A 105,216-nucleotide genomic window follows, 5' to 3' on the forward strand; every position below is an offset into this window, starting at 1 on the left:
TTAAGCATCTGCTCCTATCCTCCTTGACCAAATTCTGAAAAAATGTTGTCTGAAAAAATTCCATATGTAGCCATTCAGGGATTCCTATTGTATCACGTCTTCTTGGATTGGATGATACCAAGACCCAATTTAATTGTAGTGTTGTGAATTGTGCACTGGGTTTGAACAACTTCAGCTGACTGCTAATTCAGCAGATCAGCGGATCAAATCTCACCGGCTCAAGGCTAACTCAGCCTTCCAAGGTGGGTAAAATGAGGACCCGGATTGTTGGGGGCAATATGCTATTTAGTATACTGTCTTTGGTGTAAGCCACCCAGAGTCCTCGGAGAGTGGACGGCATAGAAATATGATTAATAAATAAATAAATAAACTCACCCAATCTTCTATAACTCTGTTCAACATAGTATACTAAATAGGAATGATCAGCACTGCTGAAATGAATGAATTGTAATGTTAAGAGGAATGTGAAGTTCTGCTCTACTTATATGACCCCAATATACAGTCCACCCAAAAGTTCCCCAAAGGGAGGAGTAAGAAACTGGGGCAGGCAATTCCACAGCCTATCTGACCACTGGCAAATTCTGAATGAGTGCTGAGGCAGTGTTAGGGTGCTGAAGGAAGGGGTCAGTGACAGTCCCATATATAGATCCCATATAAGATGTAAATCACTGCAATGCAGAAGCATCACACTTGCTTTACCACCCCATGCCCACAAACACATCATGTGTTGACAAATCTCCCAACTCACTCCAACACATGGTGCCATACCATGGGAAGGTCAGATGGAAGAGCAGAACAGATAAAGCTGCACTTGCAGTATGTCAGTCACAGGTCAGAACAGACATTTCCTAACCTCAGCAATTTTAAGATGCATGGATTTCAACTCCCAGAGGCACATATGCTGAACTAATTTGTACCAGAAGGTGTCTCCATTTTTCCAACTTGTATTTGCAGCATTGCTCCACTTTTAAAGGGCTCTGGCAGGAAAGTATATATTATAACCCCTTGGGACCACCACGCTACAGCTATCTGAAATGAACCACTCCATTCCCTCAGCAGCTTGCTTTCAATAGTAGCCAAAACAGGAAAGGGTTATAGTTAAGATCTTTCTAGTGTGAATCTTTTTAGGAGAGACTTGCAGGACAAGATCAAGTGAGGTACTAATACCACTCTATAAAACCTTGGTAAGAACACACCTGCATCCAGTTTTGGTCACCACACTATAAAAAAGATGTTGAGACTCTGGAAATAGTGCGAGAAGAGCAACCAAGATGATTTGGGGACTGGAGGCTAAAACATAAAGGAACTGGGCATGGCTAGTCTAGTGAAGAGAAGGACCAGGGGAGACATGAGAGCAGTGTTACAATATTTGAGGGGCTGCCACAGAGGAGGGGAGTCAAGCTATTTTCCAAGGCACCTGAAGGCCAGACAAGGAATAATGGATGGAAACTGAACAAGGAGAGATTCAACCTGGAAATAAAGAGTAGTTTTCTGACAGTGAGAACAATCAACCAATGGACAGCTAGAAGCTTTCAAGAAGAGACTGGACTGTCATCTATCAAAAATGGTGTAGGTGGAGTCTGCGGGGGGGGGGGGGGTTGGACTAGATCAGTGGTCCCCAACCTTTTTATCGCCGCGGCCCGCTGAGCGCGCGCAGGGGTGGGGGCACGGCCCAGGAGCTTTTGCGCACGGCCCATTGCGCACGGCCCAGGAGCCTTTGCGCTGCAGCGTTCATGTCCCCCGGCCGCTGCGCGGCCCAGTGCCAGGTACTCCACGGCCCGGCACCGGTCCACGGACCGGGGGTTGGGGACCACTGGACTAGATGACCTACAAGATCCCTTCCAACCCTGTTAATCTGTATCTGTATCTACCTACAAGTCAAAGAGGTTTATCCTATGTAACTATTCAAAGATTAGTAAAGTTCACCTGCCAAAACAAACATTTTCTGCTGCAGCAAAGCGTCTCGTCTCGCTTTGCTGGCATTCTGCCTTCTTCCCGATTCACTCCCTTTCCAGCCCCCGATTCTCTTATGGGTCAACCCCACCCCACGTACAAACACCTGCTGTGAAAACATCCGGCCCACGAAGGCAAGAGCCCTGCCCAGCGCCCAGCGCTCCGGCCCCAGGAAGTTCACCTGGGCTTAAAAACCGGTTTCTTCGGCTCCCAGCGTCGCTTGGGGCGTTCATGCAGCTGAAGAGCGCCGGAGAAGCGGGGGCGAAGTAGAGACTATGGGATCGTCTCACTTTCTCCAAAACACCACTCTGGGAGGGAGGGCGAGCAGGCGTGAGTTTCTTTCTCAAGGCTGGTATTTTGAAAACGAACAGGTAAGGAGAAGAGAGGCTGGTATGGAGGGCTTCCTCTCGCCCTCTCTCAGGGGCTAGTTTAGAGCAGCGTTTCTCAACTTCAGCAACTTTCAGACGGGTGGACTTCAACTCCCAGAATTCCCCAGGCAGCATACTGGGGAATGCTGCTGGCTGAAGAATTCTGGGATTTGAAGTCACCCGTCTTAAAGTAGCCGAGTTTGAGAAATATTGGCTTAGAGATCTACTCTGAAGTAAGAGCCATTAAAGCCTTTCTTCAAGTAAGGTGAGAACAGCCTCGGCAGAGGAGAGTCTCTAACCCAGATGGGCTCCGCTTGGAACAGAAAATCAGGACAAGCTGTAAAGCTGCTGGAAACTGCATGGATGTGGGCACCAAGAATCTGCTCCCTTTGAAGGATTCTCCATTTCTGAGTCTAAATAAGGTTCCTACTCATTGCTGCAGTGCAGGGATCTTAGACTGGGGATTAAAATGGGGTAACTTTACACTGTGCTGTGTCTCTCTTCAGTGCCCAGTTCACATTTCTCCTCCTGTGATTTAGGACCATTGCTAGGTGCTCAAATAAACACAGTATACTTTACCAATCAGATCCTGTTCTTCGCTCCACCTCCCCATCCCATATTTTGAACATGTCTGAGTTCTTATTTCGAATTTGAATCCAGGCACCATTATAATTAAAGGAACTGAAAGGAGTTTGCTGCTGTTTGTTAAGCATGTCTATTGAGGACTAAGCATCACCGTTTGTAGAAAAAGACAACATGCATTACATCAATAAAAAAATTTAAATGATACATAAAATGACAATTTACCAACATGCTTTTTAATCCAAATTTGCGGAAAATCTTAAAGGTAAACAGGGAGGAGTTCTTTTGGGAGCTCCTGAACTGGAGAATGTCCATTTTTAATCGAGGACTGGGTAAATTATCGTAGGGAAAATCTATCTATTGTTTATTGTTTTAACATTCCAGTTTAAGCATGGTTTTAAAATTTATTTTTTAGTATGAGCTTTGGTGTTAATGACCAATTGTCATTTTAATGAGGGATAAGGCAGATCTTTAATGCTTTCCTACTATAACTGGGCTTAAATTTGCCAGATGTCTTCCATAGCAAAATATAGTCTTCCATAGAGTTGGAAAAGACCTTTTAGGGAACTGAGTGGTAACCTCCTGCTGTTTATTGTTTTAACATTCCAGTTTAAGCCTGGTTTTAAAAATTACTTTTATTATGTTCTGTTGTAATGATTGTCTTCAAGTGGAGAATGGAGGGAGATGGGTTTGTTGTTACTGCATCTATTGAGTTGAGATTCAGTCATTAAGGATCCATTTATTTTTTGTGCTGCTAAGAAAATGGTTCATATTCATTGATTCATATTCCTGTTTTGCATCATGGAAATAAAAGCCAACTTTTCTCTTTTGAAAATTCAGGGTTATTTCAGAAGAGATTAAGCTGTTTTTTAAAAACTATTTACAGAAGTTTAATCTACAATAGTGTAACTTTGAATGTTTCCGCTTGATCTTTTGAAGACTTAAGGCAGCGGCTCCCAGCCTTTTGGGCACCAGGCACCACAGAGAAAGATTTTGCCGTGGACCGGAGGGGGCATAGTTTTCTGTGCTGCCTGCATCCTGAAGATGGGGCTTTACTTGTTTGCGCAGCCCAGTTGCTGACATGCTGCAGACTGGTGCCGGTCCATGGATTGAGGGTTGGAGGCCCCTACCTTAAGGCACATTTAAAAAAAAAAACAATCTATACTGCATATTAACTATTTTTACCTGTTTACCTCTTTCCCTTTTTATTCAACCATAGTTTCAGGCTATAAGATTTTTCAATAGCTGCAGCCTGATTTTCAGTCAGTTGCGATTTGATTTTTATCCAAATGAGTATGTACAAGTCAGGAAACATCCTTTCCCTACTGGCATGTGCCTTCTGACACTTTATTCCAGAGAGTAAACGCAGTTCTTGGAATAGTTATTTGGAATTATATTCCATACCCAAGTTCTGTCCTTTTTAGGGACAGATAAAGCTTTCTGATATGACAGGCAGACAGGCAGGCAGGCAGGCAGGCAGACAGACAGACAGACAGACACACACACACACACACACACACACACACACATATACACACGCACCATATATGTAGTCTGAAGAGCACTGGATATTTTAGCACCAACCCAGAGTATGTTTAAAACTTGATGTCACTTGTGAGTCTTCCCAAGCCAATTTATAAAATAATGTGATCTAAGAAAGATTTAAAAATCAAAATTTTAAAATTTTAAAATCATTTACAATTTTAAAATTGTAAATGATTTTACAAAAGAATAGAAGTGCAGGTAGTCCTCAGCTTACGACCACAATTGACCCCAAAATTTATGTTGTTAAGTGAGAAATTTGTTAGTGGGTGTGCCCCATTTTATGACTTTTCTCGCCACATTTGTTAAGTGAATCACTGCAGTTCTGAAGTTAGTGACACGATTGTTGAGTGAATCTGTTTTCCCCACTGCCTTTGCTTGTCAGAAGGCCTCCTGTTGTGGCCCGTCAGCGGCCTGTGCGGATTGTAGCTGATTCTGACAGTGAGGAGGCTGGTGTGGTGTTGTGCCAGCAGCCTGTGCAGATGGCACCCAAGTCAGACAATGAGGTTGGAGAAGATGTGGTGCCAGAGGCAGGGATTCAGCCAGGGCCTTCAGAACCTCCAGAAGCTCCTTTAAGTGAACAGGAAGAAGAGGAGGAGCCTCTTCTCAATGCATGGGCTCACAGAGCTGCCAAAAGGCAGGAGTGGCTCCTCAGGAGGAGGTCTCCTCAAGAGTAAGGCTTGGGGCTAATTGGCCACTCCCTTAGCCTATTTAAGGAGGAACGCCAACTGAAGCAATATGTAGGGAACAACTTTAGTTCATTCTCCTTCGCGTCTGGATTCTCTGCAAATTGCTTCTGGGCTTTCTGCCAACCTTAGTAAGATTGTGATTACTTTATCTTTTGGTTTCTTATAGGCTGTTAAGAAAGTTTATTAACAGCCTTTGTTTGGAAGAGACTGAGTTATTTAAGTAAATTTAAGTTTGGTACAGACTTTGTGTGTGCTGTGTTCTTTGGGGTCCGTAGCTGGGGCAGAACACCTCCAAAGGAGATCACATGACTCCAGGACACTGCAACTGTCATAAATGTAAGTCAGTTGTCAAGCATCTGAATGTAAATCACATGACTATAGGGATGCTGCAATGGTCATAAGTGTGAAAAATGGTCATAAGTCACTTTTTTCAGTGCCATTGTAAGTTTGAACAGTCACGAAATGAACTGTTGTAAATGGAGGACTACCTGTATAGGAATAGAATAGATGCTGGAAATTTTGAGGATTTTATCTGACTGACTAATTATATGTATATTTTTCAGTCTTTGCTCTTTGGCATCTTACTGGCAATCTCAGGAAACATTTTTATCAGCATCTCCTTGAATCTGCAGGTATGAAAAACTTCATTGTATTGCAAGCTGTGGAACTATGTATATAGACTGTGAGGGAGGCCTTAGGCTTAGATGAAATTGGAATTTAGTCACACTTAAAGCAGGCTTTTTAAAATAATAGATAAAGTTGGTATGACACCTTAAATCAGGGTGCTATTCAGCAGGTTCTGACAGGTTCTGGAGAACCGGTAGTGGAAATTTTGAGTACTTTGGAGAACCAGCAAATACCACCTCTGGCTGGCCCCAGAGTGGGGTGGGAATGGAGATGTTGCAATATCCTTCCCCCAGGAATGGGGAGGGAATGGGGATTTTGTAGTATCCTTCTCCTGCCATGACCACCAAGCCACACCCACAGAACCCGTAGTAGAAAAATTGGAATTCCACCACTGCCTTAAATGTAACTGATTTCACTAAGATTGACTAAGTCTAGTATTAGTTAATGTTGCTCCGAGATAAAGTAGTATTGAGCTACATTATAATTGCAATGTGGTTACAGTATGTATTCATATATTATTTATTAATTTGTAAAACATGGCCCATACTTCTTTCTGATTTATGTAAATATGCATAAGTGCAATGCAAAACATATGTGGGCAATACATGGGCAAAAAAATCTTAATGTAGAACTATAACCATAAGAATAAGAAGTGCTTATAAAAATCATTTGTAATAAAATTAAAACCATGTATTAGAACACTGCTATATGTATCTTTTGGAATTAATGTCTGTGTTTTATAAAGTTACACCTGTATTTTGGAGTGGGAAGTTATACATTCATAAATTTAAAGAAATAAATCATAGGAACAACTCTTACGTTAAAGCAAATCTCAATTATTTGTATTTTGAGAATCAATGAAAGGTAGTCAATCCTTCTAAAAGGTCTCAATTGTACTTTTTGTTTCCCCCATGATGCCAATTGATTGGCAATTGATTGCCAACTTCAAGATACAAATGAAATGACTTACAAAAATGTTGAAAATCTAGAAGTGGCTTTGAGCGAGAAAGAGAAAAGGCAAACAGCTCTGTTGTCGCTAATGGAAATTTCTACTGGGTCAAGGTCCTTTCTCAATTGATATTCATGGGCATACACAACCAATATTCCCTTTAATTTTTTGATAAATCCTTTTATTTATATTCTCCAGCCATTCCATGTTTTTCTTATTCAAGCAACAAACATACTACTGAAACTTCCTTTCTGATTTCTTAAAAAACTTACCTTGGCATTGATGTGAGACCCCTTTAAATATTCAAAGTTTCTGAAATATTTTTGCTTGAAAGTCCAAAATACCCAAGCATTACAAACTTCCGACACAGAATACTACCTTTTGATTTCTGGTGTTTTTGTTCTATAAATTCTTATTTAGGGATCAAAGATTCGTAAAATAGCCGCAGTATTTGTAGTACCATATTAATGCTCACTTACCATTAATCTATTAATCCATATCTTTCATTCTCATATCTCACTTTCAGAAATATTCTCATCTTCGGTTGACCCAACAAGTCATTCAGAAACCTTGTTACAGAAGCAAACTCTGGTGGTGTGGAATTGTGTTTATGGGAATTGGAGAAATTGGGAACTTCGCAGCCTATGGATTTGCTCCAGTTATGGTTGTTGCTCCTTTAGGAAGTGTGGCTGTCAGTGGTGAGACTTCCTATCCTTCACTTTATGTGTGTTAGTCAGAGTGAACCCAAACAATACTATGGGGCCCTTTCTGCCTTGGTTGTTTTGTTGAAGACATTTCATTACCCAGCTAGATAACATCATCAGTTCTAGAAGGGAATGGGATTTTCTAGCACTGATAACATTACCTAATTGTGTAATGAAATGTTTACAAGAAAACAGCCACGCTCAGACAGTACCAGAGACCCCATAGTTCAACCCTGAGCTATAAATATTCTGTTCCATTTGTACCAAACAGTACTATTTTAAGGTTCTTGAGAAACCATGTGGCTATGTCATAGAACTGTCCTGCTCAGACATTGCGGTCTGCTCCTCTAAACACTAGTTGGTCTCATTTTGTCTAGCACTGAAAATTGAGTTTGCTATTAATGTTCTCACACACATGACAGTTCTCAGAACTTTTCAGACAAATGACAGTCCTAGAAAAAATAATTCCATGCAGATGTCTTACTGTTGTCAACTTGTTCCTGCCACGCTGAATACTGTCTTTGCTCTGAAACAGTAAAAGCAGAAGCAGTGCATGGTTGGTACATGTGACCGGTTCCACACAAGATGAAACAACTCAGGATGCTACTGAAAATAAGGACTGATGCTAGTTAAACTCCCAAATCTTAAATTTCAAAATACATTATTACAGCCAAGGTGCATTTATTTAAAATGAAGAAAAAAAAACATTGGCTGACATCAAGATGGTCAACAAACTGAGTTTTAACTATGGGAGATCTTGCTTTAGTTGGTGCCTAATTTTCACTGCCACCACACAGTATTTTGCTATAATCTAGATTATATTGTTTAAGTTTATTGTTTACTGAGCAATCGAATATATATTACTTTTACTCTATTTTGATGACATCTTATGATCAAATCATAAGATGTCATCAAAATAGAGTAAAAGTAATATATCTGAATATATAAACATATTCAGTAAAATAATCCAATAAAATAATCTCCTTCGCAGTTGACCCCAATCTGATCTAGTTAAGAAGTTTTCAGTTGGATGGTTTTAGCCATAAACTTGCCAATCTTTCTGACTATCCAGATATTTGTTCCTTGAAGGGGTAAGATAATCTATGGTCAATTTGGGTTATGGATTTAGAGTTTTGTGAAAAGTAAAATCATATAAAAGTTACTTGTTCTTCCAGATAAAGAAGGGATTACATGTAAGAATGGTGAATGTGTGTATAGATGCTACAGTGAATGACACATTGATCTGTTTCATTATTCCTTAGTTCCATAGGGACAAACACATTTTCTTACATGGGATCTTAGAATACGTATGTTCTTTGTAATAATGCCAAAGGCAAACTATTATGTCTAGCCGAGAAAATATATCTTTTCCTCTTGGGAAATGTAAGTGAGAAGAGGATAACTGATTACTTTGTTGTAGTAAATTCTTTACTTTCATCTGGAATTCTATATTATTCAGTCACAGCAGATTTGTATGTTTCTTACAGTCATACCCTAAGGATCATATAAGCCTTGCTGATAACTCACGTCATTAAGTTTTGTTCTATAATCTCAGTTAAACTTCAGATATTTTTAGAGACATCTCATCTTTAGACAAGATTTGGGCCTAGTTGATAAATTATATCAGAACTGTACCACTGTATATTGCTGAGGCATTTTCGCATTTTAAACTGCTCTCCAAAAGCACAATATAATTTTTTCCACATAGATTGGTCGCTTTTGAGGAAAAAGCTCATCATAGCTTCTTTCTCACTAATACATAGTTTTTAATACGGAGGCTATTTGGGACTCAGTCCGTTCCCCAACTCCTGCATGCTGGGGGGATCTATTTGAGATTCAAGACTGCAATTATGATGTGAGTGGATCTTGAAGGGAATAGTGATTTATATTCTGGAGTGTTTCCCCTCCACATTCACTCCTTTCTATCATTCTGCTGTAGTTTAACGTTGCTTGGATACCAGTACTTTTTGCTTGCGAAAGCTGTCAGCCTAAATGTTTCACATGAAGTGATGATCTAAGTAGATATATATTTTAAGTGCATCTCCAAAAGGATCACATTTTTTAATCTGCATATAGAACTCGGTAGTTCTTCACAGCTAATATATTTAAATTACTTAAAGGTGGGGGAATTATATTTCCCGGGGAAAGAGAATTCCTACTAAAAACACACATTTTTGCAGGTGGCTATTTCTCTTTTTAATCCCCTGAGAACAAGTCAGTTTTCTATTTTTATGGGTCATTGGCAAAATAAAATATGCTGGATATATTTTTTTTCAAAAAGGAACAGCTGAAGTAAGCAGATTGCCTGAATATAAAGCCTTCTTGCTAGAAATCATGAGAAATAATCTCCCAACGACTGCCAAAGAGTTAATATAAAGCCTGGTGAGAGCTTGTAGCAGATTGAAACAAAAATTAGAATCCTAGGAAGATGCAAGTGATAATATTTGAGAGTTTGGCTGCTGTACAAGTACACAAATAAAATGCAACAGTTTGTTATAACAGTGCGGTATTATTTTTTTCTATCTGTGCTAATTACCTGCAGGGAGATCTTACATAATAAGCTTGTCTCCTCTGTGCTTATAATTACATCAAGTATTTACCCAATGCTTATAAACACAAATGCTGTGAGTTGCCACCATCATCATGAGATATCTAGCAGTGTAATAACCAGACTGATGCTTGTCACCAACTACAGGACATTTAAAAGGGAGTTGAATTTCAGTAGCTGGAATAATTTGCAAGAAGTAGGGTAGAAGAGGAAGTTAAGTCACAGAATTAGACAGGTCATATTACTGTGACACTAGAACCTGTGGCCAGGTATGAGCCCGATAGTAATATGCAACTGATGAAAAAAAAGAAACTGTGATGGTCCTGAACAGATTAATGTGTAAGAGAATGAATATGCTATGTAAATGTTGCCTTGGCAAGCACAGTCAGTTGACTTTCATCCAGCTCTCTCAGCATGACTCACTTTAAATTATAGATGCGAAGACGAGGAATGCATCAAAATAGGAGCTTGATAAAGGGCGAGGGTTTTTTCTGAAGAAGCCATCTGAGTGGACATAATTAATTCTTTTCACCAGTTTCTTAGTTGATTATTGCTTTGTACGAGCAAAATCTCTCCACTGGTTATTCATTTTTACTCTCTTTAATTTAACAGTGTCAGAATTACAAATGGACTGAAAGCCTGACTATGATGATCTTTTACGTCCTTGCTCAGCAACACAGTGTGCACAGACCCCCAAAGCTAAACGGAAGAAAAATTAAAATGTTTATTAGAAACGGCCCACGTTTTACAAGGTTGCCAAGATTTTGTCGCTCTTTTCCTATGGGATTTGAATACCAAAATATTGTGAACTTTGTAGGCATTAAGAAAAAGTTAATTGGAACTTTTATGCATTGATGGCCACTCCATCCTGCAAAATTGCACAGTGGTTTCCACTCCACAGACTTAAATCAGAAGTGTTCAGTGAACTAATAGGGGAGTAGTAGTTGGAACGCTTCAGAGGCTGCAGTTAAGTTTTCTTTCTTTAATTTACGATTTGTACACCACCAGCTACAAAGGGTTTTTTGGCAATTTGCCGCCATAAAAATTCCTAATTAAAGCTACCGTCATAATCTCCCAAACAGTGGCATCTGCAGGGGAGATGTAACCCAGCACCTTACTTTTTTATGTACATTGACAAACAAGTGTACAGAGCGGCCTTGATTATGTTGCCATGACCAACATCTTGATTCCCATTGCACTGCTCCTAAACAATGGAGGAATCCTATATCCTTAAGAAATTTTATAGATGTTGTCCTATTTCTTCAAACTTAAAAGTTCTGAACAGTAAGCAATTTACCATGGCTAAGACAGACCAGAATGCCTATTGCAGTGATGGCTAACCTTTTTGTTGTCACGTGCCGAAAGCAACACAATGCAATGTGTGCGCAGCCCCTCGCATGCCCCATGCCCCCCTGCATATGTGTGCATGACACACACACACCCGCACTCCCCCGTGCCCCATTTTAGGCCTAGTAGGCCTCCATGCAGCCTCCTGGGAGCAAAAACAGGCCGTGGGGGGCCACACTGCAACCCCCGCACCCCGTTTTGGGCCTAGTAGGCCTCCCTGAACTTATAACCCATAGTGCATAGTGCAATGTGCGCACGACCTCCCCACGCATGCCCCACCCACTCGTGCATGTGCATGTGAACCCCCATGCTCCCCCCGCCCCCTGCCCATGCACACGTGTCTCTCACATGCACCCCGCCCCTGCACATGCACGGCAGGACCCAAAAATCAGCTGACTGTCTAGAGGCGTGTGCGCATGCGCGGTGGAGCTGAGCTGTGGCAAGTGCTCCTGTGTCCACAGAGAGGGCTCTGCGTGCCACCTGTGGCACGCATGCCATAGGTTCGCCATCACGGGCCTATTGCATTAGCCAAATGCTGAAAGGATTTAGTTGATAGAGCCTTATAGTTTTAAACCTTCCCCTAGGCAACGTATGTTGGGTACTTATTTTAGGTGTCCCAAATTTCTCCATTAACTTTGCCTATTGCACTGTCCAAATAACTTATCAAGATTGATTACATTATATATATACATACATACATACATACATACATACATACATACATACATACATACATTTCACTGATAAAGAAATAAAGGGAGACTAGTACAGATCTATTTCAAGCTATTTAGCTCTCATCAGCTAGCCATACCCTTACTTGGATTCGAACCTTGGCTGCCTGCATGTTAGGTAGTTGTATTAACCTCTGAGTCACAAGTTCTCCTCCCTTCATCAGCTTGAGCCATGGGAGACATTAAGTGTTTTTCTATCGAGACACCTGGTCTACCCCAGCATATATATAATATATATATTATCTTACATAATATTATTATTTCTTCCCCAGGTAGTGCAGTTATAGCTGTCTTATTCCTGAAAGAGAATTTTAGATCTCAAAGTATATTGGGTAAGTACCATAAACAATCATTGCCAAATTATTAGTTGATGTATTGTTTATTCTGAAAACATTAACTTTGCAAACACATCACCTTTACTGTAATTCAGCACAATTTAAAAATTAATATAAATGGATGTTTCCGCCCCCTTTTTGTACTAACTTGGTCACTTACAGAAGTATTTTAATAAACTTTTGCTGGTGAATCTTTGTAATAAATTGAACTTTTCTTACCATCTCAAACAATTTTATATTAATCAATACAAATTTATTAATGTATAATTGATTAATAATTATTCCCTTCAAATATCTTTATTCTTTTAGATAAATTAACACTCCAATGTTATTTTTGGCATTGAAATTACAGCAGTCATTTGCAAATATATTAAAGATGACGGAGGGCCTCAAACTTTATTACAATAATCTTTTTTGTAGCATCTGTTTATATTTCTAAGTGGGACATTCTGATTGATTTTCCTTCTTAAGAACAAACTCCAGGATCAGATTCAGAAGTTAATTGTGCAAAAAAAAACAACAAAAAAAAAAGTTATCTTGTTTTCATCTGATGGTCTCCATTACGAATGGAGAATTTTCTGTCAGCTATATGTGAAACATATACACTTTATGATTTATTCATACACTTTATGTCTTCATTACTTTGCTGATAAGTGAGCTAATTATTATAAAAGGAATGGCTCATGTCGCTTGGGAAGTATGCATATGTTCAAGATTTTTTGCCCAATAAATAATACAGAGGCATGCCTATGAGAAGTGAGCAAAACCAAAAAATAGTGTATTTTACACCCACCACAGATAACTGATGCCTAAAGAATATGAGTCATAACGGCTGCCTGTAAAATTCTCCAGATTCACTGTAAGAAAATAACTGATATTAGGATGCTTGCAAAGAAAGTGTTGAAAGTACAATTGGTCTGCTTTTGCCTTTGAATGTCCCATTATGCTAGATAAAATCATCTCCCTTTTGTGTTTCCCCATTGGTAGCTGAGTCGTTTCCCTTTTCAACAAAAGTTGTTAAGAAGAACATGATGAAAATGGCACAAGGGGTATTCTGATTGATAATGCTAACCCTGAAAAACAGTGTGAATATGTCCCTCAGAGCCTTTCCAAAAAGTTGGTGTCAACTAGTAACTTGTCAAAGAGAAGGGCCAAACTGCCAAACATACAGGGAGTGACATTTTCGCTTATTTAATGTTTTATAAAATTAGGTTTAATTTAAATTTAAATTTTGTCCAATTCTACTTACTTCCTTATCGCATTGAAGCTCCCCAGGACAGCCTTTCCTTCTTCTGCTCAAGGTCCCCTACTTTAGATACTTTCTACTGTATCTTATTGCTTCCTAATCCTGATCATGACCATGTTGGGAGCATCTGCTTGACTAGGGTGGAAAGCAGGATCCCTGGAGAAACTTTTCATTAAATTCAACAAGGTTGGTCATAACTAAATGTTATTAGTCCTGGTAGTAGTTCTGTTTATTATGCATTTATAATTAAGCATTGCACGGATATAAAATAAAATGGCAATTAATGCAATAACATATTACAGTTGATGATCACTTCATACAGTATTATAAAATTAGAAGCATCTAAACCATAAACTCCATGACATATATTAACATCCATACATTTAAAATAACAGACAAGAATTTATATATTCATTGATTTTAAAGAAACCTCACGGGGCTCATAAAGGGCAAATATTTTTAGTGCCTTTGTAACCTTTAAGGATCTGACTCTAATCTTGGTTGGAGTCAATTCCAATGACCCAAAGGCAAGTAGGAAAAGACAACTGTGATGCGGTTGATCCAGATGGTGGAACTATAGGAGCCTGACTGATAATTATGTCAAGAATATAGGTCAAAAGACGAATAATAGGTGCAGCACGTGAATTTTTTGGGTTAGTTTTAAGAAGCCACAACTACCCATCACTACTTCCTCTTTAAAAACGAAACAAATTGCATGCTTTTTCCTGCCCAAACTTACCATCTTCATGGAAACCTCATCTTCTGTGAAGTATTCCCCTTATGCACAAATTGCAAGAAATGATTGGACAAGCTGGTGCTCTCCAGCTGTTTTGGGGTTACAAGCCTCCCAGGCAATGTTATGTTAGAGGAAGCTGGTTTTTTAGTTCCTATGCGAATGAACAAGCAGGCAATACAGCCTGTGGAATAGTCTCTGTGTAGATATTTGCACTAAAGTTGGAATATATAGATGATTCATGAGATGTACAGAGAATTTATTTTTCAGCTGATCAGGTTCCTTTTAGGTGCTTCTCATAGTTTGAAGCTGCAGTCTGTGCTGATTTATCTCTGTGAGTGTCTCTGCCACAGAGGTTTTTAACGATGTGGCTGCATTCCATTAACATTAGCAATTTCATGACAACGAGAATGAGTATTAGGAAGATTTGCGTAAGCACATAAATACTTTATAGAATTCTGCCACGCCTCTGCATTTTTTCCCCCTTTCAAATAATCCCATGAATATTTCTGTGCAGTCTTTTGTACCCAGATATTCTCTATGGATTGACTGTGGAAGCAAAGGATTTTAAAGTCAAAAGAAAGAATATATGTGTTTTTCTGTTTAAAGAAGCCTTATTTAATGTTTACATATTGTTTACAAATAAAATCCTGAAAAAATAAACAATAAACCTAAATTGCTACATAATAATGATTTCCTCATTTTTTAAAAAAATCAAGGTTACTTGGGGAGGGGGTCTTCTATTTATGTATGGTATAGAAATGATTATCTAAATGGATTTTCCCTTTGGCATAGATTTCATCATCATTTACCAGAAAATATAATAATATAAATATAAAATAAAATATAAATAAATAAATATAAATATAAAAAAGTTGTTAATGTATATGTGATATATTGAAGGTGCTAGTAACAATTTAACATCTCATTTTGTTTATCTTCTTTGGGTTGGAAATTAATTCAGCAATTCAATTATCTATTGGACAGATGTGTATTATCATTTTTAAAAATTTCATTTTTTTGGCACATTTTTTAAAATGCAGTAAAAGAAAACAATGTTTATTTAAATGTGTTTCAAGGTGGAACAGTGATGCTTGTGGGAATGTTTTTGTTGGTGACTTTTGCACCCCACATTATCCAAAAAGTCACAGCAAGGACGATACAGAGCGATTTAGTTAGTTGGCAGTTCTTGATTTATATGGTGAGTAGAAAATTCTTAATTCAGTATATAGAAGCATGACCTGTAACCAATTTTTACACTGTACAGTAGTCTGTTCCTGTTCAGGCTTCCAGCCAGTTTTGCCTTTTTTCTTGATTATTTCACCCTGATTCACTTCCCCTTCCCTCCCCTCCCATTTCTGTCTCTCCCACCTGAGGGCCTTTGATTGCAGATGGGGCCATTTTGGATGCGTAAGGATTGCTTTTCTCAAATGATACATGAAAAAGGGGACATGATCATTTTTCACACTTATGACCATTGCAGCATCCCCATGGTCACGTGATAAAAATCCAGGTGTTTGGCAACTGAGTAATATTTATGACAGTTGCAGTATTCTGGGATCATCATCTTTTGCGACTTTCTAACAAGCAAAGTCAATGGGGAACCCAGACTCACTTAACAACCATGTTCCTAACTTAACAATTGCAATGATTTACTTAAAAACTGTGTCAAGAAAGGTCATAAAATGGGGCAAAATGCATTTAACAAATGTCTCTCTTAGCAACATACATTTTCGGCTCAATTGTGGTCATAAATCTTAATAAGAATGAAAATATTAACCTTAATGTGAACGTGGGTAAATATTTATAGGAGCATTGCATGGCAGTTGAGAATTTTTTCTTCTGGATAAACTTTTCTTTCTTTTGAATGGAGGTCTGTACTTTCTCTAGGCGAAAATTGATACTTTAAAACTCTATATATATTATATTACTCTCTGCAATTCTATCCATATTGTTATACTTTTTTTTGGTATTTTTTAATAATTTTCAATAAAAAATTTAAGAAATAAATAAAAATAAATTGAGGATGTCCTGTATTTACCCACTTCAGCAGCTGTTCTACTCCCATTTTTGGGGTGAGATTAAAAGAATTTTTGAGTGCTTTTCTGTTAGAAGCAATGCAGCTTTAAAAAAAAGCTAGTCTATTTTCACCAAGATAGAACAAAAGATAAAGGTTAGCATAACAACAATGATATTTATATCTTTGTGTAGGTTTGGATTTCATAGTCCATAGATGATAATTTGCCAGACTAATGACAAATCATGTGACTAGTCATTTGAAATCCTCAAGAATTGAGAATAGTGAAAGACTCTTCAGACAATCCAATGAATTCCCAAATATAAGTTTTTTTAAATTTGCATTTTGCTGAAAAGTATAGTGTTTTTTTTTTTAATCACTCATGCTATAGCTACCATGTGTTTCCAATCTCAAAATGGGGGTGAAAGCTCTCCTGCTGGTTTTCAGTAAGCTCAAATACGATGCCAGGTCCACAATAAGGGTACAAAAAAGCAAGTTTCAAGAGCTACATGTAAGTGCAAGTATGAAGTGGATAAAGACATTTGCAACACTTCTACCAATGCCAACTGTAGGTTCTGGTTTGATGATCTCTATGAATTACATTAATGTGAGTGAAAATGTACCATGGTGAGTAGCATGATGGTTAAATCTGGAAAGGAGAAACAGCATTTGCACAGGAGAGAGAAAGCAGATTTGTCTAATCTGTATTAAATATGATTAAAATATTTAATACAACAGGGAGCCAAAGTGTTCCGTTCTCTTCTTCAGAATTGTAAGTGAAAATTTGCCTTGCCAACATTTTTCACTTTCTAGCCTTTAGACCAACCCAGGAAAGTTTAGACTTAGAGTTAGGAATCACAAATTCCAAGTGTTGAAGCTGAAGTAACCAAAGATTGTCTCTACCAAATTATATTGGTCCAATTAATACCAATTACTGATTTATACCATATATATTTAATATATGAATAAAAATTATTTTAAGGCATTTATCATAGGAACTGTTGTGTAAATGTTCTGAATCCTTCTGCAAAAAGAGGGAACTTTTTCAACCATTGTTACTTGCAGAAGAGCAAAGCTTTCAGGGCCATTGAGCAAAATGAAAATTAGAGAGGGTTGGGAGGCTGGTAAGAGAACCTCCCTCGTCTCCTTGTAATGAAACATGGAATTAATAGCTGAGAATTCAGTTTTGGCAGTGCAAGCTTTTGCCCTCTATGACAGGGGTCCCTAACACCCGGTCCATGGACCAGCACTGTCTGCGACATGCCAAAAACCTGTCCACGCAAAAAAGCAAAGTCCCATCTGCAGGATGCAGGCAGCACACAAAACCATGCCCCCTCCTGTCCATGGAAAAATCTCTCCACAAAATCAGTCCCTGGTGCCGAACCCCCAAAATGCAATGCGCCCCCCCCTGCGCATGACCCCTGCACATGTACACACGGCCCCCTCATGTGGCATGCCTGCACACGCCCCACGCCCCCAGCACACAGCCAGCCCCCCATACCTGCGCATGCAGCCCTCCATATGCGCCCTGCCCCTGTACATGTGTGCATACCCCCGCACAAACTCGGTCCATGAGTTTGTCACCCCTGATCTATCATCAATCTATCTAATTTATATGGCCACCCATGAAATAAAAAAAACATTGGACATTGTATAACAATCTTCATTCTCTCTGATTTGTGAAGGTGAGAGCATGATTTGTTTAGAAAAAATGGTTCTGAGAAGAAATAACAGCAAGAATGGTGCTTTTCATATCTATAAAAGCTGAAAGATGTACATGAAATCAGTCTTTGTTTAAAAGAAGAAAAAAAGCTTTCCCTCCATGTCTTATTATCTTGCTATGGGGGAAATTGCTTTGCAAGTATAATTTATATTTCTGTTGCCCCTGGGACAAACTGTATGAAGTTCAGCTGAAAAATTACTTGAGACTGGGGAGGCGAAACAAAAATAGGGATTGCTTACCCACTCATTTGTCATTCTACAAACGGATTTTTGTATTAAAGTGGCACCAAATGTATATAAATGAATCTCTCTCACATAGAGCCATATAAACCATAAAAATACAGTGGTAAATGACGTAAATTTATTTAATTGGAAGGTAAAAGACAAGAAGGGAGAAGCAGCAACTCTTTTATGAAAAATAGGACAGTGAATGATTATAGCCCTTGAGTTGATTCAGATTTTTCCTTTCTAAACACAAATATTAAAATACATGTTGAAAACCCTAAAGTAAAGAAGTGTTTCAGGATGCTGATAGACCTAATCAATCTTTTTTAAAGAGAAGACTATATGACTTACTGATAGAGGAGATATTTGTAGCTCAGAATTGAATTGTGTGGTATTTGGTGCTGTCTGAGTGGCTGTTTTCTTGCAAAATTTCATTACCAAACTAGGTAATATCATGAGTTCACTGATGATGATTTCATTACCCAGTTTGGTAATGAAATGTCTGCAAGAAAACAGTCACACTCAGACAGCACCAAGGATCCCACACATCTTGATTTGCATTTCACACATTAAGTTATCGCATCTTCAGTTATCTTTGAAATATGTACTTCTCTAATTTTTTCAATGCAGTTTTTAGCTCAAAAGACACATACAAAAACATATCTTAGCAGGAAATCTAAATCTAAATTTTCATCCATATTTTGAATCTGGAAAATAGAATGGAACATATTTATGACTGAACACAAGTGAAACTCATCTGGATCAGGGGTGAAATCTAAAAATTTTTGCTACCGGTTCTATGGGCGTGGCTTAATTAGCAGGCGTGCGAAGGTAAGCAAGCTGGAGGCTCGGGGGGGGGGGGAGGGATTTTTGCTACCAGTTCTCCGAACTGCCTGCCGCCATCGCTACCTACTCACCCGAGCCGGTCTGAACTGGGAGCATTTCACCCCTGATCTGGATCAAAAGTAAACAAGTTGTCCATTAGAAGAAATGGCAGTTAGTTTATTGGCTATCATTTGGAGTCATAGGTCAGAGCATGGAGACATTCATAGAATAGAATTCTTTATTGGCCAAGTGTGATTGGACACACAAGGAATTTGTCTTGGTGTATACGCTCTCGGAGTACATAAAAGAAAAGAAACATTCGTCAAGAATCATAAGGTACAACACTTAATGAGAGTCATAGGGAAACAGTCAATATAAATCTTAAGGATACCAGCAACAAGGTTACAGTCATACAGTCATAGGTGGGAGGAGATGGGTGATACTCAATGAATACTCATGTATTCTTCTTGCTCTTGCAATGCCCAAGAAAAAGAATCTTAACTTGGAGCACTGGTTTAGATACAGATGTTTCCAGAATCATTTCCAGGTATCTTCAGGTAAAAGAATCAAGTGGCAAGAAAATATGCTTCTGAGATCTTAAAAAATATGCTTCTGAGATCTTAAAAGAGTTGTTTACCCAACTCTTCAATTTATGTTAAATGGTGCAAGCCTGAATTAGCCAATTTTCTAATCAAGGACTCCATGAGATAGTGTATAGCCTTTTAAGTATTACTTCAGAATTCCAGCACTAATGCTATAAAGATATTCTGTAGAACCCATCTTGTCAAATTTGGTTCCCTTTGGATTTATACGTCACCCAACACCTTAAGTTTCATCCAGATGGCAATGCACATGGAAGCTGTAGACCAGAGGTCTTCAACAGGTCTTCAAACTTGGCAGCTTTAAGATTTGTGGACTTCAACTCCCAGAATTTGTCAGCTATGCTGGCTGGAGAATTCTGGGAGTTGAAGTCCACAAGTCTTAAAGCTGCCAAGTTTAGGGACCCCTGCTGTAGAGCAACATAGCTGGAGGAGATCAAATTGGTGAAAGCTGAAATTCGGTAGCTAATTCCAGAGCATTCTTTGGCCCAGATGAAAACTACTTTGAATAGGAAAGTCATGCAGGTTGGGGTGTTGCCGTTAGCTGTGAGACTGCAGGTCTAGGTTATATGTAGTGTTAAGGCAGTCCCATCTGTGAAATGTCTTTCAAAGCAGCCTTTCCTTAGCATACGATTAAACCCTGCTGTATATTTTTCTTTTATGCAACCTTTTGACAAGTAGTTGGCTAGGCAATGATTGAAAGCCAGCATATGGTTACAAATGCATTGCAGGTGTGTTGAACTGAACTATAAGTTTATTCAATGTTTTTTAGAGCTTAAGAAGAAGGTAGCTGAATAATATGAATGATGAATAAGATAGGCCACAGTTTAAGAATCAGAGTTTACAGCTTGCTTATACAGGAGTACTCTCATTGCACTTAAGATTATATTTGGCTTTCTTTATTTCCTTTCCTAACCAAGATGATTGTGTACATTTATGGCTCAGTATTATTAAAGTTGGATGCCTTTGTTTGCCAGATTATTACAGCAGAACTCCCTTTCCCCCAGTTCCCCTTCCTTTGTTTAAATCTTTTAAGGCACGTGAAAGGGTAAGATAACATAGGAAAAATGGGAATTTATCTTTGCCTTTGGAAATGTTTATGTAGATAATTGCTTGATAAGTGTGGCGATGTTGCTCTTCTTACTCATCTTAAAAGAGGAAAGTAGATTGTGTTAAAGATTTTGTTGAAAACTTTTCTTTTTTAACAATTTAAGCTTGTTATCTTTTTTATCTATTTTCAGATCGTGGAAATAGTAGCTTTCTGCATTCTTTTGTATTTCTACAAGAGAAAAGAAGCAAAGCACATTGTGGTTTTGTTAACAATAGTAGCACTACTAGGTAAGAATGTGGTTCAGCTTGCATTTTTTTGTTAAGTATATGCACACCCGTATTTTCTCCACACATTTTGGTGGCTGGTGATAAATTAGTATGGAACCAGAACTAAGGTCCTGTGCTTCATTTCTTCTCCATGCTAGGATAGAGATTCTTATATAAAAGCATTTAGAAATACACTTATCCTTGACTTAACAACCATTCGTTTAGCAATTGTTCAAAGTTACAATGGCACTGAAAAGAGTACGGTATCTTACAGCCAGTCTGTTCTGTCCCCGCCTCACACACGCACACAAACAGTCAGCCAGGAGTTAAATAAAACTTGCAGACAATAAATTCTTTCGATAACAGGATTGGCAGCAACCCAGTAGCTGCTTGCCAAGAACTTTACTCACAGAGGGAGGTGTTCCTCCTCCGTCAGATAAACCAGAACAAATACACAAAGCCACAGAATTGTCAAGTCCAGTCTGTATTAAATCCAAGGCAGGCAGATAACGTAGTTTCAGAGATACAATGCGACTCGCTAGTTGTTTAGTTTTGTCCGTCACAGAGCCTGAATGGCCACCACACCCCCTTTTATCCCCTGTGGGGTGTGGTCCAGTGACTCAGCTTAATCTCTGGCACACCTCCTTTTCTGCTGCATGCGCTTGTCTCTCCAACGCTGGCGTGGATCCAGCCAAGACTTACCTCCGTCACTGTCCCACTGCGACTGTTCGGAGATACCTGGCTCCTGGCCAATCTCTTCTCCTTTGGGAGACACCTGAGGCATTGCCAGAGAGGAGGGTCCTGGAGAGGGAGGCCTGGCCAACTCCTCTCCTTCACCTTCGGAGTCTTCTCCCTCCGATAAGATGGGCTCAGGGGTCGGAGTCACAACACAGTCTTTGTATTTGCAGCATCCCTAAAGCCATATGATCAAAATTTGGTCGCTTGTCAACCAGCATGTATTTATGACAGTTGAAGCATCCTGGGGTCGTGTGGTTGCCATTTATGACACTCCTAGACAGATACCAATAAGCAAAGTCAATGGGGGAAGCTTAATGATTGCCTGATTTGCTTAAAAACGGCAGTGATTCACTTAACAACGATGGTTGTTTGCTTGGAGTTAGATAAGGATCCATGAAATTCAAAGGTGGTTAGACTTAGTCCAGGGGCGGGTTCAAATCCCGTTGCTACCAGTTCGCTCGTGCTCGTGCCCATGCGCACGGCGCTTCTGCATGTGCCAGAAGTGGGTGCGCGGAGCCTCCCGCCGCCACTACCAGTTCTCCCAAGCCAGTGCGAACTGGTAGCAACCCACTACTGACTTAGTCCCCTTGTAGTTACATAGGAATTCTAGGCTGATCTCTTTTTAACTCTATTGTCCAATTCTGCCCCTCCTACAGCAGGAGTGTCAAACTCGATTTCATTGAGGGCTGCAACAAGGATGTGTTTGACCTCGGGGTGGGCGTAGCTGGGGTGGGCATGGCCAGCTCGACTTGTGTCGGGGGTGCCTGAGGTGGCCCGAACGCTCTGCCACTGAAATGGGCTCACGAGGTCCGTTTTTGCCTGCGACGGCCTCCTGCAACCTTCTGCCAGCATTTTTGCTGGCAGAGGCACTGTGGGTCGGTCCTTCACTGTTTCCAGGGCGGCCCTGTAGGCCAGATCTAAGCACCCTGCAGGCCGGCTCCGGCTCCAGGGCCTTGAGTTTAACACCTCTGTCCTACAGATTACCACTCTGGAAAAAGCCGGTACTATTTATCTGGCCTTAAAACTGCTATGAATTCATATTTACAACTTTATCTAATTTTCTTTTTTTTTTTTTAACATTTCCAATCAGCTAATCTGTCCATCCCATCCACAATGACAGCGAATCAGCAAATCACTTTGGAAAGATAGCTTGTAACAAAAATATTTTTGGAAAGCTTATAAAAGGGTTTTCTATTTCTGTTCTCCACGTGTACTGATTTGCATGGGTAAGGAGGATGGGAGGAAATCAGAATGCTTTTTGTATCTGACCCACTTGCCTTAATAAGGTGTGTACTTCATAGTCAAGAAGAAAATTTCAAAAAAAAAATTTATTAGAAAAGAGATTAGCTAAAACTGTAGATGGTCTGGGCAATGCAGCTCTGCAAAATGACTCATCGCACAGCACTTTGCTTCATGCTTAATCTGGGATTTATAACATGGTTAGAATCAAGAAGCAAAATAGGGACAATGAAAAGGATTTCTGTGTCTTCTGCTTTCAAAGTCATCTTTTTTCCAGCTGCTGCCATTGTAGCTAAGTAGAAATAGTTACCAGAGTCCACAAACCAATCCATCCTCTTTTGGTTCTACATTAACTAAAAAAACAATTGCTGCATTTAAACAATTGATGTTTTTAGGGGCTCCCTGGGCCTGATAAGAGTGGAAATTGTCTCACCATCTCTGATAATACCATCAGTTTTAATATCTTCACTTCTAGCAATACATCTGTCAGCAAGCAGAATGGAAGCGGCAAGTTTTATTGGGAAAAAATTACATCAGTTGACTCTCTCGTTCCACAAAGCCACATGCCAACATTTTAACTTGCTGAGGTCTACCCTCTGTTATTTTACCTTGGTTCTCATGTTGGACAAAAGAGTTGCAGAACAGTGCCAAACATCTGAAATTGCCCCTGTGAATAAAAGCGCAACCACAAATTATATACACACATAGAATGGTTGTACTGTATTATGGAAAAATACCATTTTTCAGTTAATATCTAAGTAGGCTTAACAAAGAGGCACATATTGCATATATTAGTGGTGCAATTTATGGCTGTGAGGAGGCTGGATATGTTTGTCACCACAAGCAGAGAATTAGGAATGAACAAGGTTATGTTTTCTTTTATATATCCTGACAAAAGATCATTTTGTTCTTCAAATGAATTCAGTGGTGTGATTAGATGAATTATATTATTTAGATGAATGAGGTGGAATTAGATGAAAAAGAAAGACTAGTGCTTATATGCTGATCATACAAAGAAAACCTATTTATTCGAAAGATACAAAATCCAAAGATTTATTGATCCAGACCTTATAATCATACTGTATCAACCCAATACTCTTTACAAGTTCAATTGACCCACTGCTCAAAATTGGCAATATACATTGATGTATGATATTAATTTCACTGCAACACCATAAGTTTTCATCTACTTTAGATAAAAGAGGCTGTTCATAAATAATGAACTACCATCTCCATGTTATCAATTCTTAAAAGTTTTCGGTAGAAGACATTGGTAGTTATTATGTTTTGAACTGTATGAGCATACTTACCATTTTTTCATAATTGGTTGATTGATAAAATTATCTTTATTAATATTCTGTTTTCATTGGCTTCTTTTTGTTTTTTTCCAGCATCTATGACCATCATTTCAGTGAAAGCAGTGGCAGCCATGTTGACATTTTCTGTGAAGGGAAACATGCAGCTAACCTACCCTATTTTCTATCTTATGCTCATTCTAATGACGTCAACTTGTATATTTCAAGTCAAGTAAGTTTTTAGAAAATGTATATTAATGTACTGTTTTCTCCATTTTTCCGTTTTCTTTTAATGCTTGGTATTATAACTTAAAAGAACAGCCAGGTCCTGCCAAACTTGGACACGGATGCATTTATGAGTTTTTCTTCTAGTTTTGTTTTATGACCATGATGCTTTATCTTGCTGTTAACCAGACAGGCAGGTTTTCTCAAACATACTTTTATGTTTCTCGGACTTCAAGCCATCCACATCTTTTTACTGCTTTGTTGAATCAACAAGGTAGCTTTTGGCTCTATGGTCAGTCATTAACATTCACCTTTCTGTTCACCTTAATCTCTTTCCTCCCTCTCTGCTTGATATTTGCAAGTTTGTTCCTTAGTTTCATGTCTCCATTGTCAGAAAAGTTACTAGATATGGATTGGGATAGTCTAACATGCTGAGTTTTCAAACTTTTCTTAACTTAGTTCGCTTCAGTTGTGTAAGATTGCTGATTGGGAATAATGATCCCAACACTTCTAGAAGATTTTGGCTAGAGAAGGCTGCTCTGAATTATTCCTCATTTCCCCCCCCCCTGAATTAGATTCCACCCTGATAATGGCAAGAAAGCATAATAATTCTTAAAGCTGAATTAGATGTTATAGGACAGGTGGTAGATATAACTTAGCAAATAGTTATATCATTTCTATGTCTGGCTCTTTCTCCAACCTAATATTCACCCGATGTATTGTACTTCTGATCCAATGTACTCCAGCGAAGTTGGCCAATGGCATAAGGCTAGAGAAAACAATCATATCCATTCTAATCAAGAATAATAAACTTTAAATTTATTCCCATCAGTTGTGATCACCGAGGGTGATCAGAGAAGAAATAATTATTAATGTGTTCAAGGCCTAGATCCATACTTCCTTCTGCTATGAAGCTATTTAAGTATCCTGAAGATTGTTACCCCCTATTTATATAGCTGACTTCTCCATCACCTAGTAGTCTTATTAATGGCTCTTGCTAAAGATTGAGCTTGGGTCCTTCTGTGTGCGAAGTCTACTATCTGGAGCACCCTCTGATAGCTAGCCAAAGTTATTAGAAGGATAAAACAGAGTGATGGAAATGCTTATCTTTAGATTGTGAGGAGAACCTGTTTATGTAGGGTCTTCCCTACATTAAATGATACAATGTGTGAGGCTTTCAAAAAGGCAAATGAAGGAAAGTCGTGAATGTAGATTACAAATCCCTGTATGTATGGAAAATTTAGATCAAGTTTTTATTCCTCATAAATACTAGAACTCAGGATCATTTGATGAAATTGCCAGGGAAGAAATTTAGGACTTAGATAAAGATGTGGATCTTTAATTGCCCTAAGATATAGATTTAGAAGTGTGGATCAATTAGCTCAGACTATTTTAGAAAGAAATTATATATGGTCAAGGAAGGAAGGCCTTTCCTAATCTAGTGTTTTCCTGTCAACTTTGAGCAGTAGTCCAGAGAAGAATTACATTCAGAAGAACTACTAAGCTCTACTTTATTGTAAGGTTGCAATACTGGAAATTACAAAAAAGAGCCTGCAGACAAACTTAATGCAAGATTTATTTTGGTCTGTTTTTTCTTTTTGCAGCATCTTCACACATTTGTGTTGGATTTTCTCATACTGACATTAGAACAAATAGCTAAAATCAGAGGAATTTGCAATAAGTGAAATCTTGACTATTCCATAAACATGCAAGTTTTTAAAAATTACATTGGATCCGTGGAGAATGCTCAGCTATTGCTTAAAAAAAGTCACAATAATTCCTAATAGTTAAAACAGATTAGAAACTTGACTTTAAAATGATATCAAAAGGCTATTTTGGTATTTGATACCATTCAATGGCACAGCACCTTCTGCAGGGTGAGGACTTTTGCATCCAAATTGTGATGAAAGTTTCTTAAGACATACAGTAATAGGTTTCCACCACTTTTATTGGACAGTATTTTAACAATCTGGAAGCCTAAAAAATTGAAAGGCCTGGTGGTCAGAAAAGAGGTGCCATTGCTTACAAAATGAAATATACCATGTTTCATTGTCTTTGAAAATCTAATAAACACTCACTCTAATAAAATTACAATATCATGTACAATGGCATGCAAAGGTTTAGCCACCCCATGTCAAATTGTATTGATCAATGAATCCTTACGTGATAAAGTGACCTTTACACGTTACACAAGGTTTCTGCAAATGTTGATATATAGCATAATTGTGTAGTGGAGCAAAGATTAAAAACAAGAAAAACAATGAATATGATGCAGAGAAATGAACACTTTTGGGGCTGGGACTTTGTAATACCTTTGGCAGAAGTAACAGCTTTTATGTGTTTTCTGTAGGTTGATAAGAATGCTTTTTAGTTATTAGAGAGATAATAATCTATCCTAGTTTTCAGATGTTTTCTCACTCTTCCTTGCAGAGCTCTTCTATCTCAGAAATATTTTTACTCTCTCAGCAAGTACTAAATGTTTTGAAGTCTCTTCACAGATGCTCAAGTCTAGAACTGTGAAGGCCATTCCAAAATGTTATCCTTTTTTTGTAACTATATGCTTCATGATTGATTTCTCTTACTGCAGTGTCCAATCTCCTTCCAGTTCAATTTCTTCACTGAGGATATGTTAGCTTCTAGGGTATGATAATATTTAGTTTTATCCCCTTTTCCTTCCATCTGCACAATATTGCCTGTGCCACTGACTGCCACTCAACTCCAAAGTGTAAATGGAACCCATGTCAAAATTAACTCTTGTTAAGAGATTTTTTTTCCCCTTGAATTTCATCACCCTGATTTTCTCCAAATTTATCTTGTGTAGTTGTGGCTGAACACTTCAGTGTTTGTTTCATCAGCCCAAAGTTCTTTCTTCTAAAATATTCAGCTTATTACACTTTTCTTTTGCATATTTTAGATAATGAATTTTGTGATGAGATTGGAGGAAAGGTTTCCTTTTGCAACTCAATACTGCAAGTCAATTTTAAAAGCAATATTGTGTGGTGAGCAGTTTTTTTAGGATCAGCTAAAGTTTTTAGCAAGTTATTTGCAATGATCTATGAATTGTTTTGCAGATCTGACACATTTTCAGGCAGTGGTAGCAAATATTTTCTTCCAGATCTTGCTGTGACATCAACTATTTCATGCAGCTTTGTTTCTCACAGTTGAAATTGCTAGCTGGAAGCATTTAGAGGTTTTTTTTATAGCCTTCCCATGCTTTTTAAGAGTGAATTATCTTTATTTTCAAATATGCAAACAGCAGTTTGGAAGATCCTGTAACTTTTGAATAGATAGAAAAATAATCATAGTTCAAAGAGGTCAGAAACATCAAAATATATGTTGATCTAGGGAATTGTCTGATCTGGGTCAGTTGTAAGTTTATCAAGTCAATCTCTTTGGGCCTTATTAATGACTTTGTTTATGATGGAACAGAATCAGCTGGAAAGATGTCCGACTTCTGCACTTGATCTTTTCGGTTTTCTTATTTTAAATCTTGAAATGATGGCATGTATTTATGACAGTTGCAATGTCCTGGAGTCATCTTTTTGTAACCTTCTAACCAGCAAAGTAAATGGGGAAGCCAGATTCACTTAACAGCTGTGTTATTAACTTAATAACTGCAGTGATTCACTTAACAATTATGGCAAGAAAAATTGTAAAATAGGGCAAAACTCACTTAACAACTTCTTGCTTAGCAATGAAAATTTTGGGCTCAATTGTGGTTGTAAGTAGAGGACTACCTGTTTCAACATTTACATTCATGCAATGCCCAATATCTAATAGCATAAAATAGCCCTATAAGTGTGCAGGAAAAGAGAGCTCATGATGGTACTTCTCTACATTACTAAATAAAAATCTCCCTTGAGTGATATCTGAGGGTTGCATAGACAAAAATGTATTGATCATCCATTTTTTTTTCTCAATCTAATATACATTTTTGGCAGATCAGTGTTAAAAGGCAGTGTGGTGGTAGACCGGTGCCTCCAAAAACAAATGAGTAGACCGGTGCCTCCAAAAATAAATTGGTAGACCAGTGCCTCCAAAAACAAATGGGTAGACCGATACAGCTCTGCAAGCAGTTAAAAGCCTGGTAGACCAATACCTCTGCTAAATCCTAAAGAATTGTCACATGACCATCAAGCCACGCCCACAAAATAAGCCTCGCCCTCAGAACCGGTAGTAAAAAATTTTAGAACCCACCCCTGAGCTAGGTGCTGTCATCTGCCATGTTGTTATTGCTTTTAATTAAATATATGTAGTACAGGATAAGTTTTTTTCAAAATATGTTTTTGCTATGGAAGAAGTCTTGAAATTCCTAAAAATGTGGGAATTATACCTTGGGCTTCTTATTTATGTTACTTTGACATTCTTCTTACAGGTTCTTGAATCAAGCCATGGAGATCTACGGTTCAGCAGAAGTCATTCCACTGAACTACGTGCTCTCTACTCTTAGTTCTATCCTTGCAGGTAGGTCTTGATCGAATAAAGGCATCAATCTTTGTTTTCCCCTTTTCCACAAAAATGTGAAACTAAGAGGGGAGACCTTGTGCTTGGGGTTTTCTGGAATCATGGACTCTTACATACCATCCTTTCCCACAATCTCATTCCCACAGGCACTTTGGGACTATAACTCCTTTAATGAAAGCATCGTATCTATTGCATAATGGGAGTGGGAGCTATATATCAATTAATATCAAGGGCAAAAGTTAGAGAAGCTTGTTCAATCAGTAGAAAGCAGAGGCACAGAGTTGATGAAAGCAGGCCCAACTCCCAGGGTTGCTCATTAACTTTGATGAAAGTGAATTAATGAATAGTATTTTTTTAAAAAAAAGTAATAAAGGGAAGACGGAAAACTTCATGTTTCAAAAGATGTTGGACTCTTACCATAAAGTGTTTCCCAAAGTGATCGGCTGACATAGGTGCTGTTGCACTAGAAATAAAAATTATCTTCACCACTATCCCTAGGCTAGCTAAGGATGGCTTGTTTCAACCAAGAATCCAAGGGGTTCCTTGGAAGGGGATACTCCAGTATGTCCCCTTGTTCATTGTCACAGTATTCATGGCCAGGGGCCCCTCTCTCTCTCTCTCTCTCTACCATCGATCTTAATGATAAACAATTTCCCTTGAGGATGTGAAGCAATCAAACATAAGCATTTCTTTAATTCCACTCATCATCATCACCATCATCATCCATTAAAAACTATGCTTATCTCTGCCATTTTTGGTGCCTTAAGACTTATTTGTTTCTGGAACATGTCTAATGTCTGAAGATCCATTTCGAATAAGACAATTTATTTTTATTTTTATTTTATTTCGAATTTATATACTGCACCTTCTCCCGAGGGACTCAGGGCAGTGTACAGCCAGATAAAAACATACAATACAAACATTAAAAGCAATTTAAAAAGATATATATTAATTTGGCCCCAATTTAAAATAACAAACCAATTAAAAATTTTAAAAATATATATTAAGCCAGCTTGCTGAAAAAAGAAAGTTTTAAGGGCACGGCGGAAGGCACCGAGGTCTTGGATTCTCCTTATCTCTGGGGGCAGCTGATTCCAGAGGGTAGGTGCCCCCACAGAGAAGGCCCTCCCCCGGGAGTCACCAGCCTACATTGTTTGGCTGATGGCACCCCGAGGAGGCCCTCTCTGTGGGAGCGCACAGGTCGGTGGGAGGTCATCAGTAGCAGCAGGCGGTCTCGAAGATAACTAGGTCCTATGCTATGATTCATAGGGCACAAAAGTCTGAATATAATTTTCTCAGCACCGATGATTTCCCTCCATCCTGCTTTATTGGTTTATTACAAGTATTTGCATTGACACACAATGGATGTTTTTCTAATACACATTGTGGTTTTTCCATTCTCTTACCTGCTGAAGTAATTTCAGTACTAAAGCGATTGCCAGCCAACCATGTACTGAAGCAATCCTATACTGTTTCAACATGCTATACTTGTAAGGCCAAGGTGAAGAAATTAGAATGAATCCAAGGTCATTTTAAGTTACTTACATTTATCCTGGATGATGTGGATATGATTGAAAAGAGACTCCAGTTCCCAAGCACTGTGTGCTGAGGTAAGACAGAAGCGAGCAAAATGGGACCAATATACTACATTTTCAGTGAGCCAAAAAGTTATTCTTACCCTAAATTTTATGATCCCTTTAACACACACTGGGATTTGTTCAGTCATTGGTTGTTCAAGAGATTTCCATTCAGGAATTCCATTATTTTATATGGATTACTTATTTGGAGCTCACCAGAGTTTGAAAATACAGATTGATTCAGCAGCTGGGTTAAAATTGGTCTCTGTTACTTGATCCAGAGGAAAGATTTACCCCCAAACAGCTGTAATGATGTAACCAAATGGAGAATTTGATTCTCTGTGCTTCTGGGCCAACTCCTAAATATTCCTATTCACACTGAATTTGACTTGCATAAAGTGTCATTAAAAATTTTAAAAAGCAATTTACCTATAGTGTATGTATGCCATATTTGTTGTTGGGAAATTTATCATTACTGTCAAGGAATGGCTGATATAATAGGTTTTTTGCAGAAGAGCTAACACTTGGAAAGGCATCCAGTTTCCTGTGTGTGTCCTTGCTAGCTACATGCATCTAATGGTCCCATGTAAATAACAATACTATGATGGCATTGGGGGTGGGGGCAGAGAGAATAAAGTCCACAGGTCCCTTGTGGCCACAAAAGCAGAGCCATCCTGTTGTGACCATATCTTGATATTTTTTTTACACCCTCTCTACAGGGTGCCACAGTTAAATAGCCAAAAAAACACCCCACCAACCCATAAGTCACAAAAGTAGACATGTGTTCTCACTTAACCATAGTCATTGCTCTGGCTCAGGCATTCTTTCATCTGCATTCTATAATAGGGGTCTCCAACCTTCGCAACTTGAAGACTTGTGGACGTCAACTCCCAGAATTCCTCAGCCAGCGAAGCTCAACTCTGGGAGTTGAAGTCCATAAGTCTTAAAGTTGTCAAGGTTGGAGACCCCTGTTCTACAACACTGGTCATCTGAAATTTAGTACTGGTGCTGCACCACCAAATTGAGGCAGAACATCCAATGATTCTAAATGGATGTCAAGCATCAAGTAATCTGTGAACAAGGCAGAGAAATTGCATGATTATAAACTCATTAGGAAGCTCCTGATTTGTGTAATCAGCACAAAATGTATTGTGGCTATTAAAACTCTTTTAATTCATTGAATTAGATGTAATCAATTGGACTTTTAATTTCAGGATAGAACCTTCTTCTCATTTACTCATGCTGAGAATATTCCTTTTAATTATGTCTTTTAAAAAAACCTGTTTATTAAATTTATTGTCTATTTCATATTTTTAAAATCAGTTCAAAATGCTATTGTACAGCATTTTAAACGTACAGCATTCTGTATACATTCTACTTGAGTAAAGTGTGAATGAACTGGAAGTCTTTAATGATTTGGTCCAGAGATCTAGAAACCCCTAACTCCTTTGCTGCCATCTTGTGATGGTGGAGGAGGGAGGGAGGCAAGCAGGCATATTTGAAATTCTTTGTTATTTTGGTTTTTTTAAAAAAAACTGTATCTTATATCAGCAGTTACAGACCTGTAGAAATAAGATTGTGCTTTTGACTTACTAATATTTAAAATGATAGTTTTACCAATAGTGTGATACAGTTTACTAATTGTGATGTACACAGTGACAGTACCTTCAGTTAGATTTTTATGGCCTAATTGGCACTGTTCAATTTGTACCTTGTATTAGCCAAAATGGAGAGCTAGAGAGGGTCAAGTCTAAGATGTTTTTTTCAAATTACATTTCTTCCTCAGACTCAACTTTCTTTTATCTAACTGTTGTCTTGTTTTGGCTCTTTTTTCTATTCCTTAAACTTATTCTGAATACCCATTATAGAAGATTATGTGCATTCTTCACATGCTGTGAAATTTTTTGAGCTGGGCATTCTTGCGACCACCTCTTCTATGGTAGAAAACACCATTCTCAAGATGATATTCCCATAATTTTCATTTCCAGATGGAATAGGAAAATTAACACATTTCCTGCATGAATACAGAAGTGTAGTAGTGACAGAAAGTACCTTTTGGGAACTGAAACAGAGGTGGTATTCAGCAGGTTCTGACCAGTTCTGGAGAACTGGTAGGGGACACTTTGAGTAGTTCAGAGAACCGGTAAATACCACCTCTGACTGGCCCTGCCCCCACCTATTCTCTGCCTCTCGAGTCCCAGCTGATCAGGAAGAAATGGGGATTTTGCAGTAACCTTCCCCTGGAGTGAGGAGGGAATGGAGATTTTACAGCATCCTTCCCCTGCCATGCCCACCAAGCCACACCCACCAAGCCACACCCACCAAGCCATGCAACGCCCACCAAGCCATGCCCACAGAACTGGTAGTAAAAATTTTTGAATCCCACCCCTGATCTGAAATAGATACAAATAGTCCTCATTTAGTGATCACAACTGGGACTGGCAACAGTCATTAAGCAAAGTGGTTGTTAAATGAAAATCACATGACCACAGCTGTGTTTATGATTTTACTTCAGGTTTTGTTTTACATCCAAAGGATACAATACCAAACAGTTGGTTGAGAGGAAAGTTTCTGGAACTCGGCCAATGTTATTGTTTTTATGCACTTCCCCCCACCTTGGGAATGTTCACCTAGTTGCTGGGAGAATGATCAAGGGAACTGATGTTTGTATTTATATTAATTGGATAAGAATGAATTACAAGAGAGTAAAAAGAGACACTAATGGGTGAGCTGCTTAGGAACCAAAAGAAACCATTTAGTGTGAAACTGATTAGGGCCTGGTCAGTGTCAGATAGCAGTACATCCACCAGAATTCTAATCAGGTGACAGAGCTTAACTTGTAATTATCATTTTTTAGAGACATGCTATTCTGTGGAGGAAAGGGACGTGGTGGCTCAGTGGCTAAGATGCTGAGCTTGTCGATTGAAAGGTCGGCAGTTCAGCGGTTTGAATCCCTAGTGCCGCGTAACGGGGTGAGCTCCCATTACTTGTCCCAGCTTCTGCCAATCTAGCAGTTCAAAAGCACGTAAAAAATGCAAGTAGAAAAATAAGGATCACCTTTGGTGGGAAGGTAACAGCGTTCCGTGCACCTTTGGCGTTTAGTCATGCCGGCCCACATGACCACGGAGACGTCTTCGGACAGCGCTGGCTCTTCAGCTTTGAAACGGAGATGAGCACTGCCCCCTAGAGTCGGGAACGACTAGCACATATGTGCGAGGGGAACCTTTACCTTTACCTTTATCCTGGGGAGAAAAGTAGCTCAGGAAGAGCTAGCTTGAAGGGAAATAAAAATGGCTCAGGCACAGGTCAATGGTTGCTAACTGATTATAGAGCAGACCTGTGACAGACAAGGGCACTGCAGAAGTTATAAATGTGTGCATTCTTTGCAAAGTTATTTTTTCATCACCATCGTGATGGATAATTGAGAGAGAGAGAAATGAGAGATTTGTTTTGTTGATTAAGGCTAGAGGAAATGTCATTGCTTTCAAATGTAACTGACTGTATTCAAGCGATGCTGTTTTGGATTTTGTCTCAATCCAAGGAGCCATGTTTTATCACGAGTTCCAAGGTGCAGGCTTCCTGAGTAGTTTCATGTCTCTGTTTGGGTAAGTAATTTACTTCCAAAATTACACTCAAGTTCTTAACTATGTTAAGAGGGAGGAGAAAGATGCAACCAATTCCACATAATGGTTCAAGTCAGTCTATAGTTACCAAAGGATAATCTGGGCTTGCCTTTTCTGACTACAGCTTCTCACGCTAGAGGACAGCTTTAATAAGGATCACATGTGGGTTTTATTTCATTCAGTTTTAATTCCATGTATGAATGGGAGTTTTCATCCATCAATTAAACTGTGCAAGCTAAGCATTACAAACAATTTAAGATACATTAATAAATAACACAGGAAAGATAAATGAGAATAAAATATATGAAAACCACTAATACCAACACATAAAGCAAAAACAAATTATTGATCTATCAGGGAGACGTACACTTTTTAAACTTAGCCCTCTTAAAGATATTGCTGTACAAGCTAGGAAGGCTTCATTCCACAAGATTTTTTCAACAGGAACTCTGGCTTCTTGCCCCTTGTAGTTACTTATTTCATTGCAAAGGGCAGGGGCTGCAGAACAATATCCAGCAAAGTATGTTTCTCAAATCCAGAACAATTCAGCAATTATGGTTTCAAAAATGCCAAAACACAAAATAAATCATAGTAAAATAGAACCAAAAATCACATAAAAGCTACTCTGGACAACATTTCCATCTTTGAGCAGCTTCTTACCTTATCCAGTGTTCCTCAGAGGTGAAACTCCATTAGCTCAACCAGTTGCAGGTAGTCCTTGACTTATGACCATAATTGAGTCTTCATGGTTGATAAGCAGATTGCCATGTATCTGCACCCAATGTTGTGACCTTTTTTGTGATGGTCAAGTGAATGCCATTAATGTCTTTAAACAAACCTATTATATCTGAGGGGTATATTTTTTGGAGGGGAAGCAGAGGCAAACCCCAGTTTCCGGCAAAAAAAATCCAAAAATTGTGGTCATGTCACTGCAGATGCTGTAAATGCAGGCTGGTTGCCAAGCACCCAAAATGTGATCACATGACCATGAGGGGGACAGCTTTCAGAACTTTAAAAGTAAAAAAAACTTCACAAGTAGCTCTGAGAATTGCTTGTAAATCAGGGGTGTCAAACTGGCGGCTCGTGGGCCAGATACGTCACATGCAGGCCACGCCCACCCCAATTGGCTACGGGGAAAAACATTGCAAAATATCATGCGACAGCAACGTGACGCTGCAAGTTTGACACCCGTGCTGTAACTGAATAGTCACTAAATTATTGCTCATAAATCAAGGACCACCTGTAGTTGACTTTTTAAAAGTGCATCTCTGAGATAAGAAGGTTTAAGACTCTTTTGAGCTTACCAGCAACAGAAAGTGTACTTCAGTTATACAAAACAGCCTTGCCCTGTTTTGGTGGTATGAGAAGAACAGGTATATGACTTGAGATGTATTATAAACTAATTGCATTCAGCCCATCATTGTTTGAAGGCTTTCTGAGGTAATGTTAGCTTTATCCTAGTTTTCACACTACGTGGCCTAGATAAACTTGGCTTCCAAATCTTTCAGCAACAGAGAGCAGCCCACAATAAACTCCACTGATTTGGGGCTTCATGTTCCATCACTCCCAGCCAGCATGGCCAATGGACTTATGGGAGATGTGGACCAAAACATCTGGTAGACAGCTGGTTGTTGTTGCATGAAAGTCACAAATTTGACCACTCTTCTGCAGGTGTTCTCTGACGTTTATTGGCGTTTCTATAATAACCCAGAACAGAAGCAAGGAACATTTGACAACATTTTATATAGATTGTGGACACATTCCTGGTAAGTCAGGGTCTGGAAATATTTTGTCTGTCATTCCTATTCGCACAGCTGAAAAACAACCATTAGCGGGATGGCTGAAGAGAAAAACCACATCAGATACCACTTCAAATCATCTTTAATAAAAATTACTTTTCACTTAATTTATTTTCCTATTGCCAATGCACTTTTTTAAAACAAAATCTTGAATTATTTCCATCCCGTTGCCATTCTCTATTACAGCAAAACAAAGTGAAGCTTATAGTGAGAAGCTTTTTAGAAGGAACATAATTAAACATGTTGGATTTGATTTATCATATTTGCTCCAAGCATTTTTATTGTTATTTTAATCCCGCAGGGAAGAAGAAGAGCAGCACAATACAACCAGATTCAAATAACCCGTCCTATGGTTCTTTATATGAAGAAAGTATATCTCTCAAGACTCCAACCAAAGAATAAAAAAATATTTTTAAAAAAATCTTCCATTTATGTGTGTTGCATTCGCTACACTTCTCTCTTCTAATTAGGTATCCGATCATTTTATCCTGAGTTTTTTTCATAATCTCCCAGAATTCCTTGATATCATACACTCAGTGATGGGTTGCTCCCAGTTCTCTCCGGTTCTATAGAACCGGTAGTAAAACCGGTGGGAGGCTCCGCCCACCCAGCACAACATCATCATTGGTGATCTGTGCATGCAGATCCCGCTGCAAACCGGTAGTAAAGGTAAGTGGAACCCACCCCTGCATACACTGCAGTGCAAACCAGTAATGCTGCTTGAAGAGCAGCCCATCAAACTTGAATTGGGTGTATCCCTTAGGCCAGTGTTTCTCAACCTTGGTAGCTTGAAGATGGGTGGACTTCAACTTCCAGAATCCCCCAGCCAGCTGCTGGCTGGGGGATTCTGGGAGTTGAAGTCCACCCATCTTCAAGCTACCAAGGTTGAGAAACACTGCCTTAGGCCATTAATTGTGCTATTATTCCTTATTGTTTGCAATTCTTGGCCTTAGATAAATGTGCCACAGGGTTTCCAATCGCTAGAGTTATGCAACAGGTCTTGTGGAGTGCCATTTCATGAAAGTAATGGGAAAAGAGTAAGTCAAAATCACGCCTGAGCTTATGTTGGCAAGAATACATGTTTCTGCTGCAGTGCAACTCATCAGCTAATTACAGTTTTAAAAGTTGTGTCAAATGAAATGAAACAGACCTATTTCTCAGTTCTGTTCTAGTTTACCTTACAGCAGTGTTCCCTAAACTTGGCCACTTGAAGCTGTGTGGACTTCAAGTCCCATAATTCTCCAGCCAGCATGACTGGCTGGGGAATTCTGGAACTTGAAGTCCACACAGCTTCAAGTGGCCAAGGTTGGGGAACAATACCTTATTATAGTATTTAGAATTTAGTATTTAAAAGGAAGACTTGCAGCAACCTTTTTTTTTTTGCCTGCTACATTTTTTAAGTGTATCATACAATTTGCAAAACTATTTGCAGCTCTTCCTGGTAGTGATTTTTGTTCCAATCATGTGCTCATCAATAGCGGTGGACAAACACTATAGCAGCAAGTAGATTCAACTCAAGCAGCTGATGCTTGTTCCAGGAACTGAACTTTGTAACTTCAAAATTGGCAAGTAAATATACAGATGTTGGAAACTAAGCCCAATACACTCAGTTTTTCCCCTCTAATGGGACTTAGAGGAATTTAGGCCTTGGTTTAATCACTGAAGCAGAGGCCATGTGCCACTTCCCACAAGCATTAAAACTGCAGCAGACCACATTCACCATCAAGCCAACTATTCAGTCATTCTTCTCAGTTCTTTTCCAGTTTGCAAATATGCTGCAATCTTTTAGCACCAATAGATTGTCCTTTACAAAGCTGACCAGCAGATTTAAACTGATTTATGTATATAAATGCATGGACATGCACATACATACACACACACACAATAAATTGGGAGTGTGGTATTGGGAAAGTTCTGAATAAGTTATCCTCCAGGTCTGGGTATTTGCTCTAATTATGCTTTGTGTGCTTTTCCCAAAGTGGTGCCTTCAGATGTGTGTTGGATTTCAATAACTAGATTTTGGGCTGGGAATTCGTCCAGAATTCAAGCACATCTGAAGGGCACCAGATTGGCTTCAGCTGTGCTCCTCTGTTGCAACACCAACTCGATACTGACTCACCTATTTGTGCACTGATGTCATAAAATAAATCAGATAATGAGGGAGGCCATTGCTATGTCAAGCCGCTTGCTCTGCAAAAATTAGAAGTTGAACATTGTTGTCTGATAATAGCCTGCACTCAAATTATTTTCACAAGGAACTGAAGAATTGACAATCACTAATTTACAGGCATAATTTCTCTGTGGCTGATTATTCCTCTTATCTTTTTGAGAGCTAAACTTCTCCCAAAGGAGAAAGTTACAACATGGTAGATTACCCAAATACGTAAGATTCTTTCCTAGGTTAATGTACAGTTATAGACTTCTGATGCCATTTACTATTGTATAAGGTCTCATTTTTTAAAAAATCCAAATTACCTTTGTTCAAAAACAGCTAAAGGATAACCTAGTACCTTGACTAACTTTGACAAATAAGCATCCCTAAATTTTTCTTTGTATTGCATGCTTTTTTCCTATGAACATTTTTTTCTACTTCATTCATGCATAATTGATTGTATTTACAATACAAGTTGTCTCAGTTAGATTTATCAGTTGGGGTGCAGCACACAGGCAGTGACCGATGTTGCTTCGAGCCACTCAAGCAGCATAGATGGGCAGAAGATTGAACAGATCCGTTTCAAATATCTGGGAGTCGTCCTTCATTCTGCTGGCAGTAGGAAAGCCTACGAGGACGGCTTTGCTGAAAATGCACAGAGAAGCTCATTAACCATCCTTAAATTCCTTACCACAAGAGGTGGCCACTGTATACCTGCAGCATTCAAATTATTCCAGGCCAAGCCAATAACTTCTTTAGGGTGTTCAGCTGGAGCTCTTCTCTAATTGCATAAGCAGAACTTGTATAATCCAAATTTCTAAGATCAGCTGGTTAAGACCCAAAATGTGTCTCTAATGCCATCCTGAGACTAGGAATAGGCCTCATGAAAGTGAAAGCTAGAGTGTGGGTAATCATACTCAATTATTGGCTCAGATGGTCCTTTTTGCCCCTTTAGCCTTGCCGCATTAGGTGTACTAACTATAAGTGATGATTTTTTTGTCCATATGGAAACAGGCAATGGCAATTAAAATCTTGTCCTTGGGATTTTCTCAGAATGGGATATGATCAGGCCGAAGAATTCATTAACAAGGTGTAGCAGACACAGAATGCCCATCAGATCTAGCCAGATTCTCAGCCTTAATTGCCAGTGAATCCAATAGTATTCTCCCACTTCCCCACGCCGTACTTAAGTAATCTCAAAGTATCTAGATACCAGAGGGCCTTTACTCTGGCAGCTGTCCTTGAAGGCTGATATAGGAAGGTTCCCTATCCATTTTAGATCTTGCGATATGGTAGAACCTAGAAATTTGAAGGTCTTTACTGTTGATACTGTGTTGTCTAGTATTGTGAGAAGTGGAATTATGGAAGGGTTTCTCCTAAAATCTACCACCATTTCTACGGTTTTGAGTGTGTTCAGTTCCAAATTGTTCCAGTCGCACCACGAGGCTAGTTGTTTAACCTCCCGTCTGTATGCGGATTCATCATTGTCTCGAACTGTTGTGTCATCTGCGAACTTCAGTAGTTTAACAGATGGATTGTTAGAGATGCAGACATTGGTATACAGAGAGAAGAGAAGTGGGAGAGCACACAGCCTTGGGAGGGGTGTGTGTGTGCTAATTGTACAGGTTGGCAAACCTGTACAGGTTAGACATACCCAGTTCCTGCAACCGTTCATCGTATGTTTCAGCCTCCAGTCCACTAATCATCTTTGTTGCTCTTCTCTGCACTCTTTCTATAGTCTCCACATCTTTTTTACATCCTAGCGACCAAAACTGAATGCAGTATTCCAAGTGTGGCCTTCATGAACTGAGTAAAAAAAACAAAAAACAGCAGTGGGGAAACCAGTGGTGTAGGGATTAAAGAATAGGATGGGAATCTGGGACATGCCAGAGCATATCCTCATTTATCCATGGAGAACCCCAGGGTTGACCTTGGCCCTCACAAATTTGTTGTGGGGGATAAAATAAGTAGAAAACCAATGAGTTCCCAGAAGAAGGATAGGATAGGATAGGATAGGATAGGATAGGATAGGATAGGATAGGATAGGATAGGATAGGATAGGATAGGATAATTTTATTTCTATACCGCCCCTCTCCCGAAGGACTCTGGGCGGTGTACAGCCAGGTAAAAACACAATACAAATATCACAATTTAAATTTAAAAATTATTAAAAGTATTACATTCAAGGCCAATTAGCTAAAAAACCCAAAAATTTAAGAATTCCAAATTTAAAACTCAATTATGAAGCTAGAAGGGTGGGATATAAAAGTAATGCAAATTAATAACAGGTTATGATATTACGGGTTTATTAATAACAGGAGCACCACCACCAAGGGAATGGATGCAGAAAGATAGCTAGCCTCCCCATCTCCAAGTGGATTAGGAGCCTGCGTCTTCAGTTCTAAACACACATCACTGAAAGTTCAGGGAAATCAATGGGATTACCATGCAAATAATTTAAATCAGCAATTGGTTCTCCCCCTCCTATAATGATGCTTGCTCTGATTCAGTTCCCAACCGCTCTCATGCGCATGAAGCCTAGCTTAGCATATGTCCCAGAAGGAGCCTAGATGGTTTGTACTCTGATTGGGATGACTCATTTGCTAATGGCTATTTTTGTGACCAAGACCTCTTCCCAGTGAACCAGGGTTACTGCTCTTTTTTCCACACATAACATGAAAAATATCCTTCCACAGAGCTGAGTGAGCAAGAGCCCATCTGCTGGAACTTGGCTCTTGTTCACTTAAGCATTACACATGCCCTTTGGTAAAGCAAACCACCTGTTGCCTGTGCACAATTTAGCCCCAAGCATTCGAAATGTTTCTCAGAGGAGGAAATCCATCCAAACCACTGATGGGGAGTGACAACCTTGGCATTCTTTTCAACTCCATTTGCTGGTGTGCCATTTATTGTTCTCTCCACAAAGGCCTGTGGTCTCTTGGTGGAGTTTTTGCCCCCGCTAACAAAAACAGAAGAGGGGGTCCGAATAATGCCAAAAGCAAACAGCTTTTGCATTTCCCCGCTTCTCTCTTTCTCCTTTTCCCCCAAGTCACCATTCTAGAACCTAAGAAAATATATGGCAAATAAAAACAGGCTAATGTGAGAACAAATTTCCCAAACTTTGCAGCATGAGGTAGTGAACCAAGCTGTTAAACTAATCTATCTTGTATTTGGCTTCTGGCCTGGGACCAAAAATTGATTTTTACTTCAATGTTTTATTTTTAGAAATGCAAGCTAATCAATAAGGAAGTGCCAAATGTCCCTTTCAGGCCCGCTCCCTTGAAGATTTTTTCAATGTGGGTTTGGCTACTTTTGTGAGGCCACAGGTGCTGCCCTTTGAGTGTACCCCTTGCATGGGAAGAGAATGGAAAGGTATCCCGCCTGTAAAAAGCCTGCAAAGCTGCTTTGCATAAAATAGCTTACTTCTCAGCATGAAAGGATAAGGGAAAGAAATTAGATGTCCCTAATGATGGCAAAGGGGAAGTCCCTGTTTTGGTTGAATTTAGATGAAAAGTAATCCAAACTGAATATTAAGTTTCTTTAGAAGAGAAGGAGCTACTCCTGGGCAGCCTAATATAGCACCCATTATACCAGTGTACTCTTACAATACTCACTTGCTCTGTTTGATTGAATTCCTTTTGATGGCAAACCTATGGCACATGTGTTGGAAGTGGCATGCCATTTCTCAGGGCATGCCAACTGTCGGCTGTTGCTCTTCCGGTTTCTGGTGCGCACATCAGGGGTGGGTTCTACTTACCTTTACTACCAGTTCACAATGGGGCCATGCATGTGTGCTTGCTTCGCTCGCACACGCGTGCTCTTCTGCACATGCACAGAAGCATTTTGGTGACGTCGGGGTCGGTGGGCGGGGCCTCCCGCCGGTTTACTACCAGTTCTATAGAACCGGTGCGAACCGGGAACAACCCACCACTAGTGCACATGCGTGCCGGCCAGCTGGTTTTCACGTGCGTGGGAGCACCAGAAACTGGAAGAGCAGATGATCAATGTGCATGCACATGCTGGAAACTGGAAGCTCAGGTGGCCGGAAGCGAACATGGACATGGAATTTCAATCATTCAAATCCAGACAAATCGAACTGTCGGGACTCAAAGGGTGCATTTGGGGGGGGGACAGAGTCATAATTCCCAGGGTGCTGAGGCAGGACATTCTAAACTTATTACATGAGGGGCACCCAGGAATAGTGAAGATGAAGGCATTGGCAAGAAGCTATGTATAGTGGCCCAGAATGGATAAAGAGATAGAGGCCTGGGTAGCAACAGGCACACCCTGCCAAGAAACACGACCAGCGCCACACACTGCACCCACACACGATTGGGAAAACCCGGGGACACCCTGGGCAAGGATACACATAGACTTTGCGGGGCCATGCCAGGGCAACATGTTCCTAATCGTAGTGGATGCATTTTCAGAATGGTTAGAAGTATTCCTGATGCCTTCAACAACCACGGAAGCCATTATCCGAACATTGAGAAGACTGTTTGCAACGCACGGGTTGCCGGACTTGCTGGTATCTGATAATGGGCCCCAATTTACCACTAACACATTCAAGATGTTCCTAGACAACCAGGGAGTCCGACACACATTATCAGTGCTGGGAAAGCCGTCCATTAACGGGCTTGCCGAACGAATGGTGAGAACGACCAAAGAAACATTGGCACGGCTGGGGCCTGGGGACATGCAAGCCAAAATAGACAAGCTGCTCACGATCCAGCACATCATGCTGAGCGCATCCACACACCAAAGCCCAGCGGAATTGTTGATGGGAAGAAAGCTGCAATCCCCATTAGATAGATTGCACCCTCAATACAGCACTGAGAAACCCACGGACTCCACGAGCAAGATCCGTAAATTCCAAGTGGGGGACAATTTCAGCGGCAACCACCTCTGGATACTGGTAGAAATAACCCAAATCATGGGACCACTGTCATACAGGCTGCAGACCGAGGACGGCCGACAGTGGAAACGCCACATCGACCAGATCAGGGGCAGAGTGACAAGGAACAAACTTGGCCCACCAGACAGAGGCATTGACAGAAACCAGACCCTACCACAGGCACAAGCACCAAACACCATGAGAAAAGACTCAACCCCAAATAGAGGCAGCGGACACTTACCTGAAGTCCAGGAGAAGGAACCGAACGTCAGTACAATCCACCATGTCGTCCGGGGGAGGAAGGGAGTAACACCCAAGGAAATAATTCCACACCGGTGAACGTGTTTGAGAGAGTTCCAGAGGTGGAGCCGGCAGAGCCACGGAATTCGACCTCTCACTTCAAGAACGCCGGAACGACTGAACTGCGCAGCTCAAGTCGCGAATCGAAATGACCCGCCTACCTGCGTGACTAGGTTGCTTAGGGACTTCAGGATTGGTTATGCTAACTAGAGGGGAGTGGTGTTGAGTATTGAATGGCAGATTTGAACGGACCAATCAGGGACAAGAGCGGGAAATTCATAGGACCGTCAGTGGCTGAAGCTGCGGACAGCTCCTAGCTATAAAAGGAGCTGCCGCGGCTAGGATTGCCATTGCGATTTACGGAGCTAATAAAAGTGTTAGATTCTATTGCGTGTCCTGTCCTTTTCTTGCGCCCACGACTTAACAGCCTCCACTCATTAACCAGGTAATCCTGGTTAGTTGTTCTCACACTGTAGGAAGTTAGCACCCACCCCTCTCCTAGAAGAATGAAATATTTTAGGAAATATTAAAAAAGGCAGAATATTATATTTCCCTGGATGAGAAATGGAGAAACATCTTTTAAAGACAAAGCAGCTTTCTGCCTCCCCCCCACCTTTGTCAATGGGCCATTAAGGCCTCAGCCAAGCTCACTCATTACCCCCACCTTTGTCAATGGACCATCATCTGCAACACAATAGGACCCATCTAGCAACAGAAACTCACCACATGGCACCTGGGAAGATTACATCAGCCAGCAAGGCTAGCTAAGATCCCCACCCCCTGGGAGTCTGACAACCACTCAGGAAGTTCCCAGATACCTGATTTTCAGGTATCCCATTAAGCTTCATATACACTCCAGAGACATTCCTGGAAAAGAAAAAATGGTGGGTGCTGGCAGCCTGGTGCCAGAGGTAAACTGAGCAGATAATCTCTTAGAAGGCCAGCCAGATGGGTTGAGGAGCAGAGTCCCCTGCTGGCCGTCTGGAAGACCAGCAGGATTTTCAGATCTTGGCTGCAAAAAGCGGTAAGACTCCCAGAGAGCAACAGAACAATGCAGAAAACTCCTTATTGCCATCGCGTATGCAGCTGGAGCTTTGATGCCAAACTCTGGTAATACTAAATTTGTGATTGGCCATGGTAGCAATTTTGAAAAAGTGGCTTTGAATTTTACATTTCCAAAAATGCTCTCTATATAATAATGAAACATTTATGGGAAGATAACATCCTTCTGAAGTCTGCTAATATGCTAAGAGTATCATAAATTGAAATGTTAACCATATTACCTAGTTCTGAAATAATTTGTATTTATTATGAGACATGCTCCATTTGTTACTTTACCAAAGCTAATTTCCTTAATATAAATATTACAAATATGCTATGTTCATGTAAACTCTACATATACTGCATATCAATGACATTATAATGTTGGTGCAAGGAAGTCCCATAAGCTCCAACCAATATAGCAATGACAAGGTTAATAATGTCCAAAATATCTCCGCTGCTACCATGGAATAATATGCAGTTGCCATGTATTTTATTTATTTATCTCATATCTTCAGATAACTCTAATAGAAGAATTGAACTGTGGAGCTGTAGGTGAGCTTAGTTGCTTGCTTGCAGTCATTTCATTACCCAACTAGATAACACCATCAAAATAGGTATGATTTTACCTAGTTTGGTAATGAAACTTCTACAAGCAAACAACCAAGCTCAGAGAGAACCAAGGATGACACACTTAAGGTACTTACTGTCTTTACAAACTTAGTTAATGAGAATGAGAAAATTCTGTTTGCGAGCTAGTAACATTCTCAAGATTAAGAAAGAGCAGGCTGGTGCCTCGTGCTCGGCAGGAAAATCAAACTAAAAAGAACCATCAGTTTAGAACAGGGATGTTAAACTCATGGCCCGTGGGCAAGATCCAGCCCACAGGGCTGGCCTGGAGCCAGTGAAGGACTGGCCCGTGGTGCCTCTGACAGCGAAAACAGGCTCCGGGTCTCAGTTTTTGGCTGGGATGGCCTCCTGCAATCCTCTGCCAGTGAAAATGGAGCTTGGGAGGGCCGCTGGCGGAGGATTTCAGGAGGTTGTCCCAGCCAAAAACGGAGATCGGGAGCCCATTTTCGCTGGCAGAGCACTCAGATCATCATAGGCAGCCTCAACACAAGTGACGTCAAGCTGGCCACACCCACCCTGGCCCTCTGAGGTCAAACACAACCCTGATGCAGCCCTCAATGAAATCGAGTTTGATATCCCTGGTTTAGAAGAAGGTGATGAATTAAAACACGTCTTTTTTTGTGTTTGTGCACAGATTCCTATCTTGATTCACACAAGACACTCCATTTAGAGATCAGATAATGTTCCAAATTTCTACCAGTGAAAAGATTCTTTGCTGGAAAGAAAAGAGAAATAGCAGAGTGAAAGCACCAGAGATTCACTGTTATGGATAGCAATATTTTACTTTCTTTCCCTACCTTCCAGTATCTTGCAGTTCTTTGTGCAAACAGGGCAATTTTATTAAAATGCTTTTTGGAGCCATTTTAGTACAACAAATATTTTAATGCCAATTCTATGAAGATACTTACTGCACTATTTTGAAAAGGAAGGGATAGCGTAAATCATTTGCTAATCAGCAGTAGAACAATTTTAATTAGTATGTAAATGCAATCAAGAACAGCAATTATTCTTATACTACATAAGGCAAACAGGTTGGATTTTTATATCCAACCTAATATTATGATTAATTTGCTTGAATATTAACATAATTATAGATAAATTGGTATGTCAGAAATGGTTTACTGATGCTGTTTTTTGACCATTCCAGAAGCTGATTTACAACAATCTAGACAAAGCACTGTTGGAAGCCAGATGATTTTAAAATTAATCTAGTCCATTGACCATTTGTGTACTAAAAATGAATAAATGCTTTGATTCAGGCAACATTTCTGGTTACACTCATGTACCAACAATATCTGCACAGATCCTGGTCTTGATATTTCATCCCAAGCAGTAGCCAAGGTAACTTATTTAATATCTTCAAAATCACAGCTGCTCAAAAATATACACAAAAGCTTCTGAAAAAAACTCCAATTTCTTGGCTATTCACAAATTGAGAACATTTATCATCCTCTCTATTACATAGGTTTAACTGGTATTCCCAGCTCTCTGTAAAATATATTTCCAGAGGGGGAAAATAGAATTTTAAAAAATGATCAGTAGGGGAATAAACTATTCAGTCTTCAAAAACTCTATGCAAGACTAAATAATGGGAGCCACATTGTTATTCTCTGCCACCGAAAGCTTGAGCAGGCGTTCTGGTCCTCAAAAGCCTGATAGGGAGTGTCAAATATAGATGCCAAGTTTAATTACAACAAAGGAAATCTCATGAAAAGGAGTCAAAGCAGACTCAAATGTGAAACATAGCATTGTCTCGAAATGAGTAAGCTGATCTGTACAGCAACTCACTGTGCGTTTCATTCACTTCTTGAAAAGAGGGACGGGGCAAAACCAGCAGCTCAAAGTGCAAAGTGAAACGAGATTTTATTCCCTTCTCTGGGTGTTCAAGAGGACGAGGGCCTTCTTTTTTGGGGGAAAAAACCCTCAAGCTATAATAGGTGGCAACAGAGCTGGTTCTCAATGCTAAAGAGGATTCAAGGCTGCCACAGATGATCCAGCCAGCAGCCTTAAAGAGGTCCTTGTTTCCCCCTCCCTCACTGAAAAGACCAGGACCTAAAATCTGCTTTTGCTTATTAGTTCTGGAAGAACATTTGAGACAATATTACATGCTTCACATTTTTTTGGTTGGAACGGGAGATCCATCACCAAAGATTTCATAGCAGCAACCATAACATCTGGAGTTACTGTTCTCCTCTATTGATATTCTGAAGGTGCTTGAAGTCAAATTGAATGTACTGGGAGCCTTCACTATCCCCAGCGTGTCTCCAGCTTCTGTGGTACATCAGTGAGACAAGTATAAGAATACTTATTTGCAATACAGTAGTGGGAAGCGAAAACAAATCTCCCCACTGATCTCCAGGCCTTGGAACACAGTGGCTTCCACCTCAAGAGATCTCTACCCTTCCCAATGTTCTCTGGAAAAGGAGAGGTTAACTATTATCCATCTGTTTTAAATAGTATTGATTAAAAGATGAGGAAATATAAGAAAATAAATAATTGCCTTGAAAGGGGTGTATTTGGGCTTGGCCCAAATTAATAAGGCTGTAATATCACCAGCATGTCCAAACACAAGCAACTAATAATATGCACAGTTCTTTCTTGATGCTACTCTACACATCATAGTATTTCAGAAGTATTGCAGAATAACAGAGTTGAAAGGAACCTTGGAAGTCTTCTAGTCCAACCCCAATTCAAGCAGATCTATGCCATGCCAGACAAATGGCTGTCCAATCTCTTTGTAGAAAAATACTCCAGCGATGGAGCATCCACAACTTTTGGAGTTAAGCTGTTCCCATGGTTAACTTTTTTCACTGATAGGAAATATCTCCTTAATTCTAGGAAAATCCAGGGGTGAAATCCAACAGGTTCTGACAAGTTCTGGAGAACCGGCAGCAGAAATTTTGAGTAGTTTTGAGAACCGGCAAATACCACCTCTGGCTGGTCCCAGAGTGTGGTGGGAATGGAGATTTTGCAATATCCTTCCCCCAGGAGTGGGGAGGGAATGGAGATTTTGCAGTATCCTTCCCCTGCCATACCCACCAAGCCACACCCACCGAGCCACACCACACCCACCAAGTCAAGCTCACAGAACCGGTAGTAAAAAAAATTTGGATTTCATCACTGGGAGAATCTATAATCTCTCTTTGTTAAGCTTTCATCTCTTACTTCTTGAGTTGCCCCCGGGTGCTTTGGAGAATAGATTGACACCCCTCTTCTGTCTAACAGCCCCTCAAATATTGGAAGACAGCTATCAAGAGGGAGAGATGCTAGTGTTCCTCTTTGTTAGACTAATCATTCCCAGTTCTTGCAACCATTCATCATACGGTTTAGCCACCAATCCACTAATCATCTTTGTTGCTGTTCCTTGAACTCTTTCTAGACTCTCAAAGGCTTTTTTGTATTGTGGTTAACAGAATTGGACAAATGCGGCTTTACAAGTGCACTATAAAATGGTAGTATCATTTTTTGTGATCTTGATGCTATCCCTCTGTTGATGCAGCCTAAAACTGCATTGGCTTTTTTGGCAGCTGCAGCACATTGCTGGCTAATACTTAAGTGGTTGTCCACTACAACAGCTAGATTCCTCTCATTGCTGCTGTTGATATATATGTTGTTTACATGCCTTTTGTTCTTTTATTGTTGTTACAATGTACATACTTTCTGGAGGACAGGTTGAGGCACCTTTTATTCTTTGCAACCATGATACAGTATATAGTCCTTTTGAGGTGATGTGCTCCTTACGCCCTAGGAAAAGTCCCAGATGAAGAATCTATAACATGTACTGGACACTCCATTAGCTTTAGAAACATGAAGGGAAAGCAGCTGTAGAACATCTATTAGCAGTGATGGAATTCAATTTTTTTTACTACCAGTTCTGTGGGCGTGGCTTGGTGAGTGTGGTGTGGCTTGGTGGGCGTGGCTTGGTGGGCATGGCAGGGGAAGGATACTGCAAAATCTCCATTCCCACCCCCCATTCTAGGGGAAGGATATTGCAAAATCTCCATTCCCTCCCCACTCCAGGGGAAGGATACTGCAAACTCTCCATTCCTTCCTCACTCCAGGGGAAGGATACTGCAAAATCCCCATTCCCATCCCACTCCAGGGGAAGGACACTGCAAAATCTCCATTCCCACCCCACTCCAGGGAACGGATATTGCAAAATCTCCATTCCCACCCCACTCCAGGGGAAGGATACTGCAAAATCCCCATTCCCACCCCATTCCAAGGGAAGGATACTGCAAAATCTCCATTCCTTCCTCACTCCAGGGGAAGGATACTGCAAAATCTCCATTCCCACCCCACTCCAGGGGAAGGATACTGCAAAATCTCCATTCCCACCCCACTCCAAGGGACGGATATGGCAAAATCTCCATTCCCACCCTACTCCAGGGGAAGGATACTGCAAAATCCCCATTCCCACCCCATTCCAAGGGAAGGATACTGCAAAATCTCCATTCCTTCCTTACTCCAGGGGAAGGATACTGCAAAATCTCCATTCCCACCCCACTCCAAGGGACGGATATGGCAAAATCTCCATTCCCACCCTACTCCAGGGGAAGGATACTGCAAAATCCCCATTCCCACCCCATTCCAAGGGAAGGATACTGCAAAATCTCCATTCCTTCCTCACTCCAGGGGAAGGATACTGCAAAATCTCCATTCCCTCCCCACTCCTGGGGGAAGAATATTGCAAAATCTCCATTCCCATCCCACTGTGGGGCCAGCCAGAGGTGGTATTTGCCGGTTCTTCAGAACCTGTCAGAACCTGCTGAATAGCACCCCTGCCTATAAGGCTTTGTTAGTAATAAAAAACGTTTGCTGTATTTCATTGCCTCATTTTCAAGACAGACCTATCTACATATGCTAAAATTTATGATGGAAGTGCTTGAGTGCGGCTTTTCCCTGGATGCTTCTAGCAATAAAAATGGCTCTGATGTGTTCTGTTTGTCTGTTTGCTTCATCTACAATATTATTCAGCAATGTAGCCACAGGCGGTAATGATGCATTTGTGTTAATAAAAAAAAAAGAGGAATGGAGATATTTTTACAAGATAAAATATAGCACACAATTAAAATTCCACTTTTAATTTTTTTTAAAAAGCCTGTTTTCCTAATAGAAGGCTTATATCAAATCTATCCTTTCAAAGTAAACGATTCCTGGCCTTCAGGGAATTTAAAACCTACATGTTTTTGAGGCTTATGCAATAATAAAGAAGTACTGTACTTTGCATATTCCCCAGCAGATGTAGATAAACCATCTATATTAGCAAGCAGCAGGTTTCCTAGTATGTAGATCTCTAAGCTGGTGCCAGGATTCAACCATGCCTATTTATTCATTTATTTAAATTCAGGTGTCATCCAACTCTGGATACTCATAATATAATGAACAAAAATGCAGTTCAAAACAAAACAAGATGAGATCTGGTCACTCCACACAGAAACAAAAACACATCCAACAAGGGTCTCCATCCAACGTAATCAAAGGCCTTGGAGAAAACCCAGGTCCTTAGGGCTCCACAGAATGCCAGCGGGATGAGAGCCACACAGATTTTAGGGGGATCTCATTCCAGAGGGCAGGCATTGCAACAGATGAGGCATGTTTTCTGAATCCCAATACATGGCACTATTGCTGCCAGCCTGGCTGAGATTATGAGAGATAGGTAGTTCCTCATACAACCCTGTCCGATGTCTCCCGTGACCAATACCTTCCATTACACCCGGAAATATACTGGCAGCCAAGGTAGTTCATGAAACAAAGGTATCACACAGGTAGAGGGAGTCCTCGACTTACAACCACAATTGAGTCCAACATGTATGTTGCTAAGTGAGACATTTGTTAAGTGAGGTTTGCCCCATTTTACGATTTTTCTTGCCACTGTTGCTAAGTGAATCATAACTGGTAAGCTAATATCACAGCTACCTCATTGACTTTGCTTGTCAGAAGGTTGCAAAAGCTGATCGCATGGCCCCCGGGACACTGTAACTGTCATAAATATGATGTCAGCACTTCAACCTGCATTTACTTTAGTGCTGACATAAGAAGGAGAAGCGAAGGTGTCTGGAAAGGGACGTTTGACTTTTCACCTACTTATTTTCTCTGGAGATAATATCCCCTAGGAGATGGGGTGGGAGGGGGGAAATTCCTTTGAGGTGGAGTAGATTAGGGGTAGAATGACTTGGAAGATGGCCAATGAGTGCAGGGGAGTGGGGAACGGAAAGGGAGGGTTTGGGGGCTGGACGTCAGTGTTGGCTTCGTTTGGAGCCGGGTTAGAATGTCGTACTTAATAAATGGGAGGTTTTCTTCAAAGACTTTGTTTGAAATGCAATTTATTTGAGACGACCTTGAAACTTGACATATGAACTAGTTGCCAAGCATCTGAATTTTCATCATGTGACCCTGAAGATGCTGCAACGGCTGTAAGTGTAAAAAATGATCCCAAGTCACTTTTTTTCCAAGTGCCATTGTAACTTGGAATGGTCACTAAATGAACAGTTGTTAAGTCAAGGACTAACTAATGGAGGCATGCCCATTAGTGCTTGCACAGTTGCATTTTGATCAGTTGAAATCTTTGGGTATTTTTCAAGGGTGGCCCCATGTACAGCACATTATAGTGGTCGAACTGTGAGCTGACTAGGGCAGTGATGGCTAACCTTTTTGCCATTGTGTGCCAAAAGCGGGGGAGTGCGGTGGGGTCACACGGACGCGTGCCCTCATCCATAATTCTATGCACCCCGCTCCCCCGTGCTCCCCCCACTTTTGGCACACGATGGCCCAGTGGGCCCGGTAGGCCTGTTTTTCGCTCTCCCCAGGCTCCAGAGCCTTTCTAGGAGCCTGGGGAGGGCAAAAACGGCTTTTCCCACCACCCCCAGAGGCCGGAAACAGTGTGTTTCCTGACTTCTGGTGGGTCCAGAAGGCCTGAAAATCAGCTGGCTGGCGCACGCATGCGTGCCGGAGCTGAGCTCGCATGCCCACCGATATGGCTCAATATGCAACCTGTGGCACCCGTGCCATAGGTTCGCCATCACGGGACTAGGGAATGGATGACTATTTGAAGGACTACCCAATCCAGGAAAGGGTGGGGCTTTAAAGGTCCTCTTGGCCATAGTTGTCACCTGTTCTTCAAGCAGAATTATGAGTTTGACAGAACCACTCTTAAAGGAGAAATGCTACCACATCCACGAGCGTATCCATGATTTCTACATCGGAAGATACAATATCTTGGCATTATGTGGTACACTTGTTTTTGCTTTGGAAGCTGCTTAAAAGAAAAAATTGTAATGTTCATCCTCTTCTCTATCAATGCTTTGCTTCTGCAGTACACAGGTGGCCCTCAATTTGCAACTATTTGTTTACCAATGTTTATCAAAGGTACAGTGGCACTGATAAGTGTGACTTATGACTTATCCTTGCACTTACGACCATCACAGCATCCCCACTATTACATGATCAAATTCGGGCTCTTGGCCCATCATCATTTATGATGATTGCAACATCCCAGGGCTATATGATCATCATTTGGGTCTTCCCAGGTGCTGCTCAAGTTTAAGATGAATTACATGTATGAACTAACTGCCTTCCTGCTTTGTCCATATGTACCAAATACCAACCCACAACTGGAAGCATTTTATCACAATGTTAAGACATACAGAGGTCTGTCTGGTCCAGCAGGTGCCTATGGGAGCTCAAACACATGGTCGGTAGAAGTCATGTTCAATTGCATTTTCTCAGTTTATGGGAATACCCTAAAACGTGTATCTGACAAATGTGAGTTACTAATTAAAAATGCAAAGAATCCTATTGACTATAAGATTTCTGGTGTTGCACTATAATTCTATAGTACTAAAACCACTGTATTTATTTAATTTATAACCCATCTTTATTATTTTTATAAACAACTTAAGGTTGTAAACATATCTAATACTCCTTCTTCCTCCTATCTTTTCCACAATAACAAACCTGTGAGATGAGTTGGGCTAAGAGAGAGTGACTGGCCCAAGGACACCCACCTGGCTTTCATTGAACTGACAGTCTCCTGGTTTCTACGCTGATGCCTTAATCACAAACTATAGATTATTCCTGCTTCTTAATTTGTTGGCAACCTGAACAAGGTGGAGAAAGTCCATATTGTGCTTTCTTGCACACTTCCCCTGCAGTTATACCTATAGAGGTATAACTGAGTTCAAACAGTTTTCAGAATCTCTAATCCCAAGACATAGAATATTGAAACATTTCTGTAGGAGTAGCAGAACCTGGAAGCAGAGGGAAAGCGGGATTAGCCTAGGAGGAGGAGCAGCCACAAGAGAACTATGTCTATTCCACCTTGAGTGCTGTTGACCATTAGCTAACTCTAAGCAGGTGCCAGACGTTAGCTGAGAAGATTCCCATGCAATTAAATCAGTTTAATTGAACCTTCAGTTTGGACCTGGTCTTCTGTGCTTGATAATCTCCTTCAGTTCCAAAATATCTTCCAAAGTCTTATATGAAAGTTGGGCAATGACTCTATTTTCATATTCTTAATGCACTTCTTCTTTCCTTCAAGGTTCAAGCTAGAACAAGTTGTTTTGTTTGCATTGCCCATTGTAAGTAGCCAAATACATGTAGCCTATTTCCATCTAAGGCTCTTTTGTGCAACTTGTTGGAAGAGAAAAAAAATGGCATATTATTAATATTGCCAAACCCAAGATTAGACACGGTGCGCAAACAGAAGAAAAAATGCAAGGGAAATAAATGGATCAGATGCAAGATTATTAAGGGAGAGGGAGGAGGAAGAGAAAGAATAAGAGTTCAGCTGCTGGATTAAAGGTGGTTGTAGAGCAATGAACTGGAAAAGTTGGTATGTAGGAATCCTAATAATTGTTTCTCAACAAAGCTCTGCCTGTGTGAAGACATTTTGGGGATGGTGTTCCTTGTTAGATAACAAGGGACAGATTAGAAATATGAAACCATTTTTAAAATTATGTTACATACATGAATTGTCACCTTTATGTCCTGCTCCAACCCAATCCACAATTTCTGGTATCCTAATTCTCTTTGGTCATAATTATTCTTTGCCTGAGTTCATGCGTTACTCTCAATGCTATCACTAACCTATTGCTTCGTTACTCTCAATGCTACTATTAACCTATTGCTTACTATTTTATTGGAATACAGACTCAATCTACCAACCTCACAGTTGTACTTTCCTTTTAATCTGCAAGAGTTGGTAAAGAAAGATGAGAATTGAGAAAGAGTCCACGAACCTGATCCTTTGAGATCCCCTCTAATGAGTTAAACCAGAGTCATTAACTCTTTATATCTGTCCTTGTTCTGGTACATCAGAAGATGGCAGCCCATAGATGGAAAGCAATGGATGGATGCACATCCAGTCCCTTGATCCCATAAATGTACAAAGTTACCTCGAACAAATAGATTTCATAAAGACAACTCAGCTAATCAGATTCCACATGCATTTGACATTAGTAGTCAAGTTCCCCTGGATAAAGGGCCAACAAACGGGTTTAAAAGGTTGCTTATAGCTACAATCAGCATACTTCCTGTAGGATTAAAAGTAGATTTTAAAAATCTGATTGCAGAATATGTTGAACTGCTTCCCTGGGCTTTCCTCAATGTTCCCATGCCTTTTTTCATCTGCTTTCTTTTGGAAAGATCTGGTTATAGTTCTTAGCTAATTTGATACATTTTTTTGAGATACAATTTTGAGACCCTTGATATATTTGCCAACTGACTTACAAGAGCTATTGCACTCTGAAAGTATTTAGAAAGCCTGGATACAATTAATATGCTGACAAAATGGCTTGCAGAAAGAAGTTATAGCTTTTGTTAACTCTTTAATCTAGCAGCCGACTAGAACGCCACAATCTGCAATAGTACAGAAGGCAGTCACGTCTTTAGGAAGTCACAATATGTTTGGAAATACTAACTCAGGTCCTGGTTTTAGCACACCTCCAGAAAAAAAAAAACTACTTCCAAATAAAGAAAGCATATGTTCAAATCAGATAAACTGATCTGATTAAGCTGAGTTGAAAATCAATGTGTGCATGAGGGATACTATATAGTTCATGACGGGCAACACGAAGCCTAAACTGTGCATTGGAATCATATTCTGGCCTTAAAGTCCATTGTGGTATCATGTAGTATGCCTCACTTTAAAGGAACCAGTGTGAAAGAGGTGCCAGTTTTTAAAAATAGTTCTTTGAAGTCTTAGCCATCAGCTGTGCCAATGATAAAATCTTAACACTTTATTGGGACTGGAAGCTAATCGAAGATAGTTTCTTCTAATCTGGTGCAAATATTTTGGAATTGTCCTAAAGATGCGTTTTCCAAAAGGCAATTGGACTTTCTTGTTGTTTTTTGAAAATGTTTCTCTTCTCATTCAAGAAGCTTCTTCAGTTCTATTTTCAGTGTATTTCATTCAGAGGTTCTAGGAGGAGGAGTTTTCTGTTTGTTTGTTTGTTCTGTTTATTTAGTTTTTAAAAAGACTATTATAGATTGTTGATTCCCCCCCCCCCCCAAGTTTTATTTTAAAGATACTACTGGGCAAATTAAAACATGAAAATCTTGGATTTTTTATTTTTAAGAAGACATTCATATGCTTCTGCACAGGAAAAACAATTTTGGCTAGCAGCTGAACTCATCACCTATATATTAGTTAAAAATTGAACTCTGCCAGGGATATAGTCATTTTGATTAACAAGTCTTAAAATTTATAGTAAAACAATAAAGGGCCTAAGGGCATCTTTTTACTATTGATTATTGAATGTTCTAATAACCATACTTATGTTTGAATTACTGTTGCTAAAGGAACATCTAGAAGTTTCAACACAGGTATTTTAAATGTTTCTCTTCATTTACTTGAATATTTTAACCAAGTGATGATCCTGTGTTATAGCAAAATATTTTCCAATTGAATGAATTTCCTTACGTGGAAATCACATATAAACTTACATGTTAAATGTTTAGTGAAATATGAGACTTTTAAATCCTTCACCACGAAGAAATTTTTTTCTCGGCTCCAAATCAGAGTTCTGCCTAGGTGGATTTTTTTTTTAGTATTTTAATCTTTAATTGAATGCACACATATATCTGATAATGCTCCAGTAATATTATCAGTTATTATATTAAAAAATCCTATTTTTCTAAGATGGTTTTAAATACATCCTTCAAGGATTTACTTTTTATAAAACAGATTAAACAAGATTTTGAATATTTTTTAAAAAAATAATGATGTGTACTTAATGGTTGTTTGGAAACTTTACAGCGTTTGTAGTTATATTACTGCATATACTTTATGGAGAAAGAAAATAGACTTCTGAACAGATTCCAAAGAACATTTGGAAAATAAAGTTAAAGAAATTTAAATACATTTATCCTTAACTTCATATACTTGTCTGGGATCAGAGCTAATGCTCAGGTCCAGAAAAAGATGCATTTTTAAAAAAATCTCAACAGTTTACCCACAACTGAATCATCTTGCTACATGATCTAAAAGAATAGGAATCCTTAATGTGAACTAATAGAGACTTTACAATTAAGGTGCACAAGGTACTTAGTTTTTTTCCTTATATGTATAGATTTAGGCTTCCTTGGCCTAAATCTATAAATCATTACTGGCCCATATTAGCACTCATATATTTATATTTTATCGATTTTGGAATCAACCTTTTGAAATCAAAGAAATAGGACAATCATATCTGGGTTGCAAAAATGTGAGTCAGCACTAAATTGCAACAAAAATGCAGCGAACATTTGCAGAAAAAGTTTACATGAATTAACTTCTTTCTGTATATCTTTAATCAGACTTTTCAATTAAGAAGAAGTATAAAGCAGGCTGGAAGCTCGCTTGAGATGATATAAATTATAACATACTTGAAGAAGAACAGTTTTGGGAAAAGGAAGCTAACGGAATAAATGCAACGAATAGGAAAGAGATGAGAAACGGGGAAAACAACCCTATTCTTTATCTCGCCTTCACTGTTTCCTTTACTTCAAGTCATCCATTCCTGCATTGAGAATTGGCTAGGGAAAAAGGGAAAAATTTAGCAGTAGGCCTTAGAAAATTATTTTAATCCCTCTTTAAGGTAGTAAATTGAAAAATCTAATAACTGACTGCTCTTGATTTATTATCTCAGTGTATTCTGAGTACATGCCAATAAGTGAAAAAAGGTGTCCTAAGTTGAAAGAAAGAAGGAAAGGACCATTAGTGAGTAAAATGAAATATGGAATATTAATTGAATGCAATCATTGTTACTATAAGAAACACACTTTTAAAGTATCTAAAAAAGATTTATTTGCATGCATCTTTTTGATTCATTTGCCTACAAACTTATAAGAGGCAAAAATACTCTGCAGGGCATTGTTTTTCCTATGGGGACATCTTGTGGCCTGTTTCAGTATTGGAAGAATTAACTATACATGCATGAAAGTGCACTAAACACCTTCTTGCCACTTTTGTAAAAAGGAGGAAAAAAATTTTTTAGTTTCTACCAAATACCACCTTGCAACTATCTATGATATTGTTAATGCAAAACATGTTAAATTAGTATAATTAATGTTCTCATTTATATTGTTGTCTATAGAATTGTGACAGGTTTATCACAAGGAGAAATATCCTTCTACGAACTAAATAGATTGATTTATTAAACAGAATGACTACAAAATTTATTTGGCAAGGGAAGAAAGCCAGAATCAGATTACAAGTATTACAAGACACAAGAGACAGAGGAGGAATAGCCTTCCCGGACTGGGAGACCTATTACCAAGCAGCTGGCTTAGTCTGGATAAAGGAGTGGATAGAATTAGAAAATAAAAGACTCTTAATATTAGAGGGATATGATCTTCATGTAGGGTGGCACACATTTCTATGGGGGGGGGGGGAACAGAGCACTCATGGATACTTCAAAAGACATGTAATTAGGAACTCACTCTTAACAATTTGGAACAAAATTAAGAAACATCACTATATAGGAGTACCGTCCTGGATCTCCCCAAAAGAAATATTAACACACCCAAATTTAGTAGACTGGTCCAAAATTATTAGATATAGGAATATTGTTAATGAAGGGGGAACTCTAAAAGCAAAACACGAATTGGAACAGGACTTAGGTAGGGAAATACAATGGTGGTCATACCTACAAATAAGGTCAAAATATATTGAGGAGAGGAAAATGGATCAAATTAGAACTAACTGACTTTGATAAAATTCTGTTAAAGAATGAACAAAAACTAATTAGTAAAATATACAAATTTCTATTACGGTATAAACTGGAAGAGGAAACCGTGAAAGAAACCAACTAAATAGAAAAGTTGGTTACTTAGAAAAATACATTTTTTTTAAAAAAATAAAGCAGCTATTTAGTAGATAATAATTGTACTAAAAGCTTTTTGAAAATTGCAAAGACAGACTCTGGAAAAGACCATTGTTAATTTCTTCCTAGAATGCATTTATTTGGTTACAAGCTTTAGCCTACATTTAAAGTCTATCTTATAGCACAGTTTTAAATTATACAAGTGATTTAAAATATCTGCATATCTTTTAAAATTGCAAGTAAAATATGAAGAAACAATACCTTTAGCTCAAACAGTAAAAACTCTTGATTCAACTTATGGAATATAGGCATGGCTACAGCAGCCTTCCCTAGTTGATTCTCTTGGGATGTGAGGGATTTAAATTAACCTAATTCTGAAACAGCTTGAAAATTGGAGAAATTGAAATCCAATACATTTGAAGGAATCAACCTCAAGTCTGGGCAAAATGTTCAAAATGCAATTCAGCCACTGTTTGTCCTTAAACCAATAGTCCATCACTCAATGGTTCACATGTTGGACACATTACACTTTCTAAACCATGGTTCACTGATCAATGCACAACTAGGTTCACACACTTTAGCAATAAACCACAATTTATAGAGCACAGAAGTCAAAACCAAGCAAAACTGTTATGGCTTAGCAGAATACTGGAATCCAGCCAACCGTTTCCTCTTGTAACAAATTGTTGCTACACAGAAAAAAGGAGAGGGCCATATAAATCACTACAAACTCTTGGAAAAAAAACATAAGTAAATCTGTTTTTTTTCAAGCTCAAAGCTTGGAAGCTTACTTATCTTGTATTTTTTAAAAAAAAATAATTTGAACTTTTTGCAAAGTGCTAGCTATTTAAATGAAATTTCTGCTATTTAAATAATAAAATATTTAACAGAATCTTAAAATAGAGAACAAGATACATCTGTTTCATGTACTGTCTTAACATTTGTGTTGTCAATGAAAAAAACATGTCCTTACAGAATTATACTAAAAAATAGCTGAACATTGTTTGAAAAAGTGGCTCTTTCATCAAAGGAAGATCAAGGCCAAAAAAGTTAAATCCATCAAAGTGAATGTAAATATTTAAAACCAAGAGTCCATGCATATCTGTTGTTATCCATCTTAATATAAAATAAAGCTTATGATTCAAGTAAGACTTAAATTCCCAACATCATAGAAGGGTTTCTTTCATTCTTTTTGGCAGTTAAAATGCAACAGTGCCACTACTATATATTTTCCATTATGGTTTGATTCAAATCTTCAGACACACATGCACGTTATTAGTAATTCTACTACATCTTAAACAAAAACTCAAATATTATTTAAGATCTGAATTCAACAATTTGAAATCACATAAGAAATTCAAACATTTCTATACCAAGTAACAGAGCCATCCTGAGAGGGAAGAGGAAAACTTCACAATTTATCTTCATGTGAAAATTCAAATACAACACATATAGACACAGACACAAACACTAATCTTCTGTTGTAGGAATGTTTATTGCCTTTAAAACATTCTAATATGCTGACTGGTGAATGGTACTTCTCATTACCATCAAAACAGTACGCCTTTGAGGCAAAGTAATGTAATTCCACCTTCCAATCATGAAAAACGGCACAGTTGGAAAGAGAAAGCAAATTACCTTCTCTTGAACATTGTGAAGACTTCTCCAGAGGAGAAAATAACTACATAAGTATAATTTGCTCAGAACAGCCAAGGCTAAAATGGGTAGCCCAATCCTTCATGCAGTTAGCAGTCTATAGCTTTACTAATTTGGGTTTCATTCAATGTCGTGTCAGATTCAGACAAAGCATGGAAAGTAATATTGTACCATCGTGCTATTTTCGGGTAGAACGCTCCTACATGGCGTCCATAATCCACTGCCAGTTCCAGCAATATATTCAAAAGGATATTATTTAAAGTGTCAAAGCTAGCAGTTTCAGGCAATGGGGAGGAACTCCTTGTTTAAACATACAGTGAATGCCAGTTGCTTTTAAAGCAACTTTTAAATGTATGTATACATTTTCAGAAAATTTATATCCCCCTGAATAATGGAAATGGGTACTTGAATCAACCATGAACACAGGTTTTTAAAGCCTGTTTCGTGTTACATATAAACAAAGATGGCATTCGTTTTTGGAAGGCTTGAGTTTAAATGAGGGAAACTGTGTGTGTTTACTGCACATTTTCTTTAGTGCCCTTAAATGTTATATTGAAGTTCAAGGCAAATTAAACTTCAACACTAAGCCTAGCAAATCTGTACTGTAATGAATCTGGATTTCTCAACAGAACAAGCCCCTTGTTGTCTGCCGGCTGATCGATCAACATTTGCAGCAAACCTGTCAGACTTACAAAGCCAAGAGCTTCGCCACAACCAGAGGCCAATGAGAAGTCCCCTTGAGTGACAAAGCCTAAGAGAACTCTGGAGCAGTGAGATACAACATCTGGTAGAGGGTGAGGCCACAACCCCAAAACTAGGTCTTCCGGTATGTCTGCTATTACATTCATGGGTTTCAAGGCACTCTTTTCTGTTACCTTCCCATCATTCGCTTTCTTTCTTCTTCCCTTTCGTTTCGAGAGCTTGTTTTTAAATTGGTCCTTGTGCTTAGGTTCCTGAGGGCCACAAAAATGCTGGTCTTTGTCGAGCTGAAGCAAGTCATCCTTTTCTGGAATGCAAATCATTGTGTGCAATTCAGGATTTCCTTTTCTGAGGAGAGACAAGCTCACCCATACTAGGGCTCTGGGATAATGTTGATTAATACACATTAGGGTATCTTCAGCTAGTTCTTTCTCATTCATCTTGGAAGCACGATGCTGTCGGTACCGCCTTTTGCCAGATGTAGGATGACACCAAAATGATATTTGCCTTAATAATTTTCTGGTCCTGTTGAAAGGATACAATAGATTATATTTTTCTAGTTTATGGAAAAAAAGTGAAACATTAAAAACTTTCGAATGGAATGCTCCCAGTTCAGACTCTAATCAAATACTCAGTCATGTTTTTCTATAATAATTTATTCCACGTTTCCATCTTCTCTTTCATTGTATTTTTCTTCTTCCTAGACATACAAATACATGTATTCTCATGTATAGCATTTATATCCAAATAGATTAAATTATTTAAAACCTTGTGGGAGATTGAGTGGCACATGAACTGCACTTAAACGTAATAAAATGTAAAGTGTTTTTCTTTTTCTAGGTGCTCTATACTCCATCAACACTTCTTTCTTTTGATTGAGTGATGCCAATTTGCTACAAAATAATAAAATAAAAGGATGAGCACTCAAGATAATTTAATTCATTGTATGAGATAGTCATAAGAGCTGTGGTGGTGCGGTGGTTAGAATGCAGTATTGCAGGCTAACTCTACCCACCTACCAAGAGTTTGATTCTGATCAGTTCAAAGTTGACTCAGCCTTCCCTACTTCCAAGGTCGGTAAAATGCGGACCCAGATTGTTGGGGAAAATACGTTGACATTGTAAACTGCTCAGAGAGTGCTGTGGTGTAAAGCACTATGGAGCAGTATATAAGTCTAAGTGCTGTTGCTATTCATAAAAGATTGTTACAACATTACTTCTGAACTTTCTAAGTTTGCATACGTGTGAACTGTATTTATTTTGACTTCAGAATTTGTTCAAAGTTTAAAATATTTCGTTGATTTTTTTTTAACTTGCTGAGACCTATTGTTAACTAAACCAAGACTTATGAATTACCATATTTTTCGGAGTATAAGACGCTCTGGAGTATAAGACGCACCTATCTTTTTGGGGGAAGAAAACAATAGAAAAAATAATCTGCCTCTGCCTGCCAGCAATTTGCCTCGTTGCAGCAAACAGCAAACAGACTGCTTTAGTTTCATTTTCATTTTCATCACAGCCTGACTAGCACAAGAAAAAAAAAATCTGCCTCCAGCAATTTGCCTCCTTGCAGCAAGAGGCCTGCGGCAATAGGCAATGGCAATCCCTGCAGCCTGAAACAGCTGAGAGTCGGGAGACCAATCCAACCGACAATCAACTGCTTGTGCTAATCAGGCTGTGCTGAAGCTGAAATGGACTGCTTACTGTTTACTGCTTGCTCTCTGCTGGGAGGCAGAAGTCAAAGGTTCGGGGCCAGTGGGTGGGCAGGGCTACATTTGGTGTATAAGACGCATCCAAATTTTCACCCTCTTTGGGAGGGGGGAAGTGCATCTTACACTCTGAAAAATACGGTAATTTAATTGTCTGGGTTTATTCAGGACCAGGGAGAGTGGTTTCACCCTGAGGTACAGAAGCTCACTAGAAGATTTTGGGCCATTTACTCTTAGTCCAACTATCTCATAAAATGGTTGTTGTATGGGAAATGAGGAAAGGACACTATGTACCATGAAGCGTAAAATATAACTACTACTGTATTATTATGATTGGTTGTACAATCAGCCAGATGTTTACACTGGAGCTGGCATTATTACCCACCTATCATGTCCTTCCTAAAGACCTAGGATAGAAAGATGTTCTGGTTTGATGGTGTTAAAGGTATTATTGCAGGATTATTATTACTAATTATTAACAGATCAACATATACTCTGGGTTCACACAATATGCTGGGCAAAAATATTAATTTCTGGATCAATGTCTAGAGTGAATCCTTTGTGTTGTTGGGCCCTTCCTCCATCAACCTCCAGCTGCTTCACCCTAAGGGGCTTGGAGGTGGCAAATGTGGGAAATGCAGGGCTCTATGTGACCTGCATGTTGTTTTCCTCTGTACTATACTAACATACATGCACACATGGTAAATGTACTCTGTACTATACTAACATACATGGTAAATGACAAAATAATATTATATGCTTTTTGCACAAATGAAGTTCATGTTTCTAACTATATGTTTGAATTTAGTAAACCGGATGGGTGCAAGTTTGGCATGCTCAACCTTTAAAATATCTAAGGAGTAGCAAAGAGTATGTAGTTTTTGCTGCTGACATTCCATCCTAAAGTATTTCTTTATGTGCATAAGGAATGGCAGAGAGATGCAGAAACTCAACAATTGTACTGTATTGACAACATTTTACAACCAGTTCCTGTAATTCAAGCAACTGAAGAAAAAGAGCTCTGGTGGCTCAGCAGACTAAAGCACGGTTATTAACATCCACTTACATCTGCTGCCTGCAATTACTGCAAGTTCAAATCTCACCAGGCTCAAGGTTGACTCAGCCTTCCATCCTTTCTAAGGTAGGTAAAACGAGGACCCAGATTATGGGGGCAATAAACTGACTTTGTATAAATATACAAAAGTATGAAGGCTACTGCTTAACGCATTGTAAGCCGCCCTGAGTCTACGGAGAAGGGCAGCATATAAATCAAATTAAAAAAAAATCAGTAAGCAGAAAGATCTACCTTGGCTAAAGTGAAAATTCTGTATCCTGAAGATGATGATTTGCTCTATATCTAGTTTTTCTTTCAAGACAAATGCACTGCAGGGATTCACATTGCTTGTAAGTTAATTACCCAAGAGTGATTGACAAGGCACACATTTGTTTTACATACCTGAGAATACAGAAGGCCTGACTTGAAATGACCTCGTCTGTTTTGCATGGATCTACTACCTTTTCTTCATTTTCTATCTGCATAATTTGACAGGATGTATCTATTTGCTGGTCTGCTTTGCTTGTTGGCGCATCTACTGTACTTGTTGTAGAGCTGGGACCACCAAGGACGTGTTCTTCAGACACACAATCTTCCCTGTCCAAAGCTGTTATCTGCGTGGACTTGTATCTAGTCTCCCAATCCTGTGTGAGTTTATCCCATGGACAGAGGAAAGGAGCCAATGTCCCATGTTTAATATAATTGGCTCTTTTTGCAGGAGGCCGCCTATGATAAAAAAATATTTTCTATTTAGCAGCAAAGCAAATACAGTATGAAATTATTTATTCCTACAAAAGCATATTTTAAAAATTGTTTTCCTTTTCAGTTACATACTGAGCTGCAACATACATGTTTGCATCAGGGGTGAAATGCTCCCGGATTGAACTGGATTTCCTGATCCGGTAGCGATTTTTCCCTGTGGTTCGGCGATCCGGCAGCGATCATCACCTGGGTGTCATTACTTCCTGGTTTTAACCAGGAAGTAATGTTTTTTTACCTTCTGCACATGTGCGTGCCTATAAGTGAGCGAGTGCACATGGCACATGCGCTTCCGAACCGGTATGGAAGGTAAGTAGATTTCATCCCTGGTTTGCATGTATATCAGATCATATAAAAAAATTGTTCATGTTCATTCAGGTATCTGATAAAATCAGAAGCTTTATTAACACTGGACATTTTTCAACATATCAGTTCTGCGATGAACAGTGAGACTTCATTTTCCCATCACTGAGCTGGCTTTCATGTTACAATACTTCCAATTCATGTTAAGATATTTCCAGAATGAATCCACTCCTTACTACTACGGCTCATTCTAAATCATCTCTGATCCCAACAGCTGCTGAATCTAGATGTCCTGGCACACTAATATCTATGGCTCTATCATAAAAATATAGAGATAAACTCTCAAGTGGCTACTTTACACACTCAAATAAATTCTGCAAATATAAAAGGAATTATGTCTGCATCATATGGTTCTCAACAGACTACTTCTAAAAATCCCCAAATAGCTTCAAGGGTGGCTTCCATGCACTCACAAACTAGGAAAAAAATTGAATTGCAGCTACTTATTGGAAATGAGCACATTTTAGACACTAATTTCCTAATAAATGTAATCACGATACCATCCATAATATGCCTGTCTACATTTATTTTATCTTTACCCCCCTTTAGGGATCTTTATTTGGAAGGGAAAAAAGTATAAGCATCACCATCATTCCTCCAGTGCACACAAAGTAATAAAATGCTACTGCATATCGCAGGACCAGATTTGTTGATCGCGACACCTCAGTGAGATGTTTACCTTTTAAACTTCTCAAGGAGATTCTCTTCTAGTTCTCTTGCAAACTGGCTACCAGCAGGACAGTCTGGATAATCATGAGGAACATGGGGTGTCCCCTTATACAGGGAGTGCTTCAAAGCTTCTTGTAAGCCACCAACTCTTGCACCTTGATATATCTACAAGGCAAGACAATGACATGGTCTTGGATGCTGGTAAGATAAAAAAATTATTCTCGTTCAGTTTATATGGTGTCAACAAAATGCCTTCCCTTTTGGTTTTCTTACCTACCGTATTTTTTGGAGTATAAAACGCAGCTTTTTCCCCCAAAAAAGAGGGTGAAAATCTGGGTGCGTCTTATACTCCGAATGTAGCCCTGCCCAGCTTCTCAAACGGAGGTTTCAGAGGCTGAAAAAAGCATCAGAAATGAAGCTTCAGAAAAGAAGCCCCCAAACAGAGTTTAAGAGGCTTTTTTTCTGAAGCTCAGTTTCGGAGGCTTTCAGAGGCAGGAAAAAAGTTTTTTTCTGAAATGGAGTTTCAGAGGCAGAAAAAAAAAGCAAGGCACAGAGCTGACAACAAAGGGACCTGTTGCTAAAATTTACCTCTGGAAACCGCTGATCGGGGATATTCTGGGAAGCCATCCACCTGTCAATCAGCTTTTTTCTTATTTTCCTCCCCAAAATTTAAGGTGCGTCTTATACTCCAGTGTATCTTATACTCGGAAAAATACGGTATGTTCCATGGGCAAAGGTTAAAAAATGAGGTGAAATTTTTTTTTTTCACATGTTCAGTTTACTTACATTCTTAAGTACAATTATTTACATTTAAAATGCTGCATTTAAATTAAAAACAGTTATTCTAGATTTATATCTGTTGCTACTTTGGAGTTGTATTTCTGCACTTTTAGGTTTTCTCCACTACAATACTTACACTACAATATCTATATGCAACCATGGATGAGATAAAGAAATACAGAAGCTCTTTTGTATCTTATAGGAAAAATCACAATTGTTATTTACTAACATATTTGCAAATATGGGTATCCAGAGAAATAGCTTGCCAATAAATATTTGCATTGTGTATATGTTGTATATTATAAAAATAACTTTTGAATTCACTCACAATTTTTCAAGAAAATAGACTTTGAATGTAAAGAATTTTTACAAGACATCTGTAACTTAAAGTTACCCTATATTTTTCTGTGGAAAAAGGAGCAGAACCTGATTCAAGGAAATAAATACATGCATGAATGCAAGTTAGACTGTACTTCCTTTTGTTTTCACAAAAAAATTGGAAAAGAAGTTACACTCATATATAAAAGTAGATACGAACTTTCAACGGAAAATATAAAGGAAACTCTTCTTGGAGCATCAAGCATCCTGAGCTTATACAATACATAACCTATGTTAATTTCTCCTTATTTCACTTTGAAACATCACTTACAAAAGGCAGCCAGAAGGCCATGCCCCAACCTTTGGGCAGATAAATATCCCAGCCACTTCCCCATCCCAATCGATCATCTCCAAGCAATTTTCCAGGCTGCTGAACCAGAAGTATAGGAATCTTGGATTCTCGCAGACCCAAATCAAGATGTGATCCTGGGACCAAAAGTTTACTTCTCAGATGATTCAAATCCTGGGACGAAAAAGGAGGACAAAGTGCTGTGAAGTTTGGATTAAATGATATTTCAAAAATAAGTCAGAGCTTGTTATGGTGAGCTGTATATCAGGGGCCATTACCAGACTGCAGGAACCAGGCTGCTGAAGTGGCAGGCGAGCACACAAATCTTCATTTGCCTCTGGCCTCCTTGCAATTTCTTAAGAGATACTGAATATCATAGATACCCCTATGAGATGCTGAAGTTAAAGCAAAGCCAATTTCAGAACTTGGGGCAGAAAAATAAAGCAGAACTGTATTTTCTGGGAACCGATACTGATCAGCAGCTACATTGTATGAAAATAAAATCAGCAGGTTTTATTATAACGTTTGCATTGTGGCTAAAAACAGGGCACTCACAAATGTTTTTATGTTGGTTTGGCTGGAGCAGCCTTCCCCAACCTTCTTGTGATATGTTGAGAACTGCAACTCCCAGAATTACACAGTGTAGTTAGTACAGATAGTCCTCAACTTACAACCTTTCATGTAGTGACCGTACAATGTTACGATGACATCAATAAAAGTGACTTATGAACATTTGGCACACTTTTACAACCATCGCAGCATCTCATGATCACAACATCAAAATTCAAACGCTTGGCCACTGACTCCTATTTATGACGGTTGCAGTGTCCTGGGGTCATGTGATCACCTTTTGTGACCTTCTGACAAGCAAAATCAATGGGGAAGCCAGATTCACTTAACAAGCATGTTACTAACTTAACAACTGCAGTAATTCACTTAACAATGGTGGCAAGAAAAGACCTATAATGGGAAAAATCATTTAACAAATGTCTCACTTAAGAACAGAAATGTTGGGCTCATTTGTGGTCATAGGTTGAGGACTACCTGTACGAGGACTGCAAAATATAAATGAATGAGAGACAAAGGGAATAATATACTGCAAATGTATGGTTGGAATATAGTTGTCATCTATGGCAGTCCTCCAATGAATATAACTGTCCTTTGTCATATGCAGTTTTCATGTTAACATAAACATAGAGGGGAGAACATGAGATGTTGTAGCTCAGCAGGTAGGGATCTAGTTATCTGTACTGCCTAGATGTCCTATATGTATTATTTGTGTTCGCAGAGGCAAGACAGAAAGAGCGTAATTTTTTTATTTAAATGAGCAGAAATAGTTCTTGTTGATGGAGGTTTACCAACTGATTAGAGGAGCAGCTTAATTATTGAAAGGACATCATCCTATAACTTAGTAAAACAGCCTCCGCAACATGTAAAATACAACAGAAATTTTTGATTTATAAGCATGTTACTAAAATTTAAATTTTAAAAATTGGAGGGAGGAATAATGAAGGGGGGAAATTTAGAAACTTAAAAAATGTAGAAATTTAATTAGTGAATATCTAAGGTTTATTTTTTGTTATGAGATTTTAAAATAAGAAACCAAGAATGGAAGATTATTATTTTTTTTTTTTTTGGCTTTGCAGTTGTTCTATTCATGGTTTAAATTGATTATGTTTTAGGTGTTATAACTACTGAGGGGGAAAAAGTATAAAGTTGAATATTGATTTTTAAATATGATGTATTAATGGTTGATTAATCTTTTTTGGTTTTCTAGTTAATGTACTAATGGTTAATTATAAAAATGTAGAAATTTAATTAGTGAATATCTAAGGTTTATTTTTTGTTATGAGATTTCAAAATATCTGAACTTTGAGAAAAGTAGGAGGGGGAAAAATGTTTTTAGGTTTGAATGTTTAAGATTTGTTAATGGTTTTAAAATTCTTAGAGTTATTGGATTACATGTTACTTTGTGTTTATATAAAGGGAGGTTGATGAAATTGTAAAAGGGGAGTTAAGGGGTCTGGGGAGTTATTAAACCTTGCAGTTAGCTAGTTTATTTTAGCGAATGTTTGGTGAAATCTATGCCCTGTTTTTGTTCTGGGAAGTCGGGGGTGGGGGGTGGTGAGGAGGGGTTGAATATTGAGTTTACCAAATTGATTTTTTTTCTTTTTTTCTGATGATAGTTTGAATGATTGTTTATATTGTATACTTGTTTGATCAGAAAATAAAAACTTTTTTATTAAAAAAAAAAAAAAAAAAAAAGCATGTTACTAGACATTGTAGGTATCAATCAGTATTTAATGTTGTGGAAAATACGAAAGACCCACAGAAAGTGGGACAATGTGCAAATTAAACCAAGCCATGTCACACATGAATGGCATTATAACAACTTTGGTGTGTTTCCCACCTAAAAACAGACTCACATAGGATTTTAGGAGCTAAAAAAACCACAAGTTCATCCACCCAAGGAAAGCTTGTGGACCAGGCAAGATTTTTAGTGCATTTTTTTTTCAATCCAAGTTCACCGATCTATTACAGCAACACCCCTGGACATAAATGCAAATGGCCTAGGAAAAAATTCAGCTTATAATTTTTTACATAAACATAGAGATTTAGGAATGGGGTTTGTTAATATAGTGAAAACTACCTGTTCTGACATTTTATGGTCTGTGACGCTCTTACGGACATTGGAGTCCCAAAGAAAACTCTGAGCACATTCTTCAGATACACCTTCTAACATCAGTTGTTTAACTTTATCTTCTAAAAGAAAAGATAAAAAAGAAAATTTTGTCATTGTGGAAAGGCTACCATTATATTGTACAAGAAGAAGGGTATTCAAATTAGTTAGTAGCTGGGAGAAATAATTCTAATATATGTATTTCTACAAGATTCCTCATTAATATATTCCTCATTAATTCCACAAAAACTTTTCAGGATTCTGTAGAACTGACATCTTAATTACCATGCACTCTAAAGTTAGAATATATTTTACATAACGCTTTTAATTGTAGCTATAAAATGGGAAATTGTGACTTAAGTTTTAGCTTTATCCAGTAAAGTACTGACTCTTTGGCCTTCAACTTTTAAGATATGAAGACTCAACAATTTTCCTAATTGCATAGTCAAATTGAATACTCTGTCATTAAGAGAATTTTTAAACACTTCAACTGTGATTTACAGATACTCAGAAGTTGTGTCCAAAACTTAAGAGCCTTGCTGGCACAGTGGACTAAGTGCTGTTAAAGTAGCACTTAGTTGCCAGCTGCCTGCAATTACTGCAAGTTCAAATCTCACCAGGCTCAAGGTTGACTCAGCCTTCCATCCTTTTGAGGTAGGTAAAATGAGGATCCGGATTGTGGGGGCAATAAGCTGACTTTGTATAAAAAAGAGCACCGGAAGCCCTACTAAGCAGGTATATACAAAAGTATGAAGGCTATTGCTTAATGCATTGTAAGCCGCCCTGAGTCTCCGGAGAAGGGCGGCATATAAATCAAACTAATAAATAAATAAATAAAACCCAACTTTGCAAGGATTCTTTAGATTAGAACAATGGTTTTAAAGCTGTTTGGCCCATTTAGCAATAGCATTTAGGCTTATATAAAAACACACCATGGCGTTTTACAGCACTCCTTGGGTGATTTATAAGGAAGAAGCATTATTTGCATATTGCCCCCAACGATCTGGGTCATTTTACCAACCTCAGAAGGATGGAAGGCTGAATCAACCTTGAGCCCCATCAGGATTAAACTCCAGGTTGTGGGCAGAGTTTGCCTGCCATACTGCACTATAACCACTGCACCACCAGCTTTCAATTAGCCCTTTTTTCCAGTGTAGAATAAATATACTGCTCAAAAAAATAAAGGGAACACAAGCAGAAGACATCCGAGATCTGAATGAATGAAATAGCCTTATTAAATACTTTGTTCTTTACATACAGTAGTTTATACACTGCTCAAACAACTAAAGGGAACACAAAACTACTGTATGTAACGAACAAAGTATTTAATAAGGCTATTTCATTCATTCAGATCTCGGATGTCTTCTGCTTGTGTTCCCTTTATTTTTTTGAGCAGTGTACATTGTCTCACCAACCCATAAAACAGATTCCAAACTGGATCCTCAACTCACAAACAAGCAATTACAAATGGCTCCATTAACCAAGGATACTGTATGCCCAAATTACCTTCTTGGGGACAATTCATCTCAGGTTAAGAACCATTGCATTAGAGAAATATGTGCATTTAAGACTTTCTTTTTCTTGACTTTACTCTTCTATCATAAATCACAGATTGAATGGCTGTCTGCTAGTATATACTAATACATTCTCCCAAAACAGAATATAGGTTAAATTTTTAAATGCAGCCAGGCTGAGTCACACCAGTCTTACAAAAAACTGATGCATCCATAATTGTCTCATACTAAGTTAAGATACAGACTTTCTGACATTAAATATGCAACAGTTCCCAGTGCATTTAGAGACTAGATAATTAGAACAGGTGTAGGTTCTGGATCAATCAGGATCAGACTTTAGACAAATGGATCAAACACACTTTACTGGGCAATGCTGAAAGTTAGCAAGGAAGGTTTCATAATGCAAGCTGCATCTGGCCAGTGCTGCTGGAAGCAATATAGATGTTTGGTATAGAAAAAATCAAGTGTTCATCCTTGCTTTTTCCAGTTGAAGGGTACCAGATGAGGGAGCTAAGAAAGCTTCTGTGCAAAAAGATGGAGAGTGAGTGAAATCAGATGACTGGAGGAGAGCAAATGTTGTCCCTATCTTAAAAAACAGAAAACAACTGAAAAGCCACAGACCAATCAGTCTGACAGTATATCTCAGAAAATTCTAAGACAATAAAGGAATCGATCAGTACATAGGTTTTAATAAAAATCTGCATGAATCATCAAAAACATGTCTTGTTGCATTTGTTTCATTTTTGGTTTAGGTAAGTTCTTCAGTAGATTGCTGTAATACCTTAATTTCAGAAAATCATTTGACAAAATACTGCACAAAATTAGGATGAGCAAACTACTGTATTTTTTAGAGTATAAGACCTACCGGAGTATGAGACGCACCTTAATTTTTGGGGAGGAAAGTAAGAAAAAAGCTGATTGACAGGTGGATCGGCCTTCTGGAATACCCCCAATCAGCTGTTTCCAGAGGTGAATTTTAGCAACAGGTTCCTTGGTTGTGAGCTCTGTGCCTTGCTTTTTTTTACTTTTTTTTCTGCCTCTGAAAGCCTCCAAAACAGAGCTTCAGAAAAAAAAAGCTCTGTTTGCGGGCTTCTTTTCTGAAGCTCTGTTTAGGGGTTTCATTTCTGAAACCTCCGTTTGAGAAGCTGGGTGGGGCTACATTCGGAGTATAAAACACACCCAGATTTTCACCCTCTTTTTTGGGGGAAAAAGGTGCGTTTTATACTCCAAAAAATATGGTAGTTTGATATGGGCTCGGGTGCATGACAATTGAAGAGATACAAAGAAGAGTCAAAAATTAGGCTCAAGAAGAGCTCAATGCAATGTGGCTGTGAGTCAGGTTCCTGTATTTTTATTAATGATTTTGGAGACGGAGATGGGCAAAATGCCTACCAGAATTAGAGGCGATACAAACAAAGTGGGATAGTTAGTACTCCAGAAGGAGCAAATAAAATTTAAAATAATCTTGGTGATTGGAGAAACAGACTGAAATACAGGTAACCCTTGATTTACAACCAGTCACTAATTATGAAGTTATAACCTACCTGAAAAGGGGGACTTGCAACTTGGATCCGAATTTCTGATGGCTGCAGTCTTGCCCATGGTCATTTGACCACACTTCAGAAATATGGCAACAGAGCCACAGTTAAAGTTGTTTACAGTGTCCCATGGTCATGCAACCATGTTTTACAACAGCTTTGCCAGAAATTGTCAATTTCAGTTTTTGGCAAAACCATACCAAAGCAAATCATGGGTTCATTTAATGAACATCACAAGAACACTCATAAAATGATTGTTACAACTGTAATGGGCAAGCCCCATTACTGTCATAACTTGAGGACTACCTGTAATGGATGATAGAGCCGAACGCCAAGTCTTTACTTAGGAAAGAGAAATCAAATACACAAGTCTAGGACTGAGGATGCTTGGCTTGATAATGTCACTTGTGAAAAAGAATTTGGAATAGTGGTTAATGAACGATGATTGAATAACAAAGTAAGTTGCAAAAAGAGCAAATTCTAATGTAGGCCACAGTCATAGAAGTACAATTTCCAATTCTTGAAAGTGAGATTCATAATTTATTCGGCATTGGTTAGAACCCACCTCAAGTACTGTGTCCAGCTCTGGGCACCACAGTTTAAAAAAGATTCAGACAAACTGGAATAGATTCAAAGAATAGTAATTCAGATGATTTGGAGACTAGAAACGAAGTGCTCTAAATGAAAGATTGAAGGAACCAGGAAGGAGAAAACTGAAGAGGGATTTGCTAGAATTTTTAATACCCGAAATGGTATCATGAAGATGCCAAGGGTCTGTTATCTTATCATTTTACAGGAAAGAAAATGGAATAATAGTTTAAGATCAACCAAGTTGGATAACACAGGGCCTGCTGCAGCCTTGCTGAGGTCTCAAATCAGTCAGCTAATACGTGGCAGCAAAAGGCAAGATTTTCCTAGTGCTTTTGTCTTGAACAATAAATAGGTAACCAAGCCACTCCAATTTATACCCTCAAATTTCCTCCACTCAGACTCAAAACCATTAGAATTTGACTGTTCTGATAGTCTGATTTGGGAGAATTTTTTTTAAAAAGTAGAAATAGTAGTTGTTTGCCTTCCAGAGGATTTCACTCCTTCTCATACTTAAAAACCTGAAAACCCCTAAAAGCAGGTGAAAATGTTCTGCCCTTCTAGCTGGATGAGGGAACAAATTGCAGGTTCCAAATTTAAAAAGTTTGTAATCCAAGATGTAAGAAAACTGATTCCAGTAGAATGTTACGGGGGAAAAAAGCTTCTGAACTATTAAGAGCAGTTTCACATTGTAAACCAAGATTTCTCAAGCTTGCAATTTTAAGACATGTGGAATTCAACTCCCAGAATTCCCCAGCCAGCATGCTGGAAAGGTAGGTTACATGACTTTTAACACAACCTAGACTGCCATCAAGTTGGGATCCTCAGCTATTCCTGCACTGAGCAGACGGCTGGACATGATAGCCTTAATGGTTCCTTCAATCTTTATGATTGCATTGCAATTTTCACTGTATTATTGGGTTTGATTATCAATTACCTATATCAAGTAATGTAGAGATACCTTTAGGAAGACAGATGGCAAAATGCAGAAGCGCTACTAAAAAACTGTGAGCTACTGCGAGCAAGTAAATGGATAAAAGTGAACTCATAATCTTAAGAATCCAATTCCAAGCTGCAACTTGCAATTATCAGCCTATGATTATTACTCTGATTATAAAAAGAAAAAGTTTCAACAGCGAAGCAAGCAGTGTCTGCCAGGAACTCTTAAGACTTCTCTTAAAATATCTATTTCTGGAATAATTTAAACAGATAGGAACAAAGAGTTATTATCTTGGGTGATGGCACCCGTTGGCCTCGCCAGGATTCGAACCTGGATCATCTGTATCATTTAACAGAGGCTTCCATTGAGCACAAGACCAGTTTGGTGCCACACCCCTTCTTCACCACTCTATTTTCTACATAATGCTTATTGGCCTGGACACATCTAGTTGAATTCCAAGTCTTAAGATGTCCCATGGCAATTTTTAAAAACACATAAACTGATATAATATAGATTTGGTTTTCTTACATTATGGACATGATACATTACCTTGGTATTTTGCTGGATTTGGCATGGCTTTCGATCTCTTTTTTGGTAAATTCACTCGAGGATCCCCAACAGTCAAACCCAGTACAGTACCTGATGGAATGTCTGAGGAAGCTAAACCTTAAAACATACAAAGCAGGTGAAACTTTAAAAATAAACTTTTGTCAACTTTACATTACATAGATGAATAGTACCTAGCAATAGTACCCATAGTACCTAGCAAAAGATGAAGAATAGATAAGTCACTTTCTCCTTGCTGTGAGATTGACGATTTTTCCCCAAAATTAAACCCAGAACAGTAATCCCAATTATTCTGCAGTTCAATTGTTTCAAAAGAGAGGCTCAATCCCAGTGATAGAGTGGCTTAAAGTGTGGAAGGCTTTTGATTCGAGAAATCAGTTCATAATCTAGGAATCCCTCTAAATTCACAGTTCCCGCTGTCAGCTTTGGAAGCCATATTAGGCCGGAAGCTTCCATGCTGCCACCTTCTCATGTGTGGGAAAATAGGAGGGAGGATTTAGTAGAGGGATTGTCTTAGGCAAAATAGCATTCTTCATTTCGGTCAAGGTCAGGACAATCCTGCATCTGGAGAAGGAGTAGTTGGAGTGCTAACTCGAGATGGGACGGATGGTGATTGGAGCATGTGATCAACTGATGAGTGAGGGGATGGTTTTGGGGGTTTTGATTTACTGAGGGAAAACAAGGAACTCTCAGATTCAGGTTTTCCCAGATGTGCCAGTATACCTACTCTAATAAATAGAACTTTGAGAAAATGCTTGCTTCAGAGTTTTTAATTGGAGTTGGGGGTTTTCTGGAATGCTGACATCTGCCTTAAATCGCAGATATAGCTAGGATGGTCCTTGCACAGCTTTATCTTAGACCTCAGGTTTTTCTCAATCATGAGATCTTGCTCCTTGCCACTTATGCCATCTCGTGTAGACTGCTATAATGCACTCCACATGGAGCTGTCTTAATAATGTTAGAAATCACTAATGGCTTCACCCACAGAAAGAAAGCATAAGGAATACTATTAGACTTTACCTTGCATTGTTTCAAAGTTGGACTCTTGACGATGATGGCGAGACACCCAATCAGGATTTTTGCAATTTTCTACCCACCAACTGTTGATTTCAAGATCTGTAGGATCCGGGTCCTAGTGATCAGAAGAATAGTGATCAGAGGAATAATACAGAAAATATAATCAACTAAGGAAGTTTAGTTCCTCTCTCTGATACAAAGAGCTAGGAAGCATATGAGTATATGAGCAAAAGTACTGGTATGGCCATATCACATTAACAAAATCCATTGGCCTTTATCATGCACATTCCCAATATTCACTTCCCAAGTTATAAAAAAAAATGTGATACTGAAAAAAGTCCTTTGAACCTGAAATGCAGATTTTAAATAGAAACTTTAGAGCATTGTTTCTTAATCCTGGCAGTTTGAAGCTGTGCAGACTTAAACTTCCAGAATTCCCCAGCCAACAATTCCCCTGGCTAGGAAATCTTAGAAGTTGAAATCATTTTCAAGCTGCGAAGGTTGAAAAACAGTGGTCAAGAGTTCACCGTGTTATACAATGCATTATCCTCTACCGGAAGCATGACAGATAATCTGAAATAACATAGAGCTCTTGAGACAATTTGTGAAGGCTTGTGCTTCCATAATACAACAATTATAATTAAGAATATACAATGCTAAATTGTAGTATTTGACTATCATAACTGAATAGTATCTTGAACACAAAAGAAAAAAACTACTGAAATTACTGATTTACTTACTGTATGAACAAATGCAACTTTCAGTGCCTCTGTAAGGACGCAATGTGAGAGGGGACCTATCAAACGATATCGGAGAATCTCCATTGTCAAGTCACTGAAAGAGGTAAGAAATCTATGTAACTGTTAAGGCAATTTAAATAGCTTAAATTTGCAAACAGTCATGAAAAGTTAGCCATGATCTACATCTACCTTATGGTAATTCCAGTAGTTTGTGATGACCAGCAATACGGTTGGTTTGGATCTCTGGTTCCATCACCAATAATCTTTTTCACTGGGACAACTGTTTCTCCTGCTTTATCTTTCCTTTTTCGTTTTTGGCCAACATGTTCAGGAATCTTCATTTTATCTTCCTCTTGTGAAAAAGTAACCACTGGTTCAGGCTTACAGGTTTCCACAGACTCAGAACACTGGAAGACTGATTTTAATTCAGCAAGGATGCCCTACAGAGAAGCAGGGAAAAAAGGACTTATAAATCTGAGAACCACCTTTAATGTATCTGTTAGGAATATGACTATTACCCAACTTGTTGGGTTGGCAATATATAAACCATCAATGTATGTTTGCAGTGTATTGTATTGTATAGCTTTAAGACTGCTGTATTGCAGCAGACTGTGTCCTGATTGGCTAGCTCTGTTGCCAATGTCCTTAAGAGGGAGCTAGAAACATGGCTTGTTCTCCTTGTTGTTCTTGCTCTGATATCTCTGTCTGACTTACTGTCTTACTGTTTGCAACTCCAGAAGAACTGTTTACTGTGTATGATTAATACGACTGGTATGAAGACTTTGTTTATTGGACTGTGCTTTATTTTTCCTGAATATAAACTATAACACGACTCAGTGTATCTGTGTGGTGACTGTGCTTATTCATAACTATTCTCAACCGCTTTCATGTGCACATCCTTGCTACTCAAGGGATATTCCTTAACACTATCTCTTCCAGGAAAATAATACTATCCTATGAACTGGAAGGAATGGAATGGAATGGTTACAAGTGAAAGACCTACAGTACATAAAGACTTCATTCTCAGAATTCTTATTTAGCCTATCAATCCTGCTCCAAACTAATCCATGTTTCCAAAAGGCATTAGTTGATACTTGACAATTTTTAAAAAACCTGCAGCAATATTACACCAGAAGAGAAAATGGCATTGCATTTGTTTTTCTCCCTGATTATTTCAGAAGGGACTATAGTTCAGTAGGGTAATATCTGCTCTGCAACCATGATTTTTTTGTCAGCTGGTGCCATGTTTTTCTGGCCTTATCTTCACATTTATCCCCAAAAGAAGAACAGATGTTTTGGTATGCAATTATGGTATCTACTATCCATCATTATACATGGATAACTTGATTCTATCACATGCCTCACGCTCAAAGAACACAACTTTTTCAGTCCTCATTACTTCCTTAACAGGGATCTAGTAATTGCAGAATTAATCTGTCCTTTTAAGACATGAAATCAAAGGGGGGGAGGGCGAAGGCAAAACAGATAAATGTTATACAATGTCTCTTCATATTTCTGAGACAACAAACTCTTTTGAGTGACCTCCAAAAAATGTCTATCATGACCAGTATTAAGCCTTGCTTAGCTATTTGTAATGTCATATATCCAAATGACCACCGAAAGTTCTGATAGGATTCCCTTAGGAACACCCAAGTTAACCAAAGATGGGCAGTCAAATGCATCAGCCAATAGGTGAACCGTAAGACTGTCTACATTTTTGGGGAGTTTTTAGCAACCAGAACAGACACTACTGGGCTGGATCGCAAATACCCTGACCTGGTGTAAGGCAACTTCCAGTGAAACTATCCAAATGGCAAAGTAGAGAGTAAAACTGTTCCCTTCACAATATACGCATGTAACATTCTCTTCACTGGTTGTAACATGAACCTCTGAAGGAAAAAAATTAATCAGTCTTCCACTCAGAGGGAGGGCTAATAGCAAATTAATTAAATGAACCAGCCCAAAGCATTACATTACATTACATTACATTACATTACATTACATTACATTACATTACATTTGAAGAGCCCTGCTAGCGCAGCAGACTAAAGCACTGTTATTAACATCAGCTGCCTGCAATTACTGCAAGTTCAAATCTCACCAGGCTCAAGGTTGACTCAGCCTTCCATCCTTTCTAAGGTAGGTAAAATGAGGACCCGGATTGTGGGGGCAATAAGCTGACTTTGTATAAATATACAAAAGTATGAAGGTTATTGCTTAACGCATTGTAAGCCGCCTGAGTCTCCCAAGAAGGGCGGCATATAAATCAATTTTAAAAAAAAAACATATTTGTAATATTTCACCCAAGAATAACATGGTGAATTTTGTACCTGCTTAAAAGCTGGGTGTGTCCATATCCATAGTTGCCTGTTTTCAGAAGTCTCACCAGACCTATGTCTGGGTTTCCAAAGGAAAGTAACTGGACCAAGCGTATCCTGAGGATATCGATCCTTTTGGTATAATACAAGGGAACCTTGACGCTTTCCAGATAGGCAAGAAATAGCAGCAAATGTCGGCCCTGAAAAAGGAGACATCAAGTAAGCACACTTCAAAATAATGTTTTAAGCACTGCAGACTATCTAGATTCAAATGATCATCCCAAACTATCCCTTGAAAGTTCAAATGCAAGGTAAAGGAAGGCCAGGGGAGAACATGAATACAACATGTGGAGTTGTTTTCCCCTCCACCACCCCCTTTTTTATAGACTCCACTTCTGTTCAAATTATTTTTGAAGAGACAAAGGAGTCATGGGGAATGGGAATAAAAGTGTTTGAGAGGGGTTTCCTCCCCCTCTTTTTCTACAGTTATATTAGTAAATAGTTATTTTCTTAACCATTTAGCTATTTTTTTGTACTAATGATTTGTAATGATAAATACCAGAATGCAAAGGGCTATAGAAAATACACAGAACTGTTCCTTAGGAAAAATATTCAGACAAATTAGGCTGCTAAATTCTTGAAGATAGCAATAGCACTTAGACTTATATACCGCTTCAGTGCTTTTACAGCCCTCTCTAAGCGGTTTACAGAGTCAGATATCCTTTATGATAGGGTTTTAATAGTTTGAAGAAACTATTACCTGTGTCTACATTGCACATTCGAGCAAGGGCTGTTAAAAGTGTCTCCTCTTTTCCAATCAACTCGAGACAACAGTAGTATGATAAATCCTGATACAAAAGAAAAAAATGGAAGGGAATTAATTGCATTCGGAGGCGAGACATCCCAAGAAAATTCCTCCAGTCTCCTACTGCAAGCACTTGAGTCTATTGCCTTTATTAATTTATTGATTAATCTGAAGAAATACAGTGTAATGTCCTTGTCAGGAAGCTGGTTTGATGAGATTCAGAGGAGATGATTAAGTCTGAAGAATTGCTGCAAATAAACATCAAGCTATTTTATAGGTTGTACAAAGGCCAAATGTTAATTGAGTTGCTTTCACTCTATCAGAATAAAACGTTGTTTTTTAAATACAGGTAGTTCTTATGACTGTAATTGAACCCAGAATTAAAGTCATATGTCATGCCAATTGTTAAGGACCAACCTGACTTTACCGATTTTTACTATTATTGCTAAGCAAATCACCATGGTCATTAAGCAAACTCATTGTCTGGAATGGACTTTTTTATTTGCCGGAAACCGGGAAGTAAATGCTGCTTTCCAGGAAAAGAACATCATAAATTGTGGTCATGTGACCAAAGAATTGGCAAACAGTCATAAATGCAGGCAAGTTGCAGAGTGCCCAAAATGTGATCATGTGATTGCAGGCTGGGAGAGGAGGCTGTCGTAACTTTGAATCCAGATTGTAAGTACCTCTTTTTTTAGTCCATTTTACTTTTAAATGTTCACTAAGTGACCCGTCATAAATTGAGGACTATCTGTATTGAGAATTCTATATCCCATATGAATGAAGACCTGAAAAAACCAGCGGTACATAGAATTTCTCAGATATAGACCAGCCTACTTCTGTTTTTTTCTTGCCCAACAGGTACAGCTGAGTATGGCAAAGAAAGAACCCAAGGAATGCCAGTTTTCTATAAGAGAAAAAGGATTAGCTAACTAAGAATGGATACATTCATAGTACCTGAAGGAGGCAATGTTGTGTCATGGCTCGGTAACAGGCTCTATAACTCTTCATTGTGGGCTTGTCTCCTAAGCAGTATCCCCATTTCTTCACCATGTGAAACCGCTTGGCGTGCCAGATGTGTGTTTCCAGCCAAATGTTCTTCTTCTGCCTGCGGTTGAACTCCAGCACCAAGTTTGTATGGCGGCGCCTGGCTTTACGGCACTTGCTCTTTGGAAGTGCTTTTTTCTGATGTTCAGGTTTCTCTGCCTACGTTGTTGAAGCAAGGGATAATATCATTCACTGCACTGCTTATTAAATTCAAATAACTCAAATCACAATAGAATTGTGATCTGGGAAGGAACGGGAAGAACACAGAGTGACCCAAAAGGATTATCTTGGGGGAAAAAAATCTCAAGAATCACCAGCAAAAAATAAGGAGTGGGAGATGGGGGGGGAATATCCAAATATTCCACAGAGGCCTGTCATATTGGGGTTAGGAATTCTGTAATTAAAAGAAAAATCCACATTTTCTTCTAAACACAACCTTTGGAAACCTGGATGATTCTATATATCAAGAAATCAGAATTTTCAGAATTCCAGAATTTTAAACATGGCCATGTTGGCTGGAGAATGCTAGAGATTGAAGTCCTGTATATGTGGAGGACATCTAGATCAATGCTTATAACACTTGGCAGCTTTAAGCTGTGAGGACTTCTACTCCCAGAATTCCCTAGCCAGATTGCTAATGTGCACAGGTTACCTAGTATGCAAAGTATTAAGAAAGCTAAAGTGGGTAAGTAAGAAAAAGAAACTCACTTCTATTCTGGCAAGTTCACGGAGACGTCGTGGCAAACGTTTAACATTGTGGCTCATAGCTCGCCTCCTCATATGTCTAGGCAACGACTGAAACACCAAAGTATTGGATGACTTCTGTTTAACAGCCTTCAACATAGCCTTAATTTCAGCAGCTCGAGCTTGCACAAAAGGAGACACTAGAAAAGGATATTTTGCTTAAAAATGCAGTTTGACAGAGGCAGTATTCTGTATTCTGAAGCAGATTTTCCCAAGAAAAATAATCCTCTGACCTGCCTATTACTTCATCTTTACTTCTTCTTTCTTTTTTGGAAAAAAGTTTTTTATTTTTAAACAAAACTTAAAACATGAAACAATTATCATCCATTACAATTACAGAAAGTGTATTGATCGGTTACTTCATCTTTACTTCTGTTTTTGGTTATTTACAATTTAACAATGCTGATTTAAGCATCTGCTAATTCAATGCCAATGTTTGCTTATGCTTTGGGGAAAAATTGCTAATTTGCATAATCTAAGAATCAGTTTATTGAAGAATATAGAATCCAGCAAACTACATTGTTTTGTCAAAATTAGAAACAAAACTTCCAATATTTTTCTTGTGGCCCTCCTAAGGATGAGGTTTGCTCTGGGTAATTTTAGGAAAGGTCTACAGATAGACCTTTCCTAAAGGAAGGTCTACAGATAAAGTACAGCAGGGGAGTGGAGACAAACTTCATAGCAAAATCTAAGATCAGTTCAGACCAGATTAAATATGACTGTTCTTGCCTACTTTATAGCATCTAAATGTAGCATTTCACAGATGGCTGGCTATTCTTGGATACTCACCTGTTATGCATTTTGGCATTTCATGGGAAACTTTTTGATAGAAGCCTTGTTGTGAAGTTTCAAAATGCAACTCTGTTGATAAATCAGGGGACAGTTTTATATTATAAAATGATTAAAACATAAGGAGCATACATAAAAATTTAGCGGCAAATGTCTATTTGATAAATTAAGTATATAAAAATATATATTCTGTCATTTTCTTAAAAAGTTTGAGATTATTTATACTTCAGTGCGTTGCCACACTACAGAATATATCTGTATGTAGTACCCTTTACATGTAAGTTATGTTTATCAGTACTGATCAAACAGATTCTGTAAATAGTATTCATACCAAGAATAACTATCAAACCCAGATATGGTGTAGTAACTATTAGAACCAGTTTGGAGTAGTGGTTAATGTACCAGTCTAGAAATTGGGAGACTGTGTTTTCTAGTTCTACCTTAGGCCCAAAGCCATCTGGGTGACCTTGGACCAGTCACTTTCTCTAACCTTCAAGCAATGACAAACCACTTCCGAATTTTGACTGATCTAAAAGGCTAAGCAGGATTGGATTGGATAAGTACTTAGATGAGAGACCCCCCTAAATTATTCTAAGGTTGTAGATTGGGCTGGAAACAAACAAACAAAAATATATTGGAAGGAGATAATGGCAAATCACTAGAAACCACAAGATCATGAGTTCCAGTCCACCCTTACACTCAAAGCTGGCTGGGTGACAGTTACTCTCTTTCAGCTCAGCCCAACTCATAGGATTCTTTTTGTGGGAAATCAGGAAGTAGGAGCATGATGTATGTCACTTTGAGTTGTACAAAATAAAGATGGAATATAAATCAAATCAAACAAACCAATCAATAAAGTCCCAGGAACTCTATATAAACTTGGGAAAATCAGTTTGTTCTTAGTTTTAAAAATAACTTGAAAATGGAAAAAATACTAAGTGACAATGCCTTGGTCTTTATGTTCTACCTGTGATTCCAAGACTATAAACTAGACAGTGAAGCTGAATGACAAGCAATATTATTATTATTCTCTAATGACCACTAAAAGACCTCTTGACAAATTTCTTAGATTTATTTTAAGAAGTCCAATACTGATTTAGCTACTAAACATAACAAATACCTTGTTTCTTCCGCTGAGTTCTTTCGCCTCCATTCCAAAAATATGCTTCATTGTGACTTGGCCCAGCATCAAAAGGATAGGTCACACTAGCAGGTTGATTTTTCATTTTCTTGCCCCTTCTTTTTTGTTTTGCATTTGACATTTCTGTGGTAGAAAATGCCACATAATAAAATAGCCTTTATCTCCAGTGGTTTGAAAAACACAACAGAAGTCATCACACACATGCAGTGTTTTAAAGCTGCTCATTATTTACCTTTTTCAACATTCTTTACTAAAAGAGCAACTTTAAAAAGTTATTACAGAATTAACAATATCAACCTATCCCCAAAACTGAATGGCACCACAACACTAATGTACAAACATAATAAAATTCATTAGCACATATTATACGTATGTAATTACATTACTTCCTTTTCACATCTCTGGAACATTTGGCCTTCCGCGTGCACTTCAAGGTGTTGGTTCTTACCTTTAAAGTGCTCCATGGCTTAGGACCTGAGTACTTACGAGACCACTTGCTGCAACCAATAACCTCCCACCAACCAATACGCTCTCACAGAGTAGGCCTACTCATAGTACCATCATTAAAACAATGTCGTCTAGTAGTTCCAAAGGAGAGAGCCTTCTCTGTGGGGGCACCTACTCTTTGGAACAAAATACCCCCTGGAATACGAATAATCCCAGATCTTCGCACTTTCCGACGTGCCCTGAAGACCTTTCTGTTTCAACAAGCAGGGCTAGCATAAACATCTAAATTCTATGCCAAAGTCTTAGCAGATACACTAAGTTGACTCAATTTATTATTTACTGTTTATAAAAAAAAAATATTATATGTATATGAAATCTTATTCTGTTCACCGCCCTGAGTCCTTCGGGAGAAGGGCGGTATAGAAATTCAAATAATAATAATAATAATAATAATAATAATAATAATAATAATAATAATAATAATTATTATTATTATTATTATTATTATTATTATTATTATTATTATTATTTATTGGTTAATCTTTAGTGAGATTCACAGCCTTTGAGGCTGGTTAATAGCTCAGCAGCTCAAGTCCTAACCAAGGACCTAGGAACTGTTAAGGTATCGTCGGAGGATGTAAGCTGTTCCAAGTAAGGTGGTTTTTTGTAGAGTCAAAATGTTCAAGTCCGGCAAATTTAGAATTTCTAAATAGCGGGGTAGCCCTTTGGGTATTGCTCTGAGGGCTCCAATTACAATCGGGACAACACACGATTTCTTTTTCCACAGTCGCTCAACTTCAATTTGTAAGTCCCGGTACTTTGTGATTTTTTCTTGCTGCTTATCTTCAATTCGTGCATCACCAGGTATTGCAATGTCAATGAACCATACTTTTTTCTTTTCAACTATTGTTATGTCAGGTGTGTTGTGGACCAAGTGCCTGTCAGTCTGAATCCTAAAGTCCCACAAGATCTTGAGTTTCTCATTCTCTAAAACTTTCTCAACCTGATGTTCCCAGTGGTTTTTGCTGTACTCAAATCCAAACTTCTGGCACAATTTCCAGTGAATGATTTTAGCAACACGGTCATGGCGTTGTAGGTAGTCAGTTTGTGAAATTTTGCTGCACCCACTGATCAGGTGGTCAACTGTCTCTTCTTTTTCATTGCAGAGGCGGCATTTGCTGTTGGTGGTAACATGTTGAATTTTTGCCTTCATACAGTTTGTGGCTAGGGCTTGTTCTTGAGCTGCCAAAATAAAGCTTTCTGTTTCTTTTTTCAGTACTCCTGATCTTAACCAGTTCCAAGTTAGTTTCTGGTCAGCTTTGCCTTCAATACTTTTCAAGTATTGGCCATGCAGAGCTTTGTGTTTCCAATTTTCAGCTCGCTGCTCAATTACTTCTTTCTTATATTCTGCTTTTGTTTTAGTTGTCTTTAAAAGGCCTCCTTTATTTACTTCCTTAATCATTGGTTCTTCACTTTTCTGGATGTAACCATTTAAGCTGCATTTTTCTTCTTCCACAGTCTGCTTTACTTGTAGGAGTCCTCGACCACCCTCTGCTCTTGGTAAATATTTATTATTATTATTATTATTATTATTATTATTATTATTATTATTATTATTATTATTATTATTATTATTTAGAAACATGTATACAAAAATATCAAATTAAAAAAATGAGGTGTGGTGAATGACAACTCTTGCAGTTATGCGCACTGAAAAATCTTTTGCATTTACATGCATTACCCTCAAGCTGCAGTGAAATATGTCAGCATCAGTCACGGTGATGCTGCGCAAAAGCTGCTGCTGGATTTTTGTTGCTTTGGTACAGGCACAGTTTAGTAATGGTAACGAAGAAGAAACCACAGGATTTTTGCTAATCCCCAGAACTGGTGCTGAAAAACGGGGCGTAGAGCATCCTTTCACTAACAATTAAATTTCTGCAGCCTCGCTGCGTACCCAACAGAACACCAGCAAGGATTCTAATGAAGGAATTTTCTACCACCCAAAAAATCATCAACCCAAAATGGACTCGCCCCAATGAACATTATCCTACATAGGATAATCAATCACCCAACTGAAACCGGGCATCAATTCCTGAACGTAGGCAAGCCCTAAAAACCACTGCTGAAGCCACTTCTCACTCACACAGGGGCAGCTTCCCAAAGGGCAGTTCAGGGCTAAAGAGCAATGCGCCCTCCCAGCCACACAGTGTTTTTTGGTTGCAGACATTCATCCTGTGTGATAAGCAACCAAGCCTCCATTCCTCGTGGCCCAGCCCACAAGTTCTCCCACTGTGCTGCAGAGCCAACCTTTCCTCTCCTTCAACCGCCATACCTATTTTTGCCCATCCGGGGGCCAAAGAGCCACTCACCTGCTGCGTCCTCCTCGCACGAGGCTCGCAGCCCGGACGGAAGAAGGCGGGGCCGCTTCTCCCCTGGGATCCGCTTCTCTCTTTCCACCAATCGCGTGGCAGCCGCTTCCCCAGAAAGCAGCAGCCTTCGAGACCAGCTCCTGCAACGTCTCTTACCTTGAAGACCACATCCCCCAGAATCCTTCGCGGCATCTACGGTGGCCCTAAAAATGGTTCTTGGGAAAAACCGCGCGCGCTTCTTGGTTCTGTTGGCCATGGGGGCGGCGTCGGCGAAGGAGGCGGGGCAGGGCTGAGTTTGGGCTACGGGTAAAAGTTCAGGAGCAGCGAAGCGTTGGCTTTGTTTGCTTGGCAGTTGCCGAAGGAGAGCTTGTTCCGCTGCTTCTACCGCTATGGCTACGTTAGTGAAGAGAATCATCAGTACTGCAAGGGCTCCCGCTGCTATGGGTCCCTACAGGTAGGGTGGAAAGTGAAAAGTCCTTTTTGACATAGCTTTAACCTGTGGAACTCGCTGCCACTAGAAGTGACCTCTGCCCAATTGGTTCTTCCCGGGTCGATTCCAGCGGGGAGAGGACGGATTACAGCAACTTCTGCACAGGGAGGAACGTCAAATGGGCTGAAGTTTATTCCCCAAGGTGGGAAGAAAGGGAACATGTTGAACATGTAGTCTACAATAACTTAATTTGGCAACTCTAGATGTTATATTGAAATGCAGTAATGAAAGACATTTAAAAGTATGTAGCCTTAAAACTAGTGTCTTGATGCAGATGCTCAAAAGCATTGCAAGCATCTGAAATGTGTCCAGATTTAATATTGCAAAAAAATAAGAATACAAATGGGTTTGCTGTTGCATAGATATAAAACATATGGATAAGGTGCCTATTAAGCATATATCTATCAAGCAATGTTTATAAAAGCCTGTTGAAGACTTTCCAGGAAAATGTTTTCTGTTTTCTCTGAGGGGCAATACCAAATTGTTTGGAGCAAAATCCACTGGACTCAATGAAAATAAATTCGAATACATTCCTGTGGAAGGATAGCTACCAAAGCCAAAGTGCAAACACTTTGGCCACTTAATAAGAAAAGAAGATTCATTTGAAAAGATCCTGATGTTGGGAAAGACTGAAGGCAAAAGGAGAAGGGGACAGCTGAGGATGGGATGGTTAGATAGTGTCAGTGACCCAATGAACATGAATTTGGGCAGGGCAAGGGAGACAGGTGTGTGTGTGTGTGTGTGTGTGTCTGGTGTGCTATGGTCCATGGGGTTGCGAAGAATTGGACACGACTTAATGACTGAACAAGACCAACCTTACACTTGTTTCGAGCACATCATCCCTAAGACTGCAATCTTTATCTGAGAGAAGCTGAACTGATTGTAGTAAATTTTTATTTTTGAGCAGAGTTATAGAAATGCGCTATTGATGTTGCTAGGAATGCCACAAAACATAAGTATTGTTAAATTTTAAATTGTGATATATTTTTGTCCTATAACCTCAATGTAGCATTGTAGATTCTTTAAGCCAGAGGCTCTCAATCTTTTGGGCACCAGGGACTGGTTCCATGGAGAAAGGTTATTCCATGGAACAGAGGGGTATGGTTTTGTGTGCTGCCTGCATCCCGTAGATGGGGCTTCACTTGTTTGTGTGGCCCAGTTGCTAGCATGCTGTGGACCAGTGGAGGTCCATGGACTGGGGGTTGGGGACCCCTGCTTTAAGGTATCTCTGCTGACCAGGTACAAGGGTTTATTTACTTAAGATTCTGGAAGTTTTGCTGCATTTTTGTTATTCTTGTTAAATGGTTGAATCAACAAAATAAATTCTTATTTATCTGGGTCACAATATTAGAAAAAAATGTATAACTTGCGATTCATTTTTCTTACATTTACATTTTCATTATCTCTTACTTTGTATTTTTACGAAATAATTCTTGAGTTGTCTAGAAAGTCAGCACCCACCCTCCTAGAGAATGAAATTCTTGGGGAATATTAAAAAGGCAGCATAGAATGTTTCCCCTAAAGAAGAAATGGGAAAAAATCTTAAAGGAGGCAGAAACCAGCACCAGTGTCCCTGCCCTAAGTAGAAACTGAGGAGGCCAGCTTTTAGAAATGCAGATTTGGAAATCGATTCAGAAAGACTGAGTCAGACAGAAACTCCAGAGAAGCAATTAAGATTGACATGATTAACACACGAACACTTAGGATTTGCATTTCCCCTTCTGCCTAAGCCATTAGAATATTAAAGGACATGTTCTTCCACAGGAACAGGAAGCTCAAATACAAAGCCCAAAGGTATAAAAACCCACCCACTCTCAACTGCATTTGGTCAGCTGTCCCAGAACTGCATGCTGTGGTTCTGTTCATCAATAAACTTTCTTTCCAATCAGCCTCCATATTGTTTCCAATGCCTTTCTCCTGGCTTGGAACTGATGGATTTTTCCTTCCTACAGTTGCTCAACTAACATAGTTAATGAATACTGTAAAGTTAAGATTGCTACTCCTGTTTGCTACAATTCAGATTCCTCAGGGTCTTATTTTTTGAAGTGTGCAAATTAAAACTTGCAAAACAATACTGTGCCTATTTTATCTTCATGTTTATTAAAATAATTTTTAATACTATATTACTATTTTTCTGGGTTTTTTAGTCCCCCGAATCAATGTATTATAGAAGCTTACTCTATAATTAGTTTAAAGGAAATCTTTAATTCACTTCATATTAAAACTAACTCTGATTAGCAATATCCTCTTTTATGCAAAACTAAGGATTTGCATAGCAGCAGTGAATGAGCTTAAATGCTTGGATGTGACTGCCAGTCGGAGAATAGGATTTATAAACTATTCAGATTGGTAGGAAGCAGTTTTGCAAATTCACTGTGCTCACCTGACAGGACACATTATTTTAATTCAGAATATTCACTTGGGATTCACTTTACTTTTTTCTGCATTGGTTGACTACTACCATATATAGAGACTCGGACAAAACTACTTATTATTATAGTAAATAATCATAATAAACATGAATCAGCTATGCAATAATTGTAAATGCTAATCTGGAATATAATAAATAGGATAGTTATACCTTTTTGCCATTTCCATTGTTTTTGGTTCAGGCTACAATATTTTAAATATTTGTTCAAATAACTAATAAAAATATGTTCATAGCATTTTCCATCCTCATTTGCCTTGGGATGAGGATATTTGGATTCTTTTTTCCCCCCTGCTCAAGGATACCTAAATGTGGTTTCTTTATTTCTAACCTTTCCAGTAACGATGTGTGAATTTTAATCATTATTGTTAAAATTTCTTAAAATTGTAGAATGGAAAACTGTACAGATAAATTGTGCTAGTAATTGGTTCACTAAGAAAGAAGACTGGCCTGCTGTTGTTGCATTTTAGTCATCTGTAGAGATGCTGCCCAGACTTCAAAAAACTAATTAGTGTAAATTATAATGTGTAAAAAAGAGCTAATCTTTTCTCAAGGCACAGCTTCAGGAGGAGGCTTTTATGGGATCTAGTGGTTTTTTTAAATTTGTTAGAAGTTGCTTGTATGACAGAAATTTTTTCTTGCCAACAATTCATGGATGTTAGTCTATCATAACCCAAAATCGGGATTCTGGTAGCGTCCTTTCCAAGTAACAGATTTTATTAAAGGGCATTAATTACTATGAACTGCAGCTCACATCATCAGATCTGTAGTATAGTATAAAGTTGGGCTCTTAACTCCTGCCCTTGTATGTTCTTGGTCAGATGGAAAATAGTGTGAGGTGATCGGACTTTCGATTAAGCTGTCCTGATTTAGAAGAATATGACCTATAGAGCAAGCAGACCAGGGGTGAAATGCTCCCGGTTCAGACCGGATCGGATGACCCGGTAGCGGTCGTGGCAGATGGTTCGGAGAACCAGTAGTGATGGCGGCGCGAGGCTCCGCCCACCCGCCCGGTTGTCGTTTTAACCAGGAAGTAATGTGTTTTTTAAGTAATGTGTTTTTATTTTTATTTTTTTTTTTTATTGCAAAAGTTTTTCAATTACATTTTCACCCCTTTTTTCACCCCCCCACCTCCCTCCCCAAACTTCCCATCCTCCCTAACCCTCCCCCCCCAGACTTCCCTATTACATACTCATAACTAATAACACTAATATATAAACCTGAACCCATCCCTCCCCCTATATAATTTTTCCTCTTTGTCTCTTTACATTAAAATATTTCTAATACATTATTTTCAAATAAAAGCTATTTGATACTTTCTAGTTTGGTATTTGTTCTGAACATATTCTATCCACCTTTTCCATTCCCATTCATAAGTCTCTTGTGAACAATCTTTTAAATACGCTGAAATCTTCGCCATCTCTGCAAAACTGGCCATCTTCAAAGTCCATTCCTCGATAGTAGGCAAAGCTTCATTCTTCCAATATTTACCTATCAACAATCTTGCTGCTGTTATCATATACAATATTAGTTTTATTTCACCCCGTGTAAAACCCTTAACTATACCCAATAAAAACAATTGTGGAGAAAATTGAATTTTTTTCTTCAAAACATTCTGCATGACCCACCAAATTCTTATCCAAAAAGCCTTAACTTTCCTACAGGTCCACCATACATGATAATACGTAGCATCCAAACATTCGCATCTCCAACATTTTGGCTGAACATTAGGGTACATACATGACAACTTTTTAGGATCCAAATGCCATCTATAAAACATTTTATAAAAATTTTCCCTCAAATTCTGCGACTGTGTGAACTTAACATTCTGAACCCAAATTTTTTCCCATGTTTCCAACATCACTGGTGTTTTTATTGTTTTACTACCAGTTCTCTGGAACCAGTAGTTAAAAATGCTTTTAAAAGAGCCTGGTGGCGCAGCAGACTAAAGCACTGTTATTAACAGTTATTAACATCAGCTGCCTGCAATTACTGCAAGTTCAAATCTCACCAGGCTCAAGGTTGACTCAGCCTTCCATCCTTTCTAAGGGAGGTAAAATGAGGACCCAGATTGTGGGGGCAATAAACTGACTTTGTACAAAAATATACAAAAGTATGAAGGCTATTGCTTAACGCATTGTAAGCCGCCCTGAGTCTCCGGAGAAGGGTGGCATATAAATTAAATTTAAAAAAAAGGGGGGGGGAAGAAATGCATCTAGAAACACTCATAAGCCACTTTTGGAAAATAACTTAATGTGTTCTAGATGGGAAAATAGCAGCATGGCTATTGATCTGAAAGCCGCTTTCTGAAATCCTACTATCACTTACAAGAGAACAATGCCACTATCAAGCGAAACTGGAAAAATGAGAGACTTACTCCGATTTCTATCTGTTGCATATAACTCTCCCTCTAGTCTTTTCCTGCCATTGGTTACAAGCCTGCAACTTCCCCCATTCTGGTGCAATTGATTTGCTTCTGGTGATTCCCCCCCACCCCACCCCACTCTAAGGTTAGAAAAGGGGCGGATTGGAAGACGCAGTTTCTTACTTACGGTAGAAGCCTGAAAGCCCCAAACTTCTGTTGTTGCTCTTTCTTTGGGAAACACCATAATGAAGCCGCTTCACAGCAGCCTCCTGCAGCTCTGGCCTTGAGGATCTGTTTCAGTGAGTGTTACCTTCCATTTAGCCACTTCTGCAGGACTTGATCATCTCCAGTTAGCTCTCCTTGTCAAGCGAGAATTTTCCCCCAAATGTCCCATTGGCTCCAGTTCTCTTTATACGCTCTACCCAAATTCCCTTCCAGATATGCGATGCAATCTTTCCCCAAAGATTTGGGGAAAATCTTTCGAGGCAGAAGAAAACATCTTTTTTGCAACTTGGATTCTTTTTCCAAGGCAGCCTTTATCAACCTTGTCCACTCTTAAGATGTGGGGACTTCAACTCCCAGAATTCCCCAGGGACTGGGAAACTCTGGGAGTTGGAGTCCACACATCTTAAAGTAGCTGAGGTTGAGAAGCCCAGTATTAAAGGGTCCAAATATGCCTGTAAAGCAGGGGTGAAATCTAGCAGATTCTGAGAACCAGCAAATGCCACCTCTGGCTGGCCCCAGAGTGGAATGGGAATGGAGATTTTGCAGGATCCTTCCCCTGTAGGGGGGTGGGAATAGAGATTTTGCAGGATCCTTCCCCTGGAGTGGGTTGGGAATGGAGATTTTGCAGGATCCTTTCCTTGGAGTGGGTTGGGAATGGAGATTTTGCAGGATCCTTCCCCTGCCAAGCCACACCATGCCCACCAAGCCACGCCCACAGTACCGGTAGTAAAAAAATCTTTTGCCTTGTCTGGGCCGCATTGAGTGAAGAGGAATTGTCTTGGGCCACATACTAAATATATAATATAATTAATTTATATAAATATCAGATTTCATTTTTGTAGCTTTTACTACAAATCGTAATAATCATGTGAGGTGACATTACTAGTTGTCCAGGTCCATGGGTTGGACACACTTGCTATAGAGAAAAAACACAAAGATGATATATTTTTCACTGAGGGTTCAGTAGGTAGAGACCATTCATAACTAAGAAAAAATGAAGAACCGGAAGATGTATTGATAGACACATCCAGAAATAGAATTGATTGAAATAGGGATATTCCATACTGGCATGTTTTGTTGAAGATCCCATTTGTAGGAATAGGGTAAGACAAATGGTAATGGCAAATTTATAAAAACAAAAACATGTTTTGAAAGTTATTAGAAGCTAAGCTCAATGTCATGCATTCATTAGTGAAACTTTATTTTTCCTATATAAAATTGACTTTGTGGATTTTTTTAAAATTAAACTTTCAGTAATGTGACCATGTAAACAGAAATGTTGGTCTCAGTCTATATTTACCTCATTTAAATTGACTTGAAAGCTTCCTTGTATGAGCATTGCAAAATGCTGCCTCAAATTAATTGGTTAGTGCTCTAAACTAAAGAATTTAAGAGGTACTTGCTGAGCTGGCATGCGAGTTAAGGTGTGTTATTGAACAGTCAGAAATCAGGTCAGAAGAACCATAAGAAGTCTTGGGAATTTACTTCCCAAATAGCCATTTGGTTAATGTCTGTTATTTTATAATATTTAAACCCATCCCAATCCTGTTAACATCAACTTTGCAGACTATTGATTAGCTGCCATCATTTATTTCTTTTCAGTAGCATTAACATCAATACCAAAAACTTCAACAGAACTTAGATTAGGTCTTATTTAACCAACCCCCCCTCCCCACAATAAATAACAAAAACAAAAAATGGTTGCATTGTGTTTTTAAAGAAAATATATTCAGAGAGTCGTCTACAACCACAATTAACTAAAATTTCCATGCTAAGCAAGGTGATTGATAAGTGAGTTGTGCCCAATTACACTATGTTTTTTGCCATGGTTGTTAAGTGAATCACTGTGTCAGCGTTCCAGAAAACCCCGACTCCCCGTAAAGACGCGGAAGCAGGCATTTTCCAAAGTTCTCTTTACTAGAAATAGGTAAACTGGCACATCTGGGAAATCCCGAATCTGAAAAGCCCGGGCTTTCCTTCAGTAATACAAAGCTCCCAAAACCACTCCCTTTCTCCTCAATCGATCACATGCTCCAATTACCGTCCGTTCCACCTCAACCCAGCACCTGACCCCCCTCCTCCAGATGCTGGATCACCATGACCTTGACCGATAGGAAGAATGCCATTATGTCTACTAATTCCCTTCTCCTAAATCCCCCCTCCTACTTTCCACACATGAGGAGGTGGCAGCATTGAAGCTTCCGGCCTAATATGGCTTCCAAGGCTGACACACTGCAGGTGTTCAGTGAATAACATAGTTGTTAAGCCAATCCATAACCCATTGACCTTGCTTGTCAAAAGCCACCTGGAAAGGTTGCCAATGGTAATCATAAGACCCTGGGATGTTGCAACCATAAATACATGCCAAGTGCCCTAATTTTGATCATGTAATCATGGAGATGCTGCAGTGGTCTTAAAGGCATAGCCTGATTGTAAATCACTTTATTCAGTGCCATTTTAACTTTGGATGGTTAATAAATGAATGGTTGTAAGTCGAGGACTACCTGTAAGTACCGGACCACCCCCACCCACCCTATTGGCCTTCTGAAAAGCGGTGAAGACCTGGCTTTTCCGGCAGGCCTGGGGTCGCTGATCTCGCTGTTGCAATCTTGTGAGATCCGCCATAAATGGTGTGAATGGGTTTTAATTTTTAAATGTTTTTATAATGTTTTTTTTTAAATGCATTGTAAGCCGCACTGAGTCTCCAGAGAAAGGCAGCATATAAATTGAACTAATAAATAAATAAATAAATAAACTTGCCAAGTTAGCGTTGTAATATGACTAATGCTATATTTAAAAGCATATTTATATAGTATCCTATAATTTGGAAGGAGGGTATTAAGATCTATTAATGTTAATTAATAGATGCAACATTTAATACTCTCTGATTCATATTCTTTTGAACTAAATTCTTGCTGCGTAGAAATTGACATTGATCAAACAGCCAAAAGATTTATTCTTCAGCATTGAACAAATATACATGTTCAAAATAAAAATCCAAATTGGTTTCTCTGGTTTTCTTCCATGGAGGGAAACTCCATGGAGGGAAACTCCATGCAATAGGCTACCAGTGTCCACAGAGAGAAAGAAAGTGGTGAAAATAAACCAGGCTTCTAAAGGTGGCCTAGTAAGGCTTTTTGTTACTAGTAATAATAATAAAATATATGAATGTCATATACTACTGCATATGAATATAATTATATGAATATATAAATATTTATATATTCAAATAGCAAATCAGTATGTCTTGCTCTCTTTCCTGATTCCTATTTTTCCTCCTTTTAACTATCTTAGCCAAGCAGTGTTGGTAGATCGGACCATGTATATCTCAGGGCAGCTTGGTATGGATCCCTCCAGTGGGCAACTCGTTCCAGGAGGTGCAAAGGAACAAACTCAACAGGTGAAATGTGATCTCACTTATTCTACTAACAAGTCTAAGATTACTATTATGGCTGGTCATATAGTCAGCAATGTGTTTAGACTGGATTTGGGATGTGGGCTAAGCAGATGTAGTTGCTTGATGATGATGATTAATGGAAAGAACAGATCCACAAAGTTCAAAATAGAGGGTCTGGTATTATATTTCATTATGGAAGTAGACATCATTATTTGAGCTCCGTAGAGCTGAAATAAAACACATTCCCACTTGTAATTTCAGAGAAGAGGCATCCTGTCAGCAAAACAAAGAGTGGCTGAACTAAATCCCGCCATTCCCCAGTGCCAAATATTTAATTGCTTCTGCCTTCTGACTTCCATTGACAAAATCATCACTTTTATCTGCCAACAAATGTTTGAATTAAAACTGAGTGACCTTCCTGATATTGTGGTTGTGAAAGGGCAATTATGCTGGCTCAGTTCATCTTAAAAGGCACAGGACAGAAACATCATATCCTGTGTGGGTTTTTTTTTTTTTAAATAAACAAACCTTTCAGGGACAAGAAAGTATTAATGTAACTTTCCTAAAGCTTTTGAGAAGGTAATACATTAAGGAATAAACACTATTTAATATCTGTCTATATGTTGGTTGCCATAATAGACTGTTAAATGAAAAGATATACATATAAAATGCATACAGGAGCATGCCAAGCAATCAAACAAACAGTTGAACAGGCTGTGTAAAATAAAGATCCAGTTAATTCTATATCTTCCAGGAACCACTGCAAACTCTAGCACAGGGTAGAATATCTGCGCCTTTCCACACTATTTCTGTATTTCAAATTGTGTTTCCTTCAGGGTTGCCCTATGGATGGCAGTCTAGCATAAGGAAAAGAATACAGCTGCTTCTGTATGTAATTGCCATTTGTTGCACACTTAACTTTTCTATCTTGAGAAAGTTAATTTCAATGAACTAATTGAATCTCTGAAGGGTCCTTGGTGCTCTCTGAGCTTGATGGTTCTCTTGCAGATGTTTCAGTACCCAAACTAGGTAATGAATCAGATGCTAGTCTGATGATGTTACCTAGTTTGGATAATGAAACAACTGCAAAAGAACAGCCAAGCTGAGAAAGCACAAAGGACCCCTCAGTTCAACTCTGAGCTACAAATATTCTCCATTATTAGTAACTGAATCTCTCTTCACTGGGACTTCCATCATTTCATGTTTTCTTAGATAGTATGTTTTCATTATCCTAGGCTGTTCTTGCATGTATTTCATGATGTTTTACTTTTGTGTTTGCATATGATTACCATTGTACCCTGTTCTGAGTTCAAGGAATGATGTGGTCATGTTCAAATAAATTCAACATTGTTTTCATTAGGCCCTCCAAAACATATTGGAAATTCTGCAAGATGTTGGCTGTGAGTTATCAAGTGGTATGTATACATTCAAATAAATTAATGAACTTATCTATAAATATATGGAGAGAAAAAGATGTTTTCTGCCTAATGAGAAAGAACAGCGCTCTCTATGTATACAGTTTTGGATAAGTGTTGCTTATTTTAAAAAAAAGTTTTTTTATTTTGAAAACATTAAAAACAAGACACAGACACACAACATTTATATACATATCACTTTTTCCTACAGCTACTTCAAAGTGATCCTTTCTTACTATTTACATATATTCACACATATTTTAACTTTATCTTATTCAACAATTTATTTTCCATCATTCATTCTTTCGTCTAGATTGTACTTTGATCTTCAACATTTTTTCTCCCCTCTCTCCTTTATTCCTCTTTCTGATTTTTCCTGTTCTCCAACCATTCATACCACCTGCACCACACTTTGTAATATTCTGTACTGGATAAGTGTTGCAATGGTACACAGGCTGTTCCTCCATATAATTTTTGTATTTATTGTGTTAAAAAATTTATTATTGGTTTTGCTTAAGATTTTTTTAAAAAATATCTCTAGACTTTTTGAAGAAAAGTTGTATATAAGTAATTTAAATAATACTTATTTTGTGTCGTTTCTTGGAACAGTGGATTAGTGCTGCAGCTTTTCTGTCTGGTATAACTATGGGTATTTTGATAATCCCTCCCCTCCAAAATAGTGAGTTTTTGGTTTTTGGAAATTATTAGTAAATTTTTTCTTTCTTAAGGGTTTTCTCTGTTTTTCAGATTGTCAGATTAAATGACAATCAGAATTAATGTTCATAATACTATTTTTTTTTCTGGGTTAAGAATCACACTTGGCCTTTGTGTAATAGGGTTAGGATTGCATACCCAAAAGTAATGGTTGGAGCCAAGATAACATAAAATTTCACTCCATTAACATTGAAAGGTACCAAATATACTCAAGTATAAACTGACTTTTTCAGCACATTTTTTATGCTGAAAAAGCCCCCCTCAGTTTATACTTGAGTGAGTAAATAAAATAAATGAAATAAATATTCAAAAACATTTAACCTAGTGATGCCTCAATTAATGTAATTTTATTGGTATCTATTTTTATTTTTGAAATTTACCAGTAGCTGCTGCATTTCCCACCCTAGGCTTATACTAGTAAGCTTTCCCAGTTTTTTGTGGTAAAATTAGGTACCTCGGCTTATATTCGGGTCAGCTTATACTCAAGTATATACATTAATTAAAACTTGTTTCTGTGAACATTTTTCAGTCCACTATCATTGTTCCCTGCATGATGATGATGATGATATTTTTATCCCACTTTTTATGTAACTCAAAGTGGCAATCTTACCTTCCTCCTCCTATTTTCCCTACAACAAGAACAGTGGGTTTGGTTGAGAGAGCGGGACTAACCCAAAGTCACCCACCCAGCTTTCATGTCTAAAGGAGTCCTAGAACAGGGATCTCCAACCTTGGCAACTTTAAGACTTGTGGAGTTCAACTCCCAGAATTCCTCAGCCAGCAACTCTGGAAACTCTGGGAGTTGAAGTTCACAAGTCTTAAAGTTGCCAAAGTTGGAGAACCCTGTCCTAGAACACTCTGCTGGTTTCTAGGTCAGCAACCTTCGCTACTGCAACCAAACTCAGCACATTCAGTTTGATTAAGTTATTATTTAATAACATCTGAAAGTCTCTGGGGGCAAAATCCAAGGTTTGGGGAGAATGTGTGCAGTCTTTGGTCCATAGATTGCACACATCTATTGTAGAGAAGCTCTTCACAAGTTGTTTCCCTCCGGAGATAAGATGTACAAAATTCAATAATATCTAGGCATCTTGATCATAGAAGGATTATAGGAATTGAAGTCCAGTACCTTCAAAAACCACCAAAGGTGGTTGAGGTCCAACCCTGTCAACCCTATTTGGAATGGGGGTGGCCTACTGATAAAAAAAGAATCACAATTCCAAAACACTTGCCAGATAACACCCTTGCAACACATTTCTATGAAGGTTTTCTCAGAAGAAATGCTGACTTACTCAAGTGTGTGTGTATAATACACAAAGGTTCAAACTTAATTATATTGACTGCTGAAATGTTTATAGCTAGGTAATGTGAAACATAATTGAAGACAGGGTTTCTTCATTTTTAGTGGTAAAGACTACTGTACTGATGACCGACATGAAGGATTTTAGTGATATTAATGAAGTCTACAAACAATGTAAGTATGGCTATTAACTGCACATTTAATTTATTTACTTTATTTTGTGTTTGGATGGAGATCTCTCCAAATATGTACTTAGGTTTCTGCTAGAACTACGGTATAGAAGTTTATGAATTATATTATCTCAAAGTACAAAGCATACTAGAACTTGCTAGAGACCGTAAAGGAACATTTGAAGCCTATAATCTGTTAAAAAGCATGCAAATTCTTTCATTTGGCTATACTTTAGTTAGAAAGTGTTTTATGTGGGACTAAAACTCTATTGCTTGTTTCTATAAATCCTTGTGGTTTGTAAGACCTCATTTGGCATTGTTCATACCTGGCAAACATTTGTTTTGGAACATGCTTTGTTTTGGGGAAAAAAGGAGGGATTTAAATTCTTAGATTGTTGATTTATCCAGTTCTATATGAATTTATATAGAATCAAGAGGCTTTTTCCTTACCTAGCTTTATAACTTGTTATTTAACATAGTTCAACTAAATACAGTTCTCAACTTCTCCAGTCAGTTATTAATTGGAGCTATTTATCTACTCCATATAGTTTTCAAGAGCAACTTTCCAGCCCGAGCTGCTTATCAGGTTGTGGCTCTTCCAAAGGTAAAAGTATCAGTTCTTATTTCTATAAACACTGGGAATGAATGTAATGTTTTTTAGATTAGAAAAAATGCAAACCCTTTTTTGCATTTTGTTATGTTCTTAAATATAACTTAGATGTTGAGAAACTAGCTATGTCTTTTATCAGTGCAGTCTTGTCTGTGTTTCTTCATAGATTGTGTGCTGTTTCTTTGTGCATCCTCTCATTTGAATTAAGAGAGTTCCTCTAATTTGCACAAGACATAATATATTTTGTGATTGCAACATCAACATGGGATAACTCCTGGATTTTCATCAGCAAAGAGAATATTAAATCCATATAAACTTGGCTGGAGGGGCAAGGGAGGGAGGGAGGGAGGGAGGGAGGGAGGGAGGGAGAGAGAGAGAGAGAGAGAGAGAGAGAGAGAGAGAGAGAGAGAGAGAGAGAGAGAGAGAGAGAGAGAGAGAGAGAGAGAGAGAAGCCAAATTGGTGCATTCAGATTGATCACTATACTCTCTGCTCTTTATATGAGCTGTGCCTGTGTTGGGATCTGAAGTGCAGTGCTATCAATATACTGATGGTATTTAGCTTTATCTAGCTACCCCAGATTTGACTGGAAATGTTAAATTTATGTCCCAGAACCGGAAGATTGGATGGGTCAAAGCAAGTTAAAGTTGAACCCAAGAAAGATGAAGTTGCTGTTGTTCCTTTGTAAGCTCCAGGGTTTTCTAAGGTGGTGGCACTGCTTCTTTGCAAGCAGGCCTTCAACCCAGGTTCATAGTTCTGCTAGATGTGTACCTGGTACATCAGCTGTGTGACTGAAATGGAAGAACCTGGCTACAGCGATTCATGCCCTTACTTACCACTATCTGATCGAACTTCTGTAATAAACATGGGAAGTCCATACAGAAGCTGTATTTGGTTCAATTTATTAGTTGGATCAATTTATGATTAGTACTTATTAAGTACTCCTTGTTATTTTGAAATTATTACACATGTTTTGCAGGTCCTCAGTAGTTGCCAGTAGAATTTGAAGTACAGTTTGAAATGCTAGCTTTGACAATGAAGTCCAATATGGCTTGGTAACAAGATATGTTCAGAACTCTTGTTTCGTGTGGTGGAAGTCTGAGATGTCTTCTAGGAGAAACTGGTAGTGATGTCCCATTTTCATGAACTAAGGGGACCTGAGGCCAGAAAATGTTATATTTTGGTGATGGCACAGCCTCTCTCAGTAGGGAGATTGGTTCTTTGATAATAGCCTTCCAAAAACTGATACAAACAAGCTTTTCTGGATGGCTTCTGGAACACAATTGTCACCAGTTATGTTATGATTTGGTTTGTATATTACTGTGATTTTATGATAGGAGAGATTGATTAATTTAGGGTTTACTCTGAAAGTGTTCTATCCTTGTAAACTCAAATTAAATGTATTTGAATTAAATACATTAAACCAGCGTTCTTCAAAGTAGTCAATAATCACCCCCCAAACATTTATGGGACTATCCTAGGGGCCAATGTTTGTAGGAGATGACCAGGCTGAGCCCAAGAGAAGGGTCAAACACATCATCAGTCTTTAGTCCCTGCCTGGCCATAAGAGATCTAGGTCCAGCCCACTTTGAATTCCATCCCAATCTTATCTACTGCCAATTTGCTTTGACCTTGGTAGTTCAGATTCTTATATAGAGTTTAAGCTTGCAATAAATATTTATATTCATTTGAACTGCCTGGATTTCCTGATTTCTCCAGTACTTGACAATGTTCATATTATTATTATTATTATTATTATTATTATTATTATTATTATTATTATTATTATTATTCATAGCAAAGTAGCATTTATTATTTTCATATTTTAAATGTTTAGGGGGGTGTCAATGAATAATCTAAAACACTGAACCTTGGCAACCTGAAGAGGGGTGAACTTTAACTCCCAGAATTCACTAGTCAGCAAGGCTGGTTGGGGAATTCTGGGAGCTGAAGTCCACACCTCTTCATATCACTAAAGCTGAGAAACACTGATCTAAAACAGCATGAGTTGAAAAATTTGAGGAGCCCTAAGTTAAATAAATCAACTCTGCCCTGATTTTATGTGTTATATTTTTCCTTCCAGGGTGCCCGTGTGGAGATTGAAGCTATTGCCATTTCAGGACCCCTTCAAGATGCCTCACCAGCTAAAATCTAACTGTTCCGATTTCTTTTGCCATGACCATTCTTACTATCTATAGGATTGAGTTCTGCTACCGATTCTCTCAAAAAATGTTATTCCTGAATTGTGAATCTGACTCATTTAGGGGTATTTGGGTGGGCAGATTGACTCACAGGCACTACTGACTGTACTATTAAGGCTGTCTGTTTATTCATGGTATAGCAATGTCATCAGTCTCAGTGACTTTAAGCTGTGTGCTGGCTAGCAAATTTTGGGAGTTGAAGTTCATACATCTTAAAATCACTGAGGTTGAGAAACATTGGAGTATAGTATGACTGAAAGACATTACAAGACTAAATAATTCAAACTGCTTAAAAGCATATTTTGAGGGGGGAAGCAACAGAACTCTTCAGATAAACTTGACATAGATAAGAGACAGTAGATTTTCTAAAATTGGGAATCAAGATTAACGTCTAGCTGTGTACCACATTAAACATAATTGTATACTTTAAAACATTAGAAGAAAAATCTATGAAGAATAAATCACATTGCTGTAACACTGATCTGTGTTGATAACATCAGTTTTGGCTTCTTTTCTTTTCTTTTCTTTTCTTTTCTTTTCTTTTCTTTTCTTTTCTTTTCTTTTCTTTTTCTTTTTCTTTTTCTTTTTCTTTTTCTTTTTTTTGGGAAAATTAGCTGTTAAACTTACCAGTTCACATTTTGTCTGATTCACAAGATAATATTCAAAGCTGCTACAAATTTTGTAATGAGAAACATGACAATACATTTTGTGTAATATATATATATATATATATATACACACACACACACATACAGTTAATATCTCGGGTTTCTTCCCGTGTAATTGTAAACATATCCTTAAAAGGGTAGTACAATTTACAATTACACGGGAAGAAACCTGAGATATTAACTGTACACACATATATACCCGTGAAAACTTACATAGACATATATATATATATATATTTCTACAATTAATTGGTTTTTGAAGAGAAATGCTTGATAATTATATATCACATTTATTTATTTATTTTTTAAAAGTGTGTTTGGGCTTTCTGAGTAGATCTTCTAATAGTCAGGTTTAGGGATGTGCTCTATGAAGACGATTCAGTTTGGATCTTCAGTACAGTGGAAAACAGCCTGCCTGTCCAAATTAGAATGTCAATTCAGAAATATTCAAATGTTTTTTTTTCCTCCACAACAAATTGGTATAATTCTGTGTGCGATTGATTGATTTACTAGATATTGTCACAAATCCTTTTACACCAAATTCCAGACAAATAGGCATTTTAAACAGAGCACTAGTATTATGCTAGGTACCCTATTTCTTTTTAATTATCAATTTTGCAATATTAAAATATTTAGATACTCCCTAAAACAAATTTGCCAGCTTTCATGACTAAAACCGGGGATTGATATTATGCAACTTTTCCCATGATTTTATTGCATCTACCTCATAGTTATTGATATGCAAGCAATAGCATGTTTGTTTACAAAATGGTCTCCAAATTCCAGCTTGCATAGAATAGCATGAGGGAGAACTGGGCTTTGTTTGCACTTGGGACACGCAGGCCAAAATGTCAGAAAACTAATAATGTCCTTACATGTAATTTGACCATAAGGCAGGATTAGAATTCACTGTCTCTCAGTTTCCAGCCTGGCTGTCATATAAACAAATACAGGTAGTACTCAATTGGGACCGACAACTAATTAAATGAAACATCATGGGACAGTGCTGGACATATGTCAGTTCTGTTGTGGTGGATAAGCAAATAATTTGTGGTCATTATCAGTAAGTGGAATAGCATGTGATTGTGATTTGCAAATTACTGCCAGCTTCTCAACTGGTTGTCAGAAGCTGTCTATTAAATTCAAATGGTGATCATGTGACTGCAGGCTGCTGCAACTGTCTTAAATGCATGCTAATTGCCAAATGGCTGAATGGTGATCACATGATTGGGGATGCTGCAATGGTTGTAAATTTGGGGACCAGCTGTAAAGCTATATTTTCGATTCCAGTGTAAGTTTCAACGGTTGTTAAACAGGGCAGTCATTAACTGAGGACTACCATAGATCTGGCATAAAGGGATGGAGTTTGTGAGCAAACCTAGGGAATTCTTCTGGCTTCCCCATTGACTTTGCTTGTCTGAAGGTTGCAAAAAGTGATCACATGACCCTGGGACACTGCAATTATGAGTCAATTGCCAAGCATCTGAATTTCGATCACATGACTTTGGAGATGTTGCAACGGTTATAAGTGTGAAAAATGGTCATAAGTCACTTTTTTCAGTGCCGTTGTAACTCTGAACGGTCACTAAATGAACTGTTGTAAATTGAGGACTACCTGTAAAATTTTTCAAATAATCTGAGAATTGCTGGAAAACTAACTAAGATAGAAAAGGGGGGGGGTTGATTTCTCTTGCTGACAGTTTTTCAGAACGTAGGCAAAACAAGAAGATCAGCTCTCCTGACCTAGACCTGATCAACAAGGAATTGGTCAACTGATTGAAGCTTTTAGGCATTTTGAAAGAAAGCGGCCATGTCAAAGAGTTAACTAGGGAGGAAAAGTGAGAAGTCAGTCACATATCTTGGACTTAGATGAAAAATGGGAAGATGTCGCCTTGAAATTCTTCACCGTAATTTGGAGAATAGGAGAACCTAAAAAATAAGAATCTGAAAGCACAAAAACAAACAAAAATTCCATAGGAAGGGAAAATTGGAAAGCTTTAAGAGGATCATGATCTGAAAAGCAAAAAAATATTTATGAGAAATATGGGCCGATAACTAAGGTGGAATACTAACATTGCACACGTGAGCTTGTAGGAGCAGACTTGGGAATGCTAAACCCCAAAATGTGGCAAGTCTGGTGAGAAATGCAAAATACAATAGTAGTTTTGTGTGGTGTGCTTGTAATAAAAGAACAGAGGCTATAAGCCTGTTACACGAATAGTATACAGGGGAATAAGGAGAAGGTGAAACTTTTAACCAGGGGTGAAATGCTCCCAGTTCGGACCAGATCGCCCAATCCGGTAGTGTCAGTGATGGTGGGTGGTTCGGAGAACCGGTAGCAAAAATCCCTGCGCCCCACCCCCCCATGCCCAGTTTAGCCGTGTGATCATCAGAGGGTTTTTTTTTTTTTTACTTTTAAAAGCATTTTTTCTACAACCTCTTTGGCCGAAAAAATGCTTTTAAAAGTAAAAAAAAAGCCTCTGATGATTGCATGACTCAGCTGGGATTGTCAGAGGCTTTTAAAAGCATTTTTTTCTGCAACCTCTTCGGCTGAAGAGGTTGTAGGGAAAAAAAAAACCCAGCTGAGTTGTCTGATTGTCAGAAGCTTCTAAAAGCCTCTTAAGGTTGTAGAAAAAATGCTTTTAAAAGTTAAAAAAAAAAAAAGTTGGCCACACCCATCCAATCACATTCACCCTCCCAGTAAGCCACACCCACAGAACCGGTAGTAACAAATTTTACATTTCACCACTGATTTTAACATTTTTGCATTTAATCTCAGGAGAGAGCTCTTCCCTAAAAGATAGAAAGGGGGAGGCATAGTTCACAAGGCATGGTAGAACTCGTAATTTAAACGAATTTATCAACATTCAGATAAATTAGATCTCTCGGAATAGAAGAAGTTGGCAAAAGTGGTTTTGGAATAGCTGATTAGTTTAGTGAAGAGAAGGACCAGGGGAGACATGATAGCAGTGTTGCAATATTTGAGGGGCTGCCACAGAGAGGAGGTGGTCAAACTATTCTCCAAAGCACCTGAAGACCAGACAAGGAATAATGGATGGGAACAAGGAGAGATTGAACTTGGAAATTTTCTGACAGTGAGAACAATCAACCAATGGAACAACTTGCCTTCAGAAGTTGTGGGAGCTTCATCACTGGAAGCTTTCAAGAAGAGCCTGGACTGCCATCTGTCAAAAATGGTGTAAGGTCTGCTTGGGGGTGGGGTTGGACTAGGTAACCTACAAGGTCCCTTCCAACTCTGTTAATCTGTATCTATCTTTGAAGACCCCAGGAGAAAG

At 38.6% G+C, this 105,216-nt stretch overlaps 3 protein-coding genes across 3 annotated transcripts; 2 read left to right on the top strand and 1 right to left on the bottom strand.

Moving 5' to 3' along the window:
- Positions 1-2,228: 2,228 nt before the first annotated feature.
- Positions 2,229-36,421, top strand: NIPAL2 (NIPA like domain containing 2). The gene is made up of 11 exons (XM_070942100.1): positions 2,229-2,324; positions 5,698-5,766; positions 7,237-7,408; positions 12,313-12,372; positions 15,434-15,555; positions 20,984-21,080; positions 24,428-24,563; positions 28,932-29,020; positions 34,139-34,202; positions 35,892-35,986; positions 36,321-36,421. Exons 1-11 carry the CDS (start codon positions 2,229-2,231, stop codon positions 36,419-36,421), a joined length of 1,101 nt encoding a protein of 366 aa, XP_070798201.1.
- A 23,395-nt stretch (positions 36,422-59,816) lies between these two features.
- Positions 59,817-86,014, bottom strand: POP1 (POP1 homolog, ribonuclease P/MRP subunit). Its single transcript, XM_070942101.1, has 16 exons — positions 85,940-86,014; positions 83,103-83,246; positions 81,983-82,054; positions 81,158-81,333; positions 80,360-80,608; positions 79,358-79,445; positions 78,610-78,797; positions 76,469-76,719; positions 76,280-76,373; positions 75,543-75,654; positions 74,505-74,621; positions 69,346-69,458; positions 66,678-66,869; positions 65,259-65,413; positions 63,860-64,183; positions 59,817-61,220 (listed from the first exon to the last, which is right to left on the bottom strand). The coding sequence occupies exons 2-16, from the start codon at positions 83,242-83,244 to the stop codon at positions 60,566-60,568; spliced, it is 2,928 nt and encodes a 975-aa protein (XP_070798202.1). The 5' UTR covers positions 83,245-83,246; positions 85,940-86,014; the 3' UTR covers positions 59,817-60,565.
- Positions 86,015-86,234: 220 nt separating this feature from the next.
- RIDA (reactive intermediate imine deaminase A homolog) lies at positions 86,235-101,726 on the top strand. The gene is made up of 6 exons (XM_070942102.1): positions 86,235-86,393; positions 94,742-94,847; positions 96,205-96,259; positions 98,379-98,447; positions 98,992-99,047; positions 101,135-101,726. Exons 1-6 carry the CDS (start codon positions 86,329-86,331, stop codon positions 101,204-101,206), a joined length of 423 nt encoding a protein of 140 aa, XP_070798203.1. The 5' UTR covers positions 86,235-86,328; the 3' UTR covers positions 101,207-101,726.
- The last annotated feature ends 3,490 nt before the right edge of the window (positions 101,727-105,216 follow it).

The sequence above is a fragment of the Pituophis catenifer genome, unplaced genomic scaffold, assembly GCF_029215685.1.
Source record: "Pituophis catenifer annectens isolate HBS135680 unplaced genomic scaffold, rPitCat1.0.hap2 SCAF_3, whole genome shotgun sequence".
Classification (NCBI taxonomy): Eukaryota; Metazoa; Chordata; class Lepidosauria; order Squamata; family Colubridae; genus Pituophis; species Pituophis catenifer.

Coding starts and splice junctions, on each gene's coding strand:
- NIPAL2 (XM_070942100.1), top strand. CDS start 2,229: ATGGGATCGTCTCACTTTCTCCAAAACACCACTCTGGGAGGGAGGGCG. Junction 29,021..34,138: donor TCTTAGTTCTATCCTTGCAG/GTAGGTCTTGAT, acceptor TCTCAATCCAAG/GAGCCATGTTTTATCACGAG. Junction 34,203..35,891: donor AGTTTCATGTCTCTGTTTGG/GTAAGTAATTTA, acceptor ACTCTTCTGCAG/GTGTTCTCTGACGTTTATTG.
- POP1 (XM_070942101.1), bottom strand. CDS start 83,244: ATGTCAAATGCAAAACAAAAAAGAAGGGGCAAGAAAATGAAAAATCAA. Junction 75,655..76,279: donor AAGTTGCATTTGTTCATACA/GTAAGTAAATCA, acceptor TCTGATCACTAG/GACCCGGATCCTACAGATCT. Junction 69,459..74,504: donor AAATCCAGCAAAATACCAAG/GTAATGTATCAT, acceptor CTTTTCTTTTAG/AAGATAAAGTTAAACAACTG.
- RIDA (XM_070942102.1), top strand. CDS start 86,329: ATGGCTACGTTAGTGAAGAGAATCATCAGTACTGCAAGGGCTCCCGCT. Junction 94,848..96,204: donor CAAAGGAACAAACTCAACAG/GTGAAATGTGAT, acceptor TGTTTTCATTAG/GCCCTCCAAAACATATTGGA. Junction 96,260..98,378: donor TGGCTGTGAGTTATCAAGTG/GTATGTATACAT, acceptor CTTCATTTTTAG/TGGTAAAGACTACTGTACTG.